Here is a 144,179-nt window from a genome sequence, read left to right on the forward strand (position 1 = left end):
AAAATGCCCTCCGCCTAAAACCACAGTCCTGGGCTGGTCAGAGGTAGACGGACGACTTTGCCCCTTGGGCTGGCAGAGGGCCTTGGGCTGCTTTGGTTGGTAAATAGCGAGGTGGGGTATGAGCTTTCTCAGGCTGGGTCCCCATGGCTGGACCTGGGTTGGAGTATGGTTGGGGTAATGAAGATGAGGAAGCTGATAATCTGGTTCACTCAGAGCAGCCTTACCCACCCTCCATCTTGCTGCCCATTCCCCTCTTCCAAGCTTGCAAAACAATTGATTGCTCCCCAGGAGCCAGCTCTCTACCTCTGGCTTTATGGCCCATGTGACCAGTCCACTGGGGACAGGCGGTGGTGCTGGGTACAGTGTCCAGCAGTAGAGGCTCAGCTGTCATGACTCAGAGTAAGGAGAGGAGTCAGTCAAGATCACCAGGCACCCTCTCTGTCGTCCAGAGGAGGGAATGAGGCCTAGAGAGGACACGGACTTCACCAAGGTCACACGGGATTTGAATTCAAGTCTGATCTGGATCCAGTGCTCATGGCCCCTCAGGAGAGGAAGACAAAACAGCCACGAGGTAGTTGTACTCTTAGAGCAGATGGGCTTGCACTATGCTGGGAGCAGTTAGCAGCTTGGCTTGTCCAGTAATCTACCCAGGACCGTGAGCAATCATGACGGCGCTGGAGAGCTTGCCCATAGCAACAGGCATGGCTCAAGGACAGGCTCGTGGGCAGTGAGGACAGTTGATGTGATAGCAGCTCAGGGAGGGAGAGGCCAGGACATGGGTGGGGTTAAGCAGGAAAGGCAGCTGGGCCACAGACAGAACCTTGCCTTTGGGGTCAGACTTATCTGGGTTAAGTTCCAGGACTGCCACTGTTTGCACCTGCTGTGTGACTTTGGGTAAATCACTTAACCTCTCTGAGTCTCAGTTTACTCATCTGTTCAATGAAGATATTCACACCTATCTTACAGGGCTGTCATGGGATTTCAAAGCAATATATGTAAAGTGCTTATGCTTTGTAGAAAGAACCATTACTATTGCTGAAAATGGGGTTGGGACAGGGCTGTATTTGGAATGACAGGTCAGGGGAAGAAAGCAGAGGGGAAGTGGCGACCTTCATCATCCACAGTAGCAGGAATTCTTCTGGACCTACTCCATGCTGGGCAGTGCTGGGGAGCTGGCCAGGGATCTTCGGCTGGGTGGAAGTGGGATGGAGGGGAATAGATCCAGAATATGATAACCCTGGAGACAAGTGCTGTGTGAGAGAGGCCCAGTAGGTGTGGGAGACGTGGCTTTGGCAGAGGAGGCCCAGAGTAAATGTCTGCTGAATTGAAGGAGCCGGAGGAGGAGGCTGGGGAAGGCTTCCTGGAGGAGGTGTCATTTCTATTCTTCTAGGTACCTTTGCAGGTCGGCACAGCCTGTCCTGAACCCCAGCATCTTCTCTCAGTGGCAGATGCAAGCTGCTCCTTCATCCAGGCCGGGGGAGGAGGGAGGGCCTACTCCCTGTCCAGGCCACCTGGGGCAGGGCTGGGCAGCTGAGCTACCCATGGCCACCAGGACATTTCCTCTGGCTCCTCCTTTCTCTCCCCACTGGTTGGTCCAAGCCCTGCCTCCCTCCCCAGCTCCTGGCCTTCGCTGTCCACACAATAACAGGATGTGATCCGTTCGAAGAGAGGAAGTGGGGAGGACGGGCAGTGCTGATAGCGGGGCTCTGACTCTCCACTCTCCGCGCCTCCCCTCCCCTCTCCTTTGGACCAGCCTCTGCGGCTGCCTCCTGGCCAGGGCCCTGGCTGCCTGGGCCTCTCTCTGAGTTTGGGAGGGGTGAGTTTTGGGGGCCTTCAGGCCTGTGGAAGCCTATGGAGAGAGAAACCCTGGCTCTCTGCATGGCCTGCCTCCTGGCTCTAGCCTGGCCTGGAGACAACCATCTGAGACCCTGAGACTTGGAGAGGCTGGCCCTACCAGCTTGTGGCTCCAGGGTGTTTTCTGCCAGAGCATGGGAAGGGCAGGTGGGTCCCTCCGCCTCCACGTGGGCAGGGCTCCACCCACGGCCTGTTTCCACGTGGTCCTAAGCCAAGCCAATAGAGTCAACCAAGAGGTCCTCGTCAAGCACTGACTGTGCTCTGTCTTGCATAGAGGGTGAGATAGGTTGCCAAACACGGAAACTGAGGCTTCGAGAGGCAAAGGAGTTGTCTAAGCTCAGCATGACCTAGGAGCTAAGCTGGAGTAGAACCCAGCTGTCCTGACCCCCATCCTGGAGCTCTCTCACCCTTTCAGACCAGGGCTGTCCAACAGAATCCATGTGATGGGCATGTTCGATCTGCCCTGTCCAGTATGGAAGCTGCTTGATCAGCTATGGAGTACTTGAACTGTGGCTCCTTCAACTACGTAACTGAGTTTTTAGTTTTGTTTAATTTGAATGAACTTTAAGTAGACCTATTAAAATGCCATCGCCTCAGAGAAGAGCTTGGAGAAGGCAATGGCACCCCACTCCAGCACTCTTGCCTGGAAAATCCCATGGACGGAGGAGCCTGGTGGGCTGTAGTCCATGGGGTCGCTAAGAGTCGGACAAGACTCAAGCGACTTCACTTTCACTTTTCACTTTCATGCATTGGAGAAGGAAATGGCAATACACTCCAGTGTTCTTGCCTGGAGAATCCCAGGGATGGGGGAGCCTGGTGGGCTGCCGTCGATGGGGTCGCACAGAGTCGGACACGACTGAAGTGACTTAGTAGCAGCAGCAGCAGAGAAGAGCTGGTTTTGGTAGAGCGGGGCAAGGGTGCCCCAGCCTCAGACCTGGGAAGTTTGGGAAGAAGATCTTGGTCACTAAGGTTCGCCTCACCTGGGCACAGTGTCTGCAGTTTATACTGAAGGGCTGTGCTTTCAGTTCTGCTGTCTCATTGACTCCTCGTAAGAACCCAGTGTGAGGGGACAGGCATTCCCGTTTCCCAGATGAGGAAACTCTGAGGTCAGAGAGGTTAAGCAATTTGGCCAAGGTCAAGTGGCTGAAAGAGAAGCCCAGCTGGGATTCTGACCTGGGTTGTTTGGGGAGCCAGTTCCCTCACCTTAGTGCAGGTGAGACTCTGAATACTGCAGGGATCACTGAGCGGCGCCCCGGAGAGAGTCCCTGGCGCCCCTGCCCTGCATACATCATGGGAGGAAGGTTTGGTTATATGTTATTTTGTGAGCCCCTGTGATGGGGGAGACACAATCTCTCCTGACTCAGTCTCAGTTCTGCAGATGGTGATCTGAAGATAACATCCCTCCCCTTATCCTATAACTGCCCCCCACCTGCTCCCAACAAGACCCTGCATTTCTGAGACCCAGTGGAGCTATGGGACCAGGGTAGAAAACCCTTTCCCACTCCATGCCCGGTGACAGCTCAGCCAGCTGAGACCCAGGAGCCCAGGGTCCTCAGCCCTCCCCAGCCCACCCCCAGCAGCCTGGGACCTGTGGTGCTCCTGGGTCCCAGGCTCTGCGGGATCTCAGGGGGCTGGGCCTTCTGCCCTACGGCTGTTCCCACACTGAAGTCCCCTTTCCCTCTCTCCGCCATTCCGCCCCTTCTCCAGTAGCTCCCCCTGGGAGCTGCCGCTTTCAATGGGCAATCAGGCTTTCTCATCACTCTCACGCCCCCTCCCCACTACCCCTGAATAGGTGGGATCCAGACAGACACAGGCACTCCCAGCCCCAAGCCCCCAGGCAATCTCTCTCAGGATCTCCTGGGAACTCACAGCTCTGATGCCTGCTACCTGCCTTCCAGGCTCAAGACTCTTAGGTCCTGAGGCTGCAATTCCCTTGTTGAGCGATTCTAGAGCAGCGGTCCAAACATGGGGTGACACTCTGTGATGCCCTGGACTGAGCTAAGATCTGAGTCTGTGAGTCTAATGACAGGTAGTAGTTGATGTCTCTACAATCCTCAGATTCTATCACCCTAAGAATCAATCGTCATTCAGAGATCACGTGCTTCTTGGACACTCTTTTTCTTTTTTTTTTTTTGGCAGCTACAGCAGATTCCAAGAGGCAGGGAGAGGCTTATGGGGTGGGTGGAACTGGGTGGGGGCTGCCTGGCTTGGTTATTTTTTGAGGAGAGGGGCCAGGGTTGGCCACAGCCCCCTTCAGGGTTCGCATCTGCTCGGTTGGGGTTCAGCCAAAGCTGGGCTGCTGGTCCAGTTGCCTGGCTGCGGCTGAGGGGAGCCTGGCTGGCAGGCTTTCTGTATGATGCTAATGAAGGCAGTGGCAGGCGCGGAGGGGGAGGCGCTGCTTTTGTCTTGCACTTGTCCTAGCTGGAGGGTCCTCAGAGAGAGACAAGGGGCCCTCCTCAGACCCGAGTGGCCGTGATTAGCCTGCTGTCACTCACTTCGATGGCTCCCCGTGCTCTGGGGGTGTGGACAGTTTCCTGGGAGGGAAAGGGGAGGAAACATGGTCCTGTGCCCCTCCCAGTGTTTTCCAGGGAGTGTCCTAAAACGTCGGCTAGTTTCTGATCCGAGTGAAAAATGCGGCCTCATTCTCTCTCCTCCATCCTCTCTTAAGAGCCTGTTGAGTGCCCAGAGTCTTCCACATCCACCCTTACCTTCCCTCCTCTAAGCCTTTGTAGAAACCCTGAGATGCCCGCCCTGTAGACTCCCGCCACCGCTAACAGTTCTCTGGGTTAAGCTTTATCTGCGGCTGCACCTGCTGGTCCACCGCTCACCCCACCCTGGACTGGGGTCTCTCCTGTTTCTGAACTCACACAGCCCCTTGAACCATATCAGGGTGCTGCCTATGTGTGCCTGCATCTGCTGTCTGCCCGTGTTTGAGTCCTGGCCTCACCTCCCCATTTGTGAGCCGATCGTTGCTGGGATAGTGTGTCACTGGTGCCTCTGTCAGGCCCAGTGTGTGCGGAAGGTACACAGCTGCTCAGTAAATAGTTACTGAGTTACTTCATCAGATCCATCAGAGAACACATGCATCATTACCGTCATTTTATTATGGGCCTTTTCGAATATACATGAATATAGAGAGGATCATATAATAAATGGCACCAACTTCAACAATGGTCCACACAGTTGATCTTGTCTTATTTATACCTTCATCCTTTCCCACACTCCTTGTCCTTGAAATGGATTAATACAAAGCAAATCCCAAACATCATGTTATTTCATCTGTGAATTCAGTTAAAATCTTTATTAGATGATTAAAATGTCTACCAAACATTCACTCTGTATCTGGTCATAGGCAACATTCTGGTAAATTCCTATTCATCTTTCAAAGCCCAACCTAAATGTCACCTCTTCTTGGAAGTCTTCCCTGATCTTTCCTTTCTCCAGGGGAGTTTAATGGTGCCTTCTTTGGGGTTCTAATTGTATACCTCCCTCACAGAAGTCATTGCTTTTTAATATTGTTCTGTTTCACTTTGTTTTGTTCATGTGAGGAGAAATTGTATACTTAAGAGCTTTAAGATCAAAGAGATGTGGATCCACTTTCTGAGTTTAACTGCTCTGAACCTCAGTGTTCTTGTTAGTACAATGGGGATATAGCACTTACCTCATTTGTTGTGAGGCTTAGAAGAGCAATGGCTCTGAGGCTCCTGGTACCATGCCTGGCCCACGGTAAGCATTCCTCCCAGAAGTGGCAGCATCACCGAAGTGATGAGCCTCACTGTCACCTGGACTGAGCTGGAGGGCAGGACCAGGTGCTTCCTGTGTGTGTCCTGGCAACTGGGAGTCCTCTCTAGAAGAGTATGGTGGGGAAAAGCCTCCAATTAGCCAGAAAATAGACAGACTGGGCTCTCCCCCAGAGCCCCAGTGGCCCTGCCTGGCCAGGGATGGATTCTTTGGCAAAGAGAGACTCTGGGTTAACTTTTGGGCTATCTAAGGGCATCAGTAAAAATTTGAAAAAGTAATTTGATTTTGCCTTTTTAGTGCATATTTATTTTTAAACTGCAAGGTTTCTCCCCACTGCTCGCTCCCCCACCCCCCAGTCCTCAAATAAAAAACATTCTTTGTTATAGAAAATCTGGAAAGAACAGAAAGAGAAGAAGAAAAAAAAAAATTACAGCCCAGGTCACCAATGAAGGTTTTGATGAATTTCCTCCCTTAAAAAAATAAAACAACCCCCACCTCCAAAAAAAAAAAAAAAAAACCCCATGCTTTTCTTTCCTCAACCTTGAAATTGCAATTGCATTTTGTTTAACTTTTGCATGCAGCTCCTGCCTTTGGAAGTCTTTTTCATTTTGAAGGTCAAAGTCTGACCTTTCAGATAGAAGTTTCAAGTGTGAAAAGGCCCAGTGGTTTGGGTGTGGCTACTTCTAGTCCAAGTTAGAAGTGATGAACATGTGGCCAGCAGAACAGTACCCCTCTCCACCCTGCTGGAGCTTCTGTTCTAAAAAAGAACTGGTTTGGGACAGGGCAGGACAGCGCAAACACTTGACACCCTGTTTGGATCTAGGTACTTGCTCCTAACATTTATCAAGTATATAAAGCTAGACAGCTTTCAAATGCATTATCCGCCAAACAACCCAGTGCAGCATTACTGGGACATAGAGGCTCAGAGAAATGAAGAGAGTTGCTCAGATCACAAAGCTACTAGTGGGTGATAATCTTGACTGTCAGTTCACACTTCCTGGTCCTCAGGGACCAGCATTGAGGCTAATCATCCCTCCCCTGCCCCTTGCTGTGCTCTGCCTCCCCGCTCTGCAAGCTCACAGCTGCTGCTTGCTCACCTGTAGTGGTGTGGAGCTCACCACCTTTCAGAGTCATCTCTGCTCTCACTAGACTGCATCTCACTTTGAGATGAGCCTCTCTCTCAGCCACATCCAGCTTCTGGGTGACTCCTCATCAGGCCCGGCTCTGCAGGCGGAGGGCACACAGCACAATTTCTCTCTCTGATCTGGAGACAGAGCCTCCGAGTCTGCTCCTTTTCAGGCTAAATGCTCAGCTTTTGCAAATATTTAATAGACTAATGGCAAAACTTGTAACAAGGGAAGAAAAGAGTTTTAGTTAGGATGAAATAAAATCTGCAATGTGACTTCAAAAGCCCTGAAATGTGAACCTGCCTGCTGCTTGTAGTTTGATCATAAGGGTATAAAGGCTATATGTGCTGCTTCTTTATCTTCCCTTCAGTTCCAGGGGGGATGGATACACTCCCCATCCATTCAACTAGGGCATTTCTTAGGGCTGGGTCCCAGTCTGACCTCTCATCCTTCCCCGTCTTGGCCATGTTGACCCTGCCTAAAGTCTCAGTCACCATCCATGAGTGCTAAATTCTAAGCCTCTATTTCCAGCTCAGAACTCTCTCAGGAATGCCAGATCAACACCCCTAGCTGCACCCTGAGATGTCCCCCAAGCCCCGTGAATGCAGCCTGTCTGCACTAGAAGCCAGGATATGTTTCATTGCTCACTGCTTGTCTCATCCCTAACATGTGAGTTCCCCCAGGGCAGAGCTGTGTAGCTATAGTGTCTAGAACAGTGCTTCGCATAGAACCAACCCTTTGAAAGTTCTGTTAAATGAATGAATACATGCTCTCTCCTAACCTTCTGCTCTTCTAGTATTCTCTGGTTTTAAAAAAAACAGCACCAACATCCAAGCATTGTCCAAAACGGGGAACCGGGCGCCACCTTGCTGCTTCTCTTCTGAGGCCCTTCCGCCCTGTACGCATGCGGTCACTGCAGCCTGCCAGTTGTCTCCTTAAATTGCTCTTCGGTCCTCCCACTTCTCTCCATGCGCTGTTTTGCCACACTGTCTCTCTCTTGGATTCCCCCCACTCCAACCACCATCACCACCAACCCCACACCCAGCCTACTCACAGCTTCCTGCCTTATCTAACCCATTCTTCAAGCTGTGGTTAGAGAGATCTTGCTAAAATGCAAAGACTGCCTATGTCACTTCCTTGCCTAAAACCCCGTAATGGCTTAGTATTCTCTGTAAGGCAAAGACCAAACCTCCTAACAGGTCCTGCAAGGACCTAAGACCCCTTTCCCAACCACCCTCTGCTCTCTGGCCAGGCCCATCTCCCATCAGCTCCTCCTGCCTGGGCTCCTTCCCATCAGCTCTTGCCCAGCCTGAACCAGCTCCTTCCTACCACTGCCCAAGCCCAGGACTTCAGATCTTCTGAAGGCACAAAGGAGCCCTGCATTGCTGCCCACATCTCCCAAATGTACTTCTCCAGCCTGGACCTCGCCTCTTAATTCCAGACTCACATGCATGCACGCATGTGCATGTGCTAAGTCACTTCAGTTGTTTCCATCTATGTGCGACCCTATGGACTGTAGCCCACCAGGCTCCTCTGTCCATGGGATTCTGGAGTGGGTTGCCATGCCCTCCTCCAGGGCATCTTCACAACCCAAGGATCTAACCTGCATCTCCTGCATCTCCTGCATTGCAGGTGGATTCTTTACCACTGAGCCACTGGGGAAGCCCCCAGACTCACATACCCAGCTCCAAACCAAACTTGTAAAACCTGCCCCTTCTGAGAAAGGATAGCATAGCACTCTTGAACCTTCCCCATTTCAGCCCTGTGCGCACTGACTCAAAATCCTGATGCCATTTCCGCTTCTCTTTCCCTTGCATTTCAAGTCATGTCACTTTACCCCTGAAAGACAACTAGATTTAGATCATGTACCCCCAGTTCCATGGCTGCTACTTTGACCCAAGCCACTGTCATCTCTTGCCTGGAGTGTTCAGGACCCCCTGCTCCTGTTCCTCTTGCTCCTGGTGGTCTCTTCTCAACAGACCACATCTCCTGTGCTCAGAGTCCTCAAAGAGCTTCTTGGCTCAATCTGACTAAAAGCCCAAGTCCTTATGTGGTTCACAAGCCCCAGAAGAGTGGCCTTAAGCAGCTCTTCAACCTCCTCTCCTGCCCTCTCCCAGCACTCGCGTCCCTTGGCCACATGGCACCTCCCTCCATGTTCCTTTCCCAGGGCCTTTGCAAGTGCTCTTCCCTCTCCTTGTCTGCAATCCCCGCTCCTCTGAAAGCTGAGCACCTTATTTCCTCACTTTCAGCTTTCCTCAACTGTCACCTCTTAGAGGAGCCTTCCTTGATGAGTTTATATAGAACAGCACATCCCTCCCTGCCAGGACTCCATCCTTCTGTTCCTGTCTTGACTTTCCCATACAGCCATGTAACCTATTTTATCTGTTTATTTGTTTGCTTCCTGGCTAACCCCTCTAAGATATAAGCTCTGTGAGGGCAGGGACTTTGTTTTGTTCCCTGCTGTATCCTGGGCGTCTGTAAGAGTGCCTGGGCTACAGGCAGCTTTCAGTGAACATCCGTAGAATGAGTGAAGACATGAATTTTAGACTTAATACTATTGTACCTTTTCTTGATTTCGTAATCTAGAGGGCGTGCCCACTTATATACTCTTCCACCTCCTTTAAAACATCTGGTGCGACGGTAATTAGGTGATATTAGGTAATTAGGTATAATGTAAGCTCTGTCCTGTTCACTACTGTGTCTCCAGTCCCATGGGAGACACTAAATTGAGTGCTGAGTGAATGAATGAAAGCAAATCAGACTGCTCTTTGGGAAACTGACCAACAAGCAGGTGCTTCACAGAAGGACTGAGTTCTGGGCTAGACACAGGCATGCCTGGGGTTTAGTCCCATCTCACCTACTAACTCACAGTGTGACCTCCTGTTAGTGACTGTCTCTTTCTGGGTCACAGTTTCCCCGCTGAAAAATGAGAAGCAAGATCACACTACTCAGAATGAGCCTTTAGGCCAGGAGAGACTGTAATTCCAAAAGCCAGCCCTGACCCTGTGATTCCACTGCCGACCAGGGCAGGGGAGCAGGGCTGTGTGGGAACCACTGGGCAAAGATTGGGCCTTGGGACTGTGCTGGCAAGATGGACTCTTGTCACAGGGCCAGCCCTTTAGTTTCTTGGCAGAGTGAGTGGGCAGCAGAAGGTGATTGATCTTCCTCCACTGGGGGGTCCTGGCCATAAATCTCACCAGCCCAGTGGGGTCGCCTAGGACCCAGAAATCACAGCCAGTACATTCCTTGGCTTGGCTGGCTCCCAGGGGTGCCTTCTGCTCTTTCCAGCTCCCGGGCACTGGGGCCCTCTATGGGCAATCTGAACACAGCCCCCCAGCTTTGAGCCTCAGAAAACCTCTGTCCAGACAGTGCTGATCTTTCTCCAGGTCTGACCTTGAGATCATGTGGCTTTGCTTTGAGCAGACCTGCCCTAGGCTCCCTGTAAGTTAGGACTTCTTAACTCTTTGCACGGTGGACACCTCAGGCAGTCTATGGACCCCTTCTCAGAATAATGTTTTTAAATGCATCAAATAAAATGTGGGGCATTGCAAAGGAAACCTATTACATTGAAATGCAGTTATTAAGATATTAAAAATAAAGGTAATCAATCCTGAATATTCATTGGAAACACCGATGCTGAAGCTGAAGCTCCAATACTTTGGCCACCTGATGCGAAGAGCTGGCTCATTGGAAAAGACTCTGATGCTGGGAAAGATTGAGGGCAGGAGGAGAAGGGGCAACAGAGGGTGAGATGGTTGGACGGCATCACCAACTCAATGGATGAGAGTTTGAGTAAACTCAGGGAGATAGTGAAGGACAGGGAAGCCTGGCATGCTGCAGTTCATGGGGTCGCAAAGAGTTGGACATGACTTAGTGATTGCACAACAACAGCTATTATGTGTATTTTATGACAAGATCTAGTGGAAGTCTAGGTCCAATAACTACTATGTATTTCCATAGTGATGAGCAGAAACAATACATCCAGATATCTGCAACAATTGTGTGGTAACATGAAAACATCACAGAGGGACTGTGGTTTGATACCTTCATTCCTGATGGAAGAAAATGGTGAATTTCAGTTAGAGGTTTGTGAAAATACGGATACAATGCTTTCCCCATGAACCCTGTTGAGGGAGTGCTTAGTGAAGGGAGCCCAGTGAACCAGATGCTGAGTGTGAGAGGAGAGAGACTCACCACAGTCCTAACCAGCCCACTTCCTCAGAACCTGATTAAAATACAAAAATCTATCATTATCTGTTAACAGAGTCACAGAATCACAGGTTTCCCGAGTGGGCAGGGTCAGAACCCCTTCTACAACTGCCCCTACTGGGTGACCTGGTTCCTGGCCTTGCCTTGTGCACCTCTAAGGATGGAAACTCATGCTTATCCCAGGCTAGCCAGCTCCAGCTTCTCCAAACAGCCAGAACCCTGTCTCATCTCACCCGGAGATGAAGTAGATCCATGCTCTGCGGCCACAGCTAACAGACAGAGGAACGTAAGGTCCCAACTAGAGCTGATGCTGAAGCCCTAATACTTTGGCCACCTGATGCAAAGAACTGACTCATTAAAAAAGCCCCTGATGCTGGGGAAGACAGAAGGCAGGAGGAGAAAAGGATGACAGAGGATGAGATGATTGGATGGCACCACTGACTCAATGGACATGAGTCTGAGTAAGCTCTGGGAGTTGGTGATGGACAGGGAGGCCTGGTGTGCTGCAGTCCATGGGGTCTTAGAGAGTCGGACACGACTGAGCGACTGAACTGAACTGAGAGCTAAAATACCTTATTCATTCAACAATCATTCTCTGAGCTGCTCTCTGCCAGGCCAGAGGGAGACACTGGATTTGCTGAGACTCAACGTTTGTTGGGTGTGTGCTCAGTAATAATGTGCTGGGGTGCCTTCTCTCCAGGGAGACAGACATTAAGTGAGTAAACACACATATCAACTTGTCATTGCAACCTGTGATACTGGCTATAAAGAGACAAGTAGGGGATTCACAGAAGGACTGGCTTCAGATGGGGGAGAAGGGAGATCAAAGAAAGCCCTTTGGAGAAAGTGATACCTGAAGCAAGACTTGGAGGATTGGTTAGAGTCTGCCCGGCAAACAGACTGAAGAGCGAGTGTGGAGGAGGCCCTGATGTGGAAGAGACAAAGGCCCTGGGGCCAGATGAAGCTGGAGAGAAGGATAAGGGCCGTGGTGGGGTCTTCAAGCCCAGCTAAGAAGTTTGGATATTATCTGAGGAGTCACTGAAAGCCCTAAAGGGGGTTAAGCAGGATCTGTTTGAATGAATAAAATAAGGTCCCCAGGAGCTCTCAGGTTTGCAGCAAAGACTTTAGCAACATGAAATATAAGAATGGGTTAAAAAGCCTTTTACTTTTTTGCTCTAAAGCACCCTACTTGAATGTGTCTCCTTGCTTTTCCTCAGGCTGAGCTCCCTCTGCCTGGAAGCTTTCCCCAAGCTGTCACTCTGCTAGATCCAACAAGTCAGCTAGCTTTCCAGCATGCCCCTCCTCCAGGATACCATCTTTAATGAGGTAGCTGTCGGTGCTTCCCTGGGGCACAGCCTTGAGCATGCCATGTGTGCTGTTCACAGCATCACTGACTGTTTACTTGTCAGCGTCCACCCTCCCTTCTTCCAAACTACCCCTGGAAGTGGTCGGAAGAAGGGGGCTGGAGAGAGGAAATTGCAGAACCTTCAGCTGCAAACAGGCCCCTCTCTGCCCTCCCCAGCTAGTCTGGGATCAGAGCTAGACTCTGCCACCTGCTGGCATCAAGGGGAATGGCAGGCTAAAGAGGGTGGGGAGATAGGAGACTCCAAGAAGCTCCAGTGTTCTTGCCTGGAGAATCCCTTGAACAGGAAGGCCTGGCGTGCCCTAGTTCACGGGTTCACAAAGAGTGGAATGTGACTGAGCGACTAACACTACACTATTACTACTAGAAGCTTCGAGGGATTAGATCCGATAGACAAGCACCTGAAAAACTATGGATGGAGACTCACAGCATTTTACGGGAGGCGGTGACCAAAACCATCCCAAAGAAAAAGAAATGCAAGAAGGCAAAATGGTTGCCTGAGGAGGCCTTACAAAAAGAAGAGAAGTGAAAAACAAAAGAGAAAGGGAGAGATATACCCAACTAAATGCAGAGTTCCAGAGAATAGCAAGAAGACATATGAAAGCCTTCTTGAATAAACAATACAAAGAAATAGAGGAAAACAATAGAATGGGAGAGATCTCTTCAAGAAAATTGGAGATACAAGGGAACATTTCATGCAAAGATGGGCACAATAAAGGACAGAAATGGCAAGGACCTAACAGAAGCAGAAGAGATTAAGAAGAGGTGGCAAGAATACACAGGGGAATTATACAGAAAAGGTCATAATGATCCAGATAACCACGATGATGTGGTCACTCACCTAGAACCAGACATCCTGGAGTGTGAAGTCAAGTGGGCCTTAGGAAGCATTACTACAAACAAAGCTAGTGGAGGTGATAGAATTCCAGCTGAGTTATTTAAAATCCTAAAACATGATGCTGTTTAAGTGCCAGCAAATCTAGAAAACTCAGCAGTGGCCACAGGACTGGAAAAGGTTAATTTTCATTCCAATCCCAAAAGAAAGGCAATGCCAGAGAATGTTCAAACTACCATATAATTGTATAAGATAATGCTAGCCAGGTAATGCTTAAAATCCTTCAAGTTGGGCTTCAATAGTACATGAACTGAGAACTTTCAGATGTACAAGCTGTATTTAGAAGAGGCAGAGGAACCAGAGATCAAATTGCCAACATCTGTTGGATCACCAAAAAAGCGAGAGAGTTACAAAAAAAATCTACTTCTGCTTCATTGACTACGCTAAAGCCTTTGACTATGTGGATCACAGTGTGGAAAATTCTTTTCCATCACTGTGTGGAAAGTTCTTAAAGAGATGGGAATACCAGACCGCCTTACCTACCTTCTGAGAAATCTGTAAGCGAAAGTTAGAACTGGACATGGAACAATGGTCTGATTCCAAATTGGGAAAGGAGTATGTCAAGGCTGTATATTGTCACCCTGCTTATTTAACTTATATTCAGAGTGCATCATGAGAAACGCTGGGCTGGATGAAGCACAAGCTGGAATCAAGATTGCCGGGAGAAATATCAGTAACCTCAGATACGTAGATGACACCACCTTTATGGCAGAAAGTGAAGAAGAGCTAAAGAGCCTCTTGATGAAAGTGAAAGAGGAGAGTGAAAAAGTTGGCTTAAAGCTCAACATTCAGAAAACTAAGATCATGGCATCTGGTCCCATCACTTCATGGGAAATAGATAGGGAAACAGTGGAAACAGTGGCTGACTTTATTTTGGGGGGCTCCAAAATCAGTGCAGATGGTACCTGCAGCCATGAAATTAAAAGATGCTTACTCCTTGGAAGGAAAGTTATGACCAACCTAGACAGCATATTAAAAAGCAAAGACATTACTTTGCCAACAAAGGTCCATCTAGTCAAAGCTATGGTTTTTCCAGTGGTCATGTATGGATGTGAGAGTTGGACTATAAAGAAAGCTGAGCACCAAAGAATTAATGCTTTTGAACTGTGGTGTTGGAGAAGACTCTTGAGAGTCCCTTGAACTGCAAGGAGATCCAACCAGTCCATCCTAAAGGAGATCAGTCCTGAGTGTTCATTGGAAGGACTGATGTTGAAGCTGAAGCTCCCATACTTTGGACACCTGATGCAAAGAGCTGACTCATTTGAAAAGACCCTGATGCTGGGAAAGATTGAAGGCGGGAGGAGAAGGGAACGACAGAGGATGACATGGTTGGATGGCATCATCGACTCAGTGGACATGAGTTTGGGTAAACTCCAGGAGTTGGTGATGGACAGGGAAGCCTGACATGCTGCAGTCCATGGTGTCGCAAAGAGTTGGACACGACTGAGTGACTGAACTGAACTGAAATGAACTGAGAGTACATCATGTGAAACGCTGGGCTGGTTGAATCAAAAGCTGAAATCAAGTTTGCCAGGAGAAATATCAATAACCTCAGATATGCAGATGATACCACTCTAATGGCAGAAAGTGAAAAGGAACTAAATAGCCTCTTGATGAAGGTGAAAGAAGAGAGTGAAAAAGCTGGCTTAAGACTCAACATTCAAAAAACTAGGATCATGGTATCCAGTCTGATCACTTCATGGCAAATAGATGGGGAAAAAGTGGAAACAGTGGCAGATTTTATTTTCTTGGGCTCCAAAGATTGTGGACAGTGACTGCAACCTTGAAATTAAAAGATGCTTGCTCCTTGGAAGAAAAGCTATGACAAACCTAAACAGCGTATTACATAGCAGAGACATTACTTTGCTGACAAAGATAGGTATAGTCAAAGCTATGGTTTTTCCAGTAGTCATGTACAGATGTGAGAACATGTGAGAGATATGCTGAGCACAAAAGGATTGGTGCTTTTGAAGTGTGGTGCTGGAAAAGATTCTTGAGAGTCCCACGGACAGCAAGGAGATCAAACCAGTCAATCCTAAAGGAAATCAACCCAGAATATTCATTGGAAAGACTGATGCTGAAGTTGAAGCTCCAATAATTTGACCACCTGGTGCAAAGCGCTGCGTCATTAGAAAAGACCCTGATGATAGAAAATATTGAGGGCAGGAGAAGAGGGCGACAGATGATGAAATGGTTGGATGGCATCACTGACTCAATAGACATGCTGCTGCTGCTAAGTTGCTTCAGTCGTGTCCAACTCTGTCTGACCCCATAGATGGCAGCCCACCAGGCTCCCCCATCCCTGGGGTTCTCCAGGCAAGAACACTGGAGTGGGTTGCCATTTCCTTCTCCAATGCATGAAAGTGAAAAGTGAAAGTGAAAAGTGAAAGTGAATTCGCTCACTCGTGTCCAACTCTTAGCAACCCCATGGACTGCAGCCCACCAGGCTCCTCCATCCATGGGATTTTCCAGGCAAGAATACTGGAGTGGGGTGCCGTTGCCTTCTCCACAATAGACATGAGTCTGAGCAAGCTCCAAGAGATAGTGAAGGACAGGGAAGCCTGGCAGGCTGCAGTCCATGGGGTCGCAGAGAGTTAGACACGAAGTGGTGACTGAATAACAATGAGAAGCAACAAGAACCAGTTTGGCTTTTCTGAAGGGTAATTGCAAAAGATCTAACTGGGTGGAGGACCTAAGGGGGCCTGATGACACAGAGTGACAGAGCTCTGCTGGGAACAGGAGGGAGGAGCTGAGTGTTGATGGAATAGTGGCTCAGAGATGAGGATACAGGGCCCAGCCCTGTGGGGCTGCTGAGGCCTGAGTCCAGATCTTGGACCCAAGCCAGACCAGCAGGGGATCCAACTTGTTACTGTGGGGACCCAGGGCTGTGTCCAGACAGCTGGAGAGATGACCCCCCCTCAGTTGGATGAGGACACCTACAGTGCAGTGACCAGCCTCAAAGCCAAGTGTCCACCCACACCCTGCCCCCCCCTTTTCCGGAACAACTTGTTTTGCTCTAAAGCTTGGGACTTTGACCTGGGAGGTGTGTTTTCCTCCTGGTGGTTACCTGCTGTCCTTCCTGCTCGCCCCCCTCCCCCACGGCCCCCAAAGCATGGCCCAGGGAGTCCTTGTCTTTCCCGGGACTCTGTAGGGAAGGGGGGATGCTTGGATGTGAGAGGTGGGACCTGAGACTTGGGGATGATGGCAGAGGCTGAGCTGCCCCTGGGGCGCACTGGCTGGAGAGGGGGTCCCAGCAGTGACTTCCCTATCTCTTCTTGGATCTTGCCTTCCTCGGTTTCTGGGACACCCAATTCTCCTGGAGTTTCTCCTCCTGCTCCACCCTGGCTCCTCTTCCGTTGAAAGACCCTTTGTGTTTGGCTGTGTCCTGGTCTCAGAGAAGGCAATGGCACCCCACTCCAGTATTCTTGCCTGGAAAATCCCATGGATGGAGGAGCCTGGTAGGCTGCAGTCCATGGGGTTGCTTCGAGTCGGACATGACTGAGCGATTTCACTTTCACTTTCATGCATTGGAGAAGGAAATGGCAACCCACTCCAGTGTTCTTTCCTGGAGAATCCCAGGGACGGGAGCCTGGTGGGCTGCCGTCTATGGAGTCACACAGAGTTGGACACGACTGAAGCGACTTAGCAGCAACCTTAGACCTGGGGATCCCCCTGCCTTCTGGATGTTTCCCTATGGAGCGTCCACAAGTACAATACATCTAAACCTGTAGCTCATCACCCCTCCCCACCTCCTGAAACTTGCCCCGGCCCCTTGTGAGGGGCCACCAAGCCACAAACGGAAGTGAGCCTCAGCTCCTCGCTGCCTCTCACTCCCCACTCGGTGTTCTCGTGCCATGTCCTGTCCATTCAGCCCTCCTAAATAGGAGGGCTCAATCCCATTCCCTCTGCCTCACCCTGCAGCCCCTGCGTGGCTACTGTAAGTTTCCCCATGGCTTTCCTTTCTCTGGTCTGTGGGTGCCCCATTCATTCTCCACTCTGTGTCCAGAGGTATTTTCTTGAATGCAAATCTGATCCTCTAACTCCCCTGCTTAGAAGAAGGTTATCAGTGTTTGTTTGTTAAATTCAACTCCGTTCCTTGCATTCTAATCAGTGATGCCCTGGCTGTTCATTAACACACCGGTGCCTACTCTAGTCACACATGGCGCCAGAACACACTGAAGACACGGAGCTGGGGTAGGTCAGGCACACACAGACGGCATCTCTCACCTCCAAGCCAAGTTCCCAGAGACCACCTTGAGACCCCATTTTGCATGAATGTGTGTATCCCCCATGGCAGTGGGCACACACAACCACACACACCTAGGAAGCAGGGATGAGGCGGGTGTGCCACTGGCGATATCAAGGGCTGACCAGGAGGTCCTGTGAGCACCAGTCTGGTGGCATCTGGGCAGGGGGGCTGGGCAGGGGCTTCCAATTCACACCCTAGCTTCTGGGGACCCTCCATCTCTGAGACTTTGCCCAGTCTACTGGTTCCTTCTTTCTTGGCCTCTATGGAGCCAGACTCCAGCATCTGTGGCTTCCTGTACTCCTGGAGGAATGTAGGGGGGCATGGAGGAAGGAGACCCAGTAAGATCCTTGGCCCCCAGGCCTCAACAGGTCATTCTCAGATCCTGAGCTGGAGGGCCTGATGACCTCCATGGGATCTTGAGATTTGAGGACCCAGGCGTTCAGGGCCTCAGACTGGACCTTCCAACCTAGGAATGTCCTTCATTTGTCCTCCAGAGCAGGACACCTACTTCTCTCATTGGGATGGGTGGAGAGGGATCAGAAGGTGTGTGCAGAGGCCTCTGACCAAGCTCAGATCCTGTCCCAGCTTCCAGGGACCAACTCTGGGGCAAAGCGGTGGAGCTGAACTGAGTCAGGTCAGCTTGGCTGGGTGGGGACGGCTGGGAACTAGGACCTCAGGCTCTCTGTTGTGATCCCCATGGAAAAGGGCAGATTTAGAGAGCTAGTGAACTGGGCAGGGAGTGCAGGGACAGAAGCCAGGGCTGTGTGCAGGACTGGGGCCCTGGGGTCTGGCTTGGCTGAGTGGGAACAGGTGAGAAGAACAGGAAATAGGCCAGGCTCTCAGGAAGAGGGCAGCTTTGAACTTTCCTAGCCTCTGGGGTTTTCCCCTTGTCTGGAACCAACCAGCAAATTTCTTAATCCCACTGTCGCCCTGCCCAGAGGCCCCGCCCCCTGGCAGGAGCAAGAATGTGTCACACCTTTCCCCAGAACTCAGCCCCACTGCCAGGAAGGGGGAGCTGGCACAAGATTCCAGAGGCCTGGGGCTTGGAGGTGAGGCCTGACTCCCTTCACCTCCCAAGGCTTGGCCCCGCGGTCTCTGGAAGATGACCTCAAATGCCAGCCCGAGTGGGCTGGGCTCTGGCCAGGGAAGGCCAGGCCTGGCAGCTCATTACCGTGCGAGGGAGGGCAGGTTCCCTCTCCCTCCCCTCCTCCTTCCTCCCTTGCCTCCTTCCTCACTAGCTTCTCTCCTCCAGGGTCAAACCAGGCTGAGCTGATCTCAGCGGAGGCCCACAGGACCCACAGCAGCTCCAGGGGCCCAGGTCCCAGCCGTCCGAGCAGGTGCCTGCAGCCATGTCAGTGCTCAGCCTGGTCATCCTGAGCCTGCTCATGGCAGTGCCACCTGCCAGCTGTCAACAAGGTAGCATGGGCCTGGACCAGCCCCGGGGCTGTGGGGAGGAGAGGGTCGGGCTGGGTGCTGGGAGCCCAGGGGTGGAAGGGGTGGTCTTCTGTCCTCATCGCCCTTGGCACCTGCAGGTTGGAGGGGGAAGAGGCACTGGGCTAGCCAGAGGAACCTCCAAAGGCAGACACAGACTTCTGGCTGGGACATGCTTCCCCCAAGTGAGAAATGAGGGCAGTAGGGAAACGCTGGATCTAGGGTTGAGGAGGGGAGTTGAGACCCACGCTCCAGGAGCAGGAATTGCCCTAGAGATGGCTGGGTTCTGAGAGTTGGGGGCTTCCAGGAGGGTGGGAGTAGGGGCTGAGCCACCCCTCAATGGCAGGCTTGTTTCTGGGGCGGTGCTGTCATGGTTTTGGCCTAAACCCCCTTTGTTTCCTACCCAAAGTCCCAGTGTGGTTCCCACCACATTCCTGGGCTCTCTGTCCAGCTTCACCTCGGTGTTGCTGTGTGCTGTGTATCTTCCGTCACCCAAGGAGATGAGCGAATCACTGCCCTTCTCTGAGACTCAGTTTTCTCATCCATAAAATGAAGACGATAAACCTGCCCACCCACCTCCCAGGGCACCCACCCTGCAGGGGTGGGGTAGGGCTTTGTATGGGTAAAGCTCCACACCCAGCAACTGGTGTCTGCCCTGTGCTGTGAGGCTGTGTTTGCAGCCAGAGTCTGGGGACTCTGCAGGTGGGATTTGGGCCCAGAGGGGGTTGACTTCCAGAGCACCCCTCCTTTGCAGCTGCCCTGAGCTCTCATGCATGTCTGCTTCAACTCTGTCTCTCAGGTCTTTGGGAACTGAAGATCAGAGAGGCTGAGTAACTTGTGTAGGTCACACACCAGAGCAAGAAGGGACAGGGCTAGATCTCCTCTCTCCTGCCCCAGGCCCTGTTCCTTGTGCTGTATGTCCACCCCAGAGCCACCTGGAAGGAGGAGCAGTGTCCCTGGTGTGTCTGGAGGGAACTGGCTGCAGAGACAGGCCTCCCAGGGCCTGAGCCCTGACTCCCAATCCTTGAGTAGCCACTGACCTGAGGAAACAAAGGGCCTGAACCATTGTTTTTTGGGGAAACAATGAGTCCAAAACACAGCGTTTTGCCAAGTATGGAACATACAGTAACCACACTGTGTATCTCCCGTCACCCAAGGAGATGAGCAAGGTCTGACCACAGGACAGAGTTCCCAGGGCCCTCCCTCCTTCCCAACACCTGCCAGGATCAGGGACTGCTCAGAGAGGAGGCAGTGCCTCTGGGCAGCAGGAGAGCTTTCGGGTAGATTCAAGGAAGGACCTTTGAGAAGGAATGAGGCAGAATGAAGTTTCTGATGCTCAGCCTGGGCCCTTTAAGTACAGGATGGCACTAGGGGTGCAGGTATTCTGGCCTGGAAGCAGGACCTTTCACAAGTCTCCTGTTGGCCTCTGTCCCTTCCTGAGACATCTAACTGCTACTATGTGTCTGTCCTCAGTGTGGCCAGGCTCTCTTGGGCTCACAGAGCACGGTGATGTCCAGGGAGAGGAGAGCCCTTTGGGGCTGCCAGTGGCTGAGGGCAGAGACTTCTGGGAAATCTTGAGGGTTAGAGGTGGTGTCAAGGGTCAAGGGTCAAAAAGCAGAGAAGGTATTGGATGGGGCCTCAGTCCCTTGGGCACCCAGCCAGAGGAGCCGAAAGGGGATCAGGTTGGAAGCTCCCCTCCTGCCAAGACCCAGAGAGAGCTTGGCCCTCTGTCCTGCCTTTCCAAAGGTGTTCTGTCCCAGCCTTCCTCTGGGCGCCCCTGGCACCCCCAGCTGCACGGCCCTGCCTGTCCTTGCTCCCACGTCTACCCAACCCCATTTGCTACAAAACAGGATCTTCCAGATGCCAGCCCAGTCCTATTAGCTCTGGGCCTCCCCAGCCTGGGAGCAGGGGAGGAGGGGAGCCACCCTCCCTGGCAGGGCCAAGCTGGCTATTCAGGGGGCTGCCCTTTGGTCCCTGGGCCGAGGCTCTCCCTGGGGGTCCCTACTTGTTACCCACTGCAGCGGGAGAGGGCTGGGGGAAGGGACATTCTGGGCTGCCTGGACCTCAGACGCTGCTCTCTGAGGCTTCCTCCCTCCTTGGCTCCTTTCTTTCTTCCAAATCCTGTCTTCCTCTGAACCACTGTCCCCTTTATAAGCCCAGTGGTCAGACGAGGTCCTCGTTCCCCAGAAGGTTTCCTCTGGTCCAGGCAGCAGGCTGGGAGCCTCCAGCACAGGCTCCTGCCCAGAGGCAGGAGGGCCCCCTGCACTGGCAGCCCCACTGCGCCCAGCTTGCTGCAGGACACCCCCAGCCCCCCGCCCCCCACCAAAACACAGCACACTCCTCCCTTTCCAGGCCGGGGGAACCTGCAGCCCTGGATGCAAGGCCTTATCGCCGTGGCTGTGTTCCTGGTCCTTGTCGCAATCGCCTTTGCTGTCAACCACTTCTGGTGCCAGGAAAAGCCGTGAGTGCTACCTGGGCGGCCCTGGGGTCTGGGCCGGCGCAGGCAGGGTGGGACCAGGACCCCGGCCACTGCTCTCATAGCAGGGAGAAGGGTTGATGAAATCCTCTCACTGTGTGGAAGGGACACGGAAGCCTGAGGTCTCAGGGAGCAGAGCTGAGGTTTGCTGGTGCCTAGAGCTGAGTGCACTCAGTGGGGGCAGTCATCTCTTCTCGGATTCTCAGTGTTTCTACCTGTATAGTTGGGACAGCGGCCCGTCTGTGATGGGGGCTGTGAAAACCCCTGGACAGGAATGTTCTGCCCTTCTCCAGGGTCTGCTGGCATGTCACATTCGGGAGGTACAGGGGGCAATGGGACAGATACTGCTCTTGTGCTCACAGACTCCCAGATGGGAAGGGAAGGCAAACATGGTAGGAGCCATCCCAGCTTGAGGCTGATGCTAAAGGAGCCTGCAGAGTGCCGTGTGGGCCTGACCTGGGGGGAAAGGAGGGTGATCAGAGAAGGTTTCCTACTGTATGTTTATCCTGAAGCCCAGGCAGGAGCCATCCCAGCACAGTGCAGGGTGGGAGAGCACGACAGTTGAGGGGTCCTAAGTTCAGGGCAGAGTACAAAGGTAGAGGGGGCTGGGCTGAAATCTAGTTCTTTCTGCACCTGTCAACTCTGGGGCAAGTATGCATCTGCCCCCAGTTCTCATACTGGTGGCCGGGTCCTGGGTGCCAGCAGCAGCCCTGCAGGACACACTGAATGAACAGGAGCAGCTCCCAGATGGAGAGAGGGATGGGGAGGCCTGAGATAGGCTGGCGAGGTCAGCAGAGCCCAGGCTAGGCAGATGCTTGTGTACTAAGGCCCCCGACTTCAGGCTTTGTCCTTAGTGCAGTAGGAATCCAGTGCAAGTGTGTAAGCCAGTCTCGGGATGAGATGTCTGCAGATGAGAAAAAGGGATGAGGATGAGCTCAGGAGACAGTCTGGACTGTGGAGGCGGCAGAGGAGATGGAGAGAGGGGACAGGTCTAAGAGCTGTCGAGAAAGGAAGGGAGGGGGACACAGAGACAGGAGGGAGGAAGGACAGAGAAAACATCCAGGCTTCTGATGGGACCGCCCACCGAGACATAGACCAAGAGACAAGAGGCAGGTCTGGGGCAACTTGGATATGTTATGTCTGCGGTGCCCGTAGGATGTCCAAGGAAAGACGAGCAGTGCTTAGGGTCATGGTGACCCTCATGACAGTGATGTCCAAGGATGTTGGGGCAAAGGCCACCCTTGAGTAAGAGGCAAGGAGATTGTTGTTGGAAATGATTCTTTTCTCCATTGGCCCCAGCTCTGCCTTCAGTGGCCATTCCTATTTCTAGGAAAATCTTGTGGGGAATCTGGGGCAGACACTGAGTGCTGCCGAGTCTGCTCTGCAGCTGAGCTGAGGCCAGAGGAAAACAGCAGAGGGAGACTGGGAGGTGGCTGGTACAAGGTCTGGGGTACGTCTTTAGTAGACCTCAGGCTGGAACCTGAGGGCCCCACTGTGGATCAGGGAGAAGGGTGTGAGACCCCTTAGAGTGTGGCCAGAACCAGGCTGCTGGGCCCTGCTGGAGAGAGGGGCTTCCCTTAGAGCCTATAGAACAGGGTCTGACTGGACTAGAGGGAGGAGGGATAACAGAGGGAGAGGGGACCCAGAGAGCCCTATTGATGAACTCTGTCCCTAGGGCGCCTATAAACATGGTCATGACCATTGGAAACAAAGCAGACGGGATCCTGGTGGGAACAGATGGCAAGTACTCCTCAATGGCAGCAAGCTTCAGGTGAGGCACTGGTAGAGGGCAGAGTGCCCTGTGCTCCAGGGGCTCCCGGGGACCTCAGGACCAGGAGCTTTTGATGAGGAGAGGGTGGGGAGGATGGTGGCTCATGTGGGGAAGGGCTCAGTAAAGAGAAAGGGTTCAGTGTGGGAGGATGGTGAGTGAAGAGGCGTTTGGGAGGACTGCAAGGCTACATGTAGCCTCAGTTTGCAGAGAGGGCTCAGTAAGGGGATGGGGACTAGGTGCAGGGAGGGGCTCAGCGGGTAGATTGGATTCATAGGGAGGGATGGAGTGAGGAAAAGAGGCTCAGTGGAAGAAAGGGACTCTGAAGGGATGAGTAGAAGGACTCTGTGGGGAGGAGAATCTGTAGGGGAGGAAGCTCAGTGAGGAAGTGGGCTCAATGGGGGGTTTCCTTAGTGGGGCTCCCAGGGGAGAGGCTAGACGGCAGAGAGAGATGGGATTCAGGTGGTGGTGGTAGGAGGCCTCTGGACCCAGGTGCAGAAGACCAGATATGGTCAAGGGAACCCCTCTGGGACTCAAACATTTATTCTGGAAGACACAGCCCTCACAAGTGCAGGATCGGGCAGGGAGAAGGGGATGGGATAGAAGGAGCAATGACCCCTATCATCCTCTTTCAGGTCCAGTGAGCACGAGAATGCCTATGAGAACATCCCAGAGGAGGAGGGCAAGGTCTGCAGCACCCCAATGTGACCCTGCTTGCCTGTGTCCATGCCCAGCCCCCTCCCTCTCTGTACCGGGATCGGCAGGAAGGGGCCTGCCGTCTCCAACCTCCATGTCTGCCCCACCCTCCTGCCAAGGTCCACGCTCAGACTGTGTCCAGGTTGGGGCTCAGCTGTGGCCTTGAGGTTCTAGGGGGTCTCCTGCCCAATTCATTTCAGAAAACTCTTCTGAAAAGGACAGTCAGCTCAGCACCTCCCATCCTGCCTCACATCTCCCTCCCCAGACTGTGGGAACAGCCCTTATTTCTGTGAAATAAAGACATTTTGTACTTCTGGGTATGAGGCTCTAAATAGCTCAGAAATAGCTCCTCAGGCTTCCAGAGAGGCCCAATCTTGCTTTCCAAATCATCTTCCAAAGCCACTGTCATGGTGATTCTGGAGAATTTCCAGGAAGGCCTCTCTGGGAGAACCCCTGGGGCCAGGGAGCACACTTCTTACTCCAGGCAAAGACCCTTTTAAAAAGCATACCCCACCCCACCCCTTTTGAAAGGAAACAGGTATTTATTTGACTGCATTGAGTTGCAGCACGCTGGATCTTTGTTGCATCAAGCAGGATCTTTCCTTGCGGTGCACAGACTTCTCTAGTTGTGGTGCACTGGCTTAGGTGCTCTGCGGTGTGTGGGATCTTAGTTCCCTGACCAGGGATTGAACCTGGGTCCCCTGCACTTCAAGGAGAATTCTTAACCATTGCACCACCAAGGAAGTCCCAAGTCTTCCTCTCTTGACCTGCCCTTCACAGCTGCAAATCTGGTTGATTCTGGGCTCTTCATGTAGCACCAACCCTGACCACCCGACCCTGCCTCCATGTTGCCAGACATTGCAGTGGGTTCACTCATTGCTCTTTCATCCAGCTCTGTCCTCATCCCCATGGCCCCTCTGGGCTGGGCTTGGGGCATTGGAAGCACTAGGGAAAGTCTTGGGCTAGGACTCAGGAAGCTCAGATTGGAGTCTGAGCAAGTCCCCTCCTGACTTGCTGTGTGACTTTGGAGAGTCAGTGTCCTCTCTGAGCTCTGCTGACCCTCTGTGGAGGATTTAGCCAGGCTAACCACAAAGTTTGAGTGGGAATTATCCTTCCTAAGCCACTGACTCCCAGTCCCAGGTGGGGGTGGGGCGAAGGAACTGGGCTCCCTGGGAGAATGAAGCAGGAGGGAGGGGACACGACCCTACCAGGCTGGCTGACCGTGGAGACCCCTCACCTCTAGGACTGTCATTCTCATGAGAACAGCCTCTGTCTCTGTCTAGGGTGGCAACTGGAGGCGGGCTCTCCCGGGAGCACTCCAAGATCCAGAGGAGAGAGGCTGGAGGGCAGGAAGCAGCCCACCTTGTCCCTAAGATCTTCTTCTGCCACCTGTCTCACCTGTCACGGCCTCTCGTTCCTCCATTACACCCTGTGCTGCTCCAGGGCTTCACCCAAATACCCCTGGGGAGTTCCACCTGAAATCCAGACCATCCCTCGAACCTCACTGGGGGCTAGTCTGCAGCCTGCAGCAGAGAGAAGATCCCCCAGCTGAGGGCTGGCTGGGTCTCTGCCCTGTTGTGTGACTCGCCTCCCCTCTCTGGGCTTCAACTCAGTGACTTGTGGCTGGAGCGCCCGTGATTCCCACTCTCAGCTTTTGCACACATGGGAGGATGCCTTTTCACCCCACTCGGCCTGTGTAAACTCTGCACATTCCTTCTCCTTGACCCTGCCTAGGTACCTCTTCCTCCAGGAAGTCTTCCTTGATTAGACCAGAGGATAGAGTCAAGGGACCAGCTAGCCCAGCCTTTGGCTGCTTGGGTCTGATCCTCCTTGTATGAAGCTACGTCCTCTCCCACCTCAGCCCCCTGTTGTCTCACCTCAGGCCCGTGTTGTCTCGTGGTGTCGGGGGTTGGGGGGAGGCAGTTCCCAGTCTGACTCCTCACTGGCCTGCCAGGTCTGAAGGCAGAGATGCCATCCCCCTGTTTCCCCTCCAGCCCCTTACAGTTTACCAGCAGGGGCTGTGGCAGCTGCCGTCCTGTCCTGGTGCTGAAGGTGGGGGCCGTGGTGGGCTGGGCTGGGGTGGCCCGGTGGGTGAGTAAGGGGTCAGATTCCCCCTAGCCCCCACATCCCCAGGCCTTTCCAGGAGCCTCCTTAGCTCCCTCCCCACCAGCCGGGCCAAGATGGTGGGAACGCCATCCCGGGGTCCTTGTGGGGCTGAGCTGGCGTTGACCTTCTCCACAACCCCATGTTCCTGTCCTGACAGGGGGCAGAGGGCATGGAGATGCCGGCCCCAGAACTGCCGGAGCCCCCAGTCCTTATCGCTAGTTCCCACCTGCCAGTCTGGCCAGAGGAAGGAGGGAAAGGAGGCTGGGTCCGGGCCAGGGCGGTGCTTAATGACCCTCCGGGGGCCTAATCGCAGCCTGGCAGCCGCTGAGTGGCTCAGGCTGGCTCCTGGAGGAGGCTGATAACGCACCAGCTGGGCCCCCCACCATCTATCGGGGCTGCACAGCCAGTCCCCAGGGGGCATCGCTCGGGGGGCCTGGGAGAGGCAGCCTCTGGGCTGGGGCAGGGCGTCAGGGGACGTGGGGGAAGCTCTCCGCCCCTCCCGCCCTGCGGGAAGGGGATTCTGCCTTGATTGACAGACAAAGGGGAGGATGCTCCTTCAACGCCTTCCTGCTCCCTCCCCACCCGCTTCTCCCCAGGCCGGACCTCCCCGTCCCAAGCCCGTTTTCTCTTTGGCTCTCCCAGCCTTTACTCATCTCCGTGTGTGTGCGCTAGTCTCTTTCGGAGTGCAGTTTTTACTTCCATCTTCTTGTATCGGTCGCGTGTCTTCCTTCTCCTTCCTCCACCTGAACTCACTGTTCACGCCTTCTCTCTCACCTCTCATCCGCCCTCTTTCTCCAGCTGGCTCTCCCCCTGCCTTCTCTCCAGCTCTCCCACGTGCCTGCGCTGCCCTGATGCTCCTCGAGGCAGGGCGAAGTCCGGTGCCCTCACCCAAGTCTCACTTTTTGTGCTGCTTGACCTCCTGCGGATCTCTCCGCCTGCTCTCTGGGTAGAAGGCGAAGGCTGCCCAGGCCCTGGCTCCAGGACCCAGAGGTTCTATTACTCCCAGAAGACATTCTTGCTCCTCCAGCTTTCTGGAACACGGCTGGCACCTTTCCTATTCTTCCTCTACCTACAACGTGTGGATTTCACAGGGTTACATTGTAGGCTACACCCGAATTACGCTAAAAGCCCCACCCAGCAACTGCAGAGTTGAAAGTAGGTTGCAGCACAGTTTACTTCAGTTAGACTTGAAGAAGAACTTCCAGCCTGGAGTTGGTTTTGAAAAAAGGGTGCAGAGTCCTAGCTTGAGTGTTATTAAGATAGAGTGGCAGGGGCTTGGAATAATTTTCCAGATGACTTCCCTCATGCTCAGAGTGACATGAGCAGAAACACTGCACTCTTATTGTATTTCAGGGAGCCTAATATCACAGGGGAACGTCTGCCAGGCAGAGTCTCCTCCCCCAGCCCAGGGTAGAGGAGCAGGGGAGATGGGAGGTGTCCAGTGTCTGTGATGGGCTGTCTTTCTCCTTATCCTACCCTATCTCCTTAGGCCAAGCTCCCAGGTGAGTCAGGTGCCTGGAACCGGTGGAACTTGCTCTGGGATGAAGATGGGAGACATTTGGCTCCCCTTCAGATCTGGTCCGCGGGCCTGGAGCCCCGAGCTTGGGTCTCCTTTCAGTTTTCAGACCCCAGCAGTCCACACAGTGGCCGAGACTCGGGCTTAAGAACCATGCAGACTCTAGTTGAAAGTCCAGCTCTTCTCCTCACTGCTTGTGGGACCACCTGGGCTTCTGGACGTTCTTTTCACTTGCCAGTAAAACTGCTTCTGTCATGACTTCCCGGAGGGGTTACTGGGAGGAAGCAGAGATAATGTATGTGTTATCATTGTACCTGAAACTCGCCAGAAGACCCCCTAAGCTTGGCTTAGCAGTCACTTCTGGGAAGCTCATCCTGACCCCTGGGCTAAGGGCTTCCTCTGGGCCACACCAGCATCTCTGCGCTCACTGCCCTGTGTTGCCTGTTCCCTTGTCTGTGTGCAGCTCCAGCGTCAGGTCTGGGAGCTCCTCAAGGGCAGGCAGGGGGTGACTTTCCTCTCTGAGTCACCAGCACCCACAGTTGGGCCCAGGAAAGGGAAGCCCCAGGGGGTGGTGAAGAGACCCAGAGGGAGAGACTAAATCCTAGTCCATATCATCCACCCCACATAGGTACAGACATACACAGGACCTGCACACCCTCTCTCAAGCTCTCTCTGGCTGAAGGTCCTGGGGTCAGTGATCACCGATGCTCCATCTGGTCTTCAGTTGGTGGGGAGGGGTTGTTCTCCCCCTCCCCGCCCATGTCTGCCTGCAGCCTCAGCTGCCCCCTGGTGGCTGCACACTCAATGAGAAGGGTGGATTCAGTAGAGCCTTTGAACTGTACCTTCAGGGGGCTCTTCCCCCTTAAGCACTGGGACCAAACACCTTCCTAAGGCCGGGCCCGGGGGACCTCATAGGTTGTGCAGCACCTTGCACTGCAGGTTTCCAGGGCAGCCGGGCCTCCAGCGCCCCCTCTTTGTGTCCCTAGAGGCCAGCTCCGTGAAAACTTCAGGTTCTGAGTACTACTGGTAGGGCCAGGCTCTGGGGGACTTAGCATCCGGTCCTCATGACACACCTCCCTTCCTCTCTTCTTGAGCCTCTGTCTTGAGTCATTATTCCAGAGATTAAGGAATGATAATGTTGGTGGTGCCCTGCTCCCTAGAGACCCTGGCCCAGTGGGGAAGAAGAATAGAGAGCTTGATGAGAGAGAGAGAAAGAAAGTTCAGGGACGAGTCTCAGGATCATCCTGAGCAGGCTGGAAGATGGTGGAACCTCTTGGGGAACACTGATGGGATTGTGTGAACTGCGCCTCTACCTGCAAACTGGGCGCCTTTTCCTGCTTCTCACGAAGGCACTGGGTAGTGGGTGGCCCCGAGAGTGAAAGGTGCCAGGGGACAAGAAGGAGTGTGTGGGGTGAAGATGCATTTGGACAAGTGGTTGGGAGCTGGTGGGATGTCTACAGGGAGAGGACTAGGGGGCATTTGGGTGTATAGGGCAGGTCTGAAGTGCAGTTGAGCAATTTCTAGTTCAACCAGAGCTTTTGCTTTCCAGCTGGATGCCCACTGGGAGGTTAAGAGGACAGGTCTGGGCCAGGCAGCCTGGACACAAAACCGATATGACACTAATACCGTGTTGGACAAATCAGTCAACAAAGCTCCAGATTACTCATCTGTAAACTGGGGGGAGTACGTGGTGTCCATTTAATAAGAGGTGTTGTGAAGACTCAAAAAAGTGGTGTACATAATACACAGAATAGTGTCAAGTGTACAGTTAGTGCACACAACAAATGTTAGCTTTTGTCTTATTATTATTATTATTACAGGATGAACTCGGTTGGATGCAGGACCACTCTGTGTCAGACCTAGCAAAATCCTTCAAGTCATTTAGTTCAGTTTAGTATTAATAATATTGCACGGTGGAATCTGCAGCCCAAGGAAGGGATGGCCCCTGCCCAGTGTCATGTGACAAGTCAGGTTGAGAGGCAAGCTAGAGGCTCTGCATGGCTGGTTGGAACAGAATGTGCTGGGCCCAGCTGTCCCCCTGGACCTCTGGAGGAGCCAGCATAATGGGGCTGGTTTGTTCTGCATTGCTGAGGCTGGTACTGTTCTGTACGTGGACTTTGCCAATGAGTAACTGGGCTCCTGACCAGTTCAGGCTGTGAGCTTGGGGTGTGGGATGGGGGTGATGATGAGGATGGGTGCTGGTGAAGTGGAGGACAGGTGGAGGAGGAGCGTGAGCTCCAGCGAGCAGGGAGGAAAAGGAGAGAGAGGGATGGGAAGAAGCTGATGGAAGAATCTCCCAGGTGCCAAGAGCTAACAAGTTGCAACAAAAGACTGGGAAGGGCCTTCCCTCCAACCCAAAGGCAGTGATGGTGGTGGTGATGGTTCGCACGCTGAAGCTAACAGCTGTTTTGTGGTGTGTAGGATGATTTCTGATTGGAGATTTTTTCTGATCCTATTTTCTTGAGGAAAAAATGCAGACTCAGAAAGGGAGGTAAATTGCTTAAGGTCACGCAGTCTGGAAGTGGCACTGGACCCTGCTCTTTTGACTTTAAATCTATTGTTAATTCTACCTCAATGTAGAGTTCCGTGTGTGCTTGTATGTGTGTGTGTGTGAGAGAGAGAGAAATGGGAAGATGAAGAGGAAAATAAAGTGTTTGTCACTGTAGCATTCGTAGTCCTTTAGAAAGAGGCATCTGGGAACTGGAGAGCGGTCCCCTTAGTAACTAAGCGGATGCTTGGTAGTGGCTACTTCTGCCTTCATCCTGCCTGCTCGCACCTCCACATCTTCCACCTCCAGTCCTCTGCCGAATCTGCTCTCACTAGGAGCACCAGAATCCTGTCTTCTTGTTGCAAGATACAGTGGCCTGTCTGATGCTTCTGCTCTCAGCACAATAGGATGATGGCCGTTTTCTCTGGGGAGTTCTTTCTGACCACCCTGGTGAACCCTCAGCACCCCAGGCTCACACAGGCCCATGGACTCACAGCCTCACGTTGGTCATGGTGGTGCTCTCTGAACAAGACAGCTGATCTCTGTGAGGCAGAGACCACAGCTGCCTTGTTTGTCATGATGTCCGAGTGTCCAGCATAGGTCCGGAATAATGGGAGGTCCCCGGTCAATGGTGGTTGAATGAATGTCATAAGGATCTTATCCCCTCCGTTTATTTACATTCCTTCCCATGAAGTATCAGCTTCTGAATCAGCATCTTCAGCTCCATCCCCTCTAGGACCCAGTTACCCCCTGCACAACTCTGCAGGAACCTCAGACCAAGATGGAATTCTGGATCTCTGACTCATCTGAGCCCCCTGTGCTGCTAGGGGCACCACCAGTCATCCACCCAGGCCAGAGGTGGATGGCCCCAAATCCCCCTCCCTCACCCCACCCTACCTCCCCTGCTTCAGGTCTGCAGCTTGCATGGATGTTTGCAGCAACCCTCTGTCCTCCTTATTCTCATTCTTGCTTCATGCTCAAACTATCCTCCACACATGGTCACTCGAGAGACCTTTCCCAAACACAGAGTCAAGCGGGACCCAGCCCTTTACATCTGTGAGGTGAGCCTCCCTCCTCCAGGAGGGGCCCTGGACTTGAAGCCAGACTTCCCTGGGCAAATCCTGCCCTGCCAATTTTATATTAGCATGATGTTGGGCAAGTTAGTAACATAGGTGCGTCAGCCTCTGAATATGAAAATTAAGGGTAAAATGATGCCCATCTTATTGGGTTGCAGTGAAGAGTAAATGTGTTAATGTATGTACAGGAAGCGTAGAGTAAATAAATACTTAGTGTTAGCAACAGACGTCTTTCTTTTCCTCTTTTGCCTGCAACGTCTTAATTAGCCACGAGATGGCACACTGCAGGCGCTCTGCTACTTAACTGCTCCAAGCTTTCCTTCCTTCCCTACCACAGTGCTTCACATCTCAGTGCCTATTTGTTTACGTTCTGGGCTTATGTTTTCCCTTCTGCCAGCCTCAGCAACTTCAGGAACGCTTTCTGATACATCTTTCCCACTCCAAACTCACCAAGTGGATTGTTTTCTGTCTGCGAGCTCCTGGAGGGCATGACATCTCCAGGTCTCTGGGCAGAGTCCCTGCATAGAAGAAGAGCTGTGTTTGTCAGATGAATGAATACGTGTCAGCCAGTCCCAGCTCAGCCACTTAAATAATTTGCATGATCTTGGGCAAATCAATTTACTTCTCAAGTTTTTTTTTTTTTTCCTTAAATGGACATCAAAGAGGCTCAACAACATACATGTGGAGACAGCCCAGTGCAAAGCCTTAGTAAGATCTGACATGGTGTAGACCCAGGGCCACCTTGCCCAGACACCTGCCTGCCAGCCATGGAGCATTGTCATTGCCCACCAGCTATTACCCACTTGTGCTTACTCCTGTCCCCCATCCCAGTTGAGGGTATTAGAAATGAGTTTACCTCTTCCTAAAGGTCCTTTTTTATCAAGTATGGTCTGGAGTTAGTCTGCAAGCTGGCTGGGCTGGGTGGGCCGAGGCTTAGTTGATGGTTCAGCTGAGTCCAGTGGGCTCCCATTTGCCTGGAAAGCACAGGTTCAGCCTCCCTGTCCCTGAAAGCCCCACTATCCTCCTGAATGAGGCCCTCCTGGGCCTTGTCTTCTTCACTCTGGTTCCTGATGTCCCAGCTCTGGCTGGGGTGGGACACTGCCTCTGTTTGGATGACCTTAGTCATTGTGCCTCTCCCATAAAAACCCTGAAAACAATGGTCCTTCCTTAGGACAAACTCCTAGGATGGGATGACTCCATGAAAGAATATAAGCATTTTTGAGGCTCTTGTAAAGTACATGCTCACCAGTGATTTCTTTAACAGTTGAAGCCATTTATACTTAATCAGTTCACTGTAAGCAGTGTGGGTGGGGGAAGATTCCAGTTTGCCTTGGTGCCAAACACTTAAAAATTGTTCGAAAAGAAAGTATAATACTTTCTTTTTTGCCAAATGTCTGTTCTGTCCTTTATCCTTTCTCCTTATTGCTGGCAATATCTTGAAAAGCCACCAAATGGCAGCACTCACACACAATCCTTGGGATGCTTAATGCCACCAGCAATCCCTTTTCCTGTGTGTAGAGGGGAATCTGCCCAGGCCGAGGTCCGAGCGTAGTGACCACTGATAGGATCCCTGAGAGATGTGCGGGTGGCTCAAATGGAGAGATCACTGGTTGGAAGTCAAGTGCCTGGGATTCTAGAACTCATCCTGTCCTGCCTTAAGTTTAGCTACCATTTATTTCCTGAGGACTGCCTGGGCTACATTTTATCCAACCATCACATCAGGAGCATCCATCACCAGGATTTGTGTCCATATTTACAATTCCTTTTCCTGTACACTGGCTGTCTTAAAAATTGTATGTATCCCACTGAAGATATGCTGGAATTTCCGTATCTGCGATGGCACCCTCAGGCATGGGGATTAGGTTGTTCTCTGTAGACCCTATCTCTGCCTAAATATCCAATAACTGCCTCACTCCATGTTAAGCAAGAGTTCTACAGGGTATGGTATCCTATAATATTCCAAATGGAAACTCAGATACAGGGTTATCTATATTCAGAATTCCTTGTAAATATCTAAGGTTTTTATATACCCTTATCAATTTACCCATTCCCTAGACAGTGTAATAAGAGACTATAAGATGATGCAGTTACTTTCTGTTAATCATAAGGGAAGATAGCTGAGGACAAAGCTGTCATGCAGAGATATGCAGAGATGAAAGTAATCTAGAGGTTGAATTGGACCCTAGATCAAACTGTGCTTGAAAGCCACACTACGATTAGTTACATGAGCCAATAATTTTTTTTTGCAGTTGAAGTCAGTTTGAGTTTTTGATGTATTTTTTTGTGGGTTACACCAAAAGGAAACCTATATGATCCAGGAAGATATCAGAATTATTTCTAATAGTTGTTAAAACCAATCAGAAGTATCCTAAATTACATAATTTATCCCCAAACCATATAGATATATTTTGGCATTATATTTATCTTCATATTCTTCCTCTGGTAATAAAATTCCTTCATTAATCATTATATGAGGAGACTTAAAATTAGCAAACTTTCTTTAGGAACACATGGATTCCATCCTTAGATTTTAGGATAATTTGGCACATGAGTATGGGAGGCTTGTAGCAGTCTAGAGTTAGCTCGAAGTGGAGCAGAGTCAGGGCCAGGGTCATTTTGCATTTAGCCATGGCAAAATGCTGCCTAATGCAGTTCCTGGGGACACCAGGGAGGAAAAGTAATACCTGATAAATCTGTATATTATTAGAAACATGAGACAATCTTTTTATATATGACACCTTTTCCAGGGAAACAAAATCCATATTCTAAACCAAACCAAGTTTGTGATAGAATTCAGAAAAGGTTTTAAATATAATGGGACCATAGAGTTCCTTTGTGTCAAGACTAAGTGATAGTGAATTGTATCAACAATTGATTCTGCAGGATCCATAGAACTAGAAAATTTTTCCAAATTATGGAGAAGAAACACTAGTTTTACTATTATTCATTTAGAAATCTGTGCAGTTGAGCATGAGAATTCTTTTTTTTTGACAGAGACACAAGAAGGTTTTTAATAAGTAAAATATGGAACATGTAATGTTTTACATTCACAATTCTGCTCTTTGTTGCCATGACAATTTACCCTAGCCTTGAATTTGCAGTAAAGAGCATGAGAATATTAAACCTGGTATACTCCGTGGATTATACTGTGTTTGGTAAAGCAGGTTTTTCTTATACCATATTGGAGCTTCCCTGGTGGCTCAGATGGTAAAGAATCTGCCCGCAATGCAGGAGACCCAAGTTCAATCCCGAGTCAGGAAGATCCCCTGGACAAGGGCATGGCAACCCATTCCAGTATTCTTGCCTGGAGAATTCCACGGACTAAAGAGCCTGATGAGCTACAGTCCATGGGGTCACAAAGATTCGGACATGACTGAGCAGCTACTATGGGAAAGGGACATTAGGAACTTAGAACAGGAATTTAGATTGTGCCTGGGTGCTGCCAATGTTGCCTTGTCTGGGGTGGAGATGGCTGGCATCAGTACATGCCCACTTGCCATGGAACAGAGCTGTCTTTCATGAAATTAACTGATCTCTTTGGGGGCTCGTCTGAACTCCCTGGCCACAAAAGAAGACAAGCCATGTACGTGGTAGGGATGTGGCACTCACGCAGTGCCAGTGAGCCGTGGGCCTACAGTGAGTGAATTTTGTCAAGCAAGCACTATAGTACACTTCCATCCTGTTTACCAGCTTGAGTCTTTACCTTGATCCAGCTGAGAATGGTAGGAAGGCATAGGGGGGTCTTTTTTTTCACAATTTTCCTTGGAGAATCTCAAGGGGTAAAGATCTGTAATGAGAATGAAGGTCCTCCACTCCCCTCACGCACAAACTCTACACATATCATGAATGCAATTCCTAAAGCTAACGCTAGGAACTGACAAAGGCTGGGTACTACAAGCCTAGCCTGTGGATCACAATAAACTGTGGAAAATTCTGAAAGAGATGGGAATACCAGGCCACCTGACCTGCCTCTTGAGAAACCTATATGTAGGTCAGGAAGCAACAGTTAGAACTGAACATGGAACAACAGACTGGTTCCAAATAGGTAAAGGAGTACATCAAGGCTGTATATTGTCACCCTGCTTATTTAACTTACATGCAGAGTACATCATAAGAAATGCTGGGCTGGAGGAAGCACAAGCTGGAATCAAGATTGCTGGGAGAGATAACAATAACCTCAGATATGCAGATGATACCACCCTTATGGCAGAAAGCAAAGAGGAACTAAAGAGCCTCTTGATGAAAGTGAAAGAGCAGAGTGAAAAAGTTGGCTTAAAGCTCAACATTCAGAAAACGAAGATCATGGCATCTGGTCCCATCCTTTCATGGGAAATAGATGGGTAAACATTGAAAACAGTGTCAGACTTTATTTTTTGGGGCTCCAAAATCACTGCAGATGGTGACTGCAGCCATGAAATTAAAAGACGCTTACTCCTTGGAAGAAAAGTTATGACCAACCGAGACAGCATATTAAAAAGCAGAGACATTACTTTGCCAACAAAGGTCCGTCTAGTCAAGGCTATGGTTTTTCCTGTGGTCATGTATGGATGTGAGAGTTGGACTGTGAAGAAAGCTGAGCGCAGAAGAATTAACGCTTTTGAACTGTGGTGTTGGAGAAGACTCTTGAGAGTCCCTTGGACTGCAAGGAGATCCAACCAGTCCATTCTAAAGGAGATCAGTCCTGGGTATTCTTTGGAAGGAATGATGCTAAAGCTGAAACTCCAGTCCTTGGCCACCTCATGCGAAGAGTTGACTCATTGGAAAGACTCTGATGCTGGGAGGGATTGGGGGCAGGAGGATAAGGGGACAAGAGAGGATGAGATGACTGGATGGCATCACTGACTAGATAGACATGAGTTTGGGTGAACTCCAAGAGTTGGTGATGGACAAGGAGGCCTGGTGTGCTGCGATTCATGGGGTCACAAAGAGTCAGACACGACTGAGTGACTGAACTGAACTGACCTGATGCTCCTAAAGGCCTGCCATTGAAAACACATCTGGAGCAAGCAGAGACTGTACAATCTAGGAGCAGATCTAATATGTCCCTAGGATAAAAAGCAACCGTGAATCATTCAGTTCAATTCAGTTCAGTCGCTCAGTCATGTCCGACTCTTCGTGACTCCATGAATTGCAGCACGCCAGGCCTCCCTGTCCATCACCAACTCCCAGAGTTCACCCAGACTCAGGTCCACCGAGTCAGTGATGCCATCTAGCCATCTCATCCTCTGTCGCCCCCTTCTCCTCCTGCCCCCAATCCCTCCCAGCATCAGACTCTTTTCCAATGAGTCAACTCTTTGCATGAGGTGGCCAAAGTACTGGAGTTTCAGCTTTAGCATCATTCCTTCCAAAGAAATCCCAGGGCTGATCTCCTTTATGAATCATTAGGACAATTAAAATACAATCCGACTTAGCCAAATCTATTGACTTCACTATTTTCCCTTCAAGGACTACCTTGTAGCTCAGTCAGTAAAGGATCTGCCTGCAGTGAGGAGACCCAGGTTCAAACCCTGGGTTGGGAAGATCCCCTGGAGAAGGAAATGGCAACCCACTCCAGTATCCTTGCCTGGAAAATCTCATGGACAGTGGAGCCTGGTGGGCTGCAGTCCATGGGGTCATAAAGAGTCAGGCATGACTGAGCGACTAATACTAATACTAATTTTCCCTTCAGGGCTTCCCTGGTGGCTCAGACAGTAAACTGTCTGCCTGCAATGTGGGAGATCCTGGTTTGATCCTTGCTGGACATGGAACAACAGATTGGTTCCAAATCAGGAAAGGAGTACATCAAGGCTGTATATTGTCACCGTGCTTATTTAACTAATATACAGAGTACATCATGAGAAACGCTGGGCTGGAGGAAGCACAAGCTGGAATCAAGATTGCAGGGAGAAATATCAATAGCCTCAGATATGCAGATGACACCACCCTTATGGCAGAAAGCAAAGAGGAACTAAAGAGCCTCTTGATGAAAGTGAAAGAGGAGAGTGAAAAAGTTGGCTTAAAGCTCAACATTCAGAACACTAAGATCATGGCATCTGTTCCCATCACTTCATGGCAAATAGATGGGGAAATAGTGGCTGACTTTATTCTTTTGGGCTCCAAAATCACTGCAGATGGTGACTGCAGCCATGAAATTAAAAGATGCTTGCTCCTTGGAAGAAAACCTATGACCAACCTGGACAGCATATATGCAGAGACATTATTTTGCCAGCAAAGGTCCGTCTAGTCAAGGCTATGGTTTTTCCCTGGTCGCTCAGCTGGTAAAGAATCTGCCTGCAATTTGGGAGATCTGGGTTCTATCCCTGGGTTGGGAAGATTCCCTGGAGAAGAATTGGCAATCCACTCCAGTTTTCTTGCCTGGAGAATCCCCATGAACAGAGGAGCCTGGCAGGCTACAGTCCATGGGGTCACACGACTGAGTGACTAAGTACAGCACATGGTTTTTCTAGTAGTCATATATGGATGTAAGAGTTGGACTATCAAGAAAGCTGAGCACTGAAGAATTGATGCTTTTGAACGGTGACTCTTGAGAGTCCCTTGGACTGCAAAGAGATCCAACCAGTCCATCCTAAAGCAGATCAGTCCTGAATATTCACTGGAAGGACTGATGCTGAAGCTGAAATTCCAATACTTTGGCCACCTGATGCGAAGAACTGACTCATTAAAAAAGCCTCCTGATGCTGGGAAAGATTGAAGGCAGGAGGAGAAGGGGCCGACAGAGGATGAGAGGGTTGGATGGCATCACTGACTCGATGGACATGATTTTGAGCAAACTCCGGGAGTTGGTGATAGACAGGGAGGCCTGGTGTGCTCAGTCCATGGGGTTGCAAAAAGCCGGACATGATTGAGTGACTGAACTGAACTGATTATCCCTTCACAGTAAATAACTGCCTTTGTCATATACAAATTGACAAGGAATCAAATTATTTATTACTCTTTTCCTTTGTCTTGGTTCCCAATAGACTGAGCTAGTGACTTGTATAAAGTTCGTGTGTGTGCGCTCAGTTGTGTCAGACTCTCTGTGACTGACTGTCACAGACTGTAGCCTGTCAGACTCCTCTGTCCATGGGATTTTCCCAGCAAGAATACTGGAGTGAGTTGCCATGCCCTCCACCAGGGGATTTTCCCGACCCAGGGATTGAACCCGTGTCTCCTGCATTGGCAGGTGGCTTCCTAACCACTGAGCCACCTGGGAATCCCTGTGCAAAGGTCAAGAGGTGGCAATTCAAATACTCAAGTCATTCAGATCCTGGCCCCTCCACCTCCCCATCTCTGTGGGAGGTGTGGATGAGCACAGCCTGGATTTAGACTGTGTGATGGCTCTGAACACTGGTTCACAGCCAAGGATCATGCTCTTTCTCTCCCAGACCCTGTAGGTCTCTCCTTTCCTTCTCACCCTCATTCAGGTTAACTTTAAATGTAAATGAGAGTGGAATTTTTGAAGGTCTAAACTCAAATATGCGCTAATGTTTTACAAGGCAAAGACTTTATAATTTTGCTACTTTAATGATTTCCAGTAACAAATTGTTTGTGGTCTATATCACAACTCAATGACTAGCTTGACTTTATGAATAAATGAAAGTGGGGTGCAAGGTGGTTAAACGACATTGTGTCAGTCAACTAATCACATACCTTTTACTTCCCAAAAGGATGTGATGTGTTTCTGTTGATGAGGAATCGTCATGGAACACTGGAAACTTTACAAATGGGAAATATTTTTCTTTTCTTTGTTTTATTTTTAAATATTTATTTATCTACTTGGCTGCCCTGAGTCTTAGCTATGATACATGGCATCTTCTGTCTTTGTTTGCAGCATGCAGAATCTTTAATTGAGGCATCAGTTCAGTTCAGTTCAGTCGCTCAGTCGTGTCCGACTCTTTGCGACCCCATGAATCGCAGCACGCCATGCCTCCCTGTCCATCACCAACTCCGGGATTCATTCATATGAACTCTTAATTGTGGCATGTGGGATCTAGTTTCCTGACCAGGGATCGAACCTGGGGGCCCTGCCTCGAGAGTGCAGAGTCTTAGCCATTGGACCACCAGGGAAGTCCCAAAGTATTTTTCTTTTAAAAACACAGGAATTTTGTTCTGTTTTCTCTTTCCTAATCTATGGATGATTGTTCTAACCACGCCCTCTACTGTGAATATCTTCTGTTCCCTCCTATCCTTGTTGACTATCTCAGATGCCACTGGGTGGAGTTTGGGACTGTCATACCTGAGGGTCTTCCCATTCAGCAGGGTTGTGGTGAAGAGACCAAATATTGAGAAACAAAGGCATTCCTGAGTAAACAGGAGGGAAAGTAGGTGAGCTAAGATTCTGACTTCAAGAGCCGACTCGTTGGAAAAGACCCTGATGTTGGGAAAGATTGAAGACAGGAGGAGAAGGGGATGACAGAGGACGAGATGATTGGATGGCATCACCAACTCAATGGACATGAATCTGAGCAAACTTTGGGAGATAGTAAAGGACAGAGAAGCCTGGCGTGCGCAGTCCATGGGGCTCCAAACAGTCGGACATAACTGAGTGACCGAACAACAATGATTTGTGACATTGAGCATCTTTTCATCTGTCTGTAGGTCCTCTGTATGTCTTCTTTGGAAGAATGCCTATTCAGGTCCTTGGCCCATTTTTAAATTGGATTTTTTAATATATGGGGCAGGAGGAGAAGGGGATGACAAAGGGTGAGATGGCTGGATGGCATCACTGACTCAATGGATGTGAGTCTGGGTGAACTCTGGGAGTTGGTGATGGACAGGCAGGCCTGGCATGCTGTGATTCATGGGGTTGCAAAGAGTCGGACACGACTGAGTGACTGAACAGAACTGAACTGATGAGTTCTTTATAGATTGTGGATATTAACCCCTTAGTAGACATATCATTCGAAGAAGGCAATGGCACCCCACTCTAGTACTCTTGTCTGGAAAATCCCATGGATAGAGGAGCCTGGTGGGCTGCTGTCTATGGGGTCGCACAGAGTCGGACACGACTGAAGCGACTTAGCAGCAGCAGCAGCAGACATATCTGAATCTTCATTCAGTATGCTTTTCATTTTGTTGATAGTTTCCTTCCCTGTGCAAAAGCTTTTTAGTTTGATGCAGTCTCATTTATTTATTTGGCTCCTTTTTCCTTTACATAAAGAGACAGATCCAGAAAATTATTGCTAAGACCCATGACAAAAAGCTCACTGCCTATAGTGTTCTTCTAGGAATTTTATGGCTTCTAGTCTTCCTTTTAAGTGTTTAATTCATTTTATTTTTTTGAGTATATGGTGTGAGAAAAGTTATCTAGTTTCATCCTTTTACATGTAGCTATCCATCAAATCTATATATTGTTAAAGAAATTTTGAGTTGTACCAATGGGTGAGTTTTACAAAGGCGGAAGTTGTTTTTTTGTTCAGTATTCTCAAACTGCCTAAGGATGAAATGACTTGCCTCCTGAACATGGGGTACCTCCACTACTAGACATATCCATCTGCTAAGGTTCTCCAAGATATTAGGGCAAAGGAATGGCTCTCAATAGGTTCCAGAAACGGGCTCAGGGAGCCCACTAGTGTCACAAGATCATAGACAAGCTCTTTTACTGGCGCTTAGAAAATGTCTGTATTTCTGGGGGAAGATTTGCTGTTTTCTTCAAATTTGTAAAATGATCAGTGATGCACAAAAGGTAAAGAATAAAAACATGACACTTGATATGATTTACAACTAACTCTGTTGGGTGTACTGTCCTTTACAGAAAAACTTTAAGATTAGTGTTTAAGAAGTTGAACATTGTTTTTTGCTTGTGTGCCATCTCCCAGTTGGGGGGACAAAAGAGAGAGTGATGGCATTTTGGTCAGGTTTAAGTGACTCCTTTAAGATACTTGCCCACATCACCTACTCCTGACTTGAGACTGAATACTTATAGATTTACCAGTATGGCCTGCTGAATGGTGACCTTTAATTACTAGACTCTAAATGCTATGACACCCTTCACGGTCTCAGCACTATCCCTGATACAGTTTCTATTTTAAAAACATCAGTAGGCTATTTGTGGACGAGATGACTCAGTGTCCCTTCAACATCTTTTCTCCACTCTTACAGAAATATCAATAGTTTTAGCTGAGAACATGGTCCCAGTGAAAGACCACATTTCCTAGTCTCCTTTTCAGCTAAAGGAGGAAGTTGGTTATAGGCAGAGCTGTGAGCAGAAGGGATGTATACAATTTCCAGCTAATGTTTTCATAAAGAAAGGTGCATACCTTCCCATTCCCTCTTATGTTCTCTCACTTGCTCAAAGGCAGATGCGGTGGTGGGAGCTGGTAACTATCTCAGATCATTAACTGAAAGCCACGTGTTGAAGATGGAGAACAAAAGACTGAAGGAGCCTGGATGCCTTGACGGTCTTGTAAAGCAAACCATGCTACCAACTCTGACCACTTGCCTCCCTGAGATTTTAATGTGAGAAAGAAAGAAATTTCTATCTGGTTTAGGTCCCTCTATTTGGGGACCTTCTTGTTAAAGTGGGTTATTACTGATGTGATCAGTGCTTTCTTTCCATTTACTGTCTACCCATATTGTCAAGAATACTAGTTTGCTTTTACTTGGCAGGGATCATGTTTAAGGGCTATTTAAACTGTCCATCTACTTGCCATAATTTTGCTGCTATGAGGCACTTGAGGAAAAGGAGGGCTAACTTCCATTACCATCCTTCAGGTTTCAACTTGTTTGTCACCTTCTCAAAGAAGATGTTCTAGACAACCCCATCTAAAGTAAATTCCCCTTAAAAGCAAATACCATATGACATCACTTACTGTGGAAACTAATATATGGCACAAATGAACCTGTCTACTACACAGAAACAGACTCACAGACAGAGAAACCAGACTTGTGGTTGCCAAGGGGAAGGGAGGGGGAGAGAGATGGACTGAGAGTTTGGGTTGGGTAGATGCAAGCTACTACATTTAGAATGGATCAACAAGGTCCTGCTGTATAGCACAGGGAATTATATCCAATCTTCTGGGATAACCTAACTGCCATCCCTTAATGACACCCCTACACAGCTTGAAGGGGCGTCCCTGGTAGCTCAGCTGGTAAAGAATTCATCTAAGATGCGGGAGACCCTGGTTCAATTCCTGGGTTGGAAAAATCCACTGGAGAAGGGATAGGCTACCCACTCCAGTATTCTTGGTCTTCCATGGTGGCTCGGCTGCTAAAGAAGCCGCTTGCAGTGCAGGAGACCTGGGTTCAACCCCTGGGTTGGGAAGATCCCCTGGAGAAGGGAAAGGCTGCCCACTCCAGTATTCTTGCCTGAAGAATTCCATGGACTGGAGAAGTCCACGGGGTCACAAAGAGTTGGACATGCCTGAGCGACTTTCATTTCATTTTCCTGGGATAAACCTGGGAAAAGAATTTTAAAAATAATGTATATATGTGTAAAGCTGATATAGCAGAGATTGGCACATTGTAAATCAACTATACTTAAGTGAAAAAAAGTAAGTTCCACTGGATTACTGTCTAGCTCAACCACTCATTTCTTTCATGGCACTCAGTATTAATACAATTTGTATTTATCTATTTGGTATCCATTTTCCACTTTAGAAGCTCCATGAAGGCAGGGACCATGTATATTAATCCACTGAGTATCTAATATGTATCAAATATTTGGCACTTACACATCAAGTAAGTGGTGAATCTCGAAATCATTAAGAAATTCCTGTTCAGGCTTCACAAGAGTTGTTAGCATCAGGAAACTATATAGAATGTCTTGAAAATATTCCAAACAAAAGCCTTCTTATCCCAGACTCAAACCCCACAGACCACAAAGACAAGTTTACATACCTTACTTTGTGAAAATTTAGAAGTCCTGTATGATAAAAGACACCATAAATACAGTTTTCAAAAAGTAAAAGAATGGGGGGAAATTACAAAGAAAAGTTATAATCAAGGATTATTATCCACAATATGTAAAGAGCTTACATGAATCAATAAGAAAAAGATAACTTCATGGAAAAATAAACATAGATAGATGTTTATAAAAATAGATGTCATCTATAAAAATAGATGACATATACATTACAGAGAACAAAACAAAGATAAACATAAATGGCCAATAAGCATGTTTTGAAAACTAAAAGTAATGTCTCCAATAATAGGAAAAGAGCTGAAAAAATTATAGTATATTCACATTACAGAATTTCATGAAGTCATGATTAGAAATGAGATGTATTTTTATTGAGTGAAAAAAGGAAGAACAATATGTATATGATCCCATAGACAAGAATACGTACATACATATGCATATATGAAATGTACAGGAAAAAGTCTGAAAGAATGCATCCCAAGCTATTCTGTTTTTAGGAAAAGCAGTAGGATTGGGCAGGGAGGTGTGGCTATATGAAATGGGATTTTTACTTCTTACTCCATAGCTTTTCTAGTGTTGTAAATCTTTTACCATGAGCATACATTCATCTATTATGAGTGCAATTCTGAAAGAGATTTTAAAACAGCAGAAAATATATGGAAGCCACTTAGAAAATTCTTGATATTTGGCATTAGTAATAACCAGAATCAAACAGAAAAGATGAGAAAATCTCTGAATCATACAGAAACATATCAAGGTGACACCCTATGTCACCATACTTTGATTACTCTCTATTTTCCTGGACCTTGAGCTGAAATTTAACTTTAAAACAAAATGTATAAAATCATCATGTCCTAGGCTCTAACATTAGGGGAGTTTCTTCAGGTGCAAGTAGATCCCCTTCTTGGGTTTGATGAAAACGTAGGGCACGAAGACAACAGGCTTGGTGGGCTCTACTCTCATCTGGAAGCGGAGCAGAATCAAGGCAACAATCACCTTTATCTCAGCTATGGCAAAATTCTGCCCGATGCAGTTCCTGCAGACACCAAGAAAAAAGAGACTGGAAGAACTGATACTTCTTCTGACGCTTTAATAAGATACTAGAAAAACAAGTCTGATGTTAACAATACATTTGCACATGAAATTCCATACCAACTTTTGGACTTTGGACTTACCTTGTTCCCTGTAAGAATGTGAGCTGGAAGGTTCAAATTGATGCCCTTCCAAAACAGGGTGGCACTTGGAGCTGCTCACAGAATTGTTCCTCCCTCCACCCCCTCCCAACCCGCCACGAAGTTCTAATGTATAATAAAACATGACGACCATAGTTGGTAATACACTGTATTGTAGAACTGAAATTTGCTAAGAAAGAAGAACTTAAATGTCCTCTCACACACAAAAAAGGACAGGTATGTAAGCTGAAGAATATGTTAATGAACTACATGGGAAGGAATCTTCTCACAGTGTATATCGACTCATCATGATGCATATATCAAGTGTCTTACAATTTAAGATTCTAATATAAAGATGAAATAAAAGATGAAATAAATTGTTTTTCTGAAAAAGAATCATCTCATCTTTATTGGGAGTGAACCTGCATTGAACCCATGAGCAACAGCTTGCCTTGCTGTTTAGCCATCTGAGCCATGGCTGTATAGGATGCCGTAGCAAACGGTGTTGTCCTTCGTGAAACTAATTGACACTTTCAGTGGCTCAAACAGGCACTAAGATCTACCTCATGGTCAGGTGAGAAGATAAGTTTCCATAGAAGAACTTATAGAGCTGGGGGGCTGAAGCGAGAAGGCTGTTTCCAGGTAAACATTTTTATGTGTTTTTAAAAACTTCAAATAGTCCTCACCTTGGTCCAGATGAGAATGGTAAGTAAGCATGGGAGTGTCTTTTATTACATTCCTGGGAGAACCTCAAGGGGTCAAAGACCTGAAATGAGAGGGTAACCCCACGACCATCCCCAAAACACCATTAACACATTTCTGAAGCTACTGCTTAGCACTGATCAACAGAAATATCCATGTACCACATATGTAATTTCAAATGTTCTGGTATCCACATTTTTACAAGGGGTAATGAATTTTCTAATATAATTTATTTAACAGAAAATATGATCATTCCAACATGAATTCATATACATAATTACTTCAAGAAAATATTTCCTATTTTTTGAACTACAGCTGCAAAATTTTACTTTCCCAGCACATCTCAGTTCTAACCAGCCAAATTTCAAGTGCTCCACACCACATGTGGTTAATGGCTACCACCCTGGACAGCACAACTGTAGGCCTGCTGACCTTGTCTGGTCTCCCAGGTGATTAGTCTGCTACCCAGACTAGGAAAGAGGAAAGCAGAAATACCATGGCCGGTGGTAGTATTTGCACTTTGAAGGTACAAGTGCATCTACTTAGAAGTCAAGCCAAGATGACCTACGTGATCAGTTGTCCAACTTGCCGTTACACATAACGGGTTTGAAACTAGCAGCGTATAAAAAAGGAAGTATCTGCACACATGTTTAGAGTTTCAAGAGACTCAGGTATGCTCCAAACCTTCTTTTTGCCTCTTCAAATCCTTTCTCCTCCCTTTCCCACCTTGCTCTGGGCTCCAAACTGACCCACGGGGTTTCCTGTTGGGTTTGACCAATAAAAGGCATTGAAAGGAAATCTGGAGAGTGGGACAGTCATACCTGTGGGTTTTCCCAGACAGCGGGGTTGTGGTGGAGACCCCAGATACTGAGAACCACAGTCATTCCTGAGAAAGGAAGGAAATAAAAGAGATTGCAGAAAAAAGAGCAAGTTGTGAGCTCCTTTTATACTGCTCTTCAGTAACACTTTTCTTTTTGAAGGGAAAGACTTAGTTCCTGGCAGAGTTCTGTGGGCTGTAGCTGATGCCAGCAGTGAAGGACCCATAAAAAGATGGGGTCTGGTGGCACCTCAGTTTTCAAATCAATGATCTATTTAATACCTGATTCTATCTTAAGGCACTCTTGGTATCATGTCAAAATGATAGCCTATGTTTATGTTTTCCACTATCTCTAGAAATTGTTTATGCATCTATTCATGGACTATAAAGTATCCAGACACAACAGCTTAGGTACATTTAGGAACAGAATTGTACTTCCACTCTGCAGATCCAATGACAAGTTTCTGTTGGTGCAGGTCATACATGCAAGTAGGGAATTTTGGCAAATGTTCATGTAGTATGAGGATTTTAAAAAAGACAGAAGAAAAATAAATAAAATTTAAAAAACAAAAAAGGAAAAAAAGAGGTGAGATAATTTGAGGATTATTGGGTTATCAGAAATAATTTTGGTAAAGTAATTCTAGATCTGTCAACAAAGGGACAGTAAGTGACAGGCTGTTGGTACTGATACAAGCAATCCTGTTGGCTTGTTCCTAAGGGCAAGAGTTAATTGAACACTGAAGCAGATTAAGTGGAGCGTATCTCATGTGATCTCTCTGCCTCCCACTTGCCCTGCTCAGGTACTTGTGCTGTTCTGAAAAGCACTGGGCTCCAGACATGGAACCTCTGAGCAAGTTCTAGCTCTGCTCAATGCACTTTGGGATCCCCCAGTGGGTTTTTGGCTACACCAAAATTATCTGAAAGCGCTCTGTAAACTGCAAAACACATATAAGCATCTGCTAAGAGCGTGTTCCAAGATGAAAAAGATGAGATAATCTATTTGAAGGCTCTATGTAAACTTTTAAGTGCTGCATACTTACTAGGGTAATATTACTATGATGATGAAGACAAAGACCCTCTTTGGGTCTTCTAGATAAAGATAAAAGTGTTCATCTCCCATGAAGTCTTGCTGGGTGTCAAATGCAGCCAAGCCAGGATTATCTTAGAAACAACATCCCATAATGGAAGAAACCCTGAGTTGGGATTCTGGTGATATAGGTTCTGTTCATAGCTTTGCTTCAAATGACTATATACCTTTGGGAAAGTCTCAGAAACCCACATCTGGTCAAGGCATTACCCACTGAGAACTTAGCAGGTGCCCAACCCTAAGCCAGCTATCCCGAAGTTTGTCTTTTGACTCTTCCAAGAGTTGAGAATCCCTCTGGTCTTTTTCACTGTGGTCCCCAGGATTCAGTGATCTTTAGAAACTGCTTAGGAAAAGAATGCAAAGACCTGCAGGCAAAGAGCGTCCATCTGGAAAGGTAATGGGCTTGCTGAGTTGTCTGGAAATGGACACGGCTGGAGGTGCCAAGCGGAGTGACTCCTTAATGCACATTGTGGTGTATGACATCTCGCTCAGTTGGTCCCTGTGAGTACAAGAGAGGGAGCACAGGGAACTCAGACTCCATATTCAGTTTGTAAATACTGACATATTTTTCTATTCAACCTTTGCTCCTGGTCAAAGTCCTTTTACCCATTGGTTTATGTAACAGAATGTTAAAAAGGAACACTTTCTGCCTCAGGATCAGCTGAGGTCCCAGAGGACAAGGGACCATATAGGAGCCACACATCCTCACCTTGAATGTGGAGAAAAGGGAGGGAACCTCCTACACTTTGGTGGGAATGCAAACTGGCGTAGCCACTGTGGCAAACAGTATGGAGGTTCCTCAAAGAACTGAAAACAAAGCTACCATACACTCTTGCAATCTCATTCCTGGGTATATATCTGGAGAACTCTTATTTGAAAAGATACGTGCACCCCAATGTTCATAGAAGCATTATTTACAAGAGCCAAGAAATGCAAGCAACCTAAATATCCATCAACAGATGAGTGGATAAAGAAGATGTGCTATATATACACAATGGAATACTACTTAGTCATAAAAAGAATGAAACAATGTCATTTGCAGCAACATGGATGGATCTAGAGATCATCATGCTAAGTGAAATAAGTCAGAAAGAGAAAGACAAATATTATATGATATCACTTACATGTGATATTTAAAATATGATATAAATGAACTTATTTGCAAAGCAGAGACAGACTCACAGTCAAAGAAAACAAACTTATGATTGTGCATGCTAAGTCGCTTCAGTCGTGTCCCATTTTTTGTGACCCTATGGACTGTGACCCAACAGGCTCCTCTGTCCAAGGGATTCTCCAGGCAAGAACACTGGAGTTTCTTGCTGTGCCCACCTCCAGGGCATCTTCCTGACACAGGGATCAAACCCGCGTCTCTTTACCTCTCCTGCACTGCAGGTGGGTTCTTTACCACTAGCACCATCAAAGAAAACAAAGTTACGGTTACCACAGGGGTTAGGTGAGGGGAAGAATATTAAAAAGTACAGTCACTTTGTTGTACACCAGAAACTAACACAACATTATAAATTAACTCTACTTGAAAAAAACCCCAAATATCCTCATAATAAAGTGAAGCACTAAACTACTGGTAAAGGATTTGCTGAGAAGATTCCTGAAAACGTTTTGCAACATTTAGCTCATCATATAAATCAAGGAATGGCTAAGGAATGAAGAGAGGAGGCCTCCAAGTTTTGAGAGGGAAAAAAGATCCTTCCAAAGAACTGCTGGAATGCTGGAGTGCTGTGGAGAATGCTGGAGAGGGGGTTCCCTTCATATTTAGCAAAGAGGGGATTAAAGAAGATGTTCTGACATGTGCTCCTTAGAGGCTGGGAAGAACAGAACTAGTAGGAAAGGCCATGATTCACAATAGACAGAGAGGCAGGGAAAGGAGCAGGGACAAAGCAAGAAGCCTACAGTGAGTCCTATGGGCCAGTGAACCAGCAAGAAGGACAGCTTCTGAACCAGCTTGAAGGACACTCTAAGGACAGGAATTTCTTTGCCCCATGAATCATCATCATAAAGTCCCAGTGAGAGAATCTCCAGAAACCTCACTGAGAGTAAAAGGAAGCACCAAGTTTAAAGGGCAGGACGGCAACAGTACCAGCTGCCTCTCCTCATCCTCTCTCCCTCCTGGGACCATTTCTGGAAGGGTTGGTAAGCAGAAGCCAACAACAACCCCCTCTTTATTTTCTTGGGCTCCAAAATGACTGTAGAGGGTGACTGCAGCCATGAAATTAAAAGATGCTTGCTTCTTGGAAGAAAAGTTATGATCAACCGAGACAGCATATTCAAAAGCAGAGACATTACTTTGCCAACAAAGGTCCATCTAGTCAAAGCTATGGTTTTTCTAGTAGTCATGTATGGATGTGAGAGTTGGACTATAAACAAAGCTGAATGCTGAAGAATTGACGCTTTTGAACTATGATATTGGAGAAGACTCTTAAGAGTCCCTTGGACTGCAAGCAGATTCAACCAGCCCATCCTAAAGAAAATCAGTCCTGAATATTCATTGGAAGGACTGATGCTGAAGCTGAAACTCCTTTATTCTGGCCACCTGATGCGAAGAACTGACTCATTGGAAAAGACCCTGATGCTGGGAAAGATGGAAGGCAGGAGGAGAAGTGGATGACAGATGGTTGGATGGCATCATTTACTCAGTGGACATGAGTTTGAGCAAGTTCTGGGAATTGGTGACGGACAGGGAGGCCTGGTGTGCTGCAGTCCATGGGGTCACAAAGAGTCAGACATGACTGAGCAACTGAACTGAACTGAACTGACAACTGCTTCACCCACCTCTGGCTTCCAGACCCAGAGAAGTACTGAATTGGAATAGATGGAGATGCTCCAAGTGGATAACAATTTGAAGTTTTTATTATTACACTGGACCAGACAGCTTAATTATTGAAATGAGACTGCTCTTGTGATTTAAATGGATGGGAACACTATGAGATTCACTCAGAGCTTCACCCCAGTGATGAAAAGTACTTGCCCACACAAGTTTGAAGTATCAGCGGGAGAAGAGTAAAGTTTTTATTTGATCATAGATTGTCAGGTTGGTTCAGTAAAATGACAGCATACATTTGGTCTTTTTGCCTCAGGTATTTTTATTTGTCTTTCTGATTGTTTAGCAAGCTTTGGCCATTCGTTAATGTGAAATTTTAATTTTGAACTCTTTCCTCCTCAAGCTCATAATAAGAAGAGGAATTCTGCTTAGCCTAGCACTTTACATACTTAAGAAAAATAATGCTGTCTATTTCAGCCCTGGTGCGAAAAGATGAGAGGCCTTTTAACCCAATGCAGAAATAGATTGACAAGGAAGCAAATGGAGATGTTGAACAACTTTCTAACTTTTTCAGAAATTTGCTCTTTGCGGTGTGGTTTTATTAGAATTATAAATCTGGGGACTGTTCTGTACAAATTTCATTAAATGTAATGAAAGGCCATTTTTTATTCTCTATAATATGGTTGCCATTTCTCTCATTAACATAAATGGTAGCGAAGAGATTCTCTAGAGCGTGTTTTATCACCTGGCAAAGATTTCCTTATAGTTTTGACATTTCACATGGGCCAAACAGGAATAAGAAAAGTCAATATTTGAATTGTGTATATACATGTACCCTAATTGAAGTTAAAATATCTGATTAATATTGGTGTGGGAGGTGATATACACTGTCTCTAAATTCAGTGAATGAATAAAAACTTACTAGTCAACACTGCATCTAGTGCTATATAGATTAGACCTTTGACTTATCGTAGGAAATGACTAGTGTTTTGTTATAAAAAGTAAGATCTCTGCTTCAGTTCAGTTCAGTTGCTCAGTCGTGTCTGACTCTGTGACCCCATGAACTGCAGCACACCAGGCCTCCCTGTCCATCACCAACTCCCGGAGTCCACCCAAACCCATGTCCATCGAGTCGGTGATGCCATCCAACCATCTCATCCTCTGTCATCCCCTTCTCCTCCTTCCCTCAATCTTTTCCCGCATCAGTGTCTTTTCAAATGAGTCAGCTCTTCGCATCAGGTGGCCAAAGTATTGGAGTTTCAGCTTCAACATCAGTCCTTCCAATGAACACCCAGGACTGATCTCCTTTAGGATGGACTGGTTGGATCTGCTTGCAGCCCAAGGGACTCTCAAGAGTCTTCTCCAACACCACAGTTCAAAAGCATCAATTCTTCGGCTCTGCTATATCTATATAAATTCATATTTTCCTTTACAAATGTTCTAATTGAGCTGACTTTTGCATTTGAAACATGGTATTTTCCCTCTAGTCATTGGGCTGGGTTGTTAGCATCTCTTTCTTTGATCAACAAAACAAATACAATGGCTGCATTTTCCTTGCAAACAGTGTATCTGAGGAGCACATCTATAACCTGGGCTTCACGAACAGAAAGATGTGCTCAAAGTCTAGCCAAATGGAGTCGAAGTTTTCCACCTGACTAACTCCTACCCATTCTGTAAGAGGCAGCTTACGTGTCAGATCTCCCAATAAGTCTTCCTGGGCCTCCCATGCTAAATCTCTGTGGCCACTAATGTGTATCTCTCTTTTTACCCTCACTATGTTATATTGCAATCAACTCTATGGGGATCAGACCTCCCTGGTGGTGCTGTGGATGAGCATCTGCCTGCCAGTGCAGGGGACACGGGTTTGATCCCTGGTTCAGGAAGATTCCATATGCCATGGATATGGAAGTTTTCATAAGCCCATGTGCGTCACAACGACTGAGCCAGTACTCTAGAGCCTGGGAGCAGCAACTTCCGGGTCAGCACAGCACAATGAAGAGTAGCCCTTGCCTGCTTCTGCAGAAAGTCCATGAATACCGAAGAAGACCTAGCGTAGCCAAAAAAAAAAAAATATATATATATATATATACGGGGACCAGTCTTCCGTACTAGAGTATGAGCTCATTGAGGGCAGAACCCACATCAAATCTGGCACCTTTTTATAGTGGCTCAGTACTTAAAGCTTCCCTGAATCTGCCTGCAATGTGGGAGACTTGAGTTCAATCCCTGGGCTGGGAAGAACCCCTGGAGAAGAGAACAGCTACCCACTCCAGTATTCTGGGCTGGAGAATTCTATAGACTGTATAGTCCATGGGGTCGCAAAGAGCTGGACTGAGCGGCTTTCATTTTCACTTTCAGCACTTCAGTGGTACACACTGTACTTGAGTTGAACACATGTGGACTGAGTATGTTTATTATTTTGTTCTAAGTCCAAAGTCCATCCTGAGAAGTGAACAAGGGGATGGGAGAGAACGTCTCCATGAGGCTTAGAAACACAGATGTTCACTCAGGTCTTTCAGAAGCACAGCCTCACTGGAGTCCTACCATTCAAGCTGTGGATGCAAATCTAGGGAGATCATATCCCCATTTCCAAAGCACCAGGGCCTGAGTGAAAGAAAGAAATAGGACCTTTTACACACACACTGACTAAAAAAACAATGAAATAGAAAACTTACGGATAAGTGAGTGTAAAAGAGAAAGGGATAATTTTGGGCCTTGTAGAAAAAGAGAACAATAGTAGCCTGCCTCTTCTACTCATATATATATATGTGTATGTGTGTGTGTGTATGCATATGAAACACTATGATCACCAAGAGGAAACAATAAAGCAAAATCCCAGGAGGAAAAGAAGGAGGAAATGTTTATAGATGCAGATCTTACCAGGTAATGGAAGACCCATCCCCCAGGATGGCTCTGATCTCCTCCCGGCATTTCTCCTGATGCTCAGGGTACAGAGCTAGGTGGTAGAGGAGCCAGGAAATGCCTGCTGATACAGAGTCATGCCCTGCCAACATGAATGTGTTCACCTCGGACCACAGGTCTGCATCTGTGAAGCTATCATTTTCAGCCTAGAAAGAATAGTAGAGATACTTTTATGCAGTGTCAGTTTACAGATGTTTGAAGCCCCAGTCAAAACAATGGTTTTAGGGGGAAAAACTAGCTATCAAATAAGAGTTTTCATTTTTATACAGTTTAACAAATATATAGTTTGAGTCATGCTTTGCCCAGGGCATAAAGGAGAACCAAAGACAGATAAGAAAAGCAGGCCCCTGCAATAACTTCCTGCAATCATTTTGTCAGATTTATGCAGACTTTTCAGCATCTCTTCCTCATTGGTTTATCAGCTCAATCTGATTCACTTTCCCGTGTTTCCCTGAACTACCATGTATCTTTATGATAATCACCAAATCCTGCTGAATTTGTAAAAAATTTAGTCTTATCTGACTCCCTCTAGTGACAGAATTGTAGAATTCAGTTTTTAATCTCAAACTGCAGCACCAACCATCAATTCAAAAGTACTGTTAAATTTAGTTGATCAGTTTTGCTTTTGTCTTCCCTCCTCCCACTCATCTAACTACCCACACAATTAACTAGATACATAAGCAGGCTCAGAATTTGAAAGATTTTGTTTTTTGTCTTCCCTCCTCCCTCTCTTCTAACTACCCACGCAATTAATTAGATACATGAGTAGGCTCAGAATTTGAAAGACTTACCTGAGCAGAAAGGACAATATCCAGGAAGTCCCGGTATTTCCTCTTCTGAGTGTTAGTCTGCTTATTCTCATCCTTGAGGGAATTCCTTCTATTCTTGACTATCTTGTCTAGGGTAGAATAAATATTCCCCATTACCAAAGTGACAGAAAAGTCAATCAAAGTAAAATAAATCACAGAAAAAGCCATGACCCCCCGGATAGTTTCAAATCTTGTCTAATTTCCTGAAGTTAGAGTGACTTCATTACATTTAAATAGATTTAACTTATGCAGGGGGGCTTCCCTGGTGACTCAGATGGTAAAGAATCCATCTGCAATGCAGGAGACCCAGGTTCAATCACTGGGTCAGGAATATCCCCCCCCTGGAGAAGGGAACGGCTACCCACTCCAGTATTCTTGCCTGGTGAATCCCATAGACAGAGGAGCCTGGTGGGCTACAGTCCATGGGGTCACAAAGAGTCGGACATGACTAACACTTAATTTATGCAGATGTGTATTTTCCCATCAAATGACAACTTTTGTTCAAAGTTCCAAAGGCAAACACAACAGATGAAAATATACTTTATATAACTAAGTAGGCAATATAATTAAAAAATTAAAAATGTAGGTGCAAGTAACCAATCATTCTTTTCTTTCTCAGTCTAATGTCTCATTTTCATGGAAAAATTATCACATGAAATGGAATGAAAAGAAAAAGACCAGCAAATAAATGCCAACCTATATATAACTGAAGGGGCTGAAAGGAAAAAAATATTGGATAGAATGCTTAAAATTATAATCCAAGAAAACTGTCTGGAAATAAGAGAAAAATTAAATCTACGTATTAAAGGGCTCATACTATGTCTGGAAAAATTGCAACAGAATAACCAATTCCTATATATATATATATATATCCTAATAAAACTACTTGACATTAAAGGCAGAGAAAAGGAAATTCTCAGAGATTCTAGACAAAAATATCAAATGACTTTTAATGATGATGAATTAAGCTAGCATCATACTTCTCGAGAACAATAAAAAAAAAATCAAGGCAAGGTTAGAGTATTAGGAAAACTCAAGGAAACAAAGTGTGAGGCAAAATTTTTATCCAGCAAAACTATCCTTCATGTATCAAGTCTACCAAAAAACTGTTATAAACTTATATGAACTCAGAAAATGCTTTGCTCATGAAGCCCATACTGAGGAATCTATAGTGGATGAGTTTCATCCAACCAAGAAATTACTGGAAAAACTTCATTAAAATAACTGAGGTGTGCCTTTCAAAGACTTAATTCTAGATAACAGAATAAAATAAGGATAAAGATGTGGACAGAATAGTAACACATAAGCATTAAAAGTGAAAATAATGCTACTAAAAATAGGAGGAGTAGGGAGGGAAAAACCTGGCTTAAAATTCAACATTCAAAAAACTAAGATCATGGCATCCAGTCCCATCACTTCATGGCAAACAGATGGGGAAATAATGGAAACAGTGACAGACTTTATTTTCTTGAGCTCCAAAATCAATGCAGATGGTGACTGCAGCCATGAAATTGAAAGACACTTGCTCCTTGGAAGAAAAGCTATGACAAACCTAGACAGCATGTTAAAAAGCAGAGACATTACTTTGCCAACAAAGACCCGTATAGTCAAAGCTATGTTTTTTCCAGTAGTCATGTATGGATGTGAGAATTGGACCATAAAGAAGGTTGAGTGCCAAAGAATTTGTGTTTTTGAACTGTGGTGTTGGAGAAGACTATTGAGAGTCCCTTGGACTGCAAGGAGATCAAACTAGGCAATCCTAAATGAAATCAATCCTGAATATTCACTGGAAGGACTGATGCTGAAGTCGAAGCTCCAATACTTTGGCCACCTAATGCGAAGAGCCAACTCATTAGAAAAGACCCCGATGCTGGGAAAGACTGAAGGCAAGAGGAGAAGGGATGACAGAGGACAAGATAGTTGGATGGCATCACCGACTCAATGCACATGAATTTGAGCAAGCTCAGGGAGATGGTGAAGGACAGGGAAGCCTGGCGTGCTGGAGTCCATGGAGTCCATGTGCAAAGAGTCGGGCACGACTGAGTGACTGAACAACAAATATCAACAATCACTTTAAACATCAATGGTTTACTACACCAATTAAAAGACAAAGAAGGTCAGAATGCACCTAAAAAACAAGATCCAACTGTACATTGTCTACAAGCCCTCCTTAAATATATGAAGATATACATAGATTATAAGTAAAGGGACAGAGAAAGATATACCATGCTAACTAATCAAAAGAAAGCTGGAGAAGCAATATTAGTTTCAAACAGAAGAGATTTCAGAGAAAAGAAAATATTAGGGATAAAGAAGAGCATTACATAATGACAAAGGGGTCAATTATCCAAGAAGACAATGATCTTTAATGTGCATGTGCCTAACAAAGGAGTCTTAAAATGCATGAGCCAAAAAGTAATGGGACTCAAGAAGAAATAAATAAATCTACTATCATAGTTAGAGACTTCAATATCCCTCTATCATAATGGACAGATCCAGCAAGCAGAAAACAAGCAAGGATATAGTTGAACTGAACAATATCATCAATCAACTGGATCTAGTTGACAACTATAAAATATCTCATTCAACATGAGAACACTGACCAACACAGACCATACTTAGGGCCATAAACCATAATCTAGACTTTAAAAAATAGAACTCATAGGATGTATGCTTTCAAACCACAGTGAAATAGAAATCAGTAATAGAAAGATAATTGGAAAACTCCAAATTATTTGGCAAGTAAACTACACACTTCTAAACAACACATGAGTCATAGAAGTAGTCTCAACTTAAAAAATATTTTGAATTAATGAAAATTCAAATACAATTAATCAAAATTGTGAGATACAGTGAAAGCAGTGCTTAAAGGGAAATTTATAGCATTAAAAGAATTATCAGAAAAGAAGAAAGATCTAAAATCAATAATCTAAGCTTCTCCCTTGGGAAAGAGGAAAAGAAGAAAAAAATTAAGTCCAAATTAACTAAAGGAAAAGAAATAATAAAAATCTGAGCAGAAAGCAATAAAACTGAAATAAGAAATAAAGAGACAAAATCAATGAAACCAAAAGTTGGTTCTGAGAAAAGATCAATAAAGTTGATAAATCTCTAGCCAGGTTAACTAAGGAAAAAAGAGAAAAGACAAAATGGCTATTATTAGGTATAAGAGGAACCATCACTTCTGATCCTATGGATATTAAAAAGAGAATAAGGAAATATTATGAACAACTCCATGCTTACAATTTGATAACCTAGTTGAAATGGGTCAATTTCCTGAAAGACACAACCTACCAAAAGTCAAAAGAGAAGTAGCTAATCTGAATAGACCTCTATTTATAAAACAGTTTGAGTCAATAATTAATAACCTTCCAAACCAGAATGGACCAGACTTGGTTGATTTCCTTGGTGATTTCTACCAAACATTTAGGAAAGAAATCCTGCCAATTCTCTACAATCTCTTCCAGAAAAATAGACACAGAGGGAGTACTTCCTGACTTATTTTATGAGACCAGCCATTATTCTCACTCCTGAACGGAGACAGGCCTGGAATCTGGGACCCTTTGTTGCAGTGCTGAAAAGCTTGTACCTGGACACATCTCTTCTCAAGCTACAGTATACAAAGAAACTATATGGGACTAAAAATTATTGTGTGCATGTGCAGTTAGGGCAAACTCTAGACCAAAAGACATAAAATAGACAAACCAAAACCAAAACCCATCTGCTGTTTCTGAAGGACCTGGAGCAAAAACTGGGTGTCAGGAGCAAAAACAGGGTGTTCCGCAGGGCTCCCAACACAAAGGATGGGCAAACCACCTAAACCGCCCTTCCAGCCAGACCCCTGGACACACTCCTATCGTCACCCCACGTAAGAAGCAAGCTCAGCCACCCGCCTTGGGGCCCAAACCAGGGAGCTTGTCACTTGTTTCTGCTCCCTCCTGGAGCCCCAATGAAGGCTTGACTGAATTTCTTGTCTGGCTTCCAGTCAATTTCTATTGACTGGGGAAGACCAAGAACGCTGGTGGGTATCAAAACCAAATAAAGACATTACAATAAAGGGAACATTTTGGAGGATAATTTGGTGGATTCTTACAAAACTAAACTTATCCTTACCATGCCATCTCTAATCATCCTCCTTGGTTTTTACCCAAAGGAGCTGAAAACTTAAGTTCATACAAAAACCTGTGCACAAATGTTTATAGAGGCTTTATTCAAAATTGTTGAAACTTTGCTTTTTGAAAGCAACTAAGCAAACTATTGTTTGCCTTCAATTGGTAAACAAACTGTGATACACTTAACAGTTTGTTAAGTGTATGTGTTTCACTTACACATAAGTGAAAGTGAAAGTCGCTCAGTTGTGTCCGACTCTTTGAAACCCCATGGACTTCACAGTCCATGGAATTCTCCAGGGCAGAATACTGGAGTGGGTAGCCTTTCCCTTCTCCAGGGATATTCCTAACCCAGGGATCGAACTCAGGTCTCCCGCATTAGAGGTGGATTCTTTATCAGCTGAGCCAAAAGAGAAGCTCTTATACAATACAATAGAATTGAACAATAAAAATAAATGCACTATCAAGCCATGAAAATACATGGAAGAACTTTAAATGCATATTGCTAAGTGAAAAAAACCAATCTAAAAAGGTTACATATAGTATGATTCCAGTTAATGACATGGAAGAGGCCAAACTATAGAGACAGTAAAAAAATTAGTGGTTGCCAGGGGTGTGGCACAAAGGAAGGAGGGCTAAGTAGGTGAAGCACAGGGGAGTTTTAAGGGCAGTGAAACTATGCTGTATGAGACTGTGATGGTGGAAACATATCATTACATATTTGTCAAAATCCAGAGAGTGTACCCATGAAGAGTGAACCCTACACTATGGACTTTAGTTAATAATAATGGCTCAAGAGGGCTTCCCTGGTGGCCCAGTGGTTAAGAATCTGCCTTGCAACACAGGGGACACCACTGGTCCAGAAAAATCCCACATGCCAGAGGCCAACTAAGCCCATGTGGCACAACCACTGACCCTGTGCTCTGGAGACCACCAGCCACAATTACTGAAGCCCATGTGCTTAGATCTTGTGTTTCTCAACAAGAGAAGCCACTGCAATGAGAAGCCCACGAAGCACAAGTAGAGAGTAGCCCCTGCTGGCCACAACTAGAGAAAGCCCATGTGCAGCAGTGAAGACTCAGTGCAGCCAAAAACAAATAAATACAATAAATAAATATGTATGTAAAATGATTTGGAGAGGGCAATGGCACACCGCTCCAGTACTCTTGCCTGGAAAATCCCATGGATGGAGGAGCCTGGTAGGCTGCAGTCCATGCTAAGGGTTGTACACGACTGAGCGACTTCACTTTCACTTTTCACTTTCATGCGTTGGAGAAGGAAATGGCAATCCACTCCAGTGTTCTTGCCTGGAGAATCCCAGGGACGGGGGAGCCTGGTGGGCTACCATCTATGGGGTCACACAGAGTCGGACACGACTGAAGTGACTTAGCAGCAGCAGTATGTAAAATAATAATGGCTCACCCATTATAAGAAATACACCATACTTATACAAGATGTTAATAAGGGAAAGTATGTATATAGGGGGTGGTGAAGAAGTAGCAATATATGGGAACTCTGTGTTTTCTGCTCAATTTTTCTATAAGCCTAAAACCCCCTGAAAAATACCTTATTAATTAAAAAAAAAAAACTACAAAGTCTCTTCAATTGATTCAGTGTGATTTAGCACACAAATAGATAGACCAAGGATAGAAAAGAAAGTGAAGAAATAGGTCCAAGTACATTAGAATATGATAAAAGTGGTTACCTCAAACTGACTGGAAAAGATGGAACTTTTTAATAAATGGTGATAGGACAATTGGATAATCATTTGGAAATATTAAAGCAACTCTGTCAAGAGTCCTACTATCATCAAGTGGGTTTATGTCAGGGAAACAGCTAAACATCCTACAATGCACTGGACAGCTCCTCACTGTCTGGATAACAAAGATTTAGCTAGCCCCATGGAGAAGGCAAGGGCACCCCACTCTCCAGTACTCTTGCCTGGAAAATCCCATGGACGGAGGGGCCTGGAGGGCTGCAGTCCATGGGGTCGCTAGGAGTCAGACACGACTGAGCGACTTCACTTTATTTTTTCACTTTCATGCATTGGAGAAGGAAATGGCAACCCACTCCAGTGTTCTTGCCTGGAGAATCCCAGGGACGGGGGAGCCTGGTGGGCTGCCATCTATGGGGTTGCACAGAGTCAGACACGACTGAAGCGACTTAGCAGCAACAGCAGCAGCAAATGTCATTAGTGCCATAATTGAGGTATTCTGGAATAGGGGAAGGTTTTAAACTATTGCTCAAAATCTAGATGCAGTAAAAGAATATATAAATAAATTTGACTAATGGAAAATTTTGAAAAGTTTTTATTTTTGACCAATTTAACATTTCAGTTCAGTTCAGTTCAGTCACTCAGTCATGTCCAATTCTTTGCGACCCCATGAATCGCAGCACGCCAGGCCTCCCTGTCCATCACCAACTCCCGGAGTTTACCCAAACTCATGTCCATCGAGTCGGTGATGCCATCCAGCCATCTCATCCTCTGTTGTCCCCTTCTCCTCCTGCCCCCAATCCCTCCCAGCATCAGAGTCTTTTCCAATGAGTCAACTCTTCACATGAGGTGGCCAAAGTACTGGAGTTTCAGCTTTAGCATCATTCCCTCCAAAGAACACCTAGGGCTGATTTCCTTTAGGATGGACTGGTTGGATCTCCTTGCAGTCCAAGGGACTCTCAAGAGTCTTCTCCAACACCACAGTTCAAAAGCATCAATTCTTCGGCGCTCAGCTTTCTTCACAGTCCAACTCTCACATCCATACATGACCACTGGAAAAACTATAGCCTTGACTAGATGGACCTTTGTTGGCACAGTAATGTCTCTGTTTTTGAATATGCTATCTAGGTTGGTCATAACTTTCTTTCCAAGGCGTAAGCATCTTTTAACTTCATGGCTGCAAGCACAATCTACAGTGATTTTGGAGCCCAAAAAAATAAAGTCTGACACTGTTTTCACTGTTTCCCCATCTATTTCCCATGAAAGGATGGGACCAGATGCCATGATCTTTGTTTTCTGAATGTTGAGGTTTAAGCCAACTTTTTCAGTCTCCTCTTTCACTTTCATCAAGAGGCTTTTTAGTTCCTCTTCACTTTCTGCCATAAGGGTGGTATCATCTGTATATCTGAGGTTATTGATATTTCTCCCGGCAATCTTGATTCCAGCTTGTGCATCATCCAGCCCAGCGTTTCTCGTGATGTACTCTGCATATAAGTTAAATAAACAGGGTGACAATATATGGCCTTGACGTACTCCTTTTCCTATTTGGAGCCAGTCTGTTGTTCCATGCCCAGTTCTAACTATTGCTTCCTGACCTGCATACAGGTTTCTCAAGAGGCAGGTCAGGTGGTCTGGTATTCCTATCTCTTTCAAAATTTTCCACAGTTTATTGTGATCCACACAGTCAAAGGCTTTGGCATAGTCAATAAAGCAGAAATAGATGTTTTTCTGTAACTCTCTTGCTTTTTCACTGATCCAGCGGATGTTGGCAATTTGATCTCTGGTTCCTCTGCCTTTTCTAAAACCAACTTGAACATCAGGAAGTTCATGGTTCACATATTGCTGAAGCCTGGCTTGGAGAATTTTAAGCATTACTTTACTAGCGTGTGAGATGAGTGCAAGTGTGTGGTAGTTTGAGCATTCTTTGGCATTGCCTTTCTTTGGGATTAGAATGAAAACTGACCTTTTCCAGTCCTGTGGCCACTGCTGAGTTTTCCAAATTTGCTGGCATATTGAGTGCAGCACTTTCACAGCATCATCTTTCAGGATTTGAAATAGCTCAACTGGAATTCCATCACCTCCACTAGCTTTGTTCATAGTGATGCTCTCTAAGGCCCACTTGACATCACATTCCAGGATGTCTTGCTCTAGGTCAGTGATCACACCATCATGATTATCTGGGTTGTGAAGATTTTTTTTTTGTACAGTTCTTCTGTATATTCTTGCCATCTCTTCTTAATATCTTCTGCTTCTTTAGGCCCATACCATTTCTGTCCTTTATTGAGCCCATCTTTGCATGAAATGTTCCCTTAGTATCTCTAATTTTCTTGAAGAGCTCTCTAGTCTTTCCCATTCTGTTGTTTTCCTGTATTTCTTTGCACTGATCACTGAGGAAGGCTTTCTGATCTCTCCTTGCTATTCTTTGGAACTCTGCATTCAGATGCTTATATCTTTCCTTTTCTCCTTTGCTTTCCGCTTCTCTTCTTTTCACAGCTATTCGTAAGGCCTCCGCAGACAGCCATTTTGCTTTTTTGCATTTCTTTTCCATGGGGTGCGGCGGCTGTGATGGACCGTGCAGAAGCGTGCAGAGAGGAGCTACCCCAAGCCCAAGGTCAGGGGCGGCGACCAAGAGCACCAGGCTGCGACGGGGCAGGAGCAGCCAAGAGGAGCTACCCCATGTCCGAAGTCAGGGGCGGCGGCCGAGAGGAGCTACCCCATGCCCAAGGTCAGAGGCTGTGGCCGAGAGGAGCAACCCCTCATCCAAGGAGCAGTGGCTGCATGGGCCCCGGGGGGCCAAGAGGGGCTACTCCACATTCTTGGTCAGGAGGGGCGAGCTCGTCAAAGGTAAGGAGCAGCGGCTGCACTTTGCTGGAGCAGCCGTGAAGAGATACCCCACGTCCAAGGTAAGAGAAACCCAAGTAAGATGGTAGGTGTTGCGAGAGGGCATCAGAGGGCAGACACACTGAAACTATAATCACAGAAAGCTAGTCAATCTGATCATATGGACCACAGCCTTGTCTAACTCAATGAAACTAAGCCATGCCATGTGGGGCCACCCAAGACGGGTCATGGTGGAGAGGTCTGACAGAATGTGGTCCACTGGAGAAGGGAATGGCAAACCACTTCAGTATTCTTGCCTTGAGAATCCCATGAACAGTATGAAAAGGCAAAAAGATAGGACACTGAAAGAGGAACTCCCCAGGTCGGTAGGTGCCCAATATGCTACTGGAGATCAGTGGAGAAATAACTCCAGAAAGAATGAAGGGATGGAGCCAAAGCAAAAACAATACCCAGTTGTGGATGTGACTGGTGATAGAAGCAAGATCTGATGCTGTAAAGAGCAATATTGCATAGGAACCTGGAATGTTAGGTCCATGAATCAAGGCAAAATGGAAGTGGTCAAACAGGAGATGGCAAGAGTGAACGTTGACATTCTAGGAATCAGTGAACTAAAATGGACTGGAATGGGTGAATTTAACTCTGATGACCATTACATCTACTACTGTGGGCAGGAATCTCTCAAAAGAAATGGAGTAGCCATCATGGTCAACAAAAGAGTCCAAAATGCAGTACTTGGATGCAATCTCAAAAAAGACAGAATGATCTCTGTTCGTTTCTAAGGCAAACCATTCAATATCACAGTAATCCAAGTCTATGCCCCAACCAGTAATGCTGAAGAAGCTGAAGTTGAACGGTTCTATGAAGACCTACAAGACCTTTTAGAACTAACACCCAAAAAAGATGTCCTTTTCATTATAGGGGACTGGAATGCAAAAGTAGGAAGTCAAGAAACACCTGGAATAACAGGCAAATTTGGCCTTGGAATACAGAATGAAGCAGGGCAAAGACTAATAGAGTTTTGCCAAGAGAATGTACTGGTCATAACAAACACCCTCTTCCAACAACACAAGAGAAAACTCTACACATGGACATCACCAGATGGTCAACATCGAAATCAGATTGATTATATTCTTTGCAGCCAAAGATGGAGAAGCTCTATACAGTCAGCAAAAACAAGACTGGGAGCTGACTGTGGCTCAGATCATGAGCTCCTTATTGCCAAATTCAGACTTAAATTGAAGAAAGTAGGAAAACCACTAGACCATTCAGGTATGACCTAAATCAAATCCCTTATGATTATACAGTGGAAGTGAGAAATAGATTTAAGGGACTAGATCTGATAGACAGAGTGCCTGATGAACTATGGACGGAAGTTCGTGACATTGTACAGGAGACAGGGATCAAGACCATCCCCATGGAAAAGAAATGCAAAAAGCAAAATGGCTGTCTGAGGAGGCCTTACAAATAGCTGTGAAAAGAAGAGAAGTGAAAAGCAGGGGAGAAAAGGAAAGATATAAGCATCTGAATGCAGAGTTCCAAAGAATAGCAAGGACAGATAAGAAATTTAACATTTAATTTCCCCCTAATGTTCTGCATTTTGTTTTTTCATCATAAATAGGCAATAGCAAGAGAATGTGAATAATTGTTTTCACTAAGTTCTGTGTAGATGCCTACAAATCCACTCCTGTTTCCTCTAATATTTAAATATTAATATTTTTGGTGTGGGCCATGATACAAACAGGTTTGATAACTACTGTTATACCGAAAGCTCATTTGTATCTTAGATGATTTCTAATCTGCTTATCTGTATGTCCTTATAATATCTATATTTATGTGTCTCCATACGTATGCATGTGTAGGTGTATCTTGCAAGTTTCTTGGAACAAATGTATTTTATATTTAACATTTATTCAGTTCCAGGGCCTGTCTTAAGTGCTTTACATATATTAACATATTTAATCATCATCACAAAACAATGAGATAGGTTTTTTTTTTAATCTTCATTTTACAGATAACCCTGAGACAGAACAGTAACTTGCCCAAAGTCATACTGCTACTCAGTGGTGGAGCTGAGGAAGGATTAATTCATGGCCTGATAAATATTCTCTGTTTTGATGTTCATGAAAAGTAGTGTTGAATTGCTTAAAAACTTAATCGATTTCAACTTTTGTTTATGTTTTGCTAAAACTATTTATTTTCGAATGAAGCTTCTTTTATTTTTTTATTGGGGTAAGAATACTTAACAAGATCTACCTAAAGCACAATGTCGTTCACTATAGGTACTGTGTTGTGCAGCAGATCTTTAGAACTTATTCATCTTGCATAACTACTTTATACCCATTGAACAGTCCCCCAGGGGGTCCTTTTTTTTTTTTAATGTATGTCCATGTTTACTCTGTTCCTCCATTTATTCCTATGTTGCCTGAATATTTTTAGCTTGTCATTACTATGACAATCACTATGCAAAAAGCCATGCCAGGTATGCTATAAAATGTTAAGTGCCCACTTGCTATGTTATATTTGTATTAATAAAAACTGCATATAATAAAAATGGTGTAATATATAGAAAGGGCTTCTCTTGTGGCTCAGCTGGTAAAGAATCCGCCCGCAATGTGGGAGACCTGGGTTCAATCCCTGAGTTGGAAAGATCTCCTGGAGAAGGGAAAGGCCACTCACTCTAGTATTCTGGCCTGGAGAATTCCATGGACTGTATAGTCCATGAGGTCGCAAAGAGTCAGACACAACTGAGTGACTTTCACTTTCAGCTATATAGAAAAATTCAGATAAGACTATTACTGTGGATATAGCAAACTCTTCTATAGGAATTGTTTCATTTGAGCCGTGTTCCTATAAAAGCTCCATTAAGAACAAGAATTCTTTCTCTTTTCACACTGAGACCTTTTCCTCTAGAGAGACAGAATACAACTGAGACAGTGTATGGACTTGGACAATCCGAACTCAAGAAATACCTGTATGACGATGCAATATCTTGTTTACCTCCCGCAGGCGGTGGCCCAGAGGACTTAATTTGAAAATTAGGTCATAGTGATAAAAGTAATTGAACACGCGTTGCATAACGATATTGCTGCCTTCACTTGTTGCTTTTACATAATTATCATGGGAGCTAGAAGAGGGAGTGGAGATAATATGTCAATAAACGGCTTAGATAATGCAAATGAAGTTTTTTGTTTACCCCTCCTGTAACTGACCTGTCTGTTTGGCAGTTGGTTTCCCAGCTGAAAATACATTTCATGAGTACGTCCAGGGTCATCAAGTCGATGTGCTCATAGATATCCAGAAGTGTATTCTGAGAGCCACAAATCTTCTCCCACTTATTCTGGCACAGGAGGTCAAGATCAACATCATCATCATCATCAAAATGCTTTTATCTGAAAGTTCCTCCCTGACACTTCTCTTACCATGTGACAGAGACAATTCTGACTTAGCAGGGGTCAAAGGTCATATAAGTAAATGTTAACCTGAAATAGCTGCCCCTTATTTCACCAGTAAAATGCGTTTATTTAGGCACAGCAAAGAATTGAAGTTCAGGACATGCAATCATGGTGCGTGTCTGCTCAGTTGTGTCCAACTCTTTGTGACCCCATGGACTGTAGCCCACCAGGCTCCTCTGTCCATGAGACTTCCCAGGCAAGAATACTGGAGTGGGTTGCCATTTCCTCCTCCAGGGGATCTTCCTGACTTCAGGGATCAAACCCTCGTCTCCTGCATCTCTTGCACTGTAGGTGGATTCTTTACCAGTGAGTCACCTGGGCAAGTCAGGAGAACAAAGGACAGGAACAGTTATAAGGAGAAGGAGGAGTTGGGGGAGCTGTTATAAACAAAGAGTCCATTGAAGGAAACTGGGAGATTAGAGTGCAGTGGTTTTTCATTGTCCAAGTTGTGTTAGTCTCATTAACCGGGCTATTGTGGGTAAGGAGAAATTCTTCTTTTCTTTTGCTGGATAGTAAAGTAGTAACCTTCTTCCTGTTGGACATGCAAAGGTAGGTTTCTTCCGATTGGATCTGCAGTTGACCTCTAGCGGTAGGACGTGAGAGCTCCCCTTCTGGCTTCCTGATTCCATTTTAAATGAGATTTCTGTTTACTAATTTTCACATAAATAAGCCAAGTGCTTACTTGGCATAAGGAAGGGAAAAACGCACCCAACTAAATGAGAAAAAGCATGGAACAAACCAGGTATCTGGTAAATGGCTGAGGTAAGTATTTTTGGCCTTCCAATTATTATCACAACTCTTGTTTTAGAACAGATCAGGGTTCCAGTAAAACAGATAATCTCACACAAACCCATAATTACAAGGGTTCTCCCCAGGGCTTCCTCCTTCTTCAGTCCCCAGATTGCTAGATACCCCACCTATCACTACTCTCAACCACTATAGCTACCCTTAAAAATAAATTTGGAATTAAAAAATATTTTTTTTTTGATTTAGAAGTGGGGAACAGAGATAAGCAGTGAATAGGAGCAGCTGCTGGGAGGTGGCTCTCAGCCAAGCACTGCCTGTGTCCACTCTCCTTCTGCCCCCAAATGACCCACTTCCACTACCCAGGACGTTTTGTGCCTTAAACTGTCACAAAGTTCCCTGCTGAAAATGTATTCATCATAATAAGCATTCTTTGTGTAAAAAATACAAATAAATCTACATGTTTTAAGTTTAGATCAAGCTATATTTGTTGAGCACCCCTGCCTACAGCTGGGTGCTAAAGATTTGGAGGCCACAGAAAAAAAGGCAAAGAAATTGAAAAAAATCTTTTACCCAAGTATGAATTGTTTAGTCAGTTGCTTTCATCCTGAGGGCTTCCCAGGTGGCACTAGTGGTAAAGAATCCGCCTGCCAATGCAGGAGATGCAAGAGACACGGGTTTGATCCCTGGGGTGGGAAGATTCACTGGAGTAGGAAATGGCAACCCTTTCCAGGATTCTTACCTGGAAAAGTCCATGGACAGAGAAGCCTGGTGGGCTATAGTCCAGGCGGCTGCAAAGAGTCGGACATGGCTGAGGATTACGTAAGTTTTACTGAGTACAAAAAGTGAGTTTGCTAATACAATATTGTTAATCAATTATATTTCAATGAGAATTCTATAAAAATAAATAAAATAAAATGAAACCTACAGGAATACCAAAAAAAGGGGGATCTAGAAGAAATGAGAACAAAAGAGGCTCTCCAGAGACACTTTGCAACAAAGCAGGGGAGGAGCTATAAGAGGAGTCTTGGGAAAATATGCAACTGAGAAGCAAGAAAGATAGAAATGGTTCATCAAACTGTTGATAAACTCAAATATCACCACAGGCTGATTTGCAATTGTGCATAAAACTGCACAGCACCAGACTTGGAAAGCATGCCCTCTCTAGCCTGTACTTCTAGGTTTCTGCCTTGAGAAAGCACAATGAACATTTTAGTCACAATCCCAGTCAATTTCAGGTTAAATCCGCTTTTGTGAGCTTGGCTGAGGGCCCAGCCAACCAGGTAGTAACAGTGGTTCTCTCTTGGGAAAGGGATGGGTTTGCAGTTGTAGGTGGAGGGCAACTTTGGCTCTGTTTGTGGGGTTTGAAGCGTTATAATGAAACTGTATTAATGAATTACTTGTCTTATTTTCAAGTGTGTACAACTTAAAAATCAAAAATATGCCATGTACAAGTGGAATTTTGGACTAGAACTCATTTATAAATCAGGGACCACCCACAGGAATATTCTGCAACATCCTTCTGCCCCTTTGGCTGAGCACAGGTCAGCTCCTAATGATACTCCACTACCTCCAAGAGGATTCTTTCTAGGTCCTTTATGGCCTTCAGGCAAGTCTATTCCAACCTTCAAACTTTTACTCCTGCTAACTCATTGTGCCTAAAATGCCCTCATCCATATTATCCACATATTCAAGTCCAGCTCATATTTCATAGTAAATTTGAGTCTCCTCTGAATCTGAAGCTATTATAGCTGCTTCTAGTTTCCTTACTTGTCACCACAGCACTTATCATCTGAGTCTTACCACTTGGTACTTGGTTTATTGCCATAAGATCTCAAAATATACCTAAGATGGATGACCAGATCTTTATCCTCTTTTATCATCCAAAGAACGATAGCAAAGGCTTACATGGATTCTCATTGCTTGGTGGGTACTTGTACATTGGGTAATTTCTAGAAATCATCCTCATTTGACTTTCACTACCCACTAAACAGATATCTGATACATTCGCTGTAGCGTTTTGCAACACGCCAGAGCACTTTCATCCCTTCACTTACCAGCATGATATTCACAGATTGAGCCATCACCTCGACAAACGATTTCAAGGTATTAAAATGGAATCCAGGAGTTAGTAGACGACGGTGCTGAGACCATTTGGGTCCACTCAAATTCACTAGTCCTTTTCCTTGAGAAATTAAAGGCACAAAACCACATGCCATTTTATTAGGTGAGATGGGGAAGGACAGCTGAGGAACATAGACATCATGGAGCGACTGTTGGTGCACAGACAGTGGTGACACAGTGGAATGTCAAAGCAGTGCTCGTACATTAAGGATGAAGTGAGTTTTGATGCTTACACCTGGGATGGATGTATTTAGCACTGTAAGAAAGACCCTGAGTTCTGAAGCTGGATAAGCATGCTAATCCTGAAATCACCAGTTACTACCTGGTAGTAATTAAGTTATGTAACCTCCCTGGAGTTTGGTTTTCTCAATGCGAAACTGTGATAATAAATACCTACTTTACTGGGTCACTGTGCAGATTAAATGAAGGCATATATATAAGGTGACTAGCTTGGTCCCAGTAAAGGCACAACAAATATTTATCTCCTATCTATTCAAAACCAATCCATAAACTGCTGTCTGAAATTTTGCTGACACAAAATTCACAAACAACTAGATAAGAGGTTTAAGTCTGTCTTCGGCTACCTTCTCCTTCAGTGTTAGTCTGTGCTTCACACCTGTAAGTGATACAAAGCGAAAAGACTCGTCAAACCTAAGGCCTCATAATCTTCTGTTACCAGAAAAGTAAAGATTTGGCTTTAAAAGAACCTTAAAGTTTATAAATATATAATTGCCATCATTCATTGAGTGCTTATAACATGCCAGGCTTGCAATAGATGCATGCTCCAACGCTGATAAAATGCCAGCCATTACACTAAAATGGCTAAAATGAAAATATGTGTTTCATTCAATCCACAATAGCTCAGAGATGTTATTCTCATCTTTATTTTCAAAGATGAGGAAACAGAGGCTTAGAGAAATTAGATGACTTCTCCAAGATCACTCAACTAGTTAGTGGGGATAGGGGAAGGGCAGGATTCAAATTCAAGTAGCTCTGAATCCAAAACCTATATTCTTTCATTTAAGTACTTTCTTGTCTAACATAAATGCCAATTATATAACTAAAAAACTTAATTTGTAATTAAGCTTGGAATTTGTAATTAAGCATGGAATATTTTCAAACTGCAGTTTGAAGCAAAACTTTACTGATTTGCATATGGAAATACAGAAACTCCAAAAAGAAAAGGAAAGATCCGAGAAAACAAGAGAGAAGAAAGAATAAAATAAAGAATGTGGATGGTAAGGCTGCAGTTTTAAAGACAAGAGATGGGACAGATTTACAGACAGGCTGTCTTGCAAATGAGACTTTGGCAGAGAAATTGACAAGAAGGGTTCCTAGGAAGTTGCACTGTGCTGACCTTAGGACTTCCTCTTGACCTTCCCCCTAGAAAACTCCTAGTATAGATCTACCATATTCTCAATGCTTTTGAAGTCTAATTTGAGTTTTCTTGGCAAGCTCTACTATACAAATGGGGCTTCAAGAAAGAGTGGATCACCTCCTTCATTTGCATATACATACCAGTGCTTGCAGTCATGAACTTATACAGGAAGTTGGACTTGGGATCTGCAGAGTCAAGCAGAGGAAACAAAAGACAACATTAGAGGAAAATCACCAAAGTTGGGGAAGGTTCTCTTCATTTGCCGAAACTAAACACAAACAGTGAGCAAAAGGGAGCCCGGGGCTCACTCCCTACAGCCCTTGGCTGTCTTGGCTCAGGAAGCTGACAACAGCAGCTCCAGGAGGCAGACAGGTACACAAATCCAGATTCTTTCCTTGTTTCCACTTCCTCCAGCAGAAACAGATTGCCCAAAGGTTGCAAAGTGTCCAGGACAGGAGTTGGGACAATATATCACATCTTTTTTGGAAAGCAAATTAACTATTAGAGCCGGGACCTGCAGAACCCTTTCAGGAATTCTAGCATGAGGGTGTTTCACAGCTCTTGTCCTTTACAAGATGAATATGAGACAAATCAGAGCTCTGGGACTGGGAGACACAGGGGCTTTCAGGGAAAGGCTGCTTTTATAAGGTTTTACTAAGAGTAAGGGAGGTGATGGGGCTTCCCAGGTGGTGCTAGTGGTAAAGAACACACTTGGCAATGCAGGAGACTTAAGAGACGTGGATTCAATCCCTGGGTCGGGAAGATCCCCTGGAGAAGAACATGGCAACCCACTCTAGTATTCTTTCCTGGAGAATCCTGTGGACAGAGGAGCCTGGCAGGCTACAGTCCATGGGGTCACAAAGAGTCGGACACGACTGAAGCGACTTAGCACATGCATGCATGCGAGGGAGGTAATAGCACAAAGAAGTTGAGCCTATCATTAGCTTTACAAAGTTGGGAGAACAAAAACTGGACATTTGAATTTTGTGGTATGAGATAATCTACCCTGGGAACATTTCTCCTGAAGACTTTATACTCAAGAAATGGGCTGAGGTGGGGAGTATTACTGATGCTGAAGTCACAAAACCAAGAGAGGAAAGGAAGGCCCTGGAGATCCAATGGTACCTTCTAGGCTTTAAGATACACTGCCCTAAAACAGTCCAGGGAAGTCTGAACAAGACAAGGGACTAGGGGGACGTGGGAATCCCCTTCAGGATTGGTGGGAAACCTCTCCACACTTCCGCCAGTGTCTCTTAAAGGCCCAATACCAATCTTTGCTTCAGAATTCCTTTAGAAGCCTGCCTGTGGGTTGTGTCATATCACTCCTAGGAGGATTAGGACCCTGAGAGTCATCTCTTTTCTTACCTGTTCTGCTCAGAAATGTCTTTGCATAGTCTGGGTCATAGATATATAAAAATGCCTGAAAGGGCCCAATCCAGCGAGGAAAGGCACAAGGGTATTTTTCTACAATCTTCTCAAGGATCTCCATTTTACCATCTTTAAATAACTGCAATGAATAAGTGAAAGAAATGAGAGAAGTCAGCCAGTCTGGACTCATCCCCCTCCATAGACATAAGTTGAGCTCAGGTCCTGGATGAGGTCCCACAGGTAGAGGGGTTTGACCATTTTTCTGGAAATGAGTGAACACACTTTCCTTGGGATTTCTAAACCTAAAGTATAATTTTCTAACCAAACAGTATATTCATCTTTTCAATATAATATGTTGTATCACCAGACAGTGTTCCTGTTGAATGATATATATTGCGAACTGTTTCCCCAAGTGAGAAGGTGCAGTGAATAGAGTCATGCACTCTGCCTCACCTGCCAGTGTCACACACTTAGATTAGGAGTGGAGTCCGGAAGCTGAAAAAAGTGTTTTTAGGTGGGAAGGAAAAAACGTTAGTAGATTGAACATGACCCACCATCCAGCTCACCATTCTGTTTCTATAAATACTGATGACTGATTTTTTCTCATGACTTAATAGTAAATGCTCTCTAAAAATCTGCCAATCCCTTGTAATAGTAGAAGGCGCATATATATAGGTGTGGAAATCTTGCTGCTGCTGCTGCTGCTGCTGCTGCTGCTAAGTCGCTTCAGTCGTGTCCGACTCTGTGCGACCCCACAGATGGCAGCCCACCAGGCTCCCCCATCCCTGGGATTCTCCAGGCAAGAACACTGGAGTGGGTTGCCATTTCTTTCTCCAATGCATGAAAATGAAAAGTGAAAGTGAAGGTGCTCAGTCGTGTCCAACTCCTAGCGACCCCATGGACTGCAGCCTACCAGGCTCCTCCGTCCATGGGATTTTCCAGGCAAGAGTACTGGAGTGGGTTACCATTGCTTTCTCAGGTAGAAATCTTTTTTTTTTTTTTTTTAAGAAGAAAGGACTGTGATTTTATTTTCAGATTTTTGGAAATAGTTTTCAAAAAAATAAAATGACAAGAACACATACAAAAATTGCAACCATTCATTGAACTATGAGCTCTTAGCAGAGGAAAGGACTTTTGAAGTATTTGAGTTCCTCTCCTTCTGAAAGCCAGGATCACTTCTCAAATGTCCCTCATGCAACCAGCCTCCTCAAATCTTTCCCAAATTTGATGAACTTCATCTCTTAAAAGTTAACAGGAATCATTTAAAATCATTTAGAACAAAAGAAAGAATAAAATACAGGAGGTATGCCTCTTAAGTTATATGTTTTTAAGGAAAACTCACATCCTTGAAATAGCTTTGCAATATGCAGAGCAAGGTACTGGCTTCATAAAAAACAACATGACTCTGTACTTGCATTCTTTAAATGTGAAGAGCAGCTGTCATCTTCCTCTATAAAAATTAGCAAGCAATATTCATTCAGGTACATTCATTTAACTGTACTTCATATAGTTTTATACTTGGGATGAGGCTAAAACAAAAACACAAAAACCAGCCAGCCTAGAGCTCTAATAAAACAAATAGTAATTACTGAGAGATGTGACCAAGTGAAAAATCAATCCTGAATAACAAAACAAATTTCTAATTACAGAAATAAGCTGACTGAAAATTTCCACACTTGGAAGCTTCTGATTATGATAAAGAAATACGTAAAGTGGGAACAGTAAGTAAACGTGATGATTTGGTTCCTTCCTGAAGGTCTACTGGTCCAGCTGCCAGCCATACAAGTCTCTGGGTTCTCAGCGAAGTGTGACCAGTTCTTCTGAAGAGGTAGGATGAATAGCAACCGTGTTACCAAAGTCGGATGTTGTTGCTCCCATTTTCAATGCAACTGCAAAGCCCTGCAGCATTTCATCACATCCAATTCCCTGCATATGAATTCCAACCACCTTTTCCTCTTGGTTGGCACAAACCATTTGCATCACACATTTTGTTTTCCTTTTGGTAACTGCATGATACATTGGGGTAAAGGTGGTAGAATGTCTTCAGATTTTCTTTTCCATATTTATAAATGGCTTCATCTTCTGTGAGTCCCACTGTCCCAATAGTGGGGGGGGGGTGGCTGAAGACCACTGTGGGGATGTTGTCATAGTCTAATTTGGAATCTTCTTTGCACTCAAAAAGTCTATGGGCAAGTTTTCGGCCAGCAGCAATTGCAACTGGAGTAAGAAGAGCATGTCCACACACATCCCCAACTGCATAGACACCTTTTACGTTAGTATTCTGGAATTCATCTACTATGATATGACCTTTGTCATCAGTTTGAACCCCCAGTTTGTTTAAATTCAGGCCCCAGGAGTTTGGGTCCCACCCAATGGCCCAGAGCAGGCAGTCAACATCTGCAATAGTGGTGAAGGTGGGTTCCCTACCAGGAATCGAAGTAACCATGCGGAGTTTCAGGCCCGAAGAAGTTTTTTTAACTTCCCTGACCTGGGAGTACTTCAGCACCTCAATGCCAGCGTTCTCCAGCTCATCGGTACAGTTGGAACTGATTATTGAATCAAGAGTTCTAAGCACCTTATCATGCCGAATCATTATTGATGTCTTAGAACCCAGGGCAGACAGGATGCCAGCTATTTCCACAGCGATGTAACCAGCACCAACAATGACACTGCAGCGAGGCAACTCTTCCAGCTGAAAAAACCCATCACTGGTTATTCCTAGGCTGGCACCGGGGATCTGGCTCTCCTGAGGAACCGAGGGCACGCCGCCTGTGGCGATCAGGATGTGAGGAGCGGTGTATTTTCTCCTGTTGACCTCCACTGTGGGCTGGGGATCGCACGTGAATGCTGCATGGCCATGGATGATGTCTATGTGGGATTTGGTTAGATTATTTTGATAGATAGTGTTCAGACGGCTCACATAGGCATCCTGCTTTTCCTTTATAATCCGCCAATTGAATTTACTTTCACAACTTTGAAAGCCATAATCAACGTGGTCATGCATGAATTCAGAGTGGACAGCAGTGTTCCACATTACCTTTTTGGGTACACATCCGACATTCACGCATGTGCCGCCCAGCTTGTGTCTCTCTACCACAGCCGCCCGGGCGCCCAGCTCCGCCGCCTGGCGCGCGCTCTGGCCAGCCCTCCCGAGCCACCTCCAGATCACCAGGTAGTCGTCCGAGATCTTGGCGCCAGCGCAGAGCGGCGGGCACGGCGGCTGCGGCTCCTGCTTGTACGCCATGGCGCGGAAGAAGGCGCTGGCTGGCCCAGCCTGAGGTGGTGCGGAGTTGGGGAAGGCGCATGCCACCCACAGCCAGCAGTGTCCCGCGCTCGCGATTAGAGTCCCGGCCAGCCTAAATCTTGAAGCAAGCTCATAAACAAAACTCTCAGCTTCCAACATTTATACATTAGTGTACAAATACTGCCATCAGAGATGAACTTTTTGCCTTGATAAGCAGATTACTATGGCTCGTTTAAAGACTTTCCTGGTGGCTCAGACGGTAAAGCGTCTGTCTACAGTGTGGGAGACCTGGGTTCGATCCCTGGGTCAGGAAGATTCCCTGGAGAAGGAAACGGCAACCCACTCCAGTACTCTTGCCTAGAAACTCCCATGGACGGAGGAGCTTGGGGCAGGCTACTGTCCATGGGGTCGCAAAGAGTCGGGCACGACTGAGCCATTTCACTTCACTTCACTTCACTTCATTTCTGAGGTAGGAAGGTAGGTGGGCCTCGGGCTGAGCCACTGGAGCTTGTCTCTTGCTGACATTTCAGAGAAAAGACAGGGGCAGAGAGGAGCTGAGCTCTGCTAGAACAAAAAGATAAGATGACAACATATTTTTGGAATCAAGAAGATCTTCTAGACCACACATGTGCAGAAAAGATCCTCAGGGGTCAGGGAAGGGAGGAGGCACCAATCCTGCCAACCTCGCAGAGACTTTTGCGTGAATCCATCTTAGCTAAAAGATACGCATGCACATCTGAAGGACCCTGAATCAGACCAGATATGAGCAACAAGCAAGATGATTGGCCAGAGGAAACCTGGAAAATCCATGCCCTCATATAAGCAATTTAAGTCACCCCCAAAGCACGACTCTCTGAGCCCATCCATGTGTTCTTTTCACATGTACTCTGCTTCTAATAAACGCTTTACCCACCGTACTATCTTTTGCTCTTTGATGAATTCTTTCTTCAAAGAAGACAAGGACTGAGGTCCCATTTTAAGCCCATTGGCCCTCAGGGTCTAGTGGTTAAGGACTCAACACTCTAACCACCATGACCCAGATTCGATTCCTGGCCAAGGATCTAGGATCCTGCTTCAAGCTACTGCACCCCAGAGCCCCCCAGATCACTTCTAAATCACTGACAATAAGATTCATTTACATCTGCTTGTTGTATAAAGTGTGAGGGTAGAGAGGCACCTCTGTGTGTGTCTGGATGCGCCTAGCTATGCATTTGAGCACAATTGTGAGGGGCCTGACTTGCAAAGAAATCTTTAAAATTTTAAAAAAATTTTTTATTTATTTATCTAAGTTTTTGGCTGTGCTGGGTCTTCATGGCTACGTCCAAGATTTCTCTAGTTGCGGAGAGCAGGGGCTACTCTTCGTTGCATCGTGCAGGCTTTTCATTATGGTGCACTTGCTTCAGAGCATGGGCTCTAGGGTGTGCGGGCTTCAGTAGTTGTGGTACACAGGCTTAGTTAGCCCTCAGTATGTGGAATCATCCTAGAGGAGGGACTAGGGACTGAGTCCTTCCTCTGCATTGTGTCCCCTGCATTGACAGGTAGACTCTTAACCATCGTACCACCAGGGAAGTCCTGTAAAGAAATCTTAAAGCTGGCAAGTTCTTTCTTGTGTGACCAATCAGAATTTGCTGTGTGATTGTGAAAAGGTGGAAAACTTCAGCTCCCAATTTCCTGGTACCAGCTAGTAGCTCTAACCCATGAAATGTTCCCTGGATACTTTACAGGGAAAACATTTGAGAAAACATTTGAGACTCCTGAAATCTAGTTCCTGAAATACTGCAGACTCTATTTTGCTAACATTCCCACAATCCAGCCAGTGATAAGAGCCCACTGACAGTGCAAATGGTGTTTCCTAACAATGTAAATATTTATTCATTTGCAAACAATAAACAGATAAGTATTTATTAAGTGCCTATTATATGTGCCAGGTCATAGAGATGCAGAGAAATATAAAACAGGCAAGTTCTTTGCCCTGGTGGAAATTGCAACTTAATATGAGGATTATTTTTTTATATTTGAAATTGTCATGAACATCCTCAGCCATAAGCTTTCTGGTTGTACTTTTAGTAACTCTAGTCTGGGAAAAAAGGAAAGAAAGCTATTGTGAATTCTGTAATATATGAATTTATATTTTTTCATCCACAAATCTAAACACATTTGAGTTTATGTATCATATGTATTTAGGAAAGATGCTCAGAAATATTTTAAAAAGAGCTTAGTCCCCTGAGATATAGTAATAGCTAACATTTACTAAGCACTGTGATGAGCTAGGTGCTGCTGTCTACAGAAAAAAAAAAAAAAAAGCACAGCCTGAAAGTTGAGAATTATGTTTTATATGGTGGACAAAACTGAGGACTTAAGCCCAGGATGCAGCCTCTCAGATAGCTCTGAGAGACTGCTCTGAAGAGGTGAAGGAGAAGTCAGGATGTATAGGAGTTTTTGCAACAAAGACCAGGTAGTCGAAACTTCAAAAGATTACTGTTAATTAAATAAAACCAGAAGGAATTTAGTGCTTTTCTATGCTTTATATTCCTTACTCTTTACATCACGAACCCTATAAAGCAGATACAGTTGCAATCCCATTTTACAGATGAGGAAATTGAGCCTTAGAGAAGTTAAGTAATCTCTTCCAGATTGTGTAAGAAATGGAACTTGAAGTGGTCCATTTTCAGAACCAAGTAGCTGGCCTTGGGTGGAAAATTATTAACAAACGGTTTCCCACTCAGAGCTAGCTAGTTTTGTCTTGAAAATTACTGGCAAGCTAGTCTTACCTAACTGGAGAAGGCAATGGCACCCCACTCCAGTACTCTTGCCTGGAAAATCCCATGGACAGCGGAGCCTGGTAGGCTGCAGTCCATGGGGTCGCTAAGAGTCGGACACGACTGAGTGACTTCCCTTTCACTTTTTACTTTCATGCATTGGAGAAGGAAATGGCAGCCCACTCCAGTGTTCCTGCCTGGAGAATCCCAGGGACGGGGGAGCCTGGTGGGCTTCAGGCTATGGGTTGCACAGAGTCAGACACAACTGAAGCGACTTAGCAGCAGCAGCAGCAGTCTTGTCTAACAGCTTACACCTGAAGAGTCCCTAAGCTAACAGGATGTCTGGGAAGGGATAAACAAAAATCTTTGTTGAGAACTGTGGACTTAGGATGCGAAGGGAGAAGAAAGAATACCCTATGAGACTTGGGCAATTCCAGGAAGACTGTAACCGCATCAGTTCAGTTCAGTTCAGTTCAGTCACACAGTCTCACCTAATGAGGAACCAGGGAGGGATCTTCGAGCCAGAATAAGTGTTTGCTGTAACTGTCCTGGGTGTGCCTGCCCACCGGACACCCGATCTTGCAAGACTGTCATTATAAGTCTTGCTTTCACTGTGCTTCGTGTCTCTGAGTCCATCCCTTGGTTTTGGGCTGGTTGAGTGTGTTTCTCACATTGTATAGCCAGCCACTAGTAGTAAGGATTCAAACTTGCATTGAACTATGGAGCCCAATAACTACTTAGTTACACAGACTTTCCCTGAATTATGTATAAGGATACACACACACACACCCACATAAACTAGGGGTGTTTACCACATAAACACTAGGTCCTCCACACTGACTGGGATACACTGGTCTACTGAATAAATGTCAGTCTACCTAGTCGGTTCTTTATAGTCAACAGATCTTTGAATGAATCAATTTATTTAGCATCTAATATATGTGTGCATTCAACAAAGTAGTTTTTTAAAATTAAAGTATAGTTGATTTACAATGGTGTGTTAATTTCTGCTCTTTAGCCAAGTGACTCAGATATATATATATATACTTTCTTTTTTCTGTTCTTTTCCATTGTAGTTTACCTTAGGATACTGAATATAGTTCCTTGTGCTATACAGTAGTACCCTGTTGCTTATCCATTCTGTATGTAATAGTTTGCATGCACTAAACCCAAACTCCCAGTCCATCCCTCCCCCACAGCAAACACAAGTATATTCTCTATGTCTGAGTCTGTTTCTGTTCCATAGATAGGTTCGTTTGTGTCATTTTTTAGCTTCTACATACAAGTGATTTCATATTTTATTGTCTTTCTCTTTCTGACTTACTTCACTTAGTATTATAACAAGGAAGAACAAAATCTGGCTCCATATTGGATCTGTTTCTTTTACTTTAACCTTTGCTTTCCATTGCTTTTGTTACTATAATCACTAAAAGGATGATATCCATAGCTATGAGCATACATAACACCTGCCTCAGGAACCCTGCCCTTCTGCCTGAATGCTAAACTAAAGTGCCTTTGTTGAGCTCACAGGGAAACAACCTGACCCTGCACACCTGTGAACAGCTGCAGGAAAGAAGAAATTTACACATCCCGTCCTGAGGCTGGCCAAACTAGGAGATATTTTGCAAGACTTGTGGCTATTTTACTTTACTTCTTCACCTCCTCCCCATCTCTGTTCTATAAAAGAGATAAGTATCCAGACCTCTATAAGATGGGACTCTAGAACTCTAGTCTGCCACCTTCTTGGACACACAGTTTTTCTACTACTCCTTGCCTCAGTGCCTTGCCTCCTGATTTATTGGCCTGTGTGTGGCGAGCAGACTGAACTAGGACTCGGTAACAGTATGATAATATCTTATTCCATCCGTGTTGCTGCAAATGGCTTTATTTCATTCTTTTTTTGTGGCTTTACTCCTTGGAAGGAAAGTTATGACCAACCTAGATAGCATATTCAAAAGCAGAGACATTGCTTTGCCAACAAAGGTCCGTCTAGTCAAGGCTATGGTTTTTCCTGTGGTCATATATGGATGTGAGGGTTGGACTGTGAAGAAAGCTGAGCACAGAAGAATTGATGTTTTTGAACTGTGGTGTTGGAGAAGACTCTTGAGAGTCCCTTGGACTGCAAGGACATCCAACCAGTCCATTCTAAAGGAGATCAGTCCTGGGTGTTCTTTGGAAGGACTGATGTTAAAGCTGAAACTCCAATACTTTGGCCACCTCATGCGAAGAGCTGACTCACTGGAAAAGACTCTGATGCTGGGAGGGATTGGGGGCAGGAGGAGAAGGGAACGACAGAGGATGAGATGGCTGGATGGCATCACCGACTTGATGGACATGAGTTTGGGTGAACTCTGGGAGTTGGTGATGGACAGGGGGGCCTAGCGTGCTGCAATTCATGGGGTCGCAAAGAGTCGGACACGACTGAGTGACTGAGCTGAACTGAACATGCTATTATATAATACACCACATATTCTTTATCCATTCATCTGTTGATGAACAATTAGATTGTTTCCATTCTTGACTATTGTGAATACTGCAGCTATGAACACAGGTGTGCATTATCATTTGGGATTATACTTTTGCTCAGATGTACACCCAGGAGTGGGATTGCTCAATCCTAGAGTAATTCTATTTTTAGTTTTTGGAGAACCCCCATACTGCTTTTTAAAAATTATTTATTTATTTAATTTTGGCAGTGTTGGGTCTTTGTTGCTGTGTGGGCTTCTCGTTACCCTGGCTTCCCTTGCTGTGCAGCATGGGTTCTAGGCATGTGGGCTCCAGTGGTTGTGGCACAGGGGCTCAGCAGTTGCAGTTCCTGGGCTCTAGAGCACAGGCTCAGTTTCTCTGGGGCATGTGGAATCTTCCCCTGCCCACCCCCACCCCCACACCCCAATACTGTTTTCCATAGTGGCTGCAGCAACTCATGTTCTCACCAACAGTATAGGTGGGTTCCCTTTTCTCTATACCCTCTTCAGCAACAAAGTAGCTATTGAACACCTACTATCAGTCAAGAACTGGGTTTATAGTGGTGAGCAAAGACTCTCCTCTCACAGATCCTATATTCTAGTGGGGAGAAAGGGAATATGGATGAAAAATGTTGCCTGCCGTATCAACAAACAATGTTGCAGCCATCAAGCCATCAGTCACTACTGCTGCCCCACCCACCTCCCCCCAAACCGTGAGCCTGACTATTGGGAACTCAGGATGGGGAAGAACATGATATCAGCTGTAGATAGCTAAGGTGCACATCAAAGGAATAATTTCAATGAATCCAAACTCTTGCATTTTCCCATACACAGAAAAGCGCTAAACTCCTTATGTTGGGATACTTAGTTTTCTTCATTTTATTATTATTATTATTTTGGCCACACCACACAGCTTGTAAGATCTTAGTTCTCTGACCAGGGATGGAACCCATGCCCCTTGCAGTGGAAATGCAAAGTTCTAATCACTGGATTGCCAGGGAATTCCCCTGGTTTTCTTTAATTAATAGTAATCTTTTGATGTTCCAACTATGTGATTTTTACTGCAGAACCCCTTCATACCCTTGCTCCTTGCTTACCTTTTTGGAGCAGTCTCAAGGCAATGGCACCCCACTCCAGTACTCTTGTCTGGAAAATCTCATGGATGGAGGAGCCTGGTAGGCTGAAGTCCATGGGGTCACTAAGAGTTCGACACGACTGAGCGACTTCACTTTCACTTTTCACTTTCACGAATTGGAGAAGGAAATGGCAACCCACTCCAGTGTTCTTGCCTGGAGAATCCCAGGGATGGGGGAGCCTGGTGGGCTGCCGTCTATGGGGTCGCACAGAGTTGGACACGACTGAAGCGACTTAGCAGCAGCAGCTCAGAGCTATGTGGCTTGAAGTCCTCATAAAGTCCAATAAATTAAACACATGGAACTTATATTTCATTTAACACTTACATAGCACTTACAAAGTGCCAGACATGGTCTCAGTTCTTTTCAAATGTCTAATGTTTATCTTCTGAAAAAGTCAATAAAATATTAGTAATTATATTATATGTAAATAACCTAATTATTTCAAGTAAAAGACGAAAGGTATAAGATTATATTTTTTAAAAGCCTAACTATACTACTGACAAAAGACACGAGACAAAAAGTTCAAAAACTTAAAAACAAAGGATTAAAAATGTACCATTTCAATACTAGCAAAAAAGTTTGCATAGTTACACTAGTATCAGATACAGTCAAATTTAAGACAAGAAGTCTTACTAGATATAAAAAGGGACAATTCTTGTATAAAAAGGATTAGTCTACCAGAAGATAAAATAATTCAAAATCTCAAAAGCTTGAAAATTGATAAAACAGAAAAGGACATTAGAACTAAAATGAGAAATAAAGAAGTTCACAATAAGACTGGAAGACTTTACCACAATGCTACTCAAAGTATGATCCATAAACCAGTCCATGATGAGATACTTATAGAAACTGAGCACAGCCCTTCAGATTTTTATAACAATTTAACATTGCTGAAATTTCTTACTTTTTTAAAAAAATGAAAACAATTGTCTACAACAGATCAGGAAAAAAAATGGCTTTTCACCACAAATGCTTTGAGAAGCACTATGTTAATATATCATTCTTAATAGCTGGTAGAACAGATGTCTTGGGCCATTTTTAGTTTTCCCAATTTCTGATTGACAGTGCCTTCTCAATTTTGGTTTGTGGACGGTGTAGAGGTGAAAATTAAACTCTAACGAGAAACAAAGGAAATGGAAGTTGAGGATGAACAGTTTAAAAAAAGTTAAACAGGTTAAATGAAAAAAAAAAATCTAGATATAGAGCAATAACTTAAAGGCTGGTTCAACCCCAAATCTCTGCTCTCTCTCCATGTCACACCCCCTTAGGTCCCACAACAGATCAGAGCTTTTATTTTCTAGAAAAACTAAACCAGAGAGACTCCAAGACTTGAAGAAACCAGACACTGTGGAGGGCAGGGATGAATCAGTGGACTAAAAATAGAGGGATTCAGTGAAAGACTGCATAACAAATGATTAGATCCCCAGCTCCCTTCCTTTTTCTGCTCCTAGAATGCCAGGAGTCACCTGGCAATCTAAGTAACAGAAAGGTAGATTCATCTCCAAGAAACTGAAAAATGAACAAATAGATACTGACAGGTTGAGTCCTCCAACAGGTTTGCTCTCACGGAAAGTTCTTGCTGTGTACACGAGACTTCAAACATCTTTAGAGCCTCGCTCTAGAAAATGAAAAGACAGCCAAAGACCATCTCTCAGTTTTGGAGACAGCCTCCAAGAAAGGCATAAAGCAAAACTAACAAACTCTGGTAGCCAGCCTCCAAAATGGTCTCCAATCATCCCCCACCTTTTTATATTGTCCCTTCCTACATTGTACACACATTTGTCAATGTGACTGATTGCTTACAGTAGAAATGATGGAATAAAAGTTTCAAGATTAGGTTATGAAAGACTGCAGTTTCCATCTTAGATTCTCTAATTCTCACTCTTGCTCTCTCATATCTTACTCTGAGGGAAACAAACGGCCATGTTGAGAGTAGGGTGACTAATCTTTCCAGCTTGCCTGACTGAATGGGTTGCCAGATGCAAAACCTTCAGAACTAAAATCAGGGGTCAACCAGGAAACCTGGAATGAGTTGGTCACCCTACTTGTGAGCAACCTTATGGAAAGGTCCATGGGGAAAAGAACTGATGCCTCTGGTTAATAGCCAATGAGAAACTGTGGCCTGTAAACAACTGTGTAAGTGAGCTTAAGAGTGGATTCCCTAGCCCCAGTGGAGCCTTGAGATGACTATCGCCCCAGCCAATCCCATGCAACCTTGGAGGAGATCCTGAGTCTCTCACAGAGAGATTCTCAAAAACTTCACAGATTGTGTGAGATAAAACCATATGTTGTTTTAAGTTGCTAAGCTTGAAGGTAATTTGCTAGGCTTTAATAGATAACTAATACACAACAGAAGAGAAAAAAACTGAAAAAGTTAGTACTTCCAAAAAAGATATGTATAGTATTTCAAGACCAGGATTCTGTAACAAAGCAGAATGTGTTAAATTGACTATAGGAATGGCCTCAATTTGTTAAAGCCTCCCTGCACTCAACACTTTGATTGTCAGTTCTCTCACACTGATTTGGCCATGTGTCTTGCTTTGGGAGAGTAGCAAGCATGACTCAGAGACTTAAAAAGCACCTGCACATTGAGACTTGCTCTCTTGCTATTCTTGAGACCCTGATACCACGTGGGCAAAGCTAGCCTAACCAGCTGAAGGATAATAAACCAGATGGAAGAGAATGAAGGCACCCAAGAGGACAGTCAGCCTTTATCTGCCCCAGTAGCTGACTGTAGTTGCATCAGTGAGCCAAACTGAAGTCAGTTGAGACTGGCTATAAGAGTAGAACCTCATAGCCTAGTTTAGCTCAAATTGCTGACCCACAGAATCATGAACTAAATAGCTGGCTGTCATCTTAAGCCACTAAGCTTCAGCTTTAGAGTGTTTTTTAAGTTAATTTATTTTTGGCTGTGATGGGTCTTCATCACTGTGTGTGGCTTTTCTCTAGTTGCAGCAAGCAGGGGCTACTCTGTTGCGGGTCACAGGCTTCTCATTACTGTGGCTTCTGTGTTGCAGAGCACAGGCTCTAGGATACACAGGCTTCAGTAGTTGTGGCTCGTGGGTTCTAGAGTGCACGCTCAGTAGTTGTGGAACATGTGGTTAGTTGCCCCACAGCATGAGTATTCTTCCTGGATCAGGGATAGAACCCATGTCCCCTGCATTGGCAGGCAGATTCCCAACCTCTGGGCCACCCAGAGACGCTCCTTAGGGAGGTTTTTTTTTTTTTTTTAATGCATCATAAGGTAATTGATGCAATAATGGATGAAGAATAAGACAGAGCTCTTGGTGTTTGGCAAAACTAATACAATTATGTAAAGTTAAAAAAAAAAAAAAAAGACAGAGCTCTTGGAAATAAAAATCATGACAGTCAAAATTTTTCAACATTTTAGTAGAAATTCTAGGAAGATAAAATCAAGAAGAAAAGATTAAAAAAAAATAGATCTAGAAGGTTTATATCCAACCAATAGGAGTTCCAGAAAGAGAGAAATGGAGAGAGGTGGGGGATGTGTTGAAGAAATTGTAGTATTCACTGTAAATCTCCTGTTCCTAATTCATCATCCTTACCACCTTAATATATACCATAATTAGCACCTGCATTTATTAACCTAAGGGTTTTTCCCCTGGGCATTTGATCCTGCTTTGATGCTTGACTATCAGAGAAAAATTAATAACTTAGGAAGTGAAACCTCCTCCTTTCCAAGTATTGGAATTATGTATTTCCAAACAAAAGTGGAAGACTTATTCAGTGAAAATTATAAATCATGTTGAAAGAAATTTCAAAAGGCATAAAGAGCCTCCTGATGAAAGTGAAAGAGGAGAGTGAAAAAGTTGGCTTAAAACTCAACATTCAGAAAACTGAGATCACGGTATCCGGTCCCATCCCCAAATAGATGGGGAAACAATGGAAACAGTGAGAAACCCAATTTTCTTGGGCTCCAAAATCACTGCAGGTGGTGACTGCAGCCATGAAATTAAAAGATGCTTGCTCCTTGGAAGAAAAGTTATGACCCACCTAGACAACATATTAAAAAGCAGAGACATTACTTTGCCAACAAAGGTCCATCTAGTCAAAGCTATGGTTTTTCCAGTCGTCATGTATGGATATGAGAGTTGGACTATAAAGAAAGCTGAGTGCTGAAGAATTGATGCTTTTTAACTGTGGTGTTGGAGAAGACTCTTGAGAGTCCTTTGGACTTCAAGGAGATCCAACCTGTCAATCAGTCAGTCAGTCCTGAATATTCATTGGAAGGACTGACGCTGAAGCTGAAACTTCAATACTTTGGCCACCTGATGCAAAGAGATGACTCATTTGAAATGACCCTGATGTTGGGAAAGAATGAAGGCGGGAGGAGAAGGGGATGACAGAGGATGAGATAGTTTGATGGCATCACTGAGTTGATGGACATGAGCTTGAGCAAGCTCTGGGAGTTGGTGATGGACAGGAAAGCCTGGCGTGCTGCAGTCCATGGGATCGCAAAGAGTAGGACATGACTGAGCAACTGAATTTACTGAGGTGGAAACATATCCCATGTTTATGGATTGGAAGATTTAAGATGTGAATACTACCCAAAGCAATCTACAGATTCAATGCAATCTCTATCAAAATCCCAATGATGTTTTTGCAGAAATAGAAAAATTCTAGAAAATTCATTCTAAAACTCATGTGGGATAACAAAGGATTGTGCATAGCCCAAACAGTCTTCAATAGGAACAAAGCTGGATGACTCAATGTTTTTTGATTTCAAAATTCACTACAAAAGTATACTAATCAAAACAGTATGGTTCTGGTTTAAAAACAGACATATAGACAAACAGAAAAGGATAGAAAGACCAGAAATAAACCCTTCAAAATATGGTTAAATGATTTATGACAAAGGTGCCAGGACCATTACATGGGAAAATGTGCTGGAAAAATTAGATATTCACATGCAACAGAATGAAGTTGTACCCTTACCTAAAATACAAAAGATAACCCAAAATAGATCAAAGACTTCAGTTTAGTTCAGTTCAGTCACTCAGTCATGTCCTACTCTTTGCAACCCCATGAACCGTAGCACGCCAGGCCTCCCTGTCCATCACCAACTCCTGGAGTTTACCCAAACTCATGTCCATTGAGTTGATGATGCCATCCAACCATCACATCCTCTGTCATCCCCTTCTCTTCCTGCCCTCAATCTTTCCCAGCATCAGGGTTTTTTCAAACGAGTCAGCTCTTCACATCAGGTAGCCAAAGGATTGGAGTTTCAGCTTCAACATCAGTCCTTCCAATGAATATTAAGGACTGGTTGGATCTCCTTGCTGTCCAAGAGAGTCTCAAGAGTCTTCTCTGAGAGAAGACTTAAAACTATAAAATTCTTAAAAGGAAACATAGGACAAAAGCTTCACAATTTTGGATCTGGCAATAATAATCTTGGATATGACATCAAAGGCATAAGCAGCAACAACAAAAAATAAATGGAACTTAATGAAATTAAAAAATTTTTATACATGAAGAGACAGTATCAACAGAGTAAAAAGGCAACCCAAAGATTGAGAGGCAATATTAGCAATCATACATATGGGATTAATAGTTAGAATATATAGAGAACCCCTAAAACTCAACAATAAAAAAACAACCTGATTCAAAATCAACAAAGGACTAAATAGACATTTTTCCAAAGAGGAAATGAAGATGGCCAACAGGTACATGGATGCTCAACATGACTAATCATCAGAGAAATGCAAATCAAAACCACAATGAGAGATCAAGCACCACATGCCTACCAGAATAGCTATCATCAAAAAGAACAAATAACAAATGTTGGCAAGGATATGGAGAAACCCAGAGAGTCCCCATGGCAAGAGGAGTCTGGTGGGCTACAGTCCATGGGGTCACAACGCGTCTGTCATGACTGAGCAACTAAGAACACCACAGCACAGCAAACAGTGTACCCTCACATACTGTTGGTGGGAACTGTAAATTAGTGTAGCAATTGTGAAAAACAGTATGGAAGCTTCTCAAAAAACTAAAAATACAACTACTGTATGACTTTTCCACTCCTGGGTATATAGCCAAAAAAACCCAAAAACACTAATTCAAAAAGATACATGCACTCTGATGTTCATAGTAACATTATTTACAACAGCTAGGGTATGGAGAAGGCAATGGCACCCCACTCCAGTACTCCTGCCTGGAAAATCCCATGGACGGAGGAGCCTGGGAGGCTGCAGTCCATGGGGTTGCTATGAGTCAGACACGACTGAGCACCTTCACTTTCACTTTTCACTTTCATGCATTGGAGGAGGAAATGGCAACCCACTCCAGTGTTCTTGCCTGGAGAATCCCAGGGACAGCGGGGCCTGGCCGGCTGCCGTATATGGGGTCGCACAGAGTGGAACACAACTGAAGTGACTTAGCAGCAGCAGCAGCAGGGTATGGAAGCAACTTGTGTCCATCAACAGAAGAATGGATAAAGATGTGATGTGCATATATATAATGAAATACTACTCAGCCATAAAAAGATGAACTTTTGCCATTTGCAACAGCACAAATGGACTTGGAGGGCATTAAGCAAAGTGAAATAAGTCGGTCAGAGAAAGACAACTATTGTACAATACCATTTAAATGTGGACTCTAAAGAATACAACAAACTAGTGAATAAAACAAAAAAGAAGCAGATTCACAGATATAGAGAAGAAACTAGTGTTTACCAGAGGGGAGAAAAAAAGAGGGGGATGGGAAATATAGGGGTAGGAGGAAAAAAGGGTTATTATGGATTATATGAAATTATATGTATGAAACTTTTGAAAATTGTAAAGCACTACAGAATTTTAAAATTGTAAAGCACCCCTTCATGGATCATTGCCTTGTTGTGGCGAAGGGGCTCATGTAACTCAATGAAACTATGAGCCATGCCATGTAAGGCCACCCAAGGTGGAAGGGTCATAGCAGAAGGTTCTAACAAAACACGATTCACCGGAGGTGGAAATGACAAACCACCTCAATTTACTTGCCATTGAGAACTTCATAAATTGTATATAAAGGACAAAAAGATATAACCCCAAAAGATGAATGTTCCCAGGTCCGAAGTTGTCCAATATGCTACTGGGGAAGAGTGGAGGAGAACTACTATTAGCACCAAAAAGAATGAAGTGGCTGGGCCAAAATGGAAACAACACTCAGTTGTGGATTTGTCTGGTGATGAAAGTATTGCATAGGAACCTGGAATGTTAGGTAAATTACCATGGATCAAGGTAAATTGGACATGATCAAGCAGGAGATGGTAAGAATAAACATCGACATCTTAGGAATCAGTGAACTAAAATGGATGGGAATGGGTGAATTTAATTCAGACCATTATATCTATTACTGTGGGCAGGAATCCTGTAGAAGAAATGGAATAGCTCTCAAATCAACAAAAGAGTCCAATGCAGTAGTTGGGTGCAACTTCAAACATGACAGAATGATCTGGGTTCATTTCCAAGGCAAACCAATCAACATCACAGTAACCCAAGTCTATGCCCCTACCAACGATGCTGAAGAAGCTGAAGATGATCAGTTCTATGATGACCTAGAAGACCTCCTAGAACTAACACCAAAATAAGATGTTCTATTCATCATTGGCAATTGGAATGCAAAAGTAGGAAGTCAAGAGATAACTGGAATAACAGGCAAGTTTGGCCTTGGAGAACAAAATGAAGCAAGGCAAAGGGTAACTGAATTCTGTCAAGAGAATGCATTGGTCATAGCAAATGTCCTTTTTCAATGACACAAGAGACAACTTTATACATGAACATCACCAAATGGCTAATATGAAAATCAAATTGATTACACTCTTTGTAGCTGAAGATGGAGAAGCTGTATACAGTCAGCAAAAACAAAACTTGGAGCTGACTGTAGCTCAGATCATCAGCTTCTCATAGCAAAATTCAGGCTTAAACGAAAAAACGTGGGGAAAACCACTAGGACAGCCAGGTATGATTTAAATCAAATCCCCTATGAACATGCAGTGGAGGTAATGAATAGATTCAAGGGATTAGAACTTGTAAACAGTGTGCTTGAAGAATTATGGATGAAGGTCCATAATATTGTACAGGAAGCAGTGAACAAAACCATCTCAAAGATAAAGAAAAGCAAGAAGGCAAAGTGGTTATCTTAGGAGGCCTTACAAATAGCTAAAAAAAGAAGAGACGTGGAACGCGAGGGAGAAAGGGAAAGGTATACCCAATTAAATGCAGATTTCCAAAGAACAGCATGGAGGGACAAGAAGGCCTTCTTCAGTGAACAGTGTATAAAACTAGCAAAAAACAACAGAAGGGGAAGACTAGACATCTATTCAGGGAAATTGGAGATATCAAGGGGACTTTTTGCCCAAAGATGGGCACAATAAAGGACAGAGACGGTAGAGACCTTATAGACACTGAAGAGATCAAGAAGAAGTGGAAAGAATACACAGAAGAGCTGTATAAAAAAGATACAGATGGACTGGGTGACTATGATGGTATAGTCGGCCACCCAGAGCCAGACATTCTGGAGAGTAAAAGTCAAGTGGGCCTTAGGAAGCTCTGCTGTTAATAAAGCTAGTAGATGTGATGGAATTTCAGCAGAACTATTCAAAATCCTAAAGGATGATGCCATTAAGGTGTTGCATTCAATATGTCAGCAAATCTGGAAGACCCAGCAGTGGCCACAGGACTGGAAAAGTTCAATCCTCATTCCAATTCCCAAGAAGGGTAGTACTAAAGAATGTGCTAACCATCAGACAATTACACTCATCTCCTATGCTAGTAAAGTCATGTTTAAAATCTTGTATGCTAGGCTTCAGCATTATGCAAACCAAGAACTTCCAGATGTCTGAGGTGGATTTAGAAAAGGAAGAGGAACCAGAGATCAAATTGCCAGCATTTGCTGGATCATAGAGAACACTAGGGAATTAAAAAAAAAAAAAAATCTACCTCTGTGTGATTGACTATGCCAAAACCTTTGACTGTGTGGATCATAATAAACTGTGGAAAGCTCTTAAAGAAATGGGAATACCAGACCATCTTACCTATTTCCTGAGAAACCTATATGCAGGTCAAGAAGCAACCTGTATGCAAAAGCAAACCTTGTATGAAACAACTGATTGGTTCAGGATTGAGAAAGGAATACAGCAGGGCTGTCTGCTGTCACCTGTTGGTTTAATCTACATGCTGAGCACATCATGAAAAATGTCAGGCTGGATGAGTTACGAGCTGGAATCAAGATAGGCAGGAGAAATATCAACAACTTCAGATATGCGGATGATACCACTCTAATGGTAGAAAGCGAAGAGGAACTAAAGAACCTCTTGATGAGTGTGAAGGATGAGAGTGAAAAAGAGCCAGCTTAAAACTAAATGTTAAAAAAAACTCCTAAGATCATGACATCTGGCCCCATTAACTCATGGCAAATAGAAGGGGAAAAGGTGGAAGTAGTGACAGATTTCCTCTTCTTGGGCTCTAAAATCACTGAGGATAGTGACTGCAGCCATGAAATCAGATGTTTGCATCTTGGCAAGAAAGCTATGACAAACCTAGACGGTGTGTTGAAAAGCAGAGACATTACTCTGCTGAGAAAGGTCCTTTTAGTCAAGGCTATGGTCTTCCCAGTGGTCATGTACAGTTGTGAGAGCTGGACTGTAAAGAAGACGGAGAGCCAAAGAATTGAAGCCTTTGAACTATGGTGCTGGAGAAGACTCCTAAGAGTCCCTTGGACAGCAAGGAGATCAAACCAGTCAATCTTAAGGGAAATCAACCCTGAATACTCATTGGAAGGATGTTGAAGCTGAAACTCTAGTATTTTGCTCATTTAATGTGAACAGCTGACTCATTGGAAAAGTCCCTGATGTTGTGAAAGATGGAGGGCAGGAGAAGATGGCGTCAGAGGGTGAGATGGCTGGATGGCATCACCAATGCAATGGACATGAACTTGGGCAAACTTTGGAGAGAGTGACGGACACAACAACTGGTGTGTTGCAGTCCATGGGGTTGCAAAGAGTCAGACACGACTGGGTAACTGAACAACAACAATGGATTATATGAAATCATATGTATGTAACTTCTGAAAATTGTAAAGCACTATAGAATTTAAAGAATCTTTCTTTCAGTAAAACTTTTTAAGTTAAAAAAAAAGAACAAAAGACTTAAATAGACATTTCTCCAAGTAAGATATACAAATGGAAATAAGCACATGAAAAGATGTTCAGCGATGCATTAGGGATCATTGCTGCTGCTGCTGCTAAGTTGCTTCAGTCGTGTCCGACTCTGTGCGACCCCATAGACAGCAGCCTACCAGGCCCTGCTGTCCCTGGGATTCTCCAGGCAAGAACACTGGAGTGGGTTGCCATTTCCTCCTCCAATGCGATCATTAGGGAAATGCAAATCAAAATTATGAGATACTACCTCACATCCACTAGGATGGCTGCCATTCAAAAAAAGAACAGAAAACAACAAGTTTTGGCAAGAATGTTGAGAAACTGGAACTCCTGTGCACTTCTGGTGAAAATGTAAAATGGTATTGCCACTGTGGAAAACAGTACAGTGGTTCCTCAAAAAACTAAAAATAGAATTACCATATGATCCAGCAATTCCATTTCTGTACATTTACCCAAAAGAATTGAAAGCAAGGTCTCAAAGAGATATTTGTACACTCATGTTCACAACTGCTAAAATGTGGAAACAACCCAAGCATCCGCCAGCGAATGAATGGATAAAGAAAATGTGGTATATAAATACAATAGGATATTATTCAGCCTTAAAAAGGAAGGAAATTCTGACATATGCTATGATATGGATGATGTGATATGACTGGGAATTTGTGTGCCAATGCAGGGGACAACGGTTTGATCCCTGGTCTGGGAAGATTTCACTTGCTGCGGGGCAGCTAAACCCCCGTGCCACAACTACTGAGCCCAGGCGCAGCAACTACGGAAGCCCCCAGGCCCTAGAGCTCTTGGTTTGTGACAAGAAAAGCCACCGCAATCAGAAGTCTGTGCAGGGTACAACTAGAGAGGAGCCCCTGCTCACTGCAAATAGAAAAAGCCTATGCACATCAGTGAAGACCCAGCACAGCCAAAAATAAAGAAATAATAAATTTAAAAAAATTTAAATAAAAAAACATGTTCTTTAGACTATTTTTTAGCAATGTATGTGGAAGGCTTTTAAAAACGCGTACATAAATCCAAGAGATGAGCGAAGCAATTTAGACAGACCTGAATTACACCACAGCTTTCTTTTTCCATATTGTCTCTTTACATATCCCCCCTCCAACTCCCACCCCACCTAAATATCCCTTCTAGTGGCATGCATTGGAGAAGGAAATGGCAACCCGCTCCAGTGTTCTTGCCTGGAGAATCCCAGGGAAGGTGGAGCCTGATGGGCTGCCGTCTATGGGGTCGCACAGAGTCGGACACGACTGAAGCGACTTAGTAGCAGCAGCAGCAGCAGTGGCTCTAGGGTGTTTCATGGAGTAATGTAAATGCGGGAGCCACAGGCTGGCAGGAGAGGTCGGTGCAGGACTGAGGGATGGGAGGAAAAGAAGGAAGCAGCCGCTTCTCTGCGCCATCGGATTTCCAGCATCCTCCTTCACCCCTCCCTCCGATGTGTCTACCTTGCTATGCCCGTAGAGCCAGTGAGTGGGGGGCGAGGGGAAGAGGCGCAGGTCTCGGAGCAGCCTCTGCCTCTGCAGGTAGAGCTTGATGGCCTGCAGCAGCCCTAGGGCCAAGCAGAACACCAACGTCAGGTACAAGGGCCTTGCCCAGTGCGTCTCAAGCCAGGAGGACTCCATCCAGGATGACTCCATCGCTTTGCGCTACGAGGACTGACTTACCGGCGGGGAGCTTTGTGTAGCCGCTCTTGCGGGAGGATCCACCCACTCACTCCAGGGCAAAGCCCGCCCACTGTTTCTCTGTGCCCTCCCGCAAGATCCCCGCTCCCTCACCCTGCTTCCCTCTCTGATCGCCAAGGGTGCTAAGGAAGAGCCGTGGGAGGGGAAGTTCCCGCTTAGGGGGAGGAAGCAGGCACGAGTTCCCGGATTTCTTGCCCTTTATCAATGGATGCAAACCTGCATTCAGGACGACTTCTCATGGAGTGTCATAGTTCATGTGTGACAGCTTTCAGTCACAGAAGATCTGAATTTTAGGTTTTGAAATAATGCCAAAGCTAACGTCGTTGGTTTTCCTCTTTGCCACAAAGCATTTATAAACTGCGCTGAAAAAGAGAACTTGTTCCCCACTGAAATGCTATCAAAACCCACAAGAGTCTGGGGGCTGGTAATGCGTGAGTAGGATTATTAACCTTATATAGGTACCCTGTCCAGTGGTGTGCTAGTAATGTCTTACAGCTGGTTCTCACTCTGATTACTGGTGCTTGCCAGTGTCCAGCAAGTCCTATTTCAAGTCTGCCAGCAGAGGACCCTGAACACTGAGTTGGGAAGAGATGCAAAGTTGCTACCATCATATAGTATTTCCACCACACAGATTCAGATGGGGCCAGTTACAGGATTTGTAGATCCAGGTGCAAGATGAAAATGTGGGGTTTCTTGTTAAAACTTTATTAAAAATTTCAAGATGATGACAGCAGAGCATTAAACCAAGCACACACCCTTTTGAGTGCAGGGCTTAGATCTCAGGCCCATGAAGCCAGCCCTGGATACAAGAGACAGCAGTTCAGTTCAGTCGCGTCTGACTCTTTGTGACCCAATGGACTGCAGGACGCCAGGCTTCCCTGTCCATCACCAACTCCCAGAGCTTACTCAAACTCATGTCCATTGAGTCAGTGATGCCATCCAACCATGTCATCCTCTGTTGTCCCCTTCTCCTCCTGCCTTCAATCATTCCCAGCCTCAGGGTCTTTTCAAATGAGTCAACTCTTCGCATGAGGTGGCCAAAGGATTGGAGTTTCAGCTTCAGCATCAGTCCTTCCAACGAACACCCAGGACTGATCTCCTTTAGGATGGACTGGTTGGATCTCCTTGCAGTCCAAAGGACTCTCAGGAGTCTTCTCCAACACCACAGTTCAAAAGCATCAATTCTTCGGTGCTCAGCTTTCTTTTTAGTCCAACTCTCACATCCATACATGACCACTGGAAAAACCATAGCTTTGACTAGACAGACCTTTGTTGGCAAAGTAATGTCTTTGCTTTATAATATGCTGTCTAGGTTGGTCATAACTTTTCTTCCAAGGAACAAGCATCTTTTAATTTCATGGCTGCAGTGATTTTGGAGCCCCCCAAAATAGTCTGTCACTGTTTCCATTGTTTCCCCATCTATTTGCCATGAAGTGATAGTACCAGATGCCATGATCTTAGTTTTCTGAATGTTGAGCTTTAAGCCAACTTTTTGACTCTCTTTTTTCACTTTCAAGAGACATAATTATTAATAATCTCAAAAGCATAGACAATAGTATAGTAAAATTTTAAAAGTATGCGTTTTAAATACATATTAATCATCAGATATGGGCTTCATTGGTGGTTCAAAATCCACCTGCCAATGTAGGAGAGGCAGGTTTGATCCCTGGGTTGGGAAGATGCCCTGGAGAAGGAAACGGCAATCCTCTCCAGTATTCTTGCTTGGGAAATGCCATGGATAGAAGTGCCTGGTGGGCTACAATCCATGGGGTTGCAAAGAGTCAAACACAACTGGGCGACTAACACAATGACAACAGCAAAACCATCAGGTGGTGAACTTGGATTCAAGAGGCCTAATTTCTCAAGCTGCTGTTCCTCACATCTAGCCTTCTTTTATACATACATTTATTTATGTTTAGCATAATAATGAATAAATAAACATTCATTTATTTATGCTAAAACATAAATAAATGTAAGGTGTTGGATTCACAGCCCAGAATAATAAACCCAGTCTCTGCTGCAACTCCCTACTCCCCTCTCCTCAGTACCGCCCACTCCTCAGGCTCCCACCCCGTCTCTGGAGCCAGGTTTTACTTGGCAAGGTAAGGGTTAGGACAGACTCCAGTGAAGGCAATTTCACCTGGACCGAGTGCCGGCCCCTCAGATCCATTGTGCACCACACATGAAATGTTTCAGTTGCCTCTTCTCAGACCTTACCACCTCCTGCCTATCTCTGTCTCTCAACTAGAGACTGCTATTTAACAGTGTATCAGAATCTTCTGGTTTACAGTCTCTCCTGGGAGATTCATGGCATTTTTATTTTTCCGATTCTTTCTCTGTGTCCTGCTCTTTCCCTAGATCATGGTAAGTGTACGGTGGCCTTCATAAGACTGCATCACAGTGGTCTGGCTGAAGACCTCAGATTCACACCTAGGTCCTGGGTTGTCTCAGCTTTGTGAGATCTAGTCTGGTCCTTGGGTTGGTGAACTTCTAGTTAGTTCTCTCAGCAGGGTCAGCGCCTGAGGACACCTTAGCTGACCCAGTCCCACCCAGGCTCTTGCTGGAAGTGTTAGCTCTCTGAGACCTGGCCAGCCTATTTTCTGCATTCCATGTCCTTCCTTGCAGAACAAAGGAACTTTGGGCTTTTTACCAATATACCCTAAGAGGCATGAGGGTGCTAGCTCAGGCCTTCTTTCTCCTTCACTGCCATTTTCATTCTGCTTCCTCCCAAAAAGGAACTCTTGTGCTATCAACTTTTCTGTCATCTATCCAAAACTTGCCTTCCCTTGATTTTAGCCTAGATGGGAGAAATCAGTTACTCTCCTGACCACTGGCTTCCTGACCTCTGCTCATTCTTTCCCCAGCGCAGTAGGTTGGAAGAGGTGGCTTCTCCACAACCTCCATTTCATGTAGGAACAACTTTCCTTATGATATTGCCTGCGTTCTGTCTACCTCCAATTGAGAGTGAAGATCTACCATTCACTCCAAAAGTGGGGAAATAGAGAAATTTAGAAATTTATTCTGGCTAAAGACTGGCTTTCCATACTTACTGCCACTCAAAAATCCCATTTGGGGGGAGCAGTCCCTTCCTTCTCTTGGCATTCTTATGCAAATAGCCACTGAATTAAATTTCCTCAGCTGCACTACACGGGACAGAGGTCATTGAAAAAGCCCCAGCAACACAGATAATGATGCTTGGCAGGTCCAAGTAAGTAAGGACTTCAGGCTTTACCTAGGACATAAGAGTCCACTGAAGGGATTTAAGATGGAAAGTTACATGGATTAGGTAGTAGAGCTCTCTGATGACTGTTTGGATGAAAATAGGTAAATATTTATTGTGTGCTTACTAAGTGCCAGGTACTATTCTAAAGTGATTTAGAAGTAGTAGCTTATTTAATTATCAAATTAAAAATTTGAGATTGGTATTAGCATTTTACATATCCTCATTTTATGTATACAGAACCTGGGACACAGACAGATTATGCAATTTGCCCAAGGACACTAGAGGGTAAGGAGGCAATCTCAAGAATTCAGGTCTCAGGATCTTAACATTTATGGGGGCAAATTATATGTGTATATGAAGGATATGGGTTTCCCAGGTGGCTCAGTGGTAAAGAATCCTCCTGCCAATGCAAGAGACACAAGAGATGCAGGTTCAATCCCTGGGTCAAGAAGATGCTCTGGAGAAGGAAATGGCAACCCACTCCAATGCCCTTGCCTGGTAAGTCCCATGGACAGGAGCCTGGTGGGCTCTAGTCCATGAGGCTGTGAGAGTTGGACACAACTTAGGGGCTAAACGACTAAAATAGAGGGATATAGGACCTGAACTAGAAGAATGGTTCAAATGCTATTGTTGTGTTCAGGTAAGATGTGAAAATGGCCTGAACTGCCAGTATCATGGGACAGAGAGGCAGAATGAGTAGGAGAAATACTGATGTATTTTTTATGGGAATTGGTAACTGACTGGATGTGGGCACAGTAGGGAAGAAATCTAGGATGATCCTTATGTTTCTGTTCTTGAGATAGACAAAGCAAGAAGAATTAATATTCCGTAACATCCCTCTTCCCGGACAGCCCCCAATCCTTGTCCCGTGTGTCTTGTGCTCTTCTCAAACTCGTCTTCAAGATTCACTGCCTCTATAAATGCTTCTCTAACCAGCCCCAGCCCATGGGAATCTATCCTGTGAATAATCAACACATTCAATTTTATTTTTATTTATTTTTTTATTTGTCTTCATTGCTGCATGCAGACTTTCTCTAGTTGCAGTGAGCAAGGTCTACTCTTCAGGCTTTTCATAGGCTTTTCATTGCAGTGGCTTGTTGTGGAGGACAGGCTCTAGGTACATGGGCTTCAGTAGTTGTAGCACACGGGCTCAGTAGTTGTGTCTCTCAGGCTCTAGAGTGTGGGCTCAGTAGTTGTGGTGCACAACCCCACAGCTCCACACCATGTGGAATCTTCCTGGACCAGGGATTGCACCCATGTCCCCTTCATTGGCAAGTGGATTCCCATCCACTGTACCACCAGGGACGTCCCAACACATTTTTATAGCTCTCATTTGACACTTTGCTCATGCTTTCATTTATTATTCATATCACAATCACCAATCTTATGCAGCCTCATTATGTATGTCTCATTATGTACCTCTTTATATATGCAACTTGCTTTCCTAATTAGGTTTTGAAACTCTATAGTGGTTCAAATATTGTTTTTTTCATCTCTTGGATTCTCTTAGAGCCCGACTTTGGGCTAGACACACAGTAGATGTTTTCAAAATAGTTCTTTAATTCACTTGAACTAAGGAGACATGTGGGAGGGAGGGGGAGATTTAGGAAAGAGCAGAATGAGGAATATAGAATAATGATCTCCAAAACAAATGGAAGACAAAGAACTGGAGACTTCCCAGGTCAAATAGTTTGTATACTAAGAGAATAAGCATAACATAGGGAGTAGGGAAGGGAGTTAAGAAGAGGAAGAATAAATTAAAATGACAGTTATTTTCATGACAGGGAGCCTGGTGCTTGTTCATAACAGACATGGCATTGCAAAGTGCTAAGAGAGGGGTAATAAGAGAAAAAATAGGTCCAGGGCATTGGGGCATTGAATAGAATGAATGAGCTGGTGGGATGTGGCTCAGAAACTTCGTAGATGGATATTTTCATGAAAATATTGAGGCTGGGTAGAAATCACTGCGTTCTGCTCTTAATTTAACACAGAAGTTATAGTTTTTGAAGGGGTGCTACTGGGAAGAAATGTGAGACGTGTGAGAGGTGAGAAACAGGGAGGGAGTGGCTAGATTAGATTTCTGATGCCAAATAACCTCAATTTTCTTAAAGGAGTCTGAGGCATTGTTTGCCCTGGCAAGGACAGGGAGGATTGAGTGCCTGAGCAGAGTGGTGATTTGGAACAGCCACCATGGTTAATGTGAGGACATAGGCACATAAGATGTGAAAAGACAGGAACCAGTGGAATTTACATAGCAAGTTCCATGTAGAGGGCCAAGGACACAGAGTTCCATTACTTCCTTCCACAAGAGCCTGGAGGTAAGAGAATGGAAATGTTCAGGTTGGAAACATAGACCCATTCCCCACAGGCATTGTTGCCTCCTGTACACCAGCCAATGCTGAGCGATGCCAGGATACAAAGATGGATCAAGGGGAGGCCTTGCCCTGGCAAAGTTCACAATCTGGTGGTGGGGGGGACAGATTGATAAGCAAAGAGATATAGTACAGTGGGTAAATGCCACAATTGGAAGGATCCATATGGATTGTCTACACCTTGTCCTGTCTTTGGAATAAGGAAATTAAATCCAAAAAAGGGGAAGGGGCTTGCCCTCAGCCCCTTATCACCAGACTGAGAATTTTAAGGTCCTTTCTCCTTTTCTTTTTGTCTCCTGTGTGACACAGCAGTTGCACTGGTCTCCCCAGTCCCTTTGAATGATACAACCAGTGAACTGGGGAGACCTTTCAGCCCAGTTCAGTTCAGTTGGTCAGTCGTGTCCAACTCTGCAACCCCATGAACCACAGCATGCCAGGCCTCCTTGTCCACCATCAACTCCTGGAGTCCACCCAAACCCATGTCCATTGTGTCGGTGATGCCATCCAACCATCTCATCCTCCATCGTCCCCTTCTCCTCCTGCCCTCAATCTTTCCCAGCAGCAGGGTCTTTTCAAATGAGTCAGCTCTTCGCATCAGGTGGCCAAAGTATTGGAGTTTCAGCTTCAACAACAGTCCTTCCAATGAACACCCAGGACTGATCCTGGTTGGATCTCCTTGCAGTCCAAGGGACTCTCAAGAGTCTTCTCCAACACCACAGTTCAAAAGCATCAATTCTTTGGTGCTCAGCTTTCTTTATAGTCCAACTTTCACATCCATACATGACCACTGGAAAAACCATAACCTTGACTAGACAGACCTTTGTTGACAAAGTAATGTCTCTGCTTTTTAATATGCTGTCTAGGTTGGTCATAACTTTCCTTCCAAGGAGTAAGTGTCTTTTAATTTCATGGCTACAATCACCATCTGCAGTGATTTTGAAGCCCAGAAAAATAAAGTCAGCCACTGTTTCCACTGTTTTCCCATCTATTTGCCATGAAGTGGTGGGACCGGATGCCATGATCTTAGTTTTCTGAATGTTGAGCTTTAAGCCAACTTTTTGACTCTCCTCTTTCACTTTCATCAAGAGGCTCTCTAGTTCTTCTTCACTTTCTGCCATAAGGGGAGACCTTTGAATATGTCTAATCATGTTACTCTGTTACTGTGACTAATACCAATATTTCAAAAACTGGGTAAGAAGTGTGAGGCTCCAGAGGAGGAAAAGGAGCCACAGAGAAGTATGAGGGAAATTAGGAGCACTCTCCACAAGGAGAGAGTTTCACAACACAAGAAATGAAAGATGGATGCTGGGCACATGAGACAATGAGGACCAAACATAAAATGTGGGTCTTGGGGTTAGCATCATGGAAGTCAGTATTAACTGTAAGAAGAGATATTGAAATTATAGAAGCCAAAATAATGTGGGTCAAGAAGTGAATATGATGGCAATTCATTGAGACAGGGGAGAAAGCATTAACCACCCTGAAAAGTCTGGCTCTGAGAGGGAAAAAATTAAGATGTTACCCATGAGTAGGGGTGGGGGGCTTCCCAGGTGATTCAGTGGTAAAGAATCTGCCTGCAATGCAGGAGACACCAGAGACATGGGTTCGATCCCTGGATTGGGAAGATCCCCTGGAGGAGGAAATGGCAACCCACTCCTGTATACCAGCCAGTGCTGAGCGATGCCAGGATACAAAGATGGATCAAGGCGAGGCCTTGCCCTGGCAGAGCTCACAATCTGGAGGTTGGGGGGGACAGAGAATCCCATGGGAAGAGGAGTCTGGCGGGTTACAGTCCATAGTGTGACAAAGAGTAAGACATGACTGAGCACACACTCAGCCACATGGGGATTTGAGACAGGAAGTTAAGGTCTCCCCACTACCCCGGTTCCTAGAAGAGAGAGGGGTTGGGATCCTTGGTGCAATCAGGAGCCTTGAACTAGAAAGAAGGAAAGGTTAGGGTAGATGCAAAGTTTCACATTTTGTGTTGTTTCAAACCGCAACAGAGAGCAGCACAAAATGTAAATCTCATAAAAATCCCATATCAGATCCCCAGATCTCCAGATCATGGATAGTTTTGAATTATATCCATATCACTAAATTTTACAATTTCAAGATCCAGTCTCTATCTCCTTTTAAAAAAAAACATAAATGTTGACATAATTTCAAAACTATTTTAAATTCAAAATACTTGAATTTCAGAGTATATTGAAGTCATCTGATCAAAAGTATACTTGCATAATATACTTAGCAAGTACACTTGCATAAATAAGCTGCTGCTGTCAACAGTAAGTTAAACAAATGCCTTCAGCAATCCTTCATATTTGTTTAAACTGGGTACACTTCAAAAATATTAATTTTATTTGTGCAATTATATGAGTAACATAACTATAGGGCATAACAGCCTATGCCAGGATAGACTCTCACCTGGAATAATAATAATATAAAATAATATTGAACTATACTTCTTGCCAGATATTTTATATGCACTCTCCATTCTCCCAAGCAGGTCTGACTTACCATCCCTACTTTCAGTTCAGTTCAGTTCAGTTCAGTCGCTCAGTCGTGGCCGACTTTTTGCGACCCCATGAATCACAGCACGCCAGGCCTCCCTGTCCATCAACAACTCCCAGACTTCATTCAGACTCACGTCCATTGAGTCAGTGATGCCATCCAGCCATCTCATCCTCTGTCGTTCCCTTCTCCTCCTGCCCTCAATCCCTCCCAGCATCAGAGTCTTTTCCAATGAGTCAATTCTTCACATGAGGTGGCCAAAGTACTGGAGTTTCAGCTTTAGCATCATTCCTTCCAAAGAAATCCCAGGGCTGATCTTCAGAATGGACTGGTTGGATCTCCTTGCAGTCCAAGGGACTCTCAAGAGTCTTCTCCAACACCACACTTCAAAAGCATCAATTCTTCTGCGCTCAGCTTTCTTCACAGTCCAACTCTCACATCCATACATGACCACTGGAAAAACCATAGCATTGACTAGACGGACTTTTGTTGGCAAAGTAATGTCTCTGCTTTTCAATATGCTATCTAGTTGGTCATAACTTTCCTTCCAAGGAGTAACCGTCTTTTAATTTCATGGCTGCAATCACCATCTGCAGTGATTTTGGAGCCCCCAAATATAAAGTCTGACACTGTTTCCACTGTTTCCCCATCTATTTCCCATGAAGTGATGGGAACAGATGCCATGATCTTCGTTTTCTGAATGTTGAGCTTTAAGCCAACTTTTTGACTCTCCTCTTTCACTTTCATCAACAGGCTTTTTAATTCCTCTTCACTTTCTGCCATAGGGGTGGTGTCATCTGCATATCTGAGGTTCTTGATATTTCTCCTGGCAATCTTGATTCCAGCTTGTGCTTCTTCCAGCCCACCGTTTCTCATGATGTACTCTGCATATAAGTTAAGTAAGCAGGGTGACAATATACAGCCTTGACGTACTCCTTTTCCTATTTGGAACCAGTCTGTTGTTCCATGTCCAGTTCTAACTGTTTCTTCCTGACGTGCATATAGGTTTCTCAAGAGACAGGTCAGGTGGTCTGGTATTCCCATCTCTTTCAGAATTTTCCACAGTTTATTGTGATCCACACAGTCAAAAGCTTTGGCATAGTCAATAAAGAGAGCTTATTTTTCTATAAGTAAACATCATATAACTTTATTCATAAAATGGTATCCATTTTGATAAACAAAACCACTATATAAGCAAATATAGAATCTTAAAACTTTAAGGAAAAACTTGATGAAGGCTGAAGATTTTGTTTTTACAAGAAAATTTAAAATTTTTAATAAGCTTAAAATATTCTACCTTGTAATCTGACATTAGCAAAATTATAAACATGTTACTGCTTCCATTTTTCAATTGCTTTAGTTTCCATGGTTAATAGCAGTAGCTCTATTAATCATGGCTGTCCCATTGTGTTACTTAAATGGCTTTTAATTTTTAAGATGGAGAAAGACATTCTACTGTAGAGACAAAGATAGAAATTGTCAAAATAAAATTAATTAAGAACCTATTCTGTAAAACTTGCACATGTATTGTATTAATGATAATGATCTCAGCAGATCTGCAGAAATATTTTTTTCCAATTTCATTTTTAATGATTTTATTCAAAGCCTTCATTATATTGGCAAAACTTGTGATGGGTCACTTGATTTTTTTTTTTTTTTTACAATCTTTATATTTTTTACAATAGATTTTCCTCCACTTGAAATAATTGGGTTGGAGGAAGAAATGTAAGTATGTTAGCATCAGTAGGTTAGTTCTTGAAATATTAAAATTGCTGAGCAATCATTGCATCAATTGTGTAACAAAAATGATGCTTTATAATCCTGTTGCCTAACAGTCTGCTCAGAGTTAGAAACATGGCATCTGGCTCTCACACAGTGGAAAACAAAGCAAGAGAAGAAATCAGCCTGCCTGCCTTGCATTAAACCTTCCCCAGGACAAGAAATAACCGAGGCAGCAAATGGGAGCAGGAAAAAGGGATAGGAGGATTCACGTCTCCAAAAATTACCCTGCTTTGTGTCGGTCTATTTACAGATCAAATTCTGACCCACTTCCTGCAAAGCACTGTTCTATGGATGAAACATAACTCCTGGACTCACATGGTACTTAAACCAGTAGCAACTTCTCTAAGCCTCAGTTTCCCCAACTGTAAAACATGGCAGTGATGATAGCACCTACCGCTGTCAGTTACTGTAAGAATTAAACGCACAGCATGGAGCACTGCACTGGAGCAGTGGGTTACACATGTGTTTTTAAATACTATGACTATCAGAGAAACCAGGGCTCTAGCTAGGGAGTGTTGGGGGCCAGCGTGAGGCACTCCGCCCGTGGCAAAGGTCATGAGGAAGGAGGCTCAACATACGCAAAGGTGGGATCGAGCCTCAGGAGTCCCCCTGGAAATCCTTGAGCATCTACCCCCATAACCAGAGCCTGCCTACTTCACTACTTTGTGCTCTCACCTACACCTCTGACTTTACGGGGGGCTGTCCCCCACCACCTCTTTCGGAGAAGGAGTTAACTTAGAGCTCCAGTTAATAATAATTCCTGGGCATGATAGGAGTGTTTCAACCTACAAACTCCTCTGAAGGTTCTCTAGCCTGCCTGACAGGCTTGTCTGGCCACATGTGATTGCTCACAGCCTCCCAACCGTGAGAGGTACAAGATGCTTTAAACCTTCTAAAAACAGGTTCTTTAGAAAAGTTAGAAAACCATTAGTATAAGTATAGTGGGCTGATTAGAAATTGTGTTGGTGAAGGGTTTTTCATTTGTTGAGCCAATGTTTGTTGGTAAGTCTCCACATCCCCTGCCCTTATACACATTAATGAATATATAGAAGAAATAAGTATTAACCTTTGATATAAATCACATTAGACCTTAGGCCAAGTAAATTCTTTCCTTAACTAAAACCCACTACACCCTCATCCTATAGGAATGTAACTTTATTTGGGTGGCGTCTGTTTTAAGAATAATCACCCCTGGAGAAATAAGTGTTGACTGACCGCTGTCACAAGGAGAGGGTCATAAATTGTCAGCAGGCCCCCCTGGCCAGAAGATGATGTAACACCCCTAAGACCTCTGTATACATTTGTATGAAGCACCTGACTTTAATAAAAGTCAGGACTGCTGTCCCCGCATGACTTTTGTATAACATCTCAGTGTATAAAAACAGACCCTGGAAAATAAAGAATTGGGATCAGTTCCTCAAAAGACTGGTCTCCCCATGTCTCTCTCTCTCTCAAATTCTGGCTGATTCTCCATCTGGAGCACGGAGCCTGCCATGCTTACTAATTATGCCTGGGCTTCTAAGATCCGACCAGGGAGGCCTCAGTGTCTCCTCTCCTTCGGGAGAATGGAAGGATGCCTGAGGCCTACGTAAGTGGTGCAAGCTTCTTGTCTTGAAGTTTTATTGGTTTCCCACGTAAACCAAGCTACTCAGCCTCTTTTCTCCACTGAATTTTCCTACTGAGCTATCCTCATTCTATTACTCTTATATCTCTAATTAATATCTAATTGAAGCTATTGTATCCTGATCCTCGCCAACGCCGTCCCCACTTCGAACTCCCTGGATCAGCCGGGGCAGGACCCCGGCAGAGACCTAAGGAAGTGAAGGAAGGAGTATGTCATTCAGCCATTAAACACACGTATGTTAAACAAATAATATGTATACTAAACAAACATATCCCATCAATAAATAAATATGCAGGCAGATTCTTTACCACTAAGCCACCTGGGAAGCCCTTTTAGTCGACACTGCCTCACATTTCAACCACTGTGCCTCAAAGCACTACACCAGGGAAAGCTATTAGAACCAGCCACAAACCAAGGCAAAAATCGTTCCTTCCCTTAAAAAAATCCTAGGGCCTCATGTTGAATGTAGTGCCTAGTCTAGAACATCCCTTTGCATAAGGTAGTTTAATTTTAATGGACTCACTGTCATCCGCTGCCACTGAGATTGCCAGGATCATGTTGATCCTCCCAAATCTCCCTCGCATGCCATTATGCAGCCAAGGAAGGAGTGTTTGTCACTTCTGTACCTGTCTGTGTAAACAACTTTGACTCAGAGACACAGTTCTTGTCAAATCCCATAAAAGAAAGGACCCACAAACACCTACCTCACAGATATAGAGAAGAAACTAGCTGTTAGCAGTGGGGAGAGTGGAGTGGGGGAGGACAAGATTGGGGTAGAAGTTTAAGAGGTACAAACTGCTATGAATAAAATAAACTACAAGGAATGTAGCCAATATTTTATAACAAATATAAATGGAGTATAGTCTTTCAGTTCAGTTCAGTCACTCAGTCGTGTCCGACTCTTTTCGACCCCATGAATCCCAGCACGCCGGGCCTCCCTGTCCATCACCAACTTCCGGGGTTCATCGAGACTCACATCCATCGAGTCAGTGATGCCATCCAGTCATCTCATCCTCTTTCATCCCCTTCTCCGCCTGCCCCTAATCCCTCCCAGCATCAGAGTCTTTTCCAGTGAGTCAACTCTTCGCATGAGGTGGCCAAAGTACTGGAGTTTCAGCTTTAGCATCATTCCTTCCAAAGAACACCCAGGACTGATCTCCTTCAGAATGGACTGGTTGGATCTCCTTGAAGTCCAAGGGACTCTCAAGAGTCTTCTCCAACACCACAGTTCAGAAGCATCAGTTCTTCGGCGCTCAGTTTTCTTCACAGTCCAACTCTCACATCCATACATGACCACTGGAAAAACCATAGCCTTGACTAGACGGACCTTTGTTGGCAAAGTAATGTCTCTGCTTTTGAATACGTTATCTAGGTTGGTCATAACTTTCCTTCCAAGGAGTAACCGTCTTTTAATTTCATGGCTGCAATCACCATCTGCAGTGATTTTGGAGCCCAAAAGAATAAAGTTTGACACTGTTTCCACTGTTTCCCCATCTATTTCCCATGAAGGGATGGGACCAGATGCCATGATCTTCGTTTTCTGAATGTTGAGCTTTAAGCCAACTTTTTGACTCTCCTCTTTCACTTTCATCAAGAGGCTTTTGAGTTCCTCTTCACTTTCTGCCATAAGGGTGGTGTCATCTGCATATCTGAGGTTATTGATATTTCTCCCGACAATCTTGATTCCAGCTTGTGCTTCTTCCAGCCCAGCATTTCTCATGATGTACTCTGCATATTGTCAATTACTATGTTGTACATCTGAAACATGTAATATTGTGGATCAACTGTACCTCAGTAAAAATTAATTAATTAAATAAAAGAAAAGCCAAGATGAGAGGTGGAGAGAAAGTGGCCTACTTGGAATCTCTAACTCCAGGCCTATGGCATCTCATGTCTTGGTTATATTAATCAGTAAAGTCTCAAGTTAGGTTTCTACTACTTTTCACTAAAACATAAACAAACAACAACAATAAAACTCCCAATTAATGTATCAGATTCTCACTAAAAATGGCACTTTGTAGTTTTATGTACTAGTTCTGAGGATAAGAACATGGGCATACTTGGAGGGGTAGTTATTCTGCCTATCACAGAAAATAATCCAAAAGTTAACTAGGGGCTTTGTCCAAGGGACTAAGCAGGTTTTTGAAACTGAGATATTTGGCAAACACACTCATGAAATATAATGCAACATGTTGCTTAAGACTTCTGGCACAATATTCAGAACAAACCAGTTTTGAATATTGGGTCACTATTTGCTATCTCTGTTGCCTTGAGCAAGTTATTTTACTGCTTTGGAGACTATCATAAAATGGGCATTTTTCCAGTATTTATTTATAGGGCTTGCCGCAAAAGCCCTGGTTCACCTTGAAGATCCCCCTGCAGAATCAAGGCACTCATTCCTCTAGTTCCTTGGTGTGTTGGCTGCTAAGGGATCAAAGATGCATCCTTTTTATGGCTGAGTAATATTTCATTGTGTATACGTATCACAACTTCTTTGTCCATTTATCTGTTGATGGACACCTAGGTTGTTTCCATGTCCTGGCTATTATTGTAAGTAGTGTGGCAATGAACATTGAGGTACTTGTGTTTGTTTGAATTATGTTTTCTCAGGGTATACACCCAATAGCAGGATTGCTGGTTCATGTGGTAATTTTAGTCCTAGTTTTTAAAGGAATCTTCATACTGTCAGTTGAACTGAGGTGAGTGAACCCAGAGCCTGTTAAACAGAATGAAGTAAGTCAAAAGGAGAAAAAAAAACAAATATATTAACACAGATATATGGAATCTAGAAAAAAGATACTAATGAATCTATCTGCAGGGCAGAATAGAGACATGGATGTAACAGAATGGACTCGTGGACACAGCCAGGGAAAAAGAGCCTGAAATGAATTGAGAGAGTAGCATTGAAACATATACATTACCATGTGTAAAATAATAGCCAGTGGGAAGTTTCCGTATAACTCAGGGAGCCCAGCCTGGAACTCTGTGATGACTTAGAGGGGTGGGACTAGGGGTAGGTCGGAGGGAGGTTCAAGAGGGAGGGGATACATGTATACTTATGGCTGAATTACATTGTTGTACATAAGAAACCAACACAACATTGTAAAGCAGTTATTTCAATTAAAAATAAATTTTAGAAAAGATGCATCATTTTCTAGTGATTGCCCTGCGGCAGCCAAAGAACAGAAAGGACTGCAGATCAGCTCTAGGACTTAATTCTAAGAAGAGCAAACTTCAGAGGAGATTAAACTTTCAACTTCAACAGGATTGCCACAACAAAGTCAGGGTAGCAATTGGGAAGAATGGAACCCTAATACATGAGATAGAACATCTGAGTCAACACACTTAACAATCTGAGTCCCCAACCTCCCTTGAATGATTCCAGCCATTTGAAAATCAATTCTTGTCATACTACTGTGCCCAAGTGGAGATAGGGTACCTAATCATGGAGCATGAGTGACCTTGTAGTCACAAACATTTGTTTGAGTCGGTTTTGTCAGACCTATTAAGTCATAAGTTTGGGCAGGCGCAGCAGCAATAGATCACAAGATGGAAGTGGTACACCCAGGATCAGGTGCAACTAGGACCAAACAAATAAGTTATATGAGCTTTATTTTATGCATGAGCTAAGTCAATGAACATGAGTTTGGGCAAACTCCGGAAGATGGTAAAGGACAGGGAAGCCTGGTATGCTGCAGCCCATGGGGTTGCAAAAAGTTGGACACAAATGAGTGACTGAATATCATCACCAAGTGGCTCAAACCTTCATGTTGTCAGACCTCCCTGGTGTTCTGGTGGTAAGGCCAATGCAAGGGACATGGGTTTGATCCCTGGTGCAGGAGGATTCCACATGCCATGGGACAAATCAATCCCATCTGTCACAACTGCTGTGCCCACACTACAGCATGTGCTCCACAACAAGAGAAGCCACCACAGTTTGAAGCTTGAGCACCGCAGGTAGAGAGTAACCCCTGCTCACCACAACTAGAGAAAGTCTGTGTGCAATGAAGACCCAGCATGGTCAAATGAGTAAACAAGAAATGAAAGAAAAAGACCTTCACGTTGTCCACCTATGTCACCTAGGAAACCTTCCATCAGTTCATACCAAGGGCTGCAGGTCTGGTCCTTTATGACTCACTGAAGGAAGAGAAAAAAGGCTGAGTGTGGAGCACGTATGGATTGGTTCAATCTGTGAGTGCTAATTGATAATGGACTGCTGCTGCTCTCCAGCCCCTTTCAGGAGCAAGTTCTGAAGTGCAGTAGTGAGAAGAAATCTTTCCAATGGACAGAGATTTAGGAAGTGCATCTGATCATCCTTTTGATGAGAAATAGGATAAAAGTTTATAGAGTCATGAACAGTGGCGAATGGCTTGGTGGTTTGACTGGGACCTAGAAGGAGAAAGATTAGAAAATAGGAGACAAGAAAGTCTGGGAAACAGACATGTGGATGGAAAAGTGGCAGTGGGCATGAGGTGTGAAGACCTTTGTATTGCACCCTAATATCCACCCAAGAGTTTCTATCACAAATGAGGCATGGGAAAACTGGTAGACAAAGTGACTCAATCAGTTGACATCAGCCAGCCTCCTGCATCATGTGTTCTAGTACTGGCACAAAGGGTACATGAGCAGGGTAGCCATAGTAACAGGGAAGGAAGCTATGAATGGGCCCAGTAACATGGACTCCCTCCTACTCATGAAGTTTGACCTAGCTACTGCCACTGTGAAACATTCAGTTCAGTTCAGTCACTCACTCATGTCTGACTCTTTGCAACCCCATGGACTGCAGCACACCAGGCTTCTCTGTCCATCACCCACTCCCAGAGTTTACTCAAACTCATGTCCATTGAGTCAGTGTTGCCATCCAACCATCTCATCCTCTGTCATCCCCTTCTCCTCCCACCTTCAACCTTTTCCAGCATCAGGGTCTTTTCAAATGAGACAGCCCTTTGCATCAGGTGGCCAAAGTATTGGAGTTTCAGCTTCAGCATCAGCCCTTCCAATGAATAGTCAGGACTGATTTCCTTTAGGATGGACTGGTTGGATCTCCTTGCAGTCCAAGGGACTCTCAAGAGTCTTCAACAACATAGTTCAAAAGCATCAATTCTTTGGCACTCATTTTTCTTTATGGCTGAGCAGGTGAAACATTTATAGCTTTATAGCTGGCAGGTAAACACTCAACCTGACAACAAAAGAGATCAATGCTAAGCCCCTCAGGTCATCCTCTGAGAAGACAAACGCATTGGATGTCTTGCATCCTGAAAGAGACACAATTGAACTTAACAGGATTTGGCCAAGTTCCACTTATTGGTTTACCATTCTTGCCTGCTGGAAAGATTAAAGGCAGGAGGAGAAGGGGACAACAGAGGATGAAATGGTTGGATGGCATTGACTCAAAGGAATTGAGTTTGAGCAAACTCCAGGAGATGGTGAAGGACAGGGAAGCCTGGCATGCTGCAGTCCATAGGGTAGTAAAGAGTCGGACATGACTGAATGATTGAATAACAATACCACTGTCCAAAGGCTTACACAGGGTTTGACCCACTAATACAAGATCTCACACAACATCACCTTGAACTCTGAGGTGCTCCCCAACCCCCCTTTACAGGAAAGGAAGTATGGTAGTGTTCATAGAACCACGGGATCCACCATAAACTGCCAGTCAAAAGGCTTGTCCTGAACAGGCAATGAAATGGCCTTTTGAAAGCAGAGCTAAGTCTCCAACTTGGAGACAATATCTTGGGAAGATGGGGCTCCATGGATGTTATACACAATCTACTCAGACCTGATACAGACCTGTATGTGCTAAGTCCTAATGGTTCTGTATTTTCATGAATCTACTTGAATCTAGAAACCAAAGGGTGGAAGAAAAATTGACTCTGCTCACTATTACTCTCAGTGGTTCAGTTTTGGGAATTAGTGCTCCCCTTATGCACAACAATAGGCTCTGTGAAGCTAAAGACTTGTTTTCCAAGGGGGAGATATTTCTACCAGAGGCACAACAAAAGTCCCATTAAACACTAAGCTATGGCTTCCACCCAGTTACTTCACGTTCCTTTTTACCAACAGACAAGCAGGCAAGAAAAAGAATCCCATCTCTGTAAAGGGTAATTGACCCTGATCACTAGCAGGAAGTATAGCTTCTATTCCCAATGGAAGCAGGGTAATTACTTTGGTACCTGGGCATTCCCCTACACAATTATGACCATAGACAATGCATCCTGAGATGATCATGGTGATCAAGGGCTCAGTCCCTCAGGGATAAGGAGCTGGATCACCCCATCTAGACCAGGAGAGATACCAGCTGAAGAGAGGAAAATTTAGGAGTAGAGGAGGAAGATGGTGAATATCATTTGTGACTTTGAGGCCGCAAATGGTCATATCATTAGCCTTCTAAGTTTCCCAAGGAAGTCACTACATGAAGCAAGTGGATCCAGGAAGTGAACAGTGTAGATTATAAAGCAGATTATGGCACTCTATAGAGTTCCCCTTTTAGGAATGAGGTACATATTACCCCAGCTGCTAGAAGCATTAGCTACTGATGGCTCACACCTGTGTTCCTCTCTGGGCATTTCCTGGGCCACATGATTCTGCTTGCTCAAGGCAAGCTTCCTCCTTTAGGGGTAGTCTGCAACCAATGACTGGATGGTATGAAAGTACAATGGTTATTCCCCTCACCTCCTTTCAGAACAACTCTAAAGGACACCCTAGACTCGGTGCTTACCATGAGATTGCCTGAGACAACTATTTCAAGTGCATCACAGTTCATATTCTCTCCCTGACAATCCCTGCTGCCCTTGCTTCCTCATAGGTGTTGTTCCATGGAGAACTTCCCCAAAACCACCTTACAGGATAATATAAGTATTAAGGAACCTAGTTTAGTACAATGCTGAGAATATAGTATTGTGCAAAAGAAATGATACGCAGGTAGTAGCAAAACTGGAGTTAGAAATCTGAGGTGTGGGTCCTGTTGTTGTTGTTTAGTCGCTAAGTTGTGTCCAACTCTTAGGGTGTCAACCCTATGCTCTACAGCCCTCAAGGCTCCTCTGTTCTCCACTCTGTCCCAGGGTTTTCTCAAATGTGGGTCCTGACTCCTACACAAACTTGCTTTGCAACCTTGAGAAAGTCAATTGATATCTCTTGGCTTGAGTTTTCTTATCTGTAAAATCAGGTTAATAATACCTGATAAATTGAGGAGTAGACGCAACTATGCCTTCAGAAAGCTTAAGGACTAGGTAAAAGAGGAGTAGATTTTTAAAAATTTCCTGCTCTACTATGTGCCAGCACTATATTAGGTAATGAGGAAAGAAAATCTCACTAACTTAGAATTTGCCTCTGACTCTCATTCCAGGCAGAAACTGGTGATAACGTTCTCAGTTGAAGACAAACTTGAAAGTTCCATGCTTTGCTTTGGAAAGGAAAAGCAGGCAAACATTTGAATATTAGAAGGCCCTATTCCAGAATGACATAGGAAAGATGGCAATGTAGGAAACCTCAGGAATTCATATCTACACTGAAACACTTCAACTAGCAGGAGCTGTCTTAAGAAACTGTTTTGGAACTCTGAGTCTGGTAGAATAATTGAAGCATCTAAGGGAAAGCTTGATGAAGGGGCTGGTAAATTTCAGTCAGTTTCAGCTTTCTTGCATTAGAGACTACTATCTCCAGGACAGGCAGCTGTGGGGACAGTGGCATGTGTTTCCAGGGCAACTTGCTAGAGCTAGTTAGGAAATAAGGCATTGTCCTTCCAAGGCTGGAGTTGAGTATTTCAGTTGCTGATTTGTTGCTTTTCATCATTAAGGGGCCAACACAAATTGTTCTGGCTCCCACAGGTTGAAATGGCTTCACAGATAAGAGAGAACTTAAAGTGATAGCTTCTTTTTTCTGGTTCAATATGGCAGAGTGGACACGTGGTCATCTCCTCCTGCAAAAGCACCAAAATCACAACTGGTTGTTGAACAATCATCGAAAGGAGGATGCGGGAACCTACCAAAAAAGATACCCTATGTCCAAAGACAAAGAAGAAACTGCAGCGAGGGGCACAATCACAATAAAATAAAATTCCATAACTACTGGGTTCAGTTCAGTTCAATTCAGTCGCTCAGTCATGTCTGACTCTTTGCGATCCCATGAACTGCAGCACGCCAGGCCTCCCTGTCCATCACCAACTCCCGGAGTTCACTCAAACTCATGTCCATCGAGTCGGTGATGCCATCCAGCCATCTCATCCTCTGTTGTCCCCTTCTCCTCCTTTGCCCAATCCCTCCCAGCATCAGAGTCTTTTCCAATGAGTCAACTCTTCACATGAGGTGGTCAAAGTACTGGAGTTTCAGCTTTAGCATCATTCCTTCCAAAGAACACCCAGGGCTGATCTCCTTTAGAATGGACTGGTTGGATCTCCTTGCAGTCCAAGGGACTCTCAAGAGTCTTCTCCAATACCACAGTTCAAAAGCATCAATTCTTCGGTGCTCAGCTTTCCTCACAATCCAACTCTCATATCTATACATGACCACTGGAAAAACCATAGCCTTGACTAGATGGACCTTTGTTGGCAAAGTAATATCTCTGCTTTTGAATATGCTATCTCAGATCAGATTAGTCGCTCAGTCGTGTCCAACTCTTTGTGACCCCATGAATCACAGCACGCTAGGCCTCCCTGTCCATCACCAACTCCCAGAGTTCACTCAGACTCATGTCCATCGAGTCAGTGATGCCATCCAGCCATCTCATCCTCTGTCGTCCCCTTCTCCTCCTGTGCCTAATCCCTCCCAGCATCAGAGTCTTTTCCAATGAGTCAACTCTTCACATGAGGTGGCCAAAGTACTGGATTTCAGCTTTAGCATCTAGGTTGGTCATAACTTTCTTTCCAAGGAGTAACTGTCTTTTAATTTCATGGCTGCAATCACCATCTGCAGTGATTTTGGAGCCCAAAAAATTAAAGTCTGACACTGTTTCCACTGTTTCCCAATTATTTCCCATGAAGTTATGGGACCAGATGCCATGATCTTCGTTTTCTGAATGTTGAGCTTTAAGCCAACTTTTTGACTCTCCTCTTTCACTTTCATCAAGAGGCTTTTTAGTTCCTCTTCACTTTCTGCCATAAGGGTGGTGTCATCTGCATATCTGAGGTTCTTGATATTTCTCCCGGCAATCTTGATTCCAGCTTGTGCATCTTCCAGCCCAGGGTTTCTCATGATGTACTCTGCATATAACCACTGAGTGGGTGACCCATGAAATGGAGAACAATGACACCAAAGAAGTTCTCCTACTGTTGTGAAGGTTCTGAACTCCACATCAGGCTTCCCAGCCTGGGGATCTGACAAAGGGACTGGGAATCCCCAGGGAATCTGACCTTGAAAACCAGCGGGATTTGATTATAAGACTTCCAAACAACTGGGGCAAACAGAGACTCCAGTCTTAGAGAGCACAAACAAAACTTTTCATGCACCAAGACTCAGACAAAAGGAGCAGTGTACCCACAGGAGATCAAATCAAAACTACCTGCTAGTGTGGGAGGATCTCCTGTGGAGATGTGTCAGCAGGGGCTCGCCACAGGGATAGGGACATTGGCAGCTGCAGACTGGGAAGATCCCCCTTGGTGTAAACCTCCTTGGAGCTTACCATTAACCCAACCATAGAGCCTGTAGACCTGAAGGCTGTGTTGCTTCAGGCCAAAAAAGTCCCGGGGCTGGGGGGCATACAACCCCATCCATCAGCATATAATTGGATTAAAGCTTTACCTAGACAGCATATTTTGGGGGGCTCCAAAATCACTGCAGATGGTGACTGCAGCTATGAAATTAAAAGACGCTTACTCCTTGGAAGGAAAGTTATGACCAACTTAGATAGCATACTGAAAAGCAGAGACATTACTTTGCCACAAAGGTCCATCTAGTTAAGGCTATGGTTTTTCCAGTGGTCATGTATGGATGTGAGAGTTGGACTGTGAAGAAAGCTGAGCACAGAAGAATTGATGTTTTTGAACTGTGGTGTTGGAGAAGACTCTTGAGAGTCCCTTGGACTGCAAGGAGATCTAACCAGCCCATTCTAAAGGAGATCAGCCCTGGGTGTTCTTTGGAAGGAGTGATGCCAAAGCTGAAACTCCAGTACTTTGGCCACCTCATGCGAAGAGTTGACTCATTGGAAAAGACTGATGCTGAGAGGGATTGGGGGCAGGAGGAAAAGGGGACGACAGAGGATGAGATGGCTGGATGGCATCACTGACTCGATGGACGTGAGTTTGAGTGAACTCCAGGAGTTGGTGATGGACAAGGAGGCCTGGTGTGCTGCGATTCATGGGGTCGCAAAGAGTAGGACACGACTGAGCGACTGAACTGAACTGAACTGAGATAGCATATTAAAAAGCAGACACATTACTTTGCTGATGAAGGTTCACCTAGTCAAAGCTGTGGTTTTTCCAGTAGTCATGTATGGATGTGAGAGTTGGACCATAAAGAAAGCTGAGCACTGAAGAATTGATGCTTTTGAACTGTAGTGTTGGAGAAGATTCTTGAGAGTCCTTTGGACTGCAAGGCGATCCAACCAGTCAATCCTAAAGGAAATCAGTCCTGAATATTCATTGGAAGGACTGATACTGAAGCTGAAACTCCAATACTTTGGCCACCTGATGTGAAGATCTGTCTCATTGGAAAGGACCCTGATGCTGGGAAAGATCTCCTTCACAGGAAGAGAAAGAGACGACAGAGATGGTTGGATGGTATCACCAACTCGATGGACATGAGTTTGAGCAAGCTCTGGGAGTTGGTGATGGATGGGAAAGCCTAGTGTGCTGCAGTCCGTGGAGTCACAGAGTTGGACATGACAGCGCAACTGAACTGAACTGAGCAAGGACCTGCCCACCAGAGCAAGACACAGTTTTTCCCACCATCAGTCCCTCCCATCAGGAAGCTTACAGAAGCCTGTTAGCCTCCTCCATCAAAGGGCAGACAGAAGAAGCAAGAAGAACCACAGTCCCACAGCGACTAAAACAAAAATGCCATTTCAGAAAGTTAATCAGCATGAAAAATCAGAAAGTTATATCCCAGATGAAGGGACAAGATAAAACCCCAGTAAAACACCTAAGTGAAGTGGAGATAGATAACCTTCCAGAAAAAGAATTCAGAATAGTGATAGTGAAGATGATCCAGGATCTTGGAAAAAGAACAGAGGCAAAGGTTGAAAAGATGTAATAAATGTTTACCAAAGACTTAGAAGAACAAAGAAACAGAGATGAATAATATATTAGAAGGAATCAATAGCATAAAAACTGAGGCAGAAGAACAGATAAATGACCTGGAGGACAGAATGGTAGAAATCACTGCTGCAGGAGGCAGTCCTAAGATGGTGGAGGAATAGGATAGGGAGACCACTCTCTCCCCCACAAAGTCATCAAAAGAACATTTAAATGCTGAGTAAATTCCACAAAACAACTGAATGCCGGCGGAGGACATCAGGCACCCAGAAAAGCAGCCCATTGTCTTCGAAAGGAGGTAGGAAAAAATATAAAAGACAAAAAAAGAGACAAAAGAGGTAGGGACGGAGCTCCGTCCCAGGAAGGGAGTCTTAAAAAGAGAGAAGTTTCCAAACATCAGGAAACACTCTCACTGCCGAGTCTGTGGCGAGCCTTGGAAGCACAGAGGGCATAACAGGGAGGAAAAATAAATAAATAATTAAAACCCACAGATTACGAGCCCAACGGTAACTCCCCCAGCGGAGAAGCAGCGCAGACGCCTGCACCCGCCACTAGCAATCGGGGGCTGGGCAGGGAGGCGCGGGCTGCATTGCTTAGAGTAAGGACCCAGCCTGAATGCCCCGAGGGCAATCTGAGGAACTAACTTGGGCTAGCAAACCAGACTGCGGGATAGCTACCACTCGCAAAGCCCTAACCTAAGACACCACCAGGCCTGCACACAGAACAAAGGACTGAACAGAACTAGCCGGCTGCAGACCATCCCCCTTCGGTGACAGGCAGTCAAAGCCGGAAGGGGGCAATCGCAGCCCCAGAAAGACATCTACCAAACTGCAAGCAGGCTTCTTTGCTAAGACTTCTTGGGGTTCTGGACATCCGCCTGCGAAGGTGCGCCGGTTGTACACCCAGAAAACCGAGCAGCAGGGACAGGGGAGGCGATAAGTCGAAGTGGCGCTCGCCAAACACCTCATCACCGGAGCTGCTCAGACCTGGGAAGGGCACAAAATGCAGGCCCGACTGAGTCTGCACCTCTGAGGACTACCCGAGCGCCTGAACCTGAGCAGCTTAGACCTGGGAGGTGCAGGCAGCCCAGGGACAGCCTCCGATGGTTCCTGGCAGAGCAACCTAGAGCCTGAGCAGTGTGGGCAGGGAGGGTACACGCGCTGTCAGCGGGGCAGGCCCAGTGTGGCTGAGGCACTGTGAGCACACGCCAGTGTTGTTTGCAGCGTCCCTCCCTCCCCACAGCGTGACTGAACAAGTGAGCCTAAAATATGTCCACCACCACTCTCTAGTGTCAGGGCGGAAATCAAACAGTGAAGAGACCAGCAAACAGAAGAAGCTAAAACCGAGGGAACTGCTTTGGAAGTGACAGATGTAATAGATTAAAACCCTGTAGTTAGTACTGACTACATAGGAAGGGGCTTTTAGATCTTGAGAAATATAAGCTGGACCAAGGAACTAACCAAAAATGAACTGACCCCACACTGCCCACAACAACACCAGAGAAAGTCCTAGATATATTTTTACAATCATTCTTTTTTTTTTTAATTAAAAAAAAAATTGAAGTCCTCTATTATTCCTTTAATTTTCATTTTTGTAACCTACTATTACTTTGCAAAAAAAAGACCCTACTTTTTAAAGCAAACTTCATATATATATATATATATATTTTTATAATTTTTGTGACTGTTTTTTCTTTTCTTCTTCTTTTCTTTAATATCGTATTTTTGAAAATCCAACCTCTACTCTAGATTTTTAATCTTTGCTTTTTGGCATTTGTTATCCTTTCTTTGGGATTGGAATGAAACCTGACCTTTTCCAGTCCTGTGGCCACTGCCGAGTTTTCCAAATTTGCTGGCATATTGAGTGCAGCACTTTCACAGCATCATCTTCCAGGACTTGAAATAGCTCAACTGGACTTCCATCACCTCCACTAGCTTTGTTCATAGTGATGCTTTCTAAGGCCCACTTGACTTCACATTCCAGGATGTCTGGCTCTAGGTCAGTGATCACACCATCGTGATTATCTGGGTCGTGAAGATCTTTTTGTACAGTTCTTCTGTGTATTCTTGCCATCTCTTCTTAACATCTTCTGCTTCTGTTAGGTCCATACCATTTCTGTCCTTTATTGAGCTCATCTTTGCATGAAATGTTCCTTTGGTATCTCTGATTTTCTTGAAGAGATCTCTAGTCTTTCCCATTCTGTTGTTTTCCTCTATTTTTTTGCATTGATCGCTGAAGAAGGCTTTCTTATCTCTTCTTGCTATTCTTTGGAACTCTGCATTCAGATGTTTATATCTTTCCTTTTCTCCTTTGCTTTTTGCTTCTCTTCTTTTCACAGCTATTTGCAAGGCCTCCCCAGACAGCCAGTTTGCTTTTGTGCATTTCTTTTCCATGGGGATGGTCTTGATCCCTGTCTCCTGTACAATGTCACGAACCTCATTCCATAGCTCATCAGGCATTCTATCTATCAGATCTAGGCCCTTAAATCTATTTCTCACTTCCACTGTATAATCATAAGGGATTTGATTTAGGTCATATCTGAATGGTCTAGTGGTTTTCCCTACTTTCTTCAATTTCAGTCTGAATTTGGCAATAAGGAGTTCATGGTCTGAGCCACAATCAGCTCCTGGTCTTGTTTTTGCTGACTGTATAGAGCTTCTCCATCTTTGGCTGTAAAGAATATAATCAATCTGATTTCGATGTTGACCATCTGGGGATGTCCATGTGTAGAGTCTTCTCTTGTGTTGTTGGAAGAGGGTGTTTGTTATGACCAGTGCATTCTCTTGGCAAAACTCTATTAGTCTTTGCCCTGCTTCATTCCGTATTCCAAGGCCAAATTTGCCTGTTACTCCAGGTGTTTCTTGACTTCCTACTTTTGCATTCCAGTCCCCTATAATGAAAAGGACATCTTTTTTGGGTGTTAGTTCTAAAAGGTCTTGTAGGTCTTCATAGAACCGTTCAACTTCAGCTTCTTCAGCATTACTGGTTGGGGCATAGGCTTGGATTACTGTGATATTGAATGGTTTGCCTTGGAAACGAACAGAGATCATTCTGTCTTTTTTGAGATTGCATCCAAGTACTGCATTTCAGACTCTTTTGTTGATCATAATGGCTACTCCATTTCTTCTGAGGGATTCCTGTCCGCAGTAGTAGATATAATGGTCATCTGAGTTAAATTCACCCATTCCAGTCCATTTCAGTTCTCTGATTCCTAGAATGTCAACGTTCACTCTTGCCATCTCCTGCTTGACCACTTCTAGTTTGCCTTGATTCATGGACCTAACATTCCAGGTTCCTATGCAATATTGCTCTTTACAGCCTCGGACCTTGCTTCTATCACTAGTCACATCCACAGCTGGGTATTCTTTTTGCTTTGGCTCCATCCCTTCATTCTTTCTGGAGTTATTTCTCCACTGATCTCCAGTAGCATATTGGGCACCTACTGACCTTGGGAGTTTCTCTTTCAGTATCCTATCATTTTGCCCTTTCATACTGTTCATGGGATTCTCAAGGCAAGAATACTGAAGTGGTTTGCCATTCCCTTCTCCAGTGGACCACATTCTGTCAGATCTCTCCACCATGACCCGCCCATCTTGGGTTGCCCCACGGGCATGGCTTAGTTTCATTGAGTTAGACGAGGCTGTGGTCCTCATGTGATTAGATTGACTAGTTTTCTGTGAGTATGGTTTCAGTGTGTCTGCCCTCTGATGCCCTCTTGCAACACCTACCGTCTTACTTGGGTTTCTCTTACCTTGGGCGTGGGGTATCTCTTCACAGCTGCTCCAGCAAAGCGCAGCCATTGCTCCTTACCTTGGACGAGGGGTATCTCCTCACCGCTGCCCTTCCTGATCTTCAATGTGGGATAGCTCCTCTAGACCCTTCTGCGCCCGAGCAGCCAGGGCTCCTTGGATGTGGGGTTGGTCCTCCCGGCCACCGCCCCTGGCCTCAGACGTGGGGTTGCTCCTCCCGGCCGCCGCCCCTGGCCTCAGGCTTAGGGGCGTGGGGTAGCTCCTCTTGGCTGCTGCCCCAACCTCGGATGCGGGGTAACTCCTCTCGGCCTCCCCCTCTGACCTCGGACACAGGGTAGCTCTCCTAGGCTGTTCCTGTGCCTTCACAGTCTGGTACTCTCGGCCGCTGCCCCTGACCTTGGACGTGGAGTAACTCCTCTTGGCTCATGCAAAAATTCAGTCTCTCAGTGTGTCCAACTCTTTTGCAACCCCATGGACTGTAGATTTCCAGGCTCCTCTGTCCATGAGATTTTTCAGGAAAGAATACCAGAGAGATAACCAAAACTCAGTTTGTTCATGCAAGTTGTTGTACTAAAGACTTCCCACTTATTTCTTGATTCAGGGACATTGTTAGGTTTTGTTTGATGCAGTTGTCACCTTTCTGAGCTAGGATTTGATGTAAGGAACAACTGAAATTTCCTCTGGTGACTTTCTCGTCATACTAATGGTCACTTGATGATACATAGTTTCAGTAGCAGATGGTTTAACTAATATTCCTCAGGGTGTTGAATCATCTCTCAACTTCTGCTGGTCTAACAGATATTGCTTCCCTCTTTTTTACATTTGTTCTGATTCTATCTGACACTTGCAACCAGAATTTTGTATTAAACTCACTCATCACTCCTACATGTACTCATTCCTTCTTCATGAAGTTATTGTCCATTGAAACTTTGAAAAGTGAGGCATAATCCCTATGAAGATGCTCTATGCTGGCTCTGAAAACACAGGGATGAGAGAGATTAAAGGGAAGTTTGTCAACATGTTACTCATTGAATTGAGTCTATGGCCGTACCACCCTGAACATGACTGATCTCATCTGACCTCAGAAGCTAAGCAGAGTCAGGCCTGATTAGTACTTGGATGGGAGGACATTGAGTTGAAATGTGACAATATAGGCACCTAAGGAGCCTTGGGAACCCTGGAGAGGGACATCTTGGAGTCAACAGGTTTCTGTTTAAATGGTGCTCACCTGGGTATATATCCTTCACCTGGGTATATATCCTTTACATGGGTTTCCTCATTCTTCAGTGAGACAGAATCAAGTAATAATCTCTCCCTTATACAGGTTTGCCTTGAATATTACCTATTGGGTTGGCCAAAAAGTTCCTTTGGGGTTTTTTCTACCATCTTATGGAAAACTCGAACGAACTTTTCAGCCAATCCTATACTTGTAATAGGGCTTTATAGGTGGTGCTAGTGGTAAAGAACCTGCCTGCCAATGCAATAGATGGAAGAGATGTGGGTTCAGTTCCTGGGTCAGGAAGATCCCCTGGAGGAGGGCATGACAGCCCACTTCAGTATTCTTGCCTGGAGAATCCTGTTGACAGAGAAGCCGGCAGACTCCAGTCCATAAAGTCACAAAGAGTCGGGCATGACTGAAGCAACTTAGCACACATACATGCATACTTGTAATAATGTGTAAGTCCTCAGTTGGTTAGTTGTGTCTGACTCTTTGGACTGTAGCCCACCAGGCTCCTCTGTCCATGGAATTCTCCAGGCAAGAATTCTGAAGTAGGTTGCCATTTCCTTCTCCAGGGGATCTTCCCAACCCAGGGATGGAACCCACATCCCTAGCATCTCTTGCATTCACTGGTAGATTCTTTACCACTAGTGCCACCTGGGAAGACCCAATAGTGTATAAGGCCAGCCACAAAGTACCACTAACTGGATGGCTGAAACAAAACAATTTAGCACCTCACAGTTTTAGAGACAGGAGCTGAAAATCAGGTTGGCTTATTTCTTCAGCAGGTGTGCAGGAAGCACCTGTTTCAGGACTCTCTCCTGGTAAAGATAGTAAATCATATCTTTTCCATATGTCTCTTTACTTCATCTTCTTTCTCTGAATGTCTGTCTCTGTGTCTGCATTTTCCCTGTTATAATTGGATTTGGGTATACCTGACCTGCCTCTTGAGAAACCTATATGCAGGTCAGGAAGCAACAGTTAGAACTGGACATGGAACAACAGACTGGTTCCAAATAGGAAAAGGAGTATGTCAAGGCTGTATATTGTCACCCTGCTTATTTAACTTCTATGCAGAGTACATCATGAGAAACACTGGGCTGGAAGAAGCACTAGCTGGAATCAAGATTGTCGAGAGAAATATCAATAACCTCAGATATGTAGATGACACCACCCTTATGGCAGAAAGTGAAGAGGAACTAAAAAGCCTCTTGATGAAAGTGAAAGTGGAGAGTGAAAAAGTTGGCTTAAAGCTCAACATTCAGAAAATGAAGATCATGGCATCTGGTCCCATCACTTCATGGGAAATAGATGGGGAAACAGTGTCAGACTTTATTTTTCTGGGCTCCAAAATCACTGCAGATGGTGATTGTAGCCATGAAATTAAAAGATGCTTACTCCTTGGAAGAAAAGTTATGACCAACCTAGATAGCATATTGAAAAGCAAAGACATTACTTTGCCACCAAAGGTCTGTCTAGTCAAGGCTATGGTTTTTCCAGTGGTCATGTATGGATGTGAGAGTTGGACTGTGAAGAAAGCTGAGTGCCGGATGCTTTTGAACTGTGGTGTTGGAGAAGACTCTTGAGAGTCCCTTGGACTGTAAGGAGATCCAACCAGTCCATTCTGAAGGAGATCAGCCCTGGGATTTCTTTGGAGGGAATGATGCTGAAGCTGAAACTCCAGTATTTTGGCCACCTCATGTGAAGAGTTGACTCATTGGAAAAGACTCTGATGCTGGGAGGGATTGGGGGCAGGAAGAGAAGGGGACGACAGAGGATGAGGTGGCTGGATGGCATCACTGACTCGATGGATGTGAGTCTGAGTGAACTCCGGGAGTTGTTGATGGACAGGGAGGCCTGATGTGCTGCAATTCATGGGGTCAAAAAGAGTCGGACACGACTGAGCGACTGAACTGAACTGAACTGAACTGAATGACCTCACTTAAACTTAATTTATTGTTGTTATTCAGTCACTTAGTCATGTCCAACTCTTTGTGATCCCACAGACTGCAGTATGCCAGGCTTCCCTGTCCTTCACTATCTCCTGGAGTTTGCTCAGACTCATGTCCATTGACTCAGTGATGCCATCCAACCATCTTATCCTCTGTTTTCCTCTTCTCCTCCTGCCCTCAATCTTTCCTGGGATCAGGGTCTTTTTCAATGGATCAATTCTTCACATCAAGTGGCCAAAATATTAGAGCTTCATCTTCAGCATCAGTCCTTCCAATGAATATTCAAGGTTGATTTCCATTAGGATTGACTGGTTTGATCTCCTTGCTGTCCAAGGGAACCTCAACAGTCTTCTCCAGCACAGTTTAACCAGTAATTCCAATATAAGTCTGTGAAAAACATTGGTACACCATGGAGTCCATTATTAAACATTTATCAAGCATCTACTATGTGTAAGATTCTAAAGCCAGTTCTGGGTGAGGGCCTAGAAAGGATCCATCTGGAAGCCAGGATTGGGCCTTAGACCAAGTCTCTGCAAGAGAGAAAGAATTGTGATCAGATCCCAGCTTCTCAGAAGCAATTCCAAAGTCCTAAATAGCTGCTGATAGATCCAGAACTATCTCCATGTTGCTCTCCTGTCGCCAGCATCACTCCCATCACTGATTCTAAATGGGACACTTTACTGATTGATCTTGCTCTCTGTTACAGAACTCAAAGGAAAAGGAGCTAGAAGAGCTACTGAAAAGGGTAGAGGAATTCCCCTATGCCTATCCTTGCTGGATGTGGGGGGGACAATGTTCACCTTGTTGTCTATGACCCTGACTACATGAAGGTGGTCCTGAGGAGATCTAGTGAGTACAAAACATGATCCCAGCTGGAGTCTCTTTTCTATCTGTGTACATCCTCCTGGGTCTGAAATTCCAGAAGAGACTGGCAGTTCAATCATCAATACCCGAACTCACTACCATCCAAACGTCCAGCCCATATTCCAGTACAAGAACAACATTGTTCACTTACCCTAAACTGGAAACAGCTGGTTGAAGCTGTGTATTTTCCTTATTTCCTCTTTAACCCTATTTAGATAATGTTTATGTAAATAGCCCCAGATCTAAAAGACAATTTTTTTTTTATCTACTCTGACTTACATTTGCCTATCCTGGGTCATAGCATAGCTATACCACCATTTTTGCAGGAAAATCACAGGTTTCTGTCTTACCTCATGGCACTAAACAGAGCCTATATTTGTTGCCCATTCACTGTGTTAGTCTGGCGGGTGTTCTGCTGCTGGAACACTGAGTCTGCCTTCCTAGACCAACAGTGATGATCAGGATCTAGAGAGTCAAGGATGGAAGGCAAGTGGAAGGTGGCTCGAGACAGACTGCCATCTGACAAGCACCAGGAAGAGAAGGCAACCAATGGTCTGGAACACAGTTACTCTGGGGGCTGCTTGCCTTGCTTGGTCCATAACTCTCCTGTTATGCTTTCCTTACCTTTCAGATCCTAAGTCTGAAGATATCTACAGATTCTTGGCCCCCTGGATTGGTAAGTACATCTAAACTAGTACTCTGTTATATTCCCAGTTAGGTTTACCAAGAGTTGACTTTCTGACTCACAGAGAACAACAGGTGCCAAGCACCCTGTCATAATCCTCATTTCTGAATCAAGCCTCATTTCTTTTCTTCCAATAAAACCCGCATCCTTCATAATGGTGCGGAGAGCCCACCTGAAGTTCAGCCTCTTCCACATCACTTCTCAGTCCTTTCCAATGTTTGCAGCGTGACTTCTAGATAAGTCCTTTATGGCCTGCCCCCCTACCTTTATTGACCTCTATCTCACTACTGTCGTAATCAAATCCTATGGACAGACATATTGGAAATTCACATTCCTGAAATACACTAAATATATATATATTATATATATACAAATTATATATATACAAATAGAAAATATGGCCTTTTCTACCTTCGTCCATGATGTGCCTTCTCCTGACACCCTCGGTTCCCAAGTTGTACCCAGTTGCCCCTCTGATCCAGGCTCCCCAACCCCCATACACACCCATATGTGGTTCATGGACAGTTTTGCTGCTGTTGGAGGAGCAGACATGGTTCCAGCACCGGCAGATGCTGACCCCAGCCTTCCACTATGACATCCTGAAGCCCTACCTGGGTCTCATGGCTGACTCTGTCCAAGGGATGCTGGTGAGTTCATCCCTGGTCACTTGTACCTGCTCACATCCAGCACAGCTGGCAAAGTCCACTCTCAGATACTTGTGTCCATCACACATCAATCAGACACAGCCCCCCAGAATGACACATTCAGAACTTAATATGAGACAGCCCTCTCCAAACCTGGGTTGGACAGAGGAGCATGCAGGCATCAGCTTGGACACACAATTTGCTCCCCAACAAGAGAAAACAGAGCCTTGGTGTATTCAGGGTCTACTCTTCTCCCATCTCCACATCTTCAACACAGTGGAATAGAGCAGGGGTCATGCCCCTCGAAAGCAGCCCAAGCTGCCCCTGGCTGGCCTGGGCAATGACAGATTCAGGGGTAAGGTAGACATCCCAGGATGCCACTCAGGTAGGCTCTGGTATGGGGCCCAGGAGTTCTGCATGGAGTTGAGCTCTTCATGGGAGAAAATGGGACAAAGTCTACATTCACAGAGCTGAGTCCTGTTGCATGACCACCAATTAGGATTTTGATTTCTCACCAACTGGTCTCAGCTAATGCTTAATGAATGAAAGGAAAGGACGTCTCTGATGTCCCTTTCTTGAGGGGACAGGTACTATACTCTTATGCTCTATCTTGCCTTGAGAAATTTGCTTACCAGTCTTGGACATCACCTGATCAGGTCCAATATCAGAACACAAAATATTCCCCCTATGTCTCCTGAGAAACTATGCATTTTGGCCTTCAAAAAGTTGTTTATCATCATAAATTGCTTATAAAATTCAGAACTAATTCAGAATATTATGAGAGAATATGAATAATTATATAGTAAAGATTCTGAGAAAATAAGCATCACTTCACACACACCTGTGTGTTACAGCCCCCAGCTGCTAAGACATAACCACTTAGAAACTGAGGAAATCTCATCTGATGGTGTAGAGACAGAAAGAAAGCCTGGCCTTGGCAGCACAGGGCTTCTGGGGGAGCAGAGCAAGGTGCATGTCACCGTCCCTCCACAGGACAAGTGGGAGGAGCTCGTCAGCCAAGACTCACATCTGGAGATCCTTGGAGACATCTCCTTGATGACCCTGGATACCATCATGAAGTGTATCTTCAGCCATCAGGGCAGCGTCAGGAATGACAAGTCAGTGACAGCCTTTCAAGAGCAGGGTCCTGTTCTCACCAGCTGGGGAGGACTTACCTGAGAGGCAGAAAGAACAGCAGGGATGCTTATCAGCACAAAAAGTAACATTCTGCAGAGAGACATGGACCACTGTCAAGTCCCTGATCACAACAAAGGGAGAAGCCTGGGCCCTCAGGATACTTGTAAATACTGACGGTTTCAGAGGCTAAGGCAGAAATGGCAATGCTTCAGTGCTGCCTGTCCTCACTGACTGAGGAATCCTCCACCCAGAGATCCACTCCCTCTCCAGGTCAGAGGTTCCCTCAACTCCAGTCTCTTCTGCACCCTCTCCCTTCAGGAACTCCCAGACCTACATCCAGGCCATTAGGAACCTCAACAATATGTTTTTTCCCAAGTGAGGAATGTTTTCTACCAGAACGACCTCATCTACAGGCTGACCCCTGAAGGCCGCTAGAACCACAAGGCCTGCCAGCTCACCCATCAACACACAGCTTCTCCTCCTCATGGGCTGCTCCCCCACCTTCATTAGGCTCATGTGAAAGGGCCTGACCTTGACCTTTCAGGCAGAGTCCAGACTCCTGCTTCCTGTTCAGGAGCTGGCACACATGCACCTGCTGCAGGGACTGGGAACCCAGAGGTCGGGGTGTCAGGTGTTGAACAGGGAGTCACAGGAGTCACCAGGCTGGTGATGACTGAGTGAGACCCCCCTTCCCAGCAGCATTCAGGTAGAGCCTTCTTGGGCTGTGTTACTGTGGGAATTGCTGCCTAGAGTAGATGATGTTGGAGCTCTCAGTCCGGACTTGCTCACCCAGTCCCGCCCACCTCATCCACCTGGCACCCAGACTGGGCCTGAGGGGCAGATGGAGCTATGGTGGGGCTGCATATGGGCCCCCAGAGTCCTCAGCTCTGGCTGAAAACCACTGCTCTGGGACAGATGCAGTGATTGAGGAGAGGAAGGCTCGCCTGCGGAAGGAGGGAGAGCTGGAGAAGGTGAGGAGCGGGAGGCACTTGGACTTCCTGGACATCCTCCTCTTTGCCAGAGTGAGTGTGGGCAGGAAAGGCCTGAGCCTTTGGGCAGAAGCACACAGGAAGGGCAGACCCTGCACTCTGGCCCTGCCTCCACAGATGGAAGCAGCTTGTCTGACAAGGACCTCCGTGCTGAAGTGGACACGTTCATATTTGGGGGCCATGACACCACAGCCAGTGGCATCTCCTGGATCCTCTATGCTCTAGCCTCCCACCCTGAGCATCAGCAGAGGTGTCGGGAAGAGATACAGAGCCTCCTGAGAGATGGCGCTTCTATCACCTGGTGAGTGTCCAGGAGATGGAAGAGCCCTGTCCTACCTGAGCTAGAGAGAATCCCTGCTTGTCCTGTCCTGCCTGCCCTCAGATGGGCTTCCTTTCAGGAGCGACCTGGACCAGATGCCCTATACCACCATGTGCATCAAGGAGGCCATGAGACTATCCGCCAGTGCCAATCACTAGCAGAAATCTTAGCAAGCCCATCACCTTCCCTGATGGACGCTCCTTACCTGCAGGTACGAACTTCACCTCACCACTCACCTAGGCACTCTGTAGGACCACATGGTAGACCAGAAATCCCCATGTGCTTTCTCAGTTGTGGGATGACATGACTATTGTATCTACCTTAAGGTAATTATTTACTCTGTAGTTAGGATAAGGTGTGTGAAATGCTGGACACAGAACTTGAACACAGCAAAAGCTCAATGGGCAAATGCTAGCTCCTGAATGTGGTCTTGTAATGGAGCTTAAAATTCTAATTCCTTGAGAAGTGAAGGCTTCAGAGAGAAGCAGACAGAAGCAGGGGGAGGCGTGGTTCTTCCATATGGTGTCTAAGTAAAGCAGGGAGCTCAGAGACTCCACTGTCATGGGTCAGATGGTTCAGTCTCTGAGGAGCCCTCTGATGGATGGCAGAGAACAGCTGATGATGAGGTCTGAGAGCCATGCCATGGCTGGAGGCCACCCACTGGCTCACTTCACAGTGGGGCTGAATCCCAGCACTGTTTCCTCCTAGTTGTGGGATCATAGACCCAACCCTTAACCTCTCTGAGCCTCAGGTACTTCATCTACCTGAGGTTATAAGCACCTTCCTTGAGGGCTGTGTGAGGGTTGAGTTAATTCACACTCCCCAAGGGTCAGGATGGCACTTGATAAATGTGAGTTGTCATATGATTTGGTCCCAAAGGTAAGTCTCTAATTCTTTTTTATTTTTAACTTTTTATTTTATATTGGAGTATAGCTGATTGACAATGTGATAGTTTCAGGTTGATAGCAAATAGACTCAGTCATACATATATATGTATCCATTCTCCCCCAAACTCCCATCCCACCAAGGCTGCCATGTAACACTGAACAGAGTTCCCTGTATAAGCCTTCTTTTACATGGTTACCTACTCCTAATCTGTGCTTATGTGCTTTGTCATGCCCAGCCCACCTGTCTTGCAAGAGCATCATTTCATTCAGAGTGATGGAGGGTGGTTCTCATGGTGGCTTCCAGGATTTTTTTTTTTTTTTTTTAGTGGAGCTGCTAAACCAGCCCTAGAATTTCTATCTCTCAACATCATTAAGATGAAAATAAGACAAACTTCCCATTGTTTAAGCTATTGCTACTTTTTCTTTCTGTCTCATACACCTGAACTTATTTTTATTTTTTTTAATTTTATTTTTTTATTTATTTTAATTGGAGGCTAATTACTTTACAATATTATATTGGTTTTGCCATACATCAACATGAATCCGCCACGGGTGTACACGTGTTCCCAATCCTGAACCCCTCTCCCACCTCCCTCCCCATACCATCCCTCTGGGTCATCCCAGTGCACCAGCCCCAAGCATCCAGTACCATGCATTGAAACTGGACTGGTGATTTGTTTCATATATGATATTATACATGTTTCAAGGCCATTCTCCCAAATCGTCCCATCCTCTCCCTCTCCCACAGGGTCCAAAAGACTGTTCTATACATCTGTGTCTCTTTTGCTGTCTCACATACTGGGTTATCATTACCATCTTTCTAAATTTCATATATATGCATTAGTATACTATATTGGTGTTTTTCTTTCTGGCTTACTTCACTCTGTATAATAGGCTCCAGTTTCATCCACCTCATTAGAACTGATTCAAATGTATTCTTTTTAATGGCTGAGTAATACTCCATTGTGTATATGTACCATTGCTTTTTTATCCATTCGTCTGCTGATGGACATCTAGTTTGCTTCCACGTCCTGGCTATTATAAACAGTGCTGTGATGAACATGGGGTACACGTGTCTCTTTCATTCTGGTTTCCTCAGTGTGTATGCCCAGCAGTGGGATTGCTGGGTTGTATGGCAGTTCTATTTCCAGTTTTTTAAGGAATCTCCACACTGTTCTCCATAGTGGCTGTACTAGTTTGCATTCCCACCAACAGTGTAAGAGGGTTCCCTTTTCTTCACATCCTCTCCAGCATTTATTGCTTGTAGACTTTTGCATCGCAGCCATTCTGAATGGCATGAAATGGTACCTCATTGTGGTTTTGGTTTGCATTTCTCTAATAATGAGTGATGTTGAGCATCTTTTCATGTGTTTATTAGCCATCTGTATGTCTTCTTTGGAGAAATGTCTATTTAGTTCTTTGGCCCATTTTTTGATTGGGTCATTTATTTTTCTGGAATTGAGCTGCAGGAGTTGCTTGTATGTTTTTGAGATTACTTGTTTGTCAGTTGCTTCATTTGCTATTATTTTCTCCCATTCTGAAGGCTGTCTTTTCACCTTGCTTAGAGTTTCTTTTGTTGTGCAGAAGCTTTTAATTTTAATTAGATCCCATTAGTTTATTTTTGCTTTTATTTCCAATATTCTGGGAGATGGGTCATAGAGGATCCTGCTGTGATTTATGTCGGAGAGTGTTTTGCCTATGTTCTCCTCTAAGAGTTTTATAGTTTCTGGTCTCACATTTAGATCTTTAATCCATTTTGAGTTTATTTTTGTGTATGGTGTTAGAAAGTGTTCTAGTTTCATTCTTTTACAAGTGGTTGACCAGTTTTCCCAGCACCACTTGTTAAAGAGATTGTCTTTTCTCCATGGTATATTCTTGCCTCCTTTGTCAAAGATAAGGTGTCCATAGGTGTGTGGGTTTATCTGCGGGCTTTCTATTTTGTTCCACTGATCTATATTTCTGTCTTTGTGTCAGTACCATACTGTCTTGATGACTGTGGCTTTGTAGTAGAGCCTGAAGTCAGTCAGGTTGATTCCTCCAGTTCCATTCTTCTTTCTCAAGATTGCTTTGGCTATTCGAGGTTTTTTGTATTTCCATACAAATTGTGAAATTATTTGTTCTAGCTTTGTGAAAAATCCTGTTGGTAGCTTGATAGGGATTGCATTGAATCCATAGATTGCTTTGGGTAGTATACTCATTTTCACTATATTGATTCTTCCAATCCATGAACATGGTATATTTCTCCATCTATTAGTGTCTTCTTTGATTTCTTTCACCAGTGTTTTATAGTTTTCTATATATAGGTCTTTAGTTTCTTTAGGTAGATATATTCCTAAGTATTTTATTCTTTTTGTTGCAATGGTGAATGGGATTGTTTCCTTAATTTCTCTTTCTATTTTCTCATTATTAGTGTATAGGAATGCAAGGGATTTATGTGTGTTGATTTTATATCCTGCAACTTTACTATATTCATTGATTAGCTCTAGTAATTTTCTGGTGGAGTCTTTAGGGTTTTCTATGTAAAGGATCATGTCATCTGCAAACAGTGAGTGTTTTACTTCTTCCTTTCCAATTTGGATTCCTTTTATTTCTTTTTCTGCTCTGATTGCTGTGGCCAAAACTTCCAAATCTATGTTGAATAGTAGTGGTGAGAGTGGGCACCCTTGTCTTGTTCCTGACTTTAGGGGAAATGCTTTCAATTTTCCCCATTGAGGATAATGTTTGCTATAGGTTTGTCATATATAGCTTTTATTATGTTGAGGTATGTTCCTTCTATTCCTGCTTTCTGGAGAGTTTTTATCATAAATGGATGTTGAATTTTGTCAAAGGCTTTCTCTGTATCTATTGAGATAATCATATGGCTTTTATTTTTCAACTTGTTAATGTGGTTTATTACATTGATTTATTTGTAGATATTGGAGAATCCTTGCATTCCTGGGATAAAGCCCACTTGGTCATGGTGTATGATCTTTTTAATGTATTGTTGGATTCTGATTGCTAGAATTTTGTTAAGGATTTTTGCATCTATGTTCATCCATGATATTGGCCTGTAGTTTTCTTTTTTTGTGGCATCTTTGTCAGGTTTTGGTTATTAGGGTGCTGGTGGCCTCATAGAATGAGTTTTGAAGTTTACCTTCCTCTGCAATTTTCTGGAAGAGTTTGAGCAGGATAGGTGTTAGCTCTTCTCTAAATTTTTGGTAGAATTCAGCTGTGAAACCATCTGGATCTGGGCTTTTGTTTGTGGGAAGATTTTTGATTACTATTTCAGCTTCTGTGCTTGTGATGGGTCTGTTAAGGTTTTATATTTCTTCCCGGTTCAGTTTTGAAAAGTTGTACTTTTCTAATAATTTGTCCATTTCTTCCACGTTGTCCATTTTATTGGCATATAATTGCTGATAGTAGTCTCTTATGATCCTTTGTATTTGTGTGTTATCTGTTGTGATCTCTCCATTTTCATTTCTAATTTTATTGATTTGATTTTTCTCCCTTTGTTTCTTGATGAGTCTGGCTAATGGTTTGTCAATTTTATTTATCCTTTCAAAGAACCAGCTTTTGGTTTTGTTGATTTTTGCTATGGTCTCTTTTGTTTCTCTTGCATTTATTTCTGCCCTAATTTTTAAGATTTCTTTCCTTCTACTAACCCTGGGGTTCTTCATTTCTTCCTTTTCTAGTTGCTTTAGGTGTAGGGTTAGGTTATTTATTTGACTTTTTTCTTGTTTCTTAAGGTATGCCTGTATTGCTATGAACTTTCCCCTTAGCACTGCTTTTACAATGTCCCACAGGTTTTGGGTTGTTGTGTTTTCATTTTCATTCATTTCTATGCATATTTTGATTTCTTTTTTTATTTCTTCTGTGATTTGTTGGTTATTCAGCAGCGTGTTTTTCAACCTCCATATGTTGGAATTTTTAATAGTTTTTCTCCGGTAATTGAGATCTAATCTTACTGCATTGTAGTTAGAAAAGATGCTTGGAATGATTTCAATTTTTTTGAATTTACCAAGGCTAGATTTATGGCCCAGGATGTGATCTATCCTGGAGAAGGTTCTGTGTGTGCTTGAGAAAAAGGTGAAATTCATTGTTCTGGGGTGAAATGTCCTATAGGTATCAATTAGGCCTAACTGGTCTATTGTATCACTTAAAGTTTGTGTTTCTTTGTTAGTTTTCTGTTTAGTTGATCTATCCATAGGTGTGAGTGGGGTATTAAAGTCTCCCACTATTATTGTGTTATTGTTAATTTCCCCTTTCATACTTGTTAGCCTTTGTTTTACATATTGCGGTGCTCCTATGTTGGGTGCATATATATTTATAATTGTTATATCTTCTTCTTGGATTGATCCTTTGATCATTATGTAATGTCCTTCTTTGTCTCTTTTCACAGCCTTTGGTTTAAAGTCTCTTTTATCTGATATGAGTATTGCTACTCCTGCTTTCTTTTGATCTCTATTTGCATGGAATATCTTTTTCCAGCCCTTCACTTTCAGTCTGTATGTGTCCCCTGTGTTGAGGTGGGTCTCTTGTAGACAACATATATAGGGGTCTTGCTTTTGTATCCATTCAGCCAGTCTTTGTCTTTTGGTTGGGGCATTCAACCCATTTACGTTTAAGGTAATTATTGATAAGTATGATCCCATTGCCATTTACTTTATTGTTTTGGGTTCGAATTTATACACCCTTTTTGTATTTCCTGTCTAGAGAATATCCTTTAGCATTTGTTGGAGAGCTGGTTTGGTGGTGCTGAATTCTCTCAGCTTTTGTTTGTCTGTAAAGCTTTTGATTTCTCCTTCATATTTGAATGAGATCCTTGCTGGGTCCAGTAATCTGGGCTGTAGGTTATTTTCTTTCATCACTTTAAGTATGTCTTGCCAGTCCCTCCTGGCCTGAAGAGTTTCTATTGAAAGATCAGCTGTTATCCTTATGGGAATCCCCTTGTGTGTTATTTGTTGTTTTTCCCTTGCTGCTTTTAATATTTTTTCTTTGTGCTTGATCTTTGTTAATTTGATTAATATGTGTCTTGTGGTGTTTTGCCTTGGGTTTATCCTGTTTGGGACTCTCTGGGTTTCTTGGACTTGGGTGATTATTTCCTTCCCCATTTTAGGGAAGTTTTCACCTATTATCTCCTCAAGTATTTTCTCATGGTCTTTCTTTTTGTCTTCTTCTTCTGGGACTCCTATGATTCGAATGTTGGAGCATTTAATATTGTCCTGGAGGTCTCTGAGATTGTCTTCATTTCTTTTAATTCGTCTTTCTTTTTTCCTCTCTGATTCATTTATTTCTACCTTCTACTTCTACTTCACTAATCGTATCTTCCGCCTCCGTTATTGTACTATTTGTTGCCTCCAGAGTGTTTTTTACCTCATTTATTGCATTATTCGTTATATATTGACTCTTTTTTATTTCTTCTAGGTCCTTGTTAAACCTTTCTTGCATCTTCTCAATCCTTGTCTCCAGGCTATTTATCTGTGATTCCATTTTTATTTCAAGATTTTGGATCATTTTCACTATCATTATTCCGAATTCTTTATTAGGTAGATTCCCTATCTCTTCCTCTTTTGTTTGGTTTGGTGGGCATTTATCCTGTTCCTTTACCTGCTGGGTATTCCTCTGTCTCTTCATCTTGTTTATATTGCTGAGTTTGGGGTGGCCTTTCTGTATTCTGGCAGTTTGTGGAGTTCTCTTTATTATGGAGTTTCCTCACTGTGGGTGGGGTTGTATGGGTGGCTTGTCAAGGTTTCTTGGTTAGGGAAGCTTGTGTCCGTGTTCTGGTGGGCGGAGCTGGATTTCTTCTTTCTGGAGTGCAATGAAGTGTCTAGTAACGAGTTATGAGATGTCAGTGGTTTTGGAGTAAGTTTGGGCAGCCTGTATATTGAAGCTCAGGGCTGTGTTCCTGTGTTGCTGGAGAATTTGAGTGGTATGTCTTGCCCTGGAATTTGTTTGCCCTTGGGTGGTGCTTAGTTTCAGTGTAGGAATGGAGGCGTTTAATGAGCTCCTATCAATTAATGTTCCCTGGAGTCACAAGTTCTCTGATGTTCTCAGGATTTGGACTTAAGCCTCCTGCTTCTGGTTTTCAGTCTTATTTTTACAGTAGTCTCGAGACTTCTCCTTCTATACAGCACCGTTGATAAAACATCTCCTTTTGAAGACAATGGGCTGCTTTTCTGGGTGCCTGATGTCCTCTGCCGGGATTCAGAAGTTGTTCTGTGGAATTTACTCAGCATTTAAATGTTCTTTTGGGGGAAAAAGTGGTCTCCCCGTCCTATTCCTCCACCATCTTAGGACCGCCTCCTCAGCTCCCAGGACTTTTGTGCTGACACCTGCCCCCTGCTCCATGGGGACCATCAGGCTTTTCTCTCTCCTCCCTTCCCCACAGGAATCAAAGTTGCCCTCTCCTTTTATGGACTTCACCACAACCCAAAGGTGTGACTGAATCCAGAGGTACAATGGCCATGGAAGGAGGGGATGGGATGCTCTGTCCACACCAACCCCTCCTCCTGCTCCTGCTCTGAGAGTCTTGTCCCCTGGTGGATTGGTCAAGAAGTTTGAACCCACCTGTCCTGGCCCTGGTGCTCTCTCTGCAGGTGTTTGAACCATCTCGGTTTGCACTGGGCTCTAATTAACACAGCCATGCTTTCCTGCCCTTCTCAGGAGGATCCAGGTGAGGCCTCTGTACTTGGGACAGTGGGTGTCATTGGGTGCCACTCTATGTGTGTGACTATATACATTTACATGTGATGCATGTAGTTATGCCTTTTATGTTGGTGAGTTGGGATAGATGTGTGTGTCTTTTGTCCAAAAGACAAATGGCTATTAGGGCAGACCACAGACTACCCACAGCTCTTTCTCAATGGCTGGCAACATTTTAGTGTTGTTTAAAAGTTTAGTGTGTTGTAATGTTTTCCTCACTGTAAGATGATGATGCTACAAAATGAGAATTAACTAATTAAATACTAAATTTCAGGTCATCCATTTCAATTGTCAAAATTTAAAGGGTGGATTTTTTTTTAATTCTACATCTTCTCAGTTACACCTTTTCTACTTACATCCTCATTCTCCATCCAGTTGAATCTTGAGTAGTTAGCATGTTTCCATTTTCAGACGCCCTACCTGTCTCAACTATTGAAGCCATACACTGGAAAAGTTATGGCAGCCTTTCAAGAAAGTTTGATACCAGTGTGTGTCACTTTGTCTTGTGGTCTGTCCAAAAGACATCTTGACAGCATACTAATGTCTGAAACACATGACAGTTTCTCTGGTTGTCAAAACTTTTCCTGTGATCTGGAATTTTTTTTCATGATTCTATACTTTTAATCCAATAGTCCAAGCTGACAAAAATATAGAAAGGAGACAGTCAAGTGCTTTCGAGAGAAAAATCCACTAATTTGAATAGGACACATGCATTTTAAAAGTTCCTGGCATGTAAAATATAGAGCATACTTGAAAAAGCTGTGAGCTGGGCAAAAGCACTCTCTATCAGCTGCTGGGAAAATCCTCCCAGGATGCTAGAATCCTGCCCTGAAATACTAGCTTCCGTAAACTTTGAGCTTCTTAGTAGAAACGAGTTTTTTTCTGAATATACAATTCTGTGAAATTTTCAGTTAGTGAGTCAACCTTCCCAGAACAGGTTTGAGTCAAACTGTCTTCCAGAATTTGCTCTAGGATTTGGTTTGTGCCAGGATCCAGTCCTTCCTTGTAGACATGTCTACATGTCCTGTGGCTGCCATTCAAGGACAAGAAGAACTAGGCAGCTCAATTCCTAGGTCAGAATTAATATTTACTTTTACTCCATCTTTTAAAAATTCAATTAACTTTATTTAAATACAAAACTATTGAGCCTGTCTCTGTGTGTTGAGTCCTGGGCTAGGAGTTGGGGACACTGAAACAAAAGACTTTGTCCCTGACTTTAAGAGCTCACCATCAAGAAACAAGTACTCTGGCAATTCCCTGGTAGTCTCATGGTTAGAATTCTGTGTTTTCACTGCAGAGGGCCCAGATTCAATCCTTGGTTGGGGAACTAAAACCCCATGAGCCACATGGCATGGTTAAACAAACAAATAAAAACAAAAAAAACACCTCTATTCAAGACAGATGTCATTCCTTCTTTCTTTCTTTTCACTCACTCACTCATTCATTCATTGAACAGACTGTGGAAGGTTCCATGTTCCTGGCACTGTCCTGGGACAGGACACAAGTGATGTGTCCTTGGGTTAACACTAATGGTACTTGGGGTCCAGGGAAGAAGAGTGTTGTCAGCAGAGGGGTGAGGACAGGTGTTCACTGGATTGGGCCTTGAGCCTGTGGCTGAAAGAGGTGTGGGGAAGGGATCTTAAGAGGAGCTGAGTGAGGAAGAGAAGATGGACAGACACCAGATGAGTGAGGAACAATCCAGAGAGGGTTATGATGCATCTGAGGCACTGGGAATTGTCTTGCCTGTGATGGGGAACATAGCAGGCCTGGAGATGCTGTGGCTTTAGAAGAGGAAGAAGTAGGGAGACCAAAAAGGACAGCTGAGGCGCCCAAGGGATGGTTAGGGGGTCATTTCTGGATTAGAATGAGAAGGTTTCAAGAGGCACATTGACTGAGGAGCTGAGGGGACACAGGAGGCCAGTTCATCAACTGGGAGGCAAATGGTCCAGCAGGTTCAGGGTCACTAACCTGTGACCTCTCCAGGAAACCTCCCTGTTGCCATTTAGACTTCCTTAGACAATCCTGTCTTGTCCTGTCTGGAGATTCAGGTCCCTGTGTTTACCTATGTATGACAAGGACCTGAGAGTATGGCCTACCCCACCCCTTACACTGCCCCGCCTGACCTGAAACCAGAAACTGCCTGTGGGTCAGTGAACAAAGTTCTAATTCACATTTCCTGATTCACTTGACTTGACTCTGTGACTTAGGAGTGCTGACCCTCACCAACAGGATTTTCTGGTGAGAGAAGAAATAGGAGTTAGGAGTCCTTAGAGAGGTGGGCTTTGTCAAAGGTCACAGGGAGAGGGTGGACCAAGGCTTGGGTGGCAAGTTTAGTGTGACTCGTAAGAAAGGGATCAGGGCTTGGCCACCTGGAAGACAGCTCTGAATATCCTGTTTCTGGTCAGTGGCCAATGCCTACCCAGCTCAGAACAGGATTTGAGACCACTTCTCATTTCATTTTCCCTCCCGGGCCCAGGAAGTGCATCGGGAAGCAGTTTGTCATGAATAAGATGAAGGTGGCCATGGCCCTCACCTTGCTTCATTTTGAGCTGTCACCGGCTCCCTCCAGGGTTCCCTGCCTCACACCAGAAATTGTGTTGAAGTCCAAGAACGGGATCCACCTGCATCTCAGGAGTCTCACTTAAGATCTGCAAGGACAAGGGCAAGTTCTGAGGGACTCTTTCCTGCCATCTTATCTTTGTATTGCTCTCCTCTGCCTGCTTTTCTGCCAACTTCCCTCTTTCCACCTGCTTGGCAGCCAGTTGATCTCATCTGTCTCCTGCTCATCAGACTCTCTCACCCATTCTCAGGCTTCTTCTTTTTTGTTCCCTTCTCCTACTCACCTTTATCTCTGACTGTCCACCTAACTCTTCATCACCTGCCCTGCTCCAGCCTGTATGCCTTCTCCCTGTCTTTGTTTCCTTTCTGCCTGTCTGCCCTGTATTAGTTTCTTCTACCTGCTACAAGAATTTACCATGAATGTAGTGACATATAACAACACAAAATTGTAATCTTATAGTTTAGGAGATCACAAATCTGAAATTGATTTAACTCAGCCACAACCAAGGTGTTGAGGAACTCAAGGGAGAATCTGTCTTTGTGTATCCTCAGCTTCTAGAACTTTGCTCTTTGGCTCTTCATTGAGTGGATTAAGCTCCCCAAGATTATGAAGGGAATCTCCTTTTCTTACATTCAATTGATTGTAAATGTTAACTATATCTTCAAAATCTTCACAACAACAGCTAGACTTTGGTTTAATTGATTACCTGAATCTACAGCCTATTCAAATTGACACATAAAAGCAGACAATACATCCCTCCCCTTCCACCTGGCATTCCTATATATCCCTTTAAACCATACTTAATCTGCAAATAAATTCATACTTCTGCCAACGATCCTGTGTATAATTGAAAGATGCTTTGACATTGTACAGGAGACAGGGATCAAAACCATTCCAATAGAAAAGAAATGCAAAAAAGCAAAATGGCTGTCTGGGGAGGCCTTACAAATAGCTGTGAAAAGAAGAGAAGCAAAAAGCAAAGGAGAAAAGGAAAGATATAAACATCTGAATGCAGAGTTCCAAAGAATAGCGAGAAGAGATAAGAAAGCCTTCTTCAGTGATCAATGCAAAGAAATAGAGGAAAACAACAGAATGGGAAAGACTAGGGATCACTTCAAGAAAATCAGAGATACCAAAGGAACATTTCATGCAAAGATGAGCTTGATAAAGGACAGAAATGGTATGGACCTAACAGAAGCAGAAGATATTAAGAAGAGATGGCAAGAATACACAGAAGAACTGTACAAAAAAGATCTTCACGACCCAGATAATCACGATGGTGTGATCACTGACCTAGAGCCAGACATCCTGGAATGTGAGGTCAAGTGGGCCTTAGAAAGCATCACTATGAACAAAGCTAGTGGAGGTGACGGAATTCCAGTTGAGCTATTTCAAATCCTGAAAGATGATGCTGTGAGAGTGCTGCACTCAATATGCCAGCAAATTTGGAAAACTCAGCAGTGGCCACAGGACTGGAAAAGGTGTTTTCATTCCAATCCCAAAGAAAGGCAATGCCAAAGAATGCTCAAACTGCCACACAATTGCACTCATCTCACACTCTAGTAAAGTAATGCTCAAAATTCTCCAAGCCAGGCTTCAGCAATATGTGAACCGTGAACTTCCTGATGTTCAAGCTGGTTTTAGAAAAGGCAGAGGAACCAGAGATCAAATTGCCAACATTCGCTGGATCATAGAAAAAGCTAAGAGAATTCCAGAAAAACATCTGTTTCTGCTTTATTGACTACACCAAAGCCTTTGACTATGTGGATCACAATAAACTGTGGAAAATTCTGAAAGAGATGGGAATACCAGACCACCTGACCTGCCTCTTGAGAAACCTGTATGCAGGTCAGGAAGCAACAGTTAGAACTGGGCATGGAACAACAGACTGGTTCCAAATAGGAAAAGGAGTACATCAAGCCTGTATATTGTCACCCTGTTTATTTAACATGTATGCAGAGTATATCATGAGAAACGCTGGACTGGAAGAAACACAAGCTGGAATCAAGATTGCTGGGAGAAATATCAATACCCTCAGATATGCAGATGATACCACCCTTATGGCAGAAAATGAAGAGGAACTCAAAAGCCTCTTGATGGAAGTGAAAGTGGAGAGTGAAAAAGTTGGCTTAAAGCTCAACATTCAGAAAACGAAGATCATGGCATCCGGTCCCACCACTTCATGGGAAATAGATGGGGAAACAGTGGAAACAGTGTCAGACTTTGTTTTTCTGGGCTCCAAAATCACTGCAGATGGTGACTGAAGCCATGAAATTAAAAGATGCTTACTCCTTGGAAGGAAAGTTATGACCAACCTAGATAGCATATTGAAAAGCAGAGACATTACTTTGCCAACAAAGGTCCATCTAGTCAAGGCTATGGTTTTTCCTGTGGTCATGTATGGATGTGAGAGTTGGACTGTGAAGAAGGCTGAGCGCCAAAGAATTGATGCTTTTGAAGTGTGGTGTTGGAGAAGACTCTTGAGAGTCCCTTGGACTGCAAGGAGATCCAACCAGTCAATTCTGAAGGAGATCAGCCCTGGGATTTCTTTGGAAGGAATGATGCTGAAGCTGAAACTCCAGTACTCTGGCCACCTCATGCGAAGAGTTGACTCATTGGAAAAGACTCTGATGCTGGGAGGGATTGGGGGCAGGAGGAGAAGGGGACGACAGAGGATGAGATGGCTGGATGGCATCACTGACTCCAAGGACGTGAGTCTGGGTGAACTCCGGGAGTTGGTGATGGACAGGGAGGCCTGGCGTGCTGCGATTCATGGGGTCGCAAAGAGTCGGATATGACTGAGCGACTGATCTGATCTGATCACTCTTTCCACTCAAGACAATGGAAAATCATTAGTTGATGGTCACTCTTCTCCCTGATATCCTGGAATTTAATGCTGTGTGATTAATTGTTATTAATATAACTCATGTTAGATGTGAAGGGAATGAGAGAAGGAAGAAAAAAATCTGATACAAATGTATACCCACAATCATATTTATAACAAAATAAGGAAGAAATACTCATCATAATTACTGCCCTCATTTCTGCAACTGGTCATGTGGCCAAGGAAGTGAAAATGTTTGTTGCTCAGTCATGTTCAACTGCTTGTGATGGACTGTAGCCCACCAGGCTCCCCTGTCCATGGAATTCTCTAGGCAAGAATACTGGAGTGGGTAGCCATTCCCTTCTCCAGGAAATCTTCCTGACCCAGGGATTGAACCCAGGTCTCCTGTGTTGCAAGCAGATTCTTTACATGTTGTCATAACTGTCTATTACTACCTTCTTCCACCATCCTCTCCATGTTGTTTTTGCCCTCAGAATGCACTTCAGCTGGTGATGGTTCTTTACCTGGTGAGATGACTCAAAGCTTTATTCTTTAAAGAGCTGAGCCATAACTAGCCTGCCTGAATTGCATTGTGGCATTTTTCTGTTTACATTAATGAGCAGGCATGATATTGGGTTGGCCAATAAGTTCATTCAGATTTTTCCATAAAATGGAATGGAAAAACCCTAATGAACTTTTTGGGCAACCCAATAGTTTTAAAGTGTCACCCAAAGTATCACCTCTATTCTGGACATACTCCTCTTTACCTTCATTAGTAAGGAACCGACCAATTTCACTTCAGTATTCAGTATCAATCCAGTACTGAAACTGTCTTTGATACAAAGGCATGAAGAACCTAAAGTGGACAGATGACAGTCTTAATTTCAGTTCAGTGTTACCATCGTTGTGTTTCTGAGTGGAAGCCTCTCTCCCTTTAGAACTAAGACATCTAGGCTAACAGAAAATTAGGTTGCAGGGACAAGAAGCAAACATCTTGCTAATACAATCACTTCACACTATAATAATAATGAAAGGTACCACTTCTATTTCCATCTCTTAATTCCTGGACATGTGAATCTTGGCAGTGGAAGAAACAGCATTATGTTCGTAACAGCACTACTCACAGTTGCTAAGACGTGGAAGCAACCTATGTTCCATTACAGATGAATGGATAAAGATGTTCTGTATATACATATTACTCAGAAATATTACTCAGACATGAAAAGAATGAAAGAACACCATTTGTAGTAACATGGATAGACCTATAGATAAACATAGTAAGTGAAGGAAGTCAGACAGAGAAAGCAAATATTATATGATATAACTTATATGTGGAATCAAAAAAACCCAATACAAATGAACTTGTTTACAAAACAGAAATGGACTCACAGACATAGAAATAAACACATGGTTACCAAAGATAAAGCGAGAAAGGAATAAATTAGGAATATGGGATTAATAGATACACACCACTATATATAAAGTAGATAGTTCATTCAGTCGCTCAGTTGTGTCTGACTCCTTGCTAACTCATGAATCACACTACGCCAAGCACATTGTCCATACCAACTCCCAGAGTTCACTCAAACTCATGTCCATCGAGTTGGTGATGCCATCCAGCCATCTCATCCTCTGTCGTCCCCTTTTCCTCCTGCTCCCAATCTCTCCCAGCATCAGAGTCTTTTCCAATGAGTCAACTCTTCGTATGAGGTGGCCAAAGGATTGGAGTTTCAGTTTCAGCTTCATCATCAGTCCTTCCAATGAACACCCAGGACTGATTTCCTTTAGAATGGACTGGTTGGATCTCCTTGCAGTCCAAGGGACTCTCAAGAGTCTTCTCCAACACCACACTTCAAAAGCATCAATTCTTCAGTGCTCAGCTTTCTTCACAGTCCAACTCTCACATCCATACATGACCACAGGAAAAACCATAGCCTTGACTAGACGGACCTTTGTTGGCAAAGGAATGTCTCTGCTTTTCAATATGCTATCTAGGTTGGTCATAACTTTCCTTCCAAGGAGTAACCGTCTTTTAATTTCATGGCTGCAATCACCATCTGCAGTGATTTTGGAGCCCAGAAAAACAAAGTCTGACACTGTTTCCACTGTTTCCCCATCTATTTCCCAGGAAGTGCTGGGACCAGATGCCATGATCTTCGTTTTCTGAATGTTGAGCTTTAAGCCACTTTTTCAGTCTCCTCTTTCACTTGCATCAAGCGGCTTTTCAGTTCCTCTTCTGCCATAAGGGTGGTGTCATCTGCATATCTGAGGTTATTGATATTTCTCCCAGCAATCTTGATACCAGCTTGTGCTTCTTCCAGTCCAGCGTTTCTCATGATGTACTCTGCATATAAGTTAAATAAGCAGGGTGACAATATACAGGCTTGATGTACTCCTTTTCCTATTTGGAACCAGTCTGTTGTTCCATGCCCAGTTCTAACTGCTGCATCCTGACCTGCATACAGGTTTCTCAAGAGGCAGGTCAGGTGGTCTGGTATTCCCATCTCTTTCAGAATTTTCCACAGTTTGTTGTAATCCACACAGTCAAAGGCTTTGGCATAGTCAATAAAGCAGAAATAGATGTTTTTCTGGAACTCTCTTGCTTTTTCCATGATCCAGCAGACGTTGGCAATTTGATCTCTGGTTCCTCTGCCTTTTCTAAAACCAGCTTGAACATCTGAAAGTTCGTGGTTCATGTATTGCTGAAGCCTGGCTTGGAGAATTTTGAGCATTACTTTACTAGCATGTGAGATGAGTGCAATTGTGCAGTAGTTTGAACATTCTTTGGCATTGCCATTCTTTGGGATTGGAATGAAAACTGACCTTTTCCAGTCCTGTGGCCACTGCTGAGTTTTCCAAATTTACTGGCATATTGAGTGCAGCACTTTCACAGCATCATCTTCCAGGACTTGAAATAGCTCAACTGGAATTCCATCACCTCCACCAGCTTTGTTCGTAGTGATGGTTTCTAAGGTTCACTTGACTTCACATTCCAGGATGTCTGGCTCTAGGTCAGTGATCACACCATCGTGATTATCTTTGTCATGAAGGTCTTTTTTGTATAGTTCTTGTGTGTATTCTTGCCACCTCTTCTTAATATCTTCTGCTTCTGTTAGGTCCATACCATTTCTGTCCTTTATTGAGCCCATCTTTGCATGAAATGTTCCCTTGGTATCTCTAAATTTCTTGAAGAGATCTCTAGTCTTTCCCATTCTGTTGTTTTCCTCTATTTCTTTGCATTGACCACTGAAGAAGGCTTTCTTATCTCTTCTCGCTATTCTTTGGAACTCTGCATTCAGATGTTTATATCTTTTCTTTTCTCCATTGCTTTTCACTTCTCTTCTTTTCACAGCTATTTGTAAGGCCTCCCCAGACAGCCCACCTCCCCATTTTGCTTTTTTTGCATTTCTTTTCCATGGGGATGGTCTTGATCCCTGTCTCCTGTACAGTGTCACGAACCTCCATCCATAGTTCATCAGGCACTCTATCTATCAGATCTAGTCCCTTAAATCTATTTCTCACTTCCATTGTATAATCATAAGGGATTTGATTTAGGTCATACCTGAAAGGTCTAGTGGTTTTCCCTACTTTCTTCAATTTAAGTCTGAATTTGGCAATAAGGATTTCATGATGTGAGCCACAGTCAGCTCCCAGTCTTGTTTTTGCTGACTGTATAGAGCTTCTCCATCTTTGGCTGCAAAGAATATAATCAATCTGATATCAGTGTTGGCCATCTAGTGATGTCCATGTGTAGAGTCTTCTCTTGTGTTATTGAAAGAGGATGTTTGCTATGACCAGTGCATTCTCTTGGCAAAACTCTATTAGTCTTTGCCCTGCTTCATTCTGTATTCCAAGGCCACATTTGCCTGTTACTCCAGGTGTTTCTTGACTTCCTACTTTTGCATTCCAGTCCCCTATAATGAAAAGGACATCTTTTTTGGGTGTTAGTTCTAAAAGGTCTTGTAGGCCTTCATAGAACCATTCAATTTCAGCTTCTTCAGCATTACTGGTTGGGGCATAGGCTTGGATTACTGTGATATTGAATGGTTTGCCTTGGAAACGAACAGAGATCATTCTGTCGTTTTTGAGATTGCATCCAAGTACTGCATTTCAGACTCTTGTTGACCATGATGGCTACTCCATTTCTTCTAAGGGATTCCTGCCCACAGTTTTAGATATAATGGTCATCAGAGTTAATTTCACCCATTCCAGTCCAATTCAGTTACCTGATTCCTGGAAAGTCTATGTTCACTCTTCCAATTTCCTGTTTGACCATTTCCAATTTGACGGTAGGTGTTGTGAGAGGGCATTAGAGGGCAAACACATTGAGACCATAATCACAGAAAACTAGTCAATCTGATCACACAGACCACAGCCTTGTCTAACTCAGTGAAACCAAGCCATGCCGTGTGGGGCCACCCAAGATGGGCGGGTCATGGTGGAGAGGTCTGACAGAATGTGGTCCACTGGAGAAGGGAATGGCAAACCACTTCAGTATTCTTGCCTTGAGAAATTTGAAAAGGCAAAATGATAAGATACTGAAAGAGGAACTCCCCAGGTTGGAAGGTGCCCAATATGTTACTGGAGATCAGTGGAGAAATAACTCCAGAAAGAATGAAGTGATGGAGCCAAAGCAAAAACAATACCCAGTTGTGGATGTTACTGGTGATAG

The 144,179-nt window shown here is 44.6% G+C and overlaps 3 protein-coding genes and 1 pseudogene across 4 annotated transcripts; 2 read left to right on the forward strand and 2 right to left on the reverse strand.

The window, feature by feature from the left end:
- The first annotated feature begins 18,411 nt into the window (after positions 1–18,411).
- PDZK1IP1 (PDZK1 interacting protein 1) lies at positions 18,412–24,127 on the forward strand. Of its 2 annotated transcripts, XM_061412075.1 has the most exons (5): positions 18,412–18,487; positions 18,691–18,854; positions 21,222–21,330; positions 23,021–23,116; positions 23,749–24,127. In XM_061412075.1, the coding sequence occupies exons 2-5, from the start codon at positions 18,788–18,790 to the stop codon at positions 23,819–23,821; spliced, it is 345 nt and encodes a 114-aa protein (XP_061268059.1). In that variant the 5' UTR covers positions 18,412–18,487; positions 18,691–18,787; the 3' UTR covers positions 23,822–24,127. The 2 variants fall into 2 exon arrangements, with proteins under 2 accessions (XP_061268059.1, XP_061268057.1); XM_061412073.1 differs by lacking the exon at positions 18,412–18,487 and having other exon boundaries at positions 18,619–18,854.
- A 19,558-nt stretch (positions 24,128–43,685) lies between these two features.
- On the reverse strand, positions 43,686–92,445 carry LOC133245222 (cytochrome P450 4X1). Its single transcript, XM_061413170.1, has 12 exons — positions 92,061–92,445; positions 70,781–70,985; positions 69,619–69,663; positions 68,034–68,161; positions 64,990–65,117; positions 64,750–64,904; positions 53,102–53,208; positions 52,269–52,456; positions 46,978–47,111; positions 45,530–45,594; positions 44,693–44,772; positions 43,686–43,870 (listed from the first exon to the last, which is right to left on the reverse strand). The coding sequence occupies exons 1-12, from the start codon at positions 92,250–92,252 to the stop codon at positions 43,702–43,704; spliced, it is 1,596 nt and encodes a 531-aa protein (XP_061269154.1). The 5' UTR covers positions 92,253–92,445; the 3' UTR covers positions 43,686–43,701.
- LOC133245049 (glutathione reductase-like) lies at positions 72,554–74,249 on the reverse strand. The gene is given in 2 exon segments (XM_061412971.1): positions 72,554–72,884; positions 72,886–74,249. Coding segments are annotated over 2 exon segments (1,605 nt in total). The 3' UTR covers positions 72,554–72,643.
- Positions 92,446–122,678: 30,233 nt separating the features above from the next.
- On the forward strand, positions 122,679–136,770 carry LOC133245223 (cytochrome P450 4A6-like; annotated as a pseudogene).
- Positions 136,771–144,179: the final 7,409 nt, after the last annotated feature.

The sequence above is a fragment of the Bos javanicus genome, chromosome 3 (assembly GCF_032452875.1).
Source record: "Bos javanicus breed banteng chromosome 3, ARS-OSU_banteng_1.0, whole genome shotgun sequence".
NCBI lineage: Eukaryota > Metazoa > Chordata > Mammalia > Artiodactyla > Bovidae > Bos > Bos javanicus.

Excerpts from the sequence above, each read along its gene's own strand:
- LOC133245222 (XM_061413170.1), bottom strand. The coding sequence starts at position 92,252 with ATGGAGTCATCCTGGATGGAGTCCTCCTGGCTTGAGACGCACTGGGCA. Across the intron at positions 53,209-64,749 it reads GATATTGCATCGTCATACAG|ACAAGATAGTCAAGAATAGA; the intron begins GTATTTCTTGAG and ends ATTCTACCCTAG. Across the intron at positions 47,112-52,268 it reads GATGGGTCTTCCATTACCTG|GGACCAACTGAGCGAGATGT; the intron begins GTAAGATCTGCA and ends TTGTACTCACAG.
- PDZK1IP1 (XM_061412075.1), top strand. The coding sequence starts at position 18,788 with ATGTCAGTGCTCAGCCTGGTCATCCTGAGCCTGCTCATGGCAGTGCCA. Across the intron at positions 18,855-21,221 it reads ACCTGCCAGCTGTCAACAAG|GCCGGGGGAACCTGCAGCCC; the intron begins GTAGCATGGGCC and ends CTCCCTTTCCAG. Across the intron at positions 21,331-23,020 it reads TTCTGGTGCCAGGAAAAGCC|GGCGCCTATAAACATGGTCA; the intron begins GTGAGTGCTACC and ends CTCTGTCCCTAG.